The sequence below is a fragment of the Papio anubis genome, chromosome 8 (genome assembly GCF_008728515.1).
Source record: "Papio anubis isolate 15944 chromosome 8, Panubis1.0, whole genome shotgun sequence".
Classification (NCBI taxonomy): domain Eukaryota; kingdom Metazoa; phylum Chordata; class Mammalia; order Primates; family Cercopithecidae; genus Papio; species Papio anubis.
Window position 1 is genome coordinate 127849183 of NC_044983.1, and position 142887 is coordinate 127992069.

Sequence of the window (142887 nt, forward strand, 5' to 3'; positions counted from 1 at the left end):
GGAGGCCAAGGCAGGTGGATTACAAGGTCAAGAGATCAAGACCATCCTGGCCAACATGGTGAAATCCTGTCTCTACTAAAAATACAAAAATTAACTGGGCATGGTGGCATGTGCCTGTAGTCCCAGCTACTGAGGAGGCTGAGGCAGGAGAATCACTTGAACCCGGGATGCAGAGGTGGCAGTGAGCCAAGATTGCACCACTGCACTCGTCTGGCGACAAAGCGAGACTCCATCAAAAAAAAAAAAAAGAAAAAAAAAGAATGTAGACTCCACAAGAACAGAAACCTTTGTCCGTTTTAGTTATTGCTGTTTTCTCAGCCTGGAACATAACAAGTGCTCTATCAATATTTGCTTGAACAATATGAAAAGTATATTGTAGATGTTCAACAAGTAATAGTTATTATCAGTTTTACAGTATTATATTAGCCTCACTTAACCACATATGTCATGAAAACGATGTGCTGGTGAGCTTAACTTTCAGGTTTATTTTGAATTAAATTACTGTTGGTGAAAATTTTAAATTTTAAATCGTATTTTTTAAAATAACGCTTCCCTAAAAAGTAAATAGATTAAGAAGACCCTTCTTGCTTATTCAACACCCAAAGCTCATGGAATGGCCTTCATCAGGTTGAATGAAAAAAACAAAGACACCAGTAAGCCCCAGCTCTGCCTCTCTCCTCTCTCATCCTCCTAGCAAAATCCTGTGATGGGATGGGATACTGGCGATGACAGGCCAAGTGAGTCCTGCTCACTCACTCTTCTAAGAAGTATAATTTCTTTCCTTAGGTACAGGCAGGACCTGGGACTCTTCCTACCTGCTCTGATAGCTGAGCTCCTCTTTAGCTGTCCGCATGCTGCGGCCTGTGCACTGTGGAGGTGTGTGGGCCAGGTTTAAACCCTGCTTCCTCTGCCTATTTGCTGTGTGTGGTCCAACATCAGTGACTCAAGTTCTCTGCCCAATTTGTTTATCTGTAAAACGGGAACTTTGAGACCTCCTGGAATTCCTTGCAGGTCAAAGGTGAGGTCTGAATACTGCTGGCTCTATGCCAAATGCATAGCTGGCCCTCAGGAGGTCATTGGTCACTTTTCTCTCTCAGAGGGGCTCACAGGCACCTGGGCCACCTCAACGCCATACTTGTCCTGGCGCTGCCAAGGTTCTGACCAGTGGAGACATGTCTAATGATCACTATTCCATGGGAAGCAAGAAAGGGCTCCTTTCATCTCTGCAAATCCTCTGTCTCCCAGAGCAGGCCCATCTGGGAAAGGACTGTGCCCTGAATCTAAACTTTGGGACATGGATTTTGATGGTTCCTTGAGGGATACAAGTGGGTGTGAAGAACAGATGATGAAACTGTTCACCGACCCAGATGCGTAGACCCAACTCCTGGTCTGCTGCACAGACCCAGAACCACCCCAGATTTTGCTCAGGAGGATTTACCATATGGGAATAAGAAGAGCAGGAAATTTTACCTCATGGCTTGAGTGAAATGAAAGAGGAAGCAGCCACCCTTATTCATGCTTTTAAGACATAGTTATCTTGTTCACCATTAAAATGTATCTCAATGAACGACTTACTCAGGTGGATTGGATTAACCATTTGGTAAGGTGCAAGCAAGGTGACACTATTTTAGGAGGTTTCTCGTTGGATCTTTCACATTAAGACCTATGTGCCATGCTGGGTACGGTGGCTCTCGTCTGTAATCCCAGCACTTTGGGAGGCCGAGACGGGTGGATCACCAGGTCAGGAGATCAAGACCATCCTGGCTAACACAGTGAAACCCCATCTCTACTAAAAATACAAAAATTAGCCGGGCGTGGTGACGGGTGCCTGTAGTCCCAGCTACATGGGAGGCTGAGGCAGGAGAATGGCATGAACCCAGGAGGCAGAGCTTGCAGTGAGTGGAGATCGGGCCACTGCACTCCAGCCTGGGTGACAGAGCAAGACTCCATCTCAAAAAAAAAAAAAAAAAAAAAAAAAAAGACCTATGTGCCAACTTTTAGGTGTACATTTTTGGATCAGTAGGAGTCAAGTTTTATTTCTCCCCATTCAGATATGTGCTTCACTCAGCACCATTTATTGAAAATGAAAACAAACAAAAAAAGTATCATTTCCCTACTGCTTTCTAGTCTCTTGTTTATTATAGATTGAGCGTTCACATTGGATCATTCTGTTTCCTAACTTTATTCAGTTCCTACATCACACTGTTTAAATTACATATCATGCATTTTTCTTCACTATCTTTACAATAACTGAGTAGTCACCACCACAATCACCACCACCACCACCATTACCACCACCATTGTCATCATGATAATTAGCATCATTATCCTCTTGAGAGCTAAGAGGTACTGAGTGCTTACTGTGTGCCAATAGTTATATGCACACTCAGTCCTCACATCAACTTCTGAGACTGATATTATTATAAACTTCATTTTGAAGAAGAGAAAACTGAGGCTCCATGGTGGTAGGTAGCATTCCCAAGATCATGTAGCTAGCGAGTGGCTGCACAAAGTTCTGGCCCAGGTTTGTGAGAGCCCAGTCCACAAGGGCTTTCTACTTTATCCTAGTGGCTCACTCAGCTGTAATCCTCCCATCAAATATGTACCCCATCTTTGATAGAGAGAAGGATATTTCCAGGCCATGGGACAGATAGACGCTGGCTTGGGTTTGCTCTATTTTGTAAACAACTGGATTAGTAAATTTCATCTCAGTGGGGTTATTAACCCTTGTGAAATGTTTAAACATCTGAGGGTGGCTATTTTGGGCATCACTGAAGCTTATGCTGCGGAGGAAATTCACAATGCAGGCAATACCAATCACAGGTTGGGCTGTCTGAAGTCTTACTTGAAGGAAGTTCCTCTTGGGGGCTCCCCTTTTTCCTGCCACACCACCAGCTCCTCTCTTGTTGGAGTAGGGGTCCCTGGCAGGTAAGACCCAGCATTGAAGGCAGGGGTAGTGTTTCCACAGGGCCAGGGAGTGACTTTGCCCTTGTCCCACTGGCACCCCTCACAGCTGATCTATCTAGGTGCTTGGAGATGCCATGTGCTCTGTGTAAAAGTGCAAGCCAGGGACAGAACAGTGCCAGCCCAGAACAGCAGGCTCTGGAAGACTTGGACCCTGAGTTTTGGGGGGCTGAAGATACCGGGGATAGTGCAACCCAGGAGAACACAGTGATTGGAAGGACACTGGTGGGCAAGGAGGACTTTGCCTTCTCTGACCCTGGGATTCTGCTGATGGCTACTACAAACCTGCTGATATTTCTGCTGAGCGCCCATTCTTGTCTGAAGTCAGCAGTCCAGGAGGTGCTAACTGCATTCAGGTAACACTTCAGATGGCAATTTAATGCCCAGCCAGTGCTGACGAGGCACTATTAATTTGGGGACACTTCAACACCACTTAACTGTGCCAGCTTAGCAACCTGGCTAATTAATTACAAGAAAGGAGTAAAGGATTTATTTAAAGAGACATTGAAATAAAAATGAGAGTCACTGCAAATATTTTGATGAAAAAAGGGAGTTTGTGATTCTATATATGTCAATGAAAGTAAAGCTATACTCTTGTTGATGTACATATATGGAATTTCATGCTTTTTAATATAAATCAGTATAGTATAAAAGAAACATATACAGTGGGAAGCACATGGGTTTGAAATAAGACAGATCTGAGTTTAATCCAGGCCCTTCTTACTAAAACAACGAAACATCACTCATTTAATCTCAATGAAACCCAACCGTCTCACCTGTAAAATGGGGATAATATTCCCAACATTGCAGGGCCATTTTGGAGATTGGAGATGGCTGTATATGATGTGCTTAGCATCGTGTTGGACCACAATAGGCTCCTTAAACATGCTTTATACATGAGAGTCCAATACAAGAACTTTACAGACATTGCAAAGCATTCTTGGAATAGATTCTGTGCACCAAGATTTCTTTGGTCATAAAACCTCCTCATTATATTCCTGTATGTAGAATCAGCTGAATGGGTGTGGAGGGGATTCCTGGGTTTAGCTGAAGGGATGCCACCCAGTGCAGGCTCACTTGTGTGTTCTACACTCAGTACAGGGGCAGCAAAGCTGTTCCACAGAAGTCAGGCCTTTGGTTCCAGAATGCTCAGCCTTTGCAGGTTTTTGAGTAGGGCAGTGACATGAAGGACAGAAACTTCGAGGTAAGTGGGCAAAATCACACATATTGCCTACTAGGGGGCCAGGCTTGGAAACACTCATGGTTAATACATGCCCTGTTCTCAGAAGAGATGGGGAGATAAAGAATCAGAATAATTCAGAAGTTTCCTCAAGTAAATGTTACAGAGGTAAAAACCTAGACCACAAAATCTTAATGAAAAAGAGGATATGAAATATTATCAAAAGTTTTGGGGTTAAGATATGTGGGAGTGTCATAAATAACATCCTTGTTTTTACCGCCTGAGTTCAGAGTCAATGAGAAAGAAGCAAGAAGGGTAATATTAATGGATGCTCATCCACACGGAAAGGAACATCAGGAGTAGGCAACACATGTTCCCTCCAACCAGAAGCTTGATAGTAATTTGAAAATAAAACGTTGCATCTTAATTGATGTTCAGCATGACACATTGTGAAGGCATGCAATTGGCTTCAAGGATCACTACACTGTCTTGTGATCAAGTAAAAATATCTGTCTTTCAAAGGCCAAAATGGAATTTTATTTCCCCAAATTATCACTGTTTTTGATTAATTTTACGATGCATTGCTGAGTTTATTTTTGCAGCCAACTCTTCTGGTTGTCTATGCAGTATACTTTCTCTCCATCTTCCTCTCTAATAGAGCCCAGCTTTTCTTGGGTGCAAAACAGTACACAGTTAAAAATACTGTAGCTCCAGTCTCCCTTGCAGCAAGTGGCATCCAGTGAGATAGTGGGAGCCACAATGTAGGTCCTTGTGTGTGATAAGTGTGCCCCCTTTCACCCTTTTCTGGGGTTGTCTTGCTCTTCTACTTCTTGTCCAGAATGTTGATGTGTTGCTTGAAGATGCAGCAGTCAGTTTGTACCATGAAGATGAAAGGTGTATGCTAAGGATGGTAGGATAAGAAGATTGACAGAGCCAATGTTTCTGAATTAGTAGTCTGGCCCTGGATTGCTCAACCCTAGGCTACCTAGACGTCTTATGTATTAGACCATTGTGTGTTGGGTTTTCTATCACTTGCAGCCAAATGCATTCCCAATTGGTATAATTTTGAAATTTAACATCACACTAAAGGAAGGCATGGACTTTTACTGTCTAACTTATAGGACATGATTAAGAAAAGGTAATAAGGGCCAGGAGCCAGTGGTTCATGACTGTAATCCCAGCGCTTTGGGAGGCTGAGGTGGGTGGATCCACAAGGTCAAGATATTGAGACCATCCTGGCCAACATTGTGAAACTCTGTCCCTACTAAAAATACAAAAATTAGCTAGGCGTGGTGGCGCATGCCTGTAGTCCCAGTAACTTGGGAGGCTGAGTCAGGAAAATAGCTTGAACCCGGGAGGCAGAGGTTGTACTGAGCCAGGATTGTGCCACTGCACTCCAGCCTGGGTGACAGTGCGAGACTATGTCAAAGAAAGAAAAGGAAAAGAAAAGAAGATGAGAAAAGAAAAGAGAGAGAGAGAGAGAGAGAGAGAGAGAGAGAGAGAAAGAAAGAAAGAAAGAAAGAAAGAAAGAAAGAAAGAAAGAAAGAAAGAAAGAAAGAAAGAAAGAAAAAAGAAAGGAAGGAAAGAAAAAGAAAGAAAGAGAAAGAAAGGAAGGAAGAAAGGAAGGAAGGAAGGAAGGAAGGAAGGAAAGAAAGGAAAGGAAGGAAAGGAAGGAGTAAGAAGCCATTAACTTAACTGACACAGGGGTCTGACGGGGGCAGAGTTGAAAAGCTGAGTGGCTAGTACTTGGGGACCAAGTGTTCCGCTTGGAGAGACAGAGGCAGTAACAATTTTTATAGTCACAGGTTAGAGCACAAAATCCGAAAAATGATCTGACTGGGACGACAGAACATTTGAAACTTCCTGGAATCCTGGAGGAGTAAAGCCTGTGAGCAGATGGAAGTCTTTGAGGGAAGCAGCGTGGGATAAGACAGAACCAGAAAGACAATGATTCTATCCCAGCTCTGCCGCTTACTGCAGTGTACTGGAGTAAATTGATTAATTGCCCCAGGACTCAGTTTCCTTCTCTGTAAAATGAGGCCACAAAGTCTACCTGGCAGGGGAAAAACTTCACATCCTAGTCCATGCAAAGTCAACTCCTGGAGCTGGACAGACTATACCTGTACAACCAGATGTGGCAGCCCTGCCTAAGAATGTGACTGCCTAAGGAATGATCCTTTGCTATGGGTATTAACTTATTTTATCCTCACAGCACCAGTGTGAAAAGATATGGTTATCCTTTTTCTATAAACAACGGAACCAAGGTTCAGAGAAGTTAGTAACAGGCCTGACATCACCTTGCTGGAACATGGCAGTGTAAAAATTTCTCCCATCGCTGGGCACAGTGGCTGACACCTGTAATCCCAGCACTTTGGGAGGCTGAGGAGGGTGGATCACCTGAGGTCAGGAGTTCGAGACCAGCCTGCACAATGTGGTGAAACCTCATCTCTACTAAAAGTACAAAAATTAGCTGGGCATGGTGGTGGGCACCTGTAATTATAGCTACTCTGGAGGCTGAGGCAGGAGAATCATTTGAACCGGGAAGGCGGAGGTGGCAGTGAGCCTAAATTGCACCATTGCACTCTAGCCTGAGCAACAAGAGCAAGACTCCATCTCAAAAAAATAAATAAATAAATAAAGTAAAGAAATCCCTCCTGTCCTGGGCTCATTTGGTTTCATATGCACTCACACTACCTACCAGATTTGGTAGCGATCACTAGCCTTGGTTTTATGGCAGGAAACAAAGCTGGGCAAGTTGTCATGCAGAACAGAAACACTTTCCATTTCCCACCCCGTCCTGGAGCACAGAGTCACCATATATCTAAGTCTTGGCCAATGAGAAGTAAGTAGAAGTGTGTGGCAACTACAAGGAACTTCCTTAAAGACATCTGTGGACATGTACTTTTCTCCTTTGGCTGGCTGGACCATGACTGTGATGGTTGGCACTTCAGCAACTATATCAGGCCCCGAGGTGACATTCAATAGAGAAACTATGTGGTTGAATGAAGGAGCAGAGAGTTAGAAGGCTGCTCTCTAATGACACCATGTAACCTCCATATTCACTGTATTAGTCCATTCTCACACTGACATGAAGAAATACCTGAGACTGGGTAATTTATAAAGGAAGAGGTTTAACTGACTCACAGTTCTGCATGGCTGGGGAGGCCTCAGGAAACTTACAATAACAGCGAAAGGCAAAGGAGAAGCAAGCACCTTCTTCACAGGGCGGCAGGACAAAGTGAGTGCAAGCAGGGAAAATGCCAGATGCTTATTAACCCATCAGATCTCGTGAGACTCATTATCACCAGAAGAGCATGGAGGAAACTGCCCCGGTGATTCAATTACCTCCACCTGGTCCCGCCCTTGACACGTGGGGATTATGGGGAATAAAATTCAATTCAAGATGAGACTTTGGATTGGGACACAGTCAAAACATATCACTCACCCTGTTTTCTGCCTTTGGACCCTTGTTTGATGAGGGAAAAATAAATGTTTCTCTTATTTTATCCATGTATTTTATTTTCTATTATATGCAGTGAAATTAATCCTAACTTAGAAATCCTAATTGAGATAACTGATGCACCTGTTGGTGCTATTGGTTTAGAAGCTTAGCCTGGGGTAGTGGGCCACAAGCTTATAGCTCTGATCTGGGATAGTTGGAGAGTGGGCCAAGGGCAAGGTCTTCTGTGGGGACCAGGGGTGTCTTCACATTCTCTAGGACAGGCAATTGTGGTACATAAGAAAGAGTCCTGGGCTTGGAGTCCAGTCTAAATCCAACTGCTGGTCATGCTCACATTAGCTGTGTGGCTCTGTGCTGGGACCCTGGCCTCCCTGAGTCCCAGCTCATCATCTGTAAAGCAGAGATCACATAAATACTTCTACCTCATTAGTGCTGTTATGAAGAGCAAGCAGACGCTGAGTGTGGAAGTACCTAGCAAGGTTTTGCATCCTAACAGGTGCCAGGTCCATGAGTACAACATTGCTTAATCTGAACCTGGAGAGAAACCCACACATTTTCCAACTTTTTAGCTTTCTCCTCTCTTTCCCTCCTCATGTAATCCCACCTTCCTTCTCAGTGCTTCTAATTAGCTTTAATTGCTTACCTCTGTGGTCCCATCTTAATGCTTCATGCAGTTGGGATGAGTACTCACACAATGAATTGCAACTGGAGGACTCCTCAAACCATGAGCAGCCAAGGACAGGGCCTGGGGTTTAATGTCTTTGTGGGCCCAGGGTCTGCCGTGTGGTCTGGTGCTCAGAGGCTTTCAGCATCATTTGCTGTTTTCGAGGGCTTTGATTTTCCCTACCCTGATGGGGAGGAATGGCTGTGGTGAGTGCTGGTTATATTTTTCCTGACACCTCTCATGGTTAATGAAGTTATATTTAGCTTCTAAAATAACCACAGCCCAGAGCAAAGGCCACCTGACCGGAGACCAGACTACACAATTGATTTGCAGGTAATCAGGAGTAAAAAGGGACAGCCCTTGAGGCCACAGAACCTGGCTTCATTCCCAGCCCGGTTTCCACTAGGCCTCTCTGTTCTCATGGGCTACATGACGTAAGTGACAGGTAGTTATTGAGATGACCAAATGGGTGTCAGGTACTCAGGACACAGGTGCAGGAACTTGACCCCATGCCCTGCTCTCCAGCAGTTGTCAATCTGGTGTGGGAGGCAGACTCAGAGGCAGCCAGGACTCAGGTGGGAGGGCAGAGGGGAGAACATGGGCTGAGGCGGCGTGGGAGACGGCCTTGTGGAAGGGCTGCAGGGCCTCTTGCATCACTCTGCCCCTTTTGCCCAAGTCCCTGGCAAAGAGAAGGTGCTCAGCAAATGTCCCCTGACAAAAAACAGGGGCATGAAAATTGCAGAAAGCAGAACTCAAATGAAATCCACAGCTGAGTGGAGTGCAGCGTTACTATCTTCAGCAGCCTCAGGGTATGCAAAATCTCCTGCGCTTTTGAGGGCAGGTGAAAGATCAAGACAAATGGGTGTCTGATCAACTTTTTTTTTTTCAATTCAATCAACAAAGGTTTCCCACACGCTCCCTCTGAACCAACCACTGTGCCGGGTGCTGAAGTGACCAATCCAGCCCCTGCCTTCAAGTGACATATAATCAAGGGTAATACAGATGAATAGAGCAATTATCACACACTGAGGCTATTAGAGTTAAAGCTATAGGTATCCTGCTTTTCAAAATAAAATATAGAAAAGCAGGCTGGCCACGGTGGCTCACGCCTGTAATCCCAGCATGCTCGGAGGTTGAGGCGGATGGATCACTTAAGGTCAGGAGTTCGAGAGCAGCCTAGCCAACATGGTAAAACCCTGTCTCTACTAAAAATACAAAAATTAGCCGCATGCGGTGGCTTGTGCCTGTAATCCCAGCTACTCTGGAGGCTGAGGCACGAGAATCGCCTGAACCCGGGAGGCAAAGATTGCAGTGAGCCGAGATCGTGCCACTGAACTCCAGCCTGGGAGACAGAGCGAGACTGTCTCAAAAAAAAAAAAAAGAGAGAGAGAGAGAAAATGATAATAATACTCCCAAGAATTATTGTGCCACTTCTGGGCATGAGGGGCAGTGTAAAAGACCTGATTTGGGTGCTGGAATCTAAGAAATGGGGTTATTTTAACAATTTGTGAGGAGAACTGGATGGGATATTTCACATGGGGGCTGTAGCCAAGGACCCTAAGTCCACAGCTGTCAGAGTCATGCACACTCATTACAGGGGCTTGTGGGGTCCAAAGAGAAAGCAGACAAGAACCCACTTGTAAGCCTGGTCAGGGGAAGGTGAGAAGCGGTGATGAGTGGGCGGGACTTGAAGGATGAACTTCCCATCCCTTTGAGCTCTCAGCAGTCTCTAGCTCCTGCCTCCTCAGCAAACAAGTCAAACATAAATTAGGAGCAGGATATGGGAAGGAAAAGAGAAAGAAGAAACAGAAATGCCTGGTTTCCTGCAAAGGCAAAAGCCTGCAGGACCCCATGTGAGATGACAAATGATTCAAGGTACTGTTTTAAAGTGGAGTGAGTATAAACAGAGTGCTGTGAAAATATTGCTGTGAGTATCTGCACTCGTGGAGGCTGGAGGGTGCCTGGTGCTTTGGTCTGGGGATGGAGCTGACACTGACAGCTGCCCTTTGAGGTAGGGATTTCTCAAGGTGACCTGAGAGGTGATTTTTATAACCCATTAACCAATAAAGAAATGACATGTTTTCACAGCTTTTCTTTGAACAATTCTCAATGGGAAATTTTTCTCCACAGTGCACTTAACTGTGAAGGGCCAGAGAGGAAATATTTCAGGCTTTGTGGGCCATGGGAAATCTGTTGCAGCTACTCAGCTCTGTTCCTGCAGTGAGAAAGCAGCCATGGACAAAACGTAAACCAGCGCGGCTGTGTTCCAACTCAACTTTGTGGGTGATGAAATTTGCATTTCTATCATTTTCACATATCATAAAATATGATTATTCTTTCGATTGTTTCCAACTATTAAAAAATATAAAACCTGTCCTTAGTTCACAGTCTGTACAAAAACAGTCAGTGGGAAGATCTGGCCTGTGGTTTATTGATACCCACTCTCATCTTCAGAGAGACTCCCAAAGGACTCATCACTGTGACCCCTCAGATGACCAAATGCAGCGGGTGCCCCGTCTGCCCCAAGCTCCGGGGAAAATATCAATATCACGACCACAAAAACAGTCTGAGAAAAAGTTTAACTTTTAAATATATGTTTATAAAAAATTAAATATGTATGTGTGATACATGTGGTATGTATGTAGATATGATCACATATGTATTCACCCTTGCTGTGGTCTTTGCTACTTGGTTCCATATATCCTTTGTTTTTTGGGTAAAGACAATTCATTAAATGTGTAACTAAATGAAATGATAATCTATTGATGGTTCATTGTATGTCTTTCCCTTTAAATGAGTTCATAAGGCAGGAAATATCGTGGCAGGTCACACACCCCACGTGCTGTTTGGGACGTCTGGCATCTTCTCAGGCATTCTGAGGTCACACACCTTGCCTGCCTGTCTCTTCCCTTTTCCTCAGTTTCCTTCCTACAACCACCATTTCAAGTGTTGTGCAAATTAAGTACAAAGGTATGCTAATCTCAACAGCCTTGTCCTTGTCCTTCAATGGGGACACGGACTATCCTGCCTCTTGGTGCTCTCTATTTATTAGTGCTCTACTATTTATTGATTTCCTATCCCCTCTTCCTGCTTAGGATCTAAGCTTTACTGAAAAAGAGTTCATCATATTTTTTCATTCACTACATATCACCCTTATTACTTCATGTGAAGCCTCTGCATGGTTTATTTATGTATTTATGAATGCAAGGATATATGAATTTTAATTATTTTCTCTGTCATCCCACGTCCCCATACCCATTCCACTCTTCCATAGACATCCAATTCATTTTATTTTGTTTCTGTCCTTCAAATTATCTTCCATACATTCATTGTGGTATATATATATATATATATATATCCTTTAAAAACATGTGTTTCATGGGGTATGTGATTTCTAAAATTTACCAAGATTAATTCATGCTTTAATTTTCACTTAATTTCTTAGTCTTTTTTCTGGTTACTACTTTTCAAGATCTAGCCATGTTTCTGTATGTACATCTAACTCATGATGTCTGACACCTAAAAGAATGGCATTTGAAGCATAAATGTCATTTTCTTCATGCATTTCCCTGAATGCTGGACACGGGTATCCCCTAACTCTGCTATCACAGACAACACTGTTGTAAAACCCAGACCCACTTTTCTTTCTGGAACTAGCTGTGAGTTGTGCTGGCATATACATTACAGGATGACTTCTCTGTGATTGGTCAGGCATCTGTTCTGATTGGTTGTTGCATGGGAAACTAATTATTAAGCGCTTTGACCATCACTCTCCCTGCACTTACCTAAGGTCACCAAGACCTGCAGTTTCTGAGAGAAGAAAGAGTGTTCCTGTTTGTCCACATCTTCTCAGTACTTAATAACGGTAAGTTTGGCTATCTTTGTCTTTTCTGATTGCTAGTGAAATATATGAATTAGCCAATTAGATTTTGCCTTTTGTTAATTTCCTATTCCTTTTTTTTCTTCTTTTTCTGATCTCTGTGAATCTCTCAGGTGTTTTTGACACTAACCTCTTGTTTTAGACATTTGCACGTAACTTTTGGCATGAGGGGCCTTGTTGAAAATATCTTTCCCCCTCCCCCAAGATCTTAACATATTCACCTCTTTTTTTTGTATTAGCTTTGTAAATGTGTCTTTTTAAATTTACATTTTTAACCCATTTGAACTTTATGTTTGCTTAGTTGGGAAGTAGGGATTCTTGTATTTTCTCTTTCCCAACATGATTTACTAAGTAATTCACCTTTCAGCCCTTTACTAATGATGGTATTTCTAGCATCTATCATACAATTTCCAAAGGTCTGTTTTAAATTTCTTCCTTTTTTATTATTTTGTCATTATCACAATACCTTCATTTGTATTATTTAGTATGCATTTATGGTGATAGACTAAGGGAATGCCTTTGTAGTAAAGTGAATCTACAGTTCATTTTCATTTTCATTTTAAAATTTGTCTTAGCTATTTGCTGAACTCCCAAATGCTATTGTTTTTATTGGAAATGAATTAGATTTATACATTAATTATTAAAGATTTCACAAAGTTTTACTATTTTATCACCCTATCCATGCACAATGGTATGTACAACCATTTAGAAGGACTTCTTCATGTCCTGTAATAGAATCTAAATTTTTTCTCAATATTTTTCAGTCTTTGGTTAATCCTTAGGTACTTTATGAATTTTGTTTCTGAGTGGCAAATTTTTGTTTGTAAATGGCAGCTTATATTCTACTACACTTTTAATTCAAGATTACTGATGTAGAGGGACACTATGAGACTTTGCTCATCTCATATCTGGAAAATTTTTCACACTCACTTGTTATAACAACTTGTCTTTTTCCTCATAGGCTTTCTATGAAAATAATCCCATTATCTGCAAGTAGGGATATCCTAATACCTCTTATTTTTGTACTTGTCTCTTTGGGGGGTCAGAATCTGCAGTAGCATGTTGAGCAGTAACAGGCATAGAAAACATCTTTTTCCTGCGCAGAACATAATAAAATGTATATAAATAACTGATCTTCTTTAAGGATTTTGTGTGCTTGGTAAAAATTCTTACCAAGTTAACATTCTTTTTAACAAATATCAATTGTTCTAAGAGTTTATATTTTTCCTTTCAAAATCGTAACTATTAAACTTCGGACCCAATGACATGATGATGCAATGCTTCTCCTTTCCTATCGATTAATGTAAATTAAATTGGTTGAATTTGTAACGTTAAACCACTTCTGCATTCCTGAGATAAAGGTTACTCGCTAGTGATGTGTGATTTTTAATGTAATGGTATTAAATTAGTTCCTTTTTTTTTTTTTTTGAGATGAAGTTTCACTCTTGTTGCCCAGGCTGGAGTGCAATGGTGCAATCTTGGCTTACTGCAACCTCCGCCTCCAGGGTTCAAGCAATTCTCCTGCCTCAGCCTCCCAAGTAGCTGGGATTACAGGCATGCGCCACTATGCCCAGCTGATTTTGTATTTTTAGTAGAGATGGGTTTCACCACGTAGTTCAAGCTGGTCTCGAACTCCTAACCTCAGGTGATCTGCCCACCTCGGCCTCCCAAAGTGCTAGGATTACAGGCATGAGCCACGGCTCCTGGGCAATTAGTATTGTATTTAAGAGTGTATATTCATGTCCATAAATGAAATTGCTCTATATACTTTTTAAATATCTAGTTAGATACTAAAATCGTGTTAAGTGTCATATAAATATTTAAGCAGCTTTTTCATCTCTTTTCCTTTTTCAGACCACCTTAAATGATATAGACTATTTTATATTTTGAACATTTTCTCGAATTCTCATAAAACTCCAAGGACTTGGGAATTTGCTGGTGGGGGAAGGAGGTTGTAGATCAAAGTTTGTTTCTTAAGGTTGTAAAGTTTTAAAAGTTATTGGTCAATTTAAGTTTTCTATTTTTAATGCCAATTTTGTCATGAGATAGTTTTCCTGAAATTTCAAATGTATTGGTGTACAGTTTATTTAATATTTTATTAAGAAATTTAAAGTTCTTTTACATAGGTAGCTGGGTTCATGCTTTCATCCTACATTTTGTTAATCAATTTTCTATTTCATCATTTGCATCACCTTCCTCTTTCTTTCTTTTTTTTTTTTTTTTTTTTTTTTTTTTGAGACGGAGTCTGGCTCTGTCGCCAGGGCTGGAGTGCAGTGGCCGGATCTCAGCTCACTGCAAGCTCCGCCTCCCGGGTTTACGCCATTCTCCTGCCTCAGCCTCCCGAGTAGCTGGGACTACAGGCGCCCGCCGCCTCGCCCGGCTAGTTTTTTGTATTTTTTAGTAGAGACGGGGTTTCACCATGTTAGCCAGGATGGTCTCGATCTCCTGACCTCGTGATCCGCCCGTCTCAGCCTCCCAAAGTGCTGGGATTACAGGCTTGAGCCACCGCGCCCGGCCCCTCTTTCTTTCAAACATCTTGCCAGAGTTTATCTGATTAGTCTTTTCAAATAAACAGTCTTCTCTATTTGTTTTTCATTGTTGTTGTCCTCTAATTCATTGATTTCTGCCCTATCTTCATAATTGATTTTTCTCTTCTATCTTTGAGTTATGTATGTTTCCTTGTTTTCTAGCTTCCTGAGTTGAATTCTGAGTTTGTTTTTGTCTTTGATATTTTGTAATAAACGTACTTAAAGTTCAAGAAAAGTGAAAGACTTTTAAATGGGCAAAACTAAATTACTGGGTCACCTCTCTGGCCCACTTTTCCTTGTTGTCTCCAGATTTCATTGTCTATTTCAACAACCATATAATTTGTAGACAATTGATGACAAGACAAAAATGTGTCAAGGAGATTGCATTTGGTCATTGCCCTGTGGATAGACTGATTTTGTATTTATTTGTAAATTCATTTTAGCATCTGCATGCTATGTGCCAATGACTCTTGAATTCTCTTTGTAGCAGTTGTAATACCCTACAGTTTCACTCATTAGTGAGCTAAATACAATCTCCCACATTTATTTATTCTATATTTATAGGAGAGTTATAACTTTATCCAAAAAAGTATCTTTTAACTAAAGTTCTAAATTTTCTTCTAAGCAGTGAGCTTCATCTTTCACATTTTGACAAATCATCTTTTCATTATCATTTAAACTCATTTATTTCTTTTTAACCCAATTATCACTTTGTAGTCTGTTTTTATACATTCAAAAATATTGTTTTAGCTATCCTTTTATTGATTCCTAATTTTATTGTATATAATCAAATAGCCTTCATTTATGTATTTGTATCATTCCATTCCACAAAATTTCAAGGTATATTATAATGGTGTATGAAGTGTAATGTATAGAAAAATGTGAATTAAAAATTAGGTCATTGGAAAATGTATTATAAAGCAGATCTCAGTGTGCATACAGGCTGGGTCCACCTTGGCTGGACTCATTACTGCTGTCCAGGTACATCAGTTCATTCCCATGATGCTAATAAAGACATACCCAAGACTGGGTAATTTATAAAGGAAAGAGGTTTAATGGACTCACAGTTTCACATGGCTGGTGAGGTCTCACAATCATAGCAGAAGATGAAGGAAGAACAAAGGGACTTCTTACATGGTGGATGACAAGAGAGCATGTGCATGAAACTATAAAACGATTAGATTTTCATGAGACTTATTATCCATCTATCTCGAGAATATCACGGGAAAAACCCTCCCCCACGATTCAGTTACCTCTCACCAGGTCCCTCCCATGACACATGGGGATTATAGGAGCTACAATTCCAGATGAGATTTGGGTGCGGACACAGCCAAACCATATCACCACGTATATCCGGGTGTCTCCAGGGAATGGTAGGGTGATTGAGGAAAGACTCATAGTGAAGGGAGAACAAGCTGGGATAAAGGAGTGTTTAGAGACCCCCAAGGCCATCTCCAGGTTTGGTAATCTGCTCAGAGGACTCACAGGACATAGTCTATAGTCATACTCATGGCGATAATTTATTACAACAAAAGAATGTAAAGCAAAATCAGCAAAAGAAGTGTGCATGGGGAAAAGCCCAGAGGAAAGCTCCCAAGAGTCCTTTCCCCATGGGGTCACATGGCATATGTTAAATTCTTCCAGCAACGAGTTGTGCCATGTGTTAAATGCTGTCTACCAGGAATACTTCTTAGAGACTCAGGGCCCAAGGCTTTTATTCTCTGCCTCTCCTGGCACATAGCAAAATTCCAGACTCCCCGAAGGGAAAGCAGGAATTGAACATATACCACATTGTCTGTTTGGGTACTGTGCCACCCTTATCAATTCTGGGAATGGTGGAAACCCTCCCCAAATCCAAGTTCTCCGATGATGGCCATGCCTGCAGGTCTTTCTAAGGACAGCAGCCTCAGACCTGCTTTGTTAACTCATTTTTGGGGGAGAACTCAACCTGATGACAGTAGGGGTTGGCTTCAAGAGCTGTATCAAGAACAGACTTTAACCTCCCGAGAAGAGGGGTGCTTCAGAGGATAGTGTGGTAACAATTCCAAAATATGCCTTTAGCAGAACCTGAGGAAGTTGGCTGAGTCCTAAGGAGAGATATGGCTTTGCATAGTGTAGCTACTTAAATAAAAATACCACTGCCTTCCTGACTTGGAGGAGAATGCTGGGAATTCAGGAGAAGAGATTGGGCACAGAATGCGTCATTGTCTGACAACGTCCTACAGCTCTGTTGGTTACCCAAGGCAGCAATTGCATGAACAATCTTTAAACAAAATAAGACCACGACTGTTCACAAGAAATGAGGCCAAGCAAAGTTATGTTACCAGAAAGAATATATATGACTACCATATGGAGTCCAAATCAGGTTGTTTGGAAAATAATGTTCATGGTGTGAGGTGGGTTTTATTTTGTATCTCAGAATGGAAGAGTCCTCCCTTCCTCCTGCCCTGTTCTAAGGGGTAGAGCTTACTCTTCCAGATGGCCCCACCTAAACCTAAGCCTCACAGGGTCGGCCTGCAGCAAAACAAGATCCTACCTTTCTCTCTGAGGCTCCCAGGATGATGCAATTGACAACGTTTCTAAGACACAGCAGAAGGCTTAGCTTTGATCACTTAGAGGTCTGGTACTTCCAAGAAAATGGGACAGCTGGGGTCCTGTTGGGGGAAGAGGATTAAGAAGACAGGGCTTGAGAAGAGAGAGGAATGGAAGCATGGATTATGGAAAGAATATCAATTGAGGACATCAACTCGAGTCCTAGAATACGAGGCTTTGCTTCTGGAATGACACTGAAGGGGCTGGCGGTCCTTTCACCAGTGGTGTACAAAGTTGGGTCAATTATTGGAGCTTTTTGGAAAGAATACCTGAAGCTTTCTTGGAGATCCAGTATCTGTTTTTACTTTGAGGACAGGTGAGAACAATGACAAGGGATCCCCACTGTCAGGACTCTCATTATGCACCACTGGCTAGGTGATGGTCACTGACCATCCACGGCTGAAGACACAGGAGAGGGAGAAGGTATTCTCACTTCTACCCCAACACCCACCACTTGCACACAGAACAAAGGGCAGGGAAAACATTTTCAAGTCATGCAAAAGTAGTCTATTCTCTAAAGTCTGAGAGTCTTCAAAGAACTGCACTGGGAACTCTTCTATTAATAGTAAAGGATTGCCTGCAATTGTTGGACATGTTGGCATGGCCAGAGCCCGGGGCATGCGTAGTGGTCCAAAGAACAGCAGCAGAGACTGGAGGCTGGAGGGGAGGATGTCCCCAAAAGGTGCTGCTGTCCAGTTGGGTAGAGAAACATTGGCATGGTGAGAGGTTCCCCAGGAATACATGGGCCCACAAGCTGGAGGTCCTTCATTAGCAGATGGGGCTAGAGCCAGGGAAATTTGAATTAAGGCCATGACGATGATCACAGATAAACTCACATACTGACACCTTGGGAAATTCGAGTAATATTACATAGAATGCAAAGATACTACCAGAAAAATAATTAATGAATAGGTAAGTACAATATTACAGTTCAGTGTGGCTCTCAGAGAACTGCAGCCAGAGGAAATTAAAATTTTTGTTTTCTATTTTTATCTGCATAACCTAAGGAATACTAAAGAGGATCTAATTCATAATTCCAAACCACTCTTCTAAACTGCCTCTGAGGATCTTTATTTGGCCTTGCATTGATTTGTAAATATTTTTATCTCTAGAACCCTCCAAAGGAAGGAGCTGCAGGCAGTGGTGTAGGTTCTAAAAATGGCCTTGGGGTAAAATTAAATCTGTATCTTCCCACCCCCATCGCCCACATCTTTTATTTATACAACAACAGGTGAGGAACCACCTCCTCTTCTTGACAAAGGGAACATTGCAATGTCACCTAAGAGAACTTGAGCTTCATGGAGGAGGAAGGGTGTTGTGGTGGGCTGTATTTTCCAAAGATCTCCCAACAATATCTGTTGTTCCACAAGCTCTTTGAGAACCTTGTACTCTCCCCAGTAAGAGGTAGAGACTCTTCTCCCTTTGAACCTGGGCAGGCCTCTGTAGTTTCCCTGATCCTTAGGGTATGACAGAAATGAGCTATGCAAACTTCCAAAGCTAGGGTTTAAAAACGCCATGCATCTGGCCAGACGTGGTGGCTCATGCCTGTAATCCCAGCACTTTGGGAGGCTGAGGCAGGCAGATCACGAGGTCAAGAGATGGAGACCATCCTGGCCAACATGGTGAAATCCTGTCTCCACTAAAAATACAAAAATTAGCCAGGCATGGTGGTGTGCACCTATAGTCCCAGCTACTCGGAAGGCTGAGGCAGGAGAATTGTTTGAACTGGGGAGACGGAGGTTGCAGTGAGATTCTGTCCAAAAAAAAAAAAAAAAAAAGCCATGCATCCCTTCATCGTTCTCTTGGGGTGCTCACTCTTGGAACCCAGCCACTCTGCCCTGCCCTGAGGAAGCCTGGACTAGCTGTATTGGACATGTGTGACCATTCTGGCTGTCAGGCCACTTGAAGGCTGGTCAAAAGCATCAACCGCTAAATGTACAAATAAAGACATCTCCAGATGATTCCAGCCTCCAGATTCCAAATCACCCCTGATTTGTGGGTCTTCCAAGCTGAGGCATAAGAGAAAAGACAAAGTGTCCTCATTATGCCTGTTGGCATTTCTGACCTACAGAGACCCTGAGCATAATAAAATTGTTGCTTTATGTCACTAAATACAGAATGGTTTGTTAGGTAGCAATAGTAACCAGACAGCATTGTTTTTCTTTTGTTGGTGCAAGTGAGCAGAGTAAATAATATGGTTCTCCATAATCCTGGGTCCTGCTGCAAGGAGCTCCGGGGTCAAGGTGGCCCATGATTTCTCACCTCGATAGCACGTGGACTGGCACACTTAGCCAGTGCAGCTGAAGCAAGATGATAGCTCATTATATCAGACTTCATTTCTCTCTGACAAAGGCTCCACTGGTTTACAATGATTCCAACAATTGGATGTTCTTGTCAAGGAAGAGATGCCTTGTGCACTTTGTCTTGCCTTCCCCTCCACCAGCAGGACCTTCACTCTGTCCCTGGGCCCTGGCAGCACTCCCCACTCCTGGCCAAGGCTGAAAGGAGCTCCCCTGGGCCCCTCAGATCCAGCACACCACCAGCCTCAGTCCACAGCACCAGCAGGGGGTCAGTGGATATGTCACACTGGCTGTCAGGAATGGTGACGACCTTGGGGCTGTGAGCAGGGTGAGTGCTGTGGGAAAGGTGGTGGGAGGTGTGGCACATAGCAGGTTGGGGCCCAGATCTGATGTGTTCAACCTTGCCCTTGGGTAACAGTCAAAGGGGGCATTTATATCAAGGAGGGCAGAGGTTGGGGCCACGTTGGCACAGCAGATGATGGGGATTAAATGTAGACAGGGTTGAGAGAACTGGAGATGCTTTCTTTGAGGTAGCATGTACAGGAGTTAGTTGCCAGTTGAATGTTGAATATAGGAAGCAGTGACCATGTTTTCTAATCTGGGTGATTGGAAAGTTAATCCATAAAACAAAAGCCAGAAGAGGCAGAATAAGATGAAGCGGCAGAAAAAATGAGGAGGAAGATACTGAACTTTGTATGGAACCACGTATAAGACATCCAGGAGAAGAGAGAGGAAGTTTAGGCACAAATTCAAGGCCTAAAATGGAGATTTCAGGGGCATCCAACCAGAGCTGGTGGCAGAAGCCATGAGACTGGGCCCTGGGAGGGGGTGCATATGGAGCAGAGCTGGGAGGGAAGAGGCGACCCTCAGTGAGCAGCCTTCATGTGATGGCTGGAGGGAGCAGAGTCCTCAGCGAAGGAACATGAGAACTGGAATCATGGGACCTTGCAAGCGAATCTTCCCTGGCACCTGATATGGCTCCTCACACCTCCTAGGTCCTTGGTAAATGTGTGCTAAGTGGAGAGCCCTAGCAGCTGGACAAGCTGCAGCTGATCTCGAATACAAGGAAAACACCAGACCAAATGCAAAGAGCAATAACTAGGGAGCAGACGTAGAAGAGAACCACTAATTTAGCTTGGGTCTGCCACAAAGTGGTAGACGCATTGGCCTGACATGCGTCAGTTGCAGATGGGGTAGCACTTTCCATCCAAATGCATCAGGAAAGCTGTGACAGGCTGCAAAGGGTGACAGATACACACCGCATGCTGCAAATCAGCTATCACATGGAGGGCAGCCTTCCCGTGAGCGTGGAAGGAGGACACCGCCACTCAGGCCTGGGGGGCTTGAGTCAGACTCACATCTCCTCAGTGGTCACTGTCAGTGGTCTCACCTGGACATTTGCATGCCACTCACATGCAGGGGCATGCAGTTGCCAGGCTCATCATGGCAGCCAGGAGGAGAATGCAGACACAAACAGCTGTGTGGGGGACGGTGGCCGGGATGGGCATTGATACCACAGGGCTGGTTCATGCTGCTCAAGAAAGGCCTGAGAAGAAAATCGGAAGGAAAATGCATGGCATGCAGGGCATTGGGCATCATGCCTGATAAGTTTCCTCCTTGTGAGGACTGGGAGGAGAACTGAAGGCCTCTCCTGCTGCTGGCGGTGCTCATGTGGGAGCCATAAACAAACCAGGTCCCCAGAAGTAAAAAAGGAGCAGAGGCAGAGCATGAGAGGGTGGCACGGGGGACTTTGGAAGGAGCAGCTGGAGTGCCAGGTTCTGGAATCACTGCTTATTATCCACGAACTTTTAAGCACAAATGTTAACCTTGTCAGTGTGATCCAAACACAACAGATTTGTCTCCCACTATGCCTTCACCTTTCTTCAGTGGGGGTGGCCCTTTCCTGCCCCTGGATGAAGACTTAGGCTGATCCTGTGGCATTTCTTCTTGGCCCTTCAACCATTGGACTCATATTCTTCATCTATATTCAGAGATGAGATTGTCCCTAAAATGGTCAAAACCCTGGCATTGCATCCTCTGTCTCCTCTCCCTCCTCAGTCCCCTTCTCAGGATGCTGAGGTTAGAAATGCAACAGAAAAGGTGGCGGCAATGGAGTTCTTCCTCTCCCTTCTCTCATCCTGCTCATGTCATGGTCTACTGGACTCTGGATATCTAGCCCCCTCTTGCAGTGTGGGAGAGGTGGAGTGGGGGAGGAAGGAAGATAAAAGGGAGAATGCTGACTCTTCCCCCACCCTTCACCATGCTGTGTGCCCAGGAAGATGACCTTGAAGGACCCCATCAACAGGCTCCCTTGCCTCTGGCTTCCAGTGGGTTTTGGTCACTGGGAAGCTTTAGCAAGAGATAGGAGGGAAGGAGGGAGTCAGGTTAAGATGTCTATTCTCCCAGCTGTCTCCCTGTGGGTGGCACTGGGCTGGCTGCCCCTGGAAGAGGTTCACAGCTCCTGTCAGTTGCCTACTGGACTCAGCTGTCTCTCTGGGTCCTGGTGACCACCCCCTCCCTTATTCATTCAAGTAAAAGGCTAGGAAACACAGGACCTTGACTGCTCTTAGGGGCTTGGTCAGGCTTCCTGCTCTGCAGGGTTGGGGGAGAATTGGAGGCAGTTTTTCTCCCTCTTGAGACCTTTCCTAGCTCCTTCAGAGGTTCTCTGTTTGTCCCTCTCTCCTACATCCTTGGTTCTTTCCAATCCTTTGAGATTCCATCTTCAGTCCCTAGTGTCCTGCAGCACACTCCCGCCTCTTCTTTCAGTCTCCTCACCCCTCCAGACAGTGCAAATGAACGGTGCCCTAGATGAACCCAGGCCATCCTTTGCTCAGGGAACCTCAGCCAGCTTTAGGAGAGGGCCACATTCTCCCGTTGCCTCAGTATAGCCCTTCTCTCGCTGTCTGGACTGATTCTGCCCACAGGATCAGACCCTGGCCCACTGTCATTTAGAAGCTTCTCAGGCATGAGTCACATACCAGCCTGTGTACCCCCAACTTCGGGAAACACTACCCAAGGGGACACCAAACAACACAGTGGTCCACAGTTACGGTGAGGCCAGTTTCACTCTGCTGAAAGAGACTGGGATGAGAAAGTTTTAGTTTTGAACCTAGCCAGGTTAGCTCCTTTACATGTCCTCTTTAGCTTATCACTGTTTGTATCATGTGATTTGTAGCTGCAAGACCCTAGCGGACACTTTCGGCATTCAATTTGGAAATCTCTTTCATTAAATGCATCAAGTCAGTAGGTGCATTAAAAATTTTTTTCATGTTACCATAGGCAACAGTTCCTAAATTTTCTTCTACTACATAATGAGGACCTCCTTTCCTCCATCAGGGAAGAGCATGTTCCTTAGTTTCCTGTACATCCTCACTGACAGCCTCCTGGGGCCTGTCAAGTTTCCTTAATAGTCTTGTGTAGCCACAGAGATGCACTGCTCAGACCTCTTCCAGACAGAACCTGCCACAAGGAGTGCAGAGAGCCGACAACCTCAGGGGCAAGTGCCTGCCAGGTCCACTGCAGCATTCGGGCGGAGGCCCCCACACTCTTCAAGGCAGCTTCCAGTCAATAACTCAACATGGCAGGGCATCCAGGCTTGGCCATTTCTGCCCAACATGCCCGTCTTCTGTGACAGTCTTTGTGCTGGAGCTCCCCATTGGCTGAGATTTTCTCAGAGCTGCAGTTAGAGGGTCCTTCTAGCCAATCCTCCTTCCTCTTCCTTCTGCCTCATTTTACAGGTGTCAAAGTCACCTCTAAGCTTGAAAGTCTTAAGGCTTTCCATTTGTACTTCTGCTCCCCCTTTTCTCCTTCTTCCTTAGGCATTACCCCCCAGTAAATCTCTTGCAGTTCTAACTTCTTCTTGGTGTCTGTTTCCTGGAGCATCCAAATGCATCAGCCACCTCAGGGTCATTCCAGCTTGACTGCTCCCTGGCCCCCAGCAATAACCATATGTCTTAGGTTTTTGTTTTGGTAAAGCCCCATCTCCAGGTGCCAAATACGTTCTGATTGCTACTGCTACCAAACGAAAAGTAACCTACCAAATTTAGTAGATTAAAACCATTGTATTTTGCCCACAATTTTGTGGGTTCAATTTTGGGAAAGCTCAGCGGGACAGTTTTCACTTGGGGTCTCTCCTGCTGTTGCAGCCAGATGTTGACTAGAACTGCAGTAATCTAAAGGCTTGACTGGACTGGACATAAAAGATGGCAGACTTGTCTGTTTGGAAGTTGATGCGGTAGCCAGGAACACCGCTGAGGCTGGGATTGAAACGCCCATGTTTGGCATTTCCAGCATGGCAGTCCCAGAGTGGTTGAACTTCTCCCATGGTGGCTGGATTCACCCAGAGCAAGTGTCCCAAGAGAACGAACCAGAATTGGTGTGGCTATGACAGCCATCTAGTGGTATGGCCATGAAAGCCTTATGACATTATTTCTATAGGTTAGAAGCAAGTCACAAGTTTAGCCCAGATTCAAGGTAAGAGGGCAGAGACTCCACCTCTTGATGGAAAGAATGTCCAGTAATTTGCAGATGTTTTTGGACTTTCACAGTGACAAATATGACAAAAGTAGAAGCCAACACTTAGTCCCACTTATAGCCACTTAAAGGCCCTATAGGACCGGCCAGCCACCTGGTGGCAAGTTGATTATACAAGAACAATTCTATTATGGAAGAGAAAGACCCTTATTTTCACTGGAAAATGCACTTATTCTGAACATAAATCTTTCTTCCTTCCCTACAACGCTTCTGCCAAAACCACCATCTGTGGACTTACCTAACAAATGCCATATTCACTGTCATAGTATTTCATGGAGCGTCACTTCTAACCAGCGACTCAATTTCCAGCAAATGAAGCATGCCAATAGAATGATGCTATAGAATTCAATGAACTTACCCGGAGCAGCTGGCCTGATAGAACAATGAAGTGGCCTTTTGAAGGTTTAATTAAAGTGCCAGCATGTGATATAATGCTTTTTGTGGATGAGGTAATGTTCCTTGGGATATAACATAGAATCTGAATCCCCATTCAATATATGGTGCTGTTTCTCTCACAGCCAAGATGCACAGATCTGGGACCAAGGGATGGGAATGAGTATGGCCTGCTTACTACTGCCCCTACTAATTAACTTGACAACATTTTACTTCCTGCCTCTGGAACCTGGGGCTCTGCTGGTTTAGAGAGATTGGTTCCAAAGGAAAGAGTGCTTTCATCAGAAAACACAACAATGCTGCCTTCTGATTGCAAGTGGAGACAAATCTGGCCATGTTGGGGTCTTTGTGCTGTGAACTAACAGGCAAAGAAGGAAGTCAGTGTACTGGCTGGGTGATTTCACCGTCACAAGAAAATGAATAGCTACCGCTCACGGGCAGTAGGAAAGAAGACGGAGGGATTTAACTGAAATGCAGATAATTCTTGGGGCATCTTTTTAGTACTTCCAGTTTTGTGGTAACAGTAAATGGAAAACTAAACAGCCCAATACAGATAGGACTGTCAGTAGCATAGAATGTGCAGGAATGAAGACTGAGTTGCCCCATGACGTCAGGAACTACCCCGTGGAGTGGCTTGCTGAAGGAAAGGTAACATGAAATAAGTAGTGGAAGAAGAAGGTTATAAATATCAGTTACCAGCTGCAGCCACGTGATCAGCTTCAAACACAAGATCTATAGTAGTGATGGTATTTCTTCCTTGCTTTGATAAGAATATATATGTGTGTAAACACACATATCCATATATAAAAATCTGTCTAGGTTTTGGAACGCTCTTCCCGCAGATATCTTCCCGGTTTACTACCTGACAGCTGGATCTCCTTGGGGAAGAACCCTGCTATACTGCCAAAATTTTATTCTGTAAATCTTCCTTCTAGCTTTCTGCAAAGGGACCCGCATTTACGAGGGTGACTGTGCACTGAGAGGAAAGAAACACCCAGACATTTCAGGGATTACTGGACATTGGCTCTGAAACAATGGTAATTCCTGGGGACCCAAAATAACACTGTGGACCACATATTTCCATCCACATAGGAATTTATCTATAGATGTAAATCCCTTCACTTTGTTTCTTTTTTTTCTATTCTAAAATAAGATGTGTTAATAGTGGCTAACTTTATATCTCAATAGTTAATTCATAGGATATAAAAATGAGAGCGTGACTCCTCCAGAAGAGAAATAACCGTCAGTCATGGATGAATAAGGTCACATGTAGGACTCTGTATATCTTTTTTGGGAGAGGGATAATGTCCTCATCTGCTTGGGCTGCCACAAAAAAAGTACCATAGACTGGGTACTTAAAACAACAGAAATTTATTTCTCCCACTTCTGGAGGCCAAAAGTCCGAGATCTCCTCCTGACTTAGTACTATGTCCTCAGATGACTGAGAGAGAGCGGTCTCCAGTGTCTCTTCCTCTTTAGAACACAGATCCCATCATGAGGAACCAACCCTTCTGATACTATTTAATCCAATTATCTCCCAAAGGCCCACCTCCAAATACCATCACACTGGGTGTTAGGGCTTCCACATATGGATTTTGTGAGTACACAATTATTCAGTCCATAACAGATAGCACAGTTTTGTTTGTTTAATGGATAATTGTATTAGTTTGGTCAAAAGTATAATTTTGCTTTCTCTTTATGTAGAAGTTAAATACGGTCCTGACAAATGTACATGATTTCCAAGTTGGTAGAGTTTGCGTTCTGGTGGATTATAATATGTCAAGTTGGCTAAAGCTGGGAACCATTTTCCAGAATTTCCTTCCCTATGTGGTTCCTGGATAGAGTTGACCATGAAGAAAGGTGTTACACTTAGTCATCTCCATCAGTTGCAGTGACGGAGAGATGCAGAGGGTCAGCCTGCTGCAGCTGACCCTCGATCTCCACCGCTGCGTGTCCATCCCATCTTTCTTACTGCAGGCCTGCTGACGAAGGCTGGCTTCAAGCCCATCCACCAGAATCTTGGCCATGGACCAGTGGGGTAGCAGATAAATAGAGGCAACAATTTCAGCAGCATGATAATTTCCATAGACCTCTCCACAAGCTCCCAGTCACAGTCCTACTTCAGCTTCTCAGATTCTGTGCAAGTTCTGAATTGTCTACCTGCGCCAATGCTGCTTCTTCCAATTCTCTACCTCTCCCTTCCAGAGCTTCACTACACAGCTCTTCCCAGATTTGTGTCCAATTGCATTCCTATAACCAGTCCCTCATTCTCATCACATTTTTTCTAACTGATGCATTTTGGTTATCTGCTAAACATTAGCAGAGTCTTCCACTGGAAGCCTGTTTAATAGAGAATGGCCCTGTCTGAAAAAGCACCCATCACCCTTGATCCCCTCACTCTGACTCTCCTTCACAGCTCTGAACACCACCTGACATAGTCTGTGTGTATGTATTTGTCTGCTTTGTTACTACTAAATCCCTGATGAACAGAGAGGGGGCTAGCACTGAATAGTTGCTTAATAAGTATTTGTTGAATGAATATTTGGGGAAACTGATTCAAATGCTGCTATATCATGATCAGAGTAACAGTAATTTGTCCTACAATGTATGTGAAATACTGAATTCATAATGTTCTAGATAAAGAAGAGGTAAGATATTTAAAAAGTAAAGAAGGAAATAGTGGAGGAAGAGTGGGATGGGGAGTAAAAAAGTGAAGAAAGAGAATAAGGGGAGAAAAGTAATTGGGGAGGGAGGGGAAGAAGGAGCAGGGAGGAGGAGAGAGAGGAGAAGGGGAGGAGGAGAGAGAGGAGAAATGGAAGGAGAGAGAGGAGGCTCTCAATGAATGGCTGACACTGTACTAAGTGCTTTCTGCCCTTTATCTTGAGACAAACCTGTGAGGCAAGTGTTATTATTCCCAGATTATACATGAAGCCACTAAAGCTCAGAGAATTAAAGGACTTGCTGAAGGTCTTTACAAAGTGATTGAGCTGAAATCCAAACACAGGGTGTCTGGCTTAAAAACTCGTATTCTTGCCATTATACCATGCCACCAGAGAAAGCAGACACATCATGAGAAGGAAAATGGAAATGCTGTTTAAAATCATATTAAAGTATTCCAGTTGGGTCTGAAATTATAGGTTTAACTTCTAAGCTTGACCAATTTGCTGAAGTACCAATTTAATACTCAGTCCTTTTATCTATGAATTAATACTTTGTATAAGTAGACAATTTTGGGATTTATAATCAATGTTTTATGCAATAGTTCTATGATCTTACTAAACATTTTCAATACCAACCCTTTATTATAGGCAAATGATGAGCTATAGCATTTAAGGCATACATTTTAATTTTAAGCTAGCTTAAGGATATTACTATGCAAAGTAAGTTAAAACACTGGAGTAGCGATATTGACAAATAACTCTGTGTTAATCCCAGGAATAATATGCATGTGGTCTCTACACCAACCAAAACTGGACCTGGTGGGTCTCAGCCAGTGGCAATGCAGCCAGATATTTCAAATCAGGGGAGGCACTTCAGGGTTGTCTTCAAAGGTTGGGTCTTCCTCGCTTGGTATAATTTTGGGTTCAGGTCGTCTTCTGGGTGTGTGTTTTTTCTCTTGAACTATGTTAGTCACATCAGGGAATGAGTGCTTGCTAGGATCTACTTCTAGTTTCTCCATGTGCTTGCTTCTACAATAACAAAAAAAAGACAAACAGAAACGGATACTACATCCTTTAAAATTTCAAATAGATTCAACTCACCCATCCATTTATTCAGCAAACTTTGGCAAGTAATGTCCCTGGAGCATAGAAAGAGAGAGAGAGAGAGAGAGAGAGAATGTCCCTAGCGTCAAGAAGCTTAGAGCCTTGTAGATTCTGACCTGTGGAGAAGAAAAGTGCTAAAAAAAAAAAAAAAAAAAAGTCACTGGGCTTCTGCTAGTGCACAGGCAATTGGAGGAGATGTCACCTGTGAAACTTTACCTCCCTAAGAATTTGTATTTGATAACTGAAATGATACAGCAAGCAAAGCCCTACAGCCAAGATTAATAACTGAATCCTTCCACGGAGGTCTTATTCCTTAATGCAGCTCATCAGGCTTCTGAACCCTCCTGCTTCAGACAATCTAACTTGCAGGGGTTTGGCAGGGGCATCTACACGACAAGTTCAGGTGCATAGCAAAGTGCAGCCCCAGCAACCTCTCCTCCCACAAGAACCTGTGCCTTCTGCACTCACTCAGTTCTCTCGGCAATAGCAATCATGAAACAGAAGAAGGGGGCACCTCGGTTGGCCAATGTTCCCAATATCATGGTCAGATAGAAAACTGTAGGTAATCAGGTCTCTGGACTGCATTCCCTGCAATTTTGATTCAATAAGACTGGAGTTGGGCCCGGTGGCCTGTATTTTTATAACATTCCCCCAAATTATATTGATAATCAGTCAAATTGTTTTGGAGTCACTGCACCATTCATTCAAATGTTCATTGAACAGATACATGTTAAATATCTATGATATTCCAGGTGCTGTATAGGCACCAGGGAAACCATGGTCTGTGCAAACAGACCTGGTTCCTGGTAATATCTAATAGCACAATGTGGCTTGAACATAGAATTTATGACACTGTCATATACCTGTTTCATTATGTATCTGTTTTCACACAATACTTGTATCTTTGATGCAAAGATTTTGTCTTTTTCATCTTTTATCCTAGGCAGATGGCTGTATTGAATAAAGGTTGTTGAATAGGTGAAAAAACCATTTTTTTTCTATTGGGGAAATAATGAAATTATATAAGAAATTATCTCTGACCTAAAGAAAATCACAGTCAGTTGAATCCAGGAGCTCTAAACTGATGCCTTCAGACTAAGCTCATCCAGTGAACACCCTTTGTCAGGGCAGGAAGATTCCATTTTCTTTTGAAAGTGTCAGCTCTCTATTGTCTTTGCAACCATCTCCCTTCATTTCTGTAATCTGCCTAGCCCTTGAAGGCATTTGAGTTTTTGATCCTCCACACTATTTTGACTAATACACAAGGACCTGCTGAAGAAAAAATACAAAATATACAAAGAATATGAAATAGTATATTCAGAAGTCCAAACAGCATACCATAAACTCCATATGCCACAGGAAGGAGAAAAAATGGAAAGGGGCTTGTGTAGCCTCTGAAGGGATGAAAGAGGTGGGAATTCAAAGATGCCCTGAAAGATGTGAAGGAATGTGGGTGAGCAGTAAAGACAGAATTAATGCTCCAGAGAAATGAATGGTGCTGTGGTCATGTCCTGAACATACCTTCCTCTCAGATGCCTCGGGGCCACAGTATTCACTGAACCACCTGCCTTTAAAAGAATAGAGTTTTGTGGTGTCAGCTATGATGCTGCTTATTCTTTTCTGCATAGTCAGTCATCATAAGGTTGGTGGCTGACTGTGCAGAAAACAGTAAACATGGCAGACCAGAGATGACTATCTTTAGAAGGTAGGCCCGCAAGGTTGGGCATTGGCTGGTAAGCTGTTCCCTACAGCCACATGAAACTTTCCCTAAACAATAAGGGTAGCTCACTATGCCTTGCAATGTGCAATGTGTGCAGTCAGTTTGGTTTATGCTTTCCTTCTGGGACTGCATAACATTGGCACCTGCTAGGCAGAGGGTGCCTACCACCGGCACCCAACAAAACCCTGAGCATTCAGTCTCTAATGAACTTCCCTGATGGACAACATTTCACATGTGTTGTTGCAACCCATTGCGGGAGGAATTAAGCATGTCTTGTGTGACTCCACAGGGAAAGGACCCTTAGAAGCTTGCACCTGGCTTTTTCTGGACTTAGGCTTTTGCTGATTTTGCCTCCTATTCTTTTGCTGCAATAAATCTTAGCCATGAGTGTAATTATATGCTGAGTCCTGTGAGTTCCTCTAATTAATCTCTGAACCTGGGGTCATCCTGGGGACCCTCGACACACTGTCTTTTGTTGAGCCCTATGCTAAGGCCTTTACTTGTGTCATCAAATCCTCAGACCCAGTGGGAGGACAAGAGGAATAGTCAGCCAAGGTCCCACAGATATACACAGGCAGAACTAGCTGGGAACTGAATCCAAATCTCTGGTATTCACATCACCATACTGTTCCTCACAGAAAATGAGGCACCAAACACACAGCATAAAGAGGGGTTTTCTATTCTTGACGTTTGGCACATAAGCTTATATCCATCAAAACAAACAGTTCTCCAGGTCAGCATGAATTGTGTTACAACACAGTAAACCCACAACCTGCTAGGCCCTCTTTCGTCTCATTTATTTCTTGGTAATCAAGAAACAAAGTTCGTTACTGCAAGTCAAGAGGCAGTAGAGCGTCTAGGGTAGCTTGCAAGATCCTGGCTTCTACCTGCTAAGCTGTTGGCCCTTGTGAGTTACTCAGCCACTTTGTGCCTCAAAGACCTCATCTTTAAAATAGGGACGATGACAATGAACATAGGGCCTCTGTCAAGATCAAATGAGTTCATCCATGTAAAGGACACAGAGAAGTGCCAGAAACACAGCAGGCATTCCATAAGTGTCAGTGCCATGTAGGAAAAGGGTGGCATCAGTCAGTATGTACTAGGATATGGGTAAGAGTTGGTAATGCAATTCACTATGCTTTTCAGCACACATCTTTTAGGTGTGCAGTGCTGTAATCAGTGCCAGGAATTTAAAGATGAGTAAGACATGGTGTGTGCCCATAATCAAATGAGGAGGACACACATATACTTGGCTATTTTGCACCAGGGTGGCAAGGGCTCTGCAAGCAGGATAAACAAGTCAGGTTAAAGCACAAGGAGACAACATCACCAAGGCCTGGAAAGAATTACGATAGGAATCATAGAGTAAGGGAACTTGGCACCTGGCACTGGGGGCAGGGTGGGGGTGGTATTTTCCAAGATTTTGAGGAGGAAGAACATTCCAGAGAGGTAACACTGACAACAGGTAAGAAAATATTTGTTCTGCTTACTCTTAGCCTGATATCTGCAGAGAGTGAGGTACCCAAGGTGGGGATGGGGGAAGGAGTGGGAGTGTCTGGCCCAGTCCAGTCAGGGTAGGGCCTGGGTGAGTGAGGGAAGCTTGGATGGCTGGGTAAGGTAATCTGTTGAGGAGGCTGCCTGGAGAAGTGTTTAAGGTAAGACGCTGAAAGTCCTCAGCTCTGCGGCAAGTGCTGGTGCCACAACTCTTGGGAACTGGGGCACCTCGCCCATCACATTTTTCTTTTCACTTTTAGATACTCAAGCAGTAAGGAGTGTGCTTATTTTTAGGAAAGTTAGAGATGGATTTTTCAAGTAAGGGAATGATGTTTAGCAACCTATTTATTATATTTAGTGTCATGTAAATATAGTTAGAAAACAGAACACTGACACTACTTCTTGTTACTGTCCTGCTAAGTTTCCAATTTTTCTTTAATTGCTATTTGTCACAACAAGATAATTTACCTTCTCTTTCATTGGCTTCTCACAATTCATGTACCCGTTCATTCAATAAGTGTTTACTGAGTACCTACTATGCACCCAGGTTTGTGTGTGTCCTGGAGACTGAAAATGAAAAGCTGTCTTCCTATCCTCAATAACCTTACTAAAAGATAAAATAATACTATTGTCATTAGGAAAAAGAGATGTTATATAGTCATTATTGTACTTAAAGAAGCTATATGATGTGTGCCCAAGTGAGACAATTTGACTGACCAAATTGACCCAGTTGTTTTGGTGAATTGAAAGGGATGTGTTGCTGTTTTTAATCATCTCTCAATATAAGTTGGGTATCCCTAACCTGAAGTTCCGAAATCCAGAATGCCCCCAAATCTAAACTTTTTTGAGCACTGACATAATGCTCAAAGGAAATGCTCAATGGAGCACTTCAGATTTTCCAGTTAGGAATGTTGAACTGGTATCATGCAAATATTCCACAATCTGAAAAAATCCAAAATAAAAGCAAGCCTGGTCCTAAGCATTTTGGATAAGGGATACTCAACCTGTATGTTCACAGTCTTATCTGATGCTCACACCATCACTGAGCCCCCCCATCCCTTCACCTCCTCACTGATGCAGATGTGGGAGAAGGGAGAGGGGCAGGGGTCCATTAGAGGCTGAAGCTGAGGGTCAGGCTCAGGATTGGGGCAAGCACAGATATTTCATTTCTTATGTGGTGATTTTAATACTTTTTAAGCCTTTTTATTGAGTGCAATACATGTATAGAAAAGTGACCAAATCATAAGAGTGAAACTTTCATTAATTGAATGCACCGTGGATTAAGAAGCAGAACATTATCAGCATTCTAGGAGCTCCTACTTGCCCTTCCAGCCATGATGCCCCCACTGAAACCACCATCTTGGAGGCTACCATTTTGCCTACCAAGCCTTCCTTCTCACGGAGGGTGCTAGTATGAGGATTTGCTATTTGAAACTCCAGAGTTCATCTGTGACACTCAAGGAAAGGCCAATAGAATACAAAGATGCTGACCTGGGGTCTTAACTGCTAAGCTGGCGAACCACCTACAAAAGCACCTTCTTCCAGAATAATTGTTCTTTGAGGCAATAAAACATCCTACATTTTAAAGGTATTCTATTACTAGTAGCCAAATATATCCTGATACAAGTCAGGTCCAAATATCATCTATCAGTACATATAGAAACATAGGGAAAAGAATGCCAACTTCTCCCTGGGAACCAGGAATCCCATAACCTAATGTGAATCTTTACATAGGTAAATTAGACCAGTTATGACTAAGTTTTTATAATTGTAGTTATCACTTAGTAGAGTTATTCAGTTGTACAAATAATTAATAATTATGTTAATAACAATAGCCACTGATATTGACATGGTACTTTTCAATTTTTTTTTCAGATGGCGTCTTGCTCTGTTGCCCAGGCTGGAGTGCAGTAGTGCAATCTTGGCTCATGGCAGCCTCCACCTCCTGTGTTCAAGTGATCCTCCCACCTCAGACTCCCAAGTAGCTGGGGCTACAGGTGCACACCACCATGTCTGGCTAATTTTTGCATTTTTAGTAGAAATGGGGTTTTGCCGAAAGTTGGCCAGGCTGGTCTTGAACTTCTGACCTCAGGTGATCCCACTGCCTTGGCCTCCCAAAGTGCTGTGAACTAAATCACAATAGAGGATTTCAATTACTCATGGATCTCTGGAATCAGAAACAGTGAGCAGCTAAGCCCGGGGCACTTGAGGATCATAGTAATCTCCAAAATAAAGAGAAGAGGGGCCTTTTCTCTTTTGTTTTCCCCGCCTTAATGTCAGAGGACAGATGCCCATCACTGGTCTTACCCATCACCTGACCTTCAGAAACATCACCTCTAGAATCCAGTAAGACTAGCTGGAAGACAAAATCAATAGATTTATCATCATGGAAGTAAGCAAGAAAAAAGAAAATGCCTAAAATCAATCACTAAGTGCAAAACACATCAGAGATTCATTCCTTTTATCAAAAAACATAAAGAAAGAACTTTTTTCTGGTGTCCTAGTAAGCTAGCATATTTGGACCAAAGACTCCCACCTCCCACTGAAAACTTTCTTGAGATCATGAAAGACTTGATAAGATCACAAGGAACTACAAGGTCAGAAATCAAGGAAAGTGGGAACTCAGAAGGAGGAGCAGAGGCCTGAAGCCACCTTGCCCTGAGAGCAGTTGGGGAGCCCTTAAAGTTGTACTTTGGTCAATCTGACCTTATGGAGTCTGAAGACAGAGGCCAAGGCCCTGAACATGCCAGGTGGGCAGTCTAACGGGACACCCTCTCCATAGTAAGGGTGCAGTGCCAAAGAGCTTCTCTTGTTTTAAGAGTGAACGAGAAGTAAATGCCCACTGCTCACCTCCGCAAGGCACTTTGAGGAAAGCTGCTTCAGTGGGGCCGAGGAAAACTGAGTTGTCACCACAAGCTAGAAAGTTTATAGCAGTTTTTGGTTAAAAATCCTCAATCTTGAATTTAGATGAAAGTGGTTCCAAATTGGCAGTGTTTTTCTCTGCAGCACATGCCAATGTTCCCTGGCCAAGTACCTCCCAGGCCTCTAAGGAAGCACCAGACTATTTTCCTAGGCAGTGGAGTGTGAAGCAAGTTGCCTGTGCACTGGTTACCAACTTGCCGGAGTCCAGTAAAACAGAACACCCCCATATACAACAGGCTGCATGAAGCAGATTTATTCCTTATAGACAGGCAGCAGAGAACAACAGAAACCATAGGTGCATTGGGGGCTGCACCCCAAAGCTCAGGAAAGCTGCCTGGGAAGCAGATGGCATCTCTTCTGCACATGCCCCACTTGTACCCCAGCACAGGGACCCCAGGAAGCAGCCCGTCCTGGATTGTATACCCCTGGACCACATGATCACTGGGATGAAGTTTTGAAGGACATATGTTTCCGGAGTGGGGAAGGCGACTGAAACAGAACTGAGGTTATTTCAGCCAGCTCCCTCTTATCTCAAGATGTTGTATTCCCAGCACATTCCACAATTATTCTTGTGAACTACAACTAAGAAAGTAGGGGGAAAGGGTTGGTCCAAGGTCACTCAGAGAACTGTTCTATATGCAGTAGCTCACAGTAAAAAATAAACAACTAGGCCAGGCATAGTGGCTCATGCCTGTAATCCCAGCACTTTGGGAGTCTGAGGCGGGAGGATCACTTGAGGTCAGGAGTTTGAGACCAGCCTGGCCAACATGACAAAAACCTGTCTCTACTAAAAATACCAAAAAATTAGCTGGGCATGGTGGCACGTGCCTGTGGGTCCCAGCTATTCAGGAGGCTGAGGCACAATAATCGCTTGAACCTGGAGGCGGAGATTGCAGTGAGCCAAGATCATGCCATCGCATTCCAGCCTGGGCAACAAAGGAGAAACTCTGTCTCAAAAAAACAAATAAATGAACAACAAAAAAAAAGATGACTACTCAAGGGGAAAAAAAAAAAAAAAAAAAACAACCCACAAGAACCAATAGAATTAACAAGAACAGAAATAGAAATATAAAAACTTCAGATATTGAAATATGAAAACATGAACTATAAAACCACTACAATTACTATGTTTAAATAACATGTCTCAGACTTCCTAGGAAAAGATGGAAAGCTTCCCTCTGGACTCAGCAGAACAACAAAGATGCTGCCCTCACTCCACTACTCACCACTATCCCGGAGCCTTTCCCTGTGCAGTAAGGTATGAAGAGGAAATAAAAGAGAGAAGGATCAATCGGAAAGCAAGAAAGCAAGCAAGCAAGCTGCCATTCTTTGCAGGCATATAGAAAATCTAAAAGAACCCACAGATACGTTAATAAAATAATGAGAGAGATTAGTAAAGTTGCTGGCTACAAAATCAAACACAAAAGTAGACTACTTAGTGGCGATGGTTGCACAACATTGTGAATATACTAAATGCCACTGAATTGTACACTTTTAAATGATTACAATGGTAAATTTGAGGTAATGTGTATTTTACCACAATGAAAAAGTAAATTGCAATCTATATACCAGCAGCAGAGAAAAAAATAAAATAAATAATACATTTGTGATAGCATCAAAATATCATACACCTAAAAATTAATAAAACATTGGTATACTTATGGAAAAGTTATAAAGAGATATCAAATAAGATTGAAGAAAGGACAGAGAGATATTATACTATAAGAACTGTTCTCCCTAAATTGATCTATGTGGTCAATACAATTCCAAAGAAAATCCCAATACATACCTGTGTGTGTGTGTTTGTGTGTGAGTAAAACTTCCTTAGTTGATTCTGAAATATATATGTAAGTGCAAAGGGATAAAATTAGCCAACTCACTCTTCAAGAAGAACAAGGTGAGAGGATACTTCCTGCCAGTTATAAAACTCATTATAAGACTATGGAAATTAAGGAAGTAGAGCAGAATAGAGACCAGAGGCAAACCCATACAGATGTGGACACCTGGTCTATGACAGAGGTGGCCTTGGTAACTAATGTAGACAGAATAACCATTTTAATAAGAGACACAGGGACAGTAGGGTGTCCACACTGGGAAAAATTAAATTGTCATACTTTAAACAAACTTAATTCCTGATGCATTAGATGTTTCCTCAAATTATACCTAAATGTGAAAGGCAAAAGTATAAAGCCTTACAACATAAAGGACTACCTTTATGACCTCAGGGCAGGAGAGAATTTCTACAACAGAACAAACATAAAATAATTAACCATAAAAAAGTTTAATAATTTTAATTATTTTAAAATCAAAATCTTCTGTTCATCAAATGACACCAGGAAGAGATTAAGAAGGCAAGCCTGGCCGGGTGCGGTGGCACACATCTGTAATCCCAGCACTTTGGGAGGCCAAGGCAGGCGGATCACAGGAGGTTAGGAGTTTGAAACCAGCCTGGCCAACATTAGGAAACCTCATCTCTACTAAAAATATAAAAATTAACCAGGCATGGTGGCAGGCACCAGTAGTCCTAGCTACTTGGGAGGCTGAGGCAGGAGAATCGCTTGAATCTGGGAGGCAGAGGTTGTAGTGAGCCGAGATCCTGCCACTGTACTCCAGCCTCCTGCCACTGCACTTGATAAGAGCGAGACTCTGCCTCAAAAAAAAAAAAAAAAAAATAAATAAATAAATAAAATAAATAAATAAAATAAATAAAAAAAAACAAGAAAGAAGAAGAAGAAGAAGACAAGTCTGAGGTTGTATAATCCTGGTTCTACCACTTACCAGCTTTAACATCTTGGGCAAATGCCATCTCTCAATCTCAGTAAATTATAAATAATAGTATTTATCTGCAGTTTTATTCTTGAAGATGAAAGACAGACAACACATAACATTATGTAGCAGAGTCAGCACTCAATAAATCCCTTCATTTGGAGGAATTTGTGCATCTTCTTTCATTTTACAGTGTTAAGGGTACAAGAGGTCACTGAGTGTTACCCTCCAGTCCTGATGAATAAAACCCTACCCCAGTTTCTCTTCCCCCTCCATTCACTTTCTCCCCAGCATGAGAAACAAACCACTCTGCCAAGAGAGGGTCAAGGGGCCTCTTGTGGCCCTCCCGGTGGACCGCTGCATCCATAGTCCTTTGCCTAAAACCAACAATCCTGCCTGATCTCAGTTCCCGTGAGCAGCTGGAACGGGCAGCTGCTTGGTTAATGCGGTTGCCTGGCCTGAGGCTGGGATAACGCGCACAATAGAGTTTGCCAGTGATGAAGGAGCACCACACAACTACCTTCCCACAGGCATTTTATATGTGATTGTGGTGTGATCATTTCTCAGTCATCAAAATGAAAAAGAAAGGCTTCGCAAAAATACCACAGGAGGGACTGCTATGAAGAATCGTGCTAAGACATCTTGAATCCTCAAGTGTAATCACAGTAATGATAGTTTTCCTGGGGTCTGAAAACCAGCTCCGAACTGTTTGCAATGATTTGACTTTCCATTGCTGATTCCTCACAAATTAGATTCAGACTCTCTCCATGTGTTGATGCTGCTGGGGGTTAATTATGACTGTGAATATTCATAATAGACATAATACCCGTGAATCTTGTCTGTGCAATGGAAATCACTAAGCTGGGAAATAGAGTGGATTTCCAAGGTTAAAAACAGCAACCCGTTTTTCAGTAGGAATTCAATTGCATACCTGTTGTTCAAACAAACCCCATGTTTAAAAATCTCTACCAAAGTTCAGCAGTTGTCTTTGAACATACCAGTGCCTGACTGCTTTATTATGCAACACATAAATATAGCTCTTGTTCAGGTATTTTTATGATGGTAATTCTAGCATATACATTTGTATCACAAAGATAGTTTGCCTTACTTCAAAATAGATTTTACCATCTGGATGATAAGAGTCTGAAAATCATAAGAAGCAGAAGGACAGTTGGAAGAACTGGGATCTCATTCTAGAGAAGAACTGAGAAAGGGGAGAGCTTTGTGCAAATTACTTTATGGGATGTCATTGCTTAAGGGAGATTGGCTTGGTTTTGACGGTCTCCAGGAAGCAGAGCCTGGACCTTCACTTAGGAATCAAAGAGAGACAGAGAGAGGCTGTCTAACAGTAGAGGATACCAAGAAGGGAATGAATACTGTCTTAAGAGGATGAGGGTCCTGTTGGGAAAGGAATTTAAGCAAAGGCCAGAAAATGACCAACAGTCAGGAGATTGACAGGAGGGGCCCTAGTGCCGTTGAGAGTTGAGGCGTCTGTGGAGTGACACACAGATCTTAAAAGGGAGGCAGTGACAGCAACGGTACCAGCGAGGTTGTCCCAGCATGTCACGGCTACATGACCTTCAGTACATTCTAAGTTTCTCCCTCCCTCAGCTCCCCTAACTGGAAATTGAGCATAAAAATTACGAGGATTAAATGTGTGAATATGGGTAAACCACACAGAATAGCACCTGACACGAAGCAAGCACTTGGTAAATGTTAGCCGTCATTGGTGTTGACATTACCAGTCATGTTATACCATGATGACACATTGGGACCTGTATATACACAGATTTGATTTTAGGGATCAGGAGCCCTACAAAGCAAGAGTCTATGGTTTGGGAAACAAACATTAACATTCATGGTATGAATCATCTCAGAACTTTAAATAATTGTATAATTTTGGAAGCTGCATTCCAACCAACAAATGACAATGAAGAGAACAATATCATACAGCTAAGGACAGACTGGGCGGGTGGTACCTTGTATTTATGTGTTCTCTGCTCCTGTCCAAGGTACTTTTCACAGATGTGAATGCTCGTTGACCACCTGTGATTACTTCTCCTACCTAAAATAAAAATGAAACACACACCACGTGGTGCATTACTTCTTGATGTACCTTTAAAAACATACATATATGTATTTTAAAAGATACTAAAACATTTTAATTTTTTTTCTACATATTCCATGAAAGACTCAATCTTGAAGCTCTTACATGCAGTGTAGAGAAGGTTACATCACGAATTGTATCTATCATAATAGTCTTGCAAAGCCACAAGCTATCTACAACTGTCAAAGGCCAAGCAGGAGATATGGTGAATTAATGTATTCAACAAATATTATCTAAGAGACAACAACATGCCAGATACTTTTGTGGGGTGTTGGGGATACAGATGTGATGGAAACACTGCCTTTGAGGTGCTCCTAGTGAAATGTGGAAAGCACTCTGAGATGGGAGCTTGAATCCTCATTCTCCCAGCTCACTGGGCCCTGGTTTCTTCCTCTGTAAAATGAAGGAATTGGTTTATGATCTGAAAGGCCCCTTTTTTGGTCTAAAAAAATCCTATAATTCTAACATTTTTAAACTAAATAAGCTCAGTGCTAAGCATGTTGAAGTCTCAATAAGTAAAATGATTCCATTCAACAAATGTACTACAAAAATTATTCAGACCCAATACCTCCTCTCAAGAAACTCCTGAGATATCAGAGAAGGGAAGGAAAAGAGAACCTGCTGCTACTTGTCAGACTCCAATGGTGTGCTAGGCACACACCTACCAATATCAACACTGTATTTTATTTAATTTCCCCACCCCTAAACATTCCTATGAGACAGGGATTGCTAGCAGGAGGAGAGAAGTTTAAAAACTCTCTTCTCATGTGCCTGGGTCCATTGACCAATATGGCATCTGCCCTTTGTTTTTAAGTAGAGTGACCTTGAGTGGGTGTCCATTCCCCTCTCCACCCTCACCAGGCCCTTCTCTATGGCAGGGGAATGACTCATTCACCTGCCACGCCTCTCTGATGGGCAGGGTCATTGATCTCAAGGGTGAGGGCTATCTGCCTTTCTCTGTTCTGCCTGAGACTTGGTGTGCTGCACAGCTGTGATCCAGGCTCACGCAAATGATTAGGGAAAAGACTAGGCTTGGACTTCAAGGGTCTGTCATCATCTGCCTCCCATCTACTGGCTCAGGCACGTATCTCAATTTACAGTATATATTTGGGAAGGGCATTGGAAGCCCCAATTTCGCCTTAACACTAAGCCACATTCTCCTATCTAAGCTTTACTATACTGAAGTGTTGGTCACTTAATCATATTAATACATGGGTAATTTGTTTCTTATTTAATTAGAGATTCTTGGTTCTAGGCTCTAGTAAACCCCCAAAGCCTAGCCCATTGTTTATCATCTGTATGCTTCAATAAATAAATTATAAATGAACCAATGAAGAAATGATTCCCAGTCTGAGACTGCAGCATCAAACTCGGGGAGGTTTGGGCTCTGATGGATGCCCACACCTAGATGGCAGTCCTCCTGTGTCAACATCATACAGTGGTGCCAGACTAGTTTTTTTACATGGTGCAGTTGTATAATTTTCAATTATATTTTGTAAAAATGCAACACGTGTATGTATGTGTGATGTCGTGCAGCTCCCTTTCACTGCAGACCATGAACATAAGAAGTATATCTTCCTCTTCCCATGGGTCTCATGGGAGGGTGTATATGTGATGTGGAAAGATCTTCAGCTCCACCCTTTCAATATAAGCTTTGAACACTAGACTGGGAGAGAATAATCACAAGTGGTTTATGTGATGGTAAGACTTTTACTGAAGCTCCAGAAGAAAAAAATAATGAATGCTACTAAAAACTTTAAATACCAAGGCTAGAAGGGTTTGTTCAGAAATGTTTCAAAAGCGATGCAGTCCACATTACAAAAACTCATAGAAGAATGCTATGGAAGAATTGGCAACTAAAGCTACCAAAACAATGTTTACTGAATAATTAAAGAAGGTGACTCACAGAAAGGTTTGCCCAACGGAGCAGGTTTGTATTATCAAACATGGTTTATTTTGGAGTAGGCTAAGTCTAAAATGTTGTATTTTCTAGGTTTTAAAATAGACTTAATGTAATTGTATTGCTTTCCATTAATTTTTTGCTGACCAATGTTATATTTGTGGATGTTACTGTGGCAGGGTATGAATGTCTGTATGGTTTAAATATGAGAACAACTGGTTTTCTTCTTTTTCTTTAACTGAATGAGTGGGATGAATCTAAATATTTCCTGATATCCTGCCCTTCTCTTAAGGGAATGAAAACACTTTTCAGTTGCTGCTGATTCCAGTTCTAGTTAACCAAATCAGATGTCAATTATAAATGTAAAAAATAGAATTGGGAAGGTATTTCTTAATGTTTTATGGAGATTAAAAAGAGACTCTCCTTAGATTTAGAGAAGGAGAGAGAGAATGCGGGGAAGGGCCTCCTCCTGGAAGTATCCCAGGGAGGCAGCAAGACCTCCGAGAGATGTGCCTGTGTAATACATGTGGAGCAGTGCTGTCCAGCAAAATGTTCTGCAATTCTGTTTTTCAATATTTCCTACTATCTCAATATTTCTGGTGGAAATGCTCTGTGCTATCCAACGCAATAGCTACCAGCTGCCTGTTGCTACTAAGCACTTGAAATGTGGTTAGTGCAATGTAGAAACTAAAGTTTTGCTTTTATTAAATTTTAATTAATTTGAATGTATGTTTATTTAGCAAGAGATATAGGAACATAACCACAGTCAGCTTCAAACCCGTGTGTGTTGGTCATGTGATGGGCTACTGGGATTCTTCTTCAGGTGTGAACGACCTTGTCCGTACCAACTACCCGTAATTCATCTGTGGTCTAGACCACATGGTCTTTTCTGTTCTGGAACTCTCTGCTCCTTCCTTACCATGCCTGGGACCTGGAACTCTCATGTGAGTGTGAGAACTTGGGGGTCTACAATCCAACCTCTCTGATCAATGTGAGATCTGGAGGATACTCCCCTGTGCCTGATTTGGCCAATTGAAAAGACTCAAGTCAGCCAGGGAGCTCACTGAGATGTTGACTGAGGCCTTTGTCGGGCTTGCGTCACAGCTCAACTTCTCCCTTTCCCCACTCTTGGCTTCTTCCCTCCCTTTCCGGGTGTTGACCCCCAGGACACTTCTTAACACACATTTTGCATGCTCATCTGCATTTCAGAATCTGCTTCCCAAGGAGCAGTGGCACCTTAGCACCTTTTAAACTTCTTAATATTTTAATTCCTTTAAATGAAGTCAATGTTAGTTAAAATTCATTAAAATATCAGCTTAAAAAAAAGAAAGCTCTTGAACCCAAAGCACAAGTTTTGTATAGCTTTACATTTCAATACATGCACCAATGAGAATGGGAACATATGCATAATTAGAGTCTTAAAACACCCCATTTCTAACACTGTTATTTGTCACATAATAAGCACAAAGACTCTGTGTTTATGGAAATGCAAATAGAATCACAAATTTGGAACTTTTATTCACAGGGAATTTGCTGTGCACCAGAATCTAAATGTGTTTCTTCTTTTAAAAGGTATTTTCAGCTCATTTAGTTTCAAAGATTGTTTTAAGTTTAAAAGTTAGAAGGAATTAAGGAGTCAGCTGTAAATAAAATATTAACACAAACATTCATAATAACACTGAAATTCATCTTAATGCCAACATACATAATAACACTGAAATTCATCTTAACGTCAATGTTCATATTAATAGTAGGTTACCTTTTCTGATAAGATCGAATTTGCCCAAGCAGAGGTCTATAGGTTCAGTGTTCCAAGGTTTTGCAATCCTAACATTTGGTTTCCCACTGTACCTGCAGTCCCGGGTTGCTCTGCCTCGAGGAAGCAATGCTCATTAACATCAAATATCGTCTTATTCATTTGTGCTAAATGTGTTTAGGAATGACTAATGGAAAAGTTGTAAGGGCCAAAATATGTTTAGTAAATTAGATAATGTGAGACTAACGGTTTCCTGAATCCACAGAGAGAAATGTAATCAACTACTTGAAAATTCAATTGTGGGATAGGCATAAAGGAACAAATTAACATTTTAATAATGTTACATTATTTTAACTCTCATAGAGCCATGCAATTGAAAGTTGGGAGTGAACATGGAGGCAGTAATAGAGTTCACTTTTCTACAGAATACAAAAGTCCATTCTGAGGCTTTTCTGATGCATGACTTTCCAACTTTTACTTACATAGTACCTGGGTTGAAGTTTCATTACATCCCGAGGCAGTACGTGCATTGAGATGATCTACATCAACTATAAAAGTTACTCATACCAAGAAACATAGACTATGTGAGCTGTGTAAAAATACAGTAAACGGATGCAACGAAGCTACTTAGCTCTGAATCCTTATACTTTGGGTTGAACCATAAAAATTGCCAATATCTATGTTTGATCCATGAAAAATGATTTCTTATGGTTTAACTTAATATTTAAGTGAATTTAAATAAAAATGAGCAAACAATAACTCCGTTTCAGATGAAGACATGCTACTGGTAAATTAAGAGGGAATGAACAAAGGACATGAATGCAATCAGGAATACTTGTTAAGAAAGAAAACATAAATCAATCAACTTTAACTTTTTCCTGTGAGTTTAACCTGGCTTCTTAAATAAAAGTATACATGAAAATCACAGTAAATTTCTCTTTCTCTTGGAGATTTCACTTTCTCCCACAGTTTCAACTATTACCTCCATTAAATCTGCTCCAAGAAATTTTACTGAGCATCTGTTATATGCCAAGCATAGGACTGAGAGGCAGATATGGAATGATAGATTAAAAATTATTCCTGATCATCTCATGAGGGAGAAAGATACATAAACAGTTAAAATACATTGAAAAAAGTACAATTGCTAGATATATGCATAGACTACTATGGAAGCCCAAGGGAGGGAGCCATGCTAGAAAGGATAGAGAGCAGAAATCAAATAAGGTATTATAATCTGTTCTCACATTGCTATAAAGAAATACCTGAGACTGGGTAATATATAAATAAAAGAGGTTTAATTGACTCACAGCTGTGCAGACTACATAGGAAACATGATGGCATCAGCTTCTGGGACGGCCTCAGGAAACTTACAATCATGGCAGAAGGTGAAGGGGAAGCAGGCATATCTCATATGGCAGGAGGAGGAGCAAGAGAGAGGGGAAGGAGGTGCCACACACTTTTAGACCACCAGATCTCAAGAGAACTCTATCACGCAGCACTAGGGGGATGGTGCTAAACCATTATAAACCGAACCCATGATCCAACTGTCTCCCACCAGGCCCCACCTCCAGCACTGGGCATTACATTTCAACATGAGATTTGGGTGGGGACACAAATCTAAATCAATCCTGTTGTGATGCTATCTAAATGTGCCTAATGGCCATTAGAAGGCTTACTGGGGGATGTGAGGTTTGATATGAATTTTAAAGGATAAGCAGGAATTTTCCAGAAGACGTAGGTCATGTAGTAGATGAGGAATATTCCAGAAAGAGAAAACAAGCACGAGCAGAGACAGGAAAGTAAATGACCACACAAACTAACACGAAATATGTGGCAGACTGTAGCTGGAGAGAAGGCTAAAGAACAAAGGAGAGATTTGGGGGAATTTATTTCATGGCACTTGGACTTTGCATAAGTGGTGATGAGAACTTTGCAATGCTTTCTTCTCAAGTCACACAGTTACTTACCTCAGCTCAAGAGTAGTATTTTACACACATCTTTATTTTCCTTAGATAAGGTGTGTGATGTTAACAAAAATACTAACTCCAGTGGAGTGATAGCTTTTGAAAAGTGTCTTTTCCTCTTGCCTAGCTAGATAAAAATACTTTCCTTTCTCTTTAGACTATTTTAGTCAAATTTCTGTTCCTGCACCCAACCTCACTCTGAAAATACTCATGACACACAATCCTGTTGGGAAACTGTCTAAATGTGCATAATGGCCATCACAGAGATTCTACAAATTCACACATTTGAATCACTGGCTAATTGTGCTGTTCTGTTGGGCTTTAGTTTGCCTATAGACCACCATTTCTCTAGCAGACCACTGTCTCATAGGAGGTAGGTCTTGGACTCTGTATTCAAGATCACTTAGCATTTATATATCCTCTTAAAAGGGGTCATTTGCATGAAATACAATCCATTGTCCACAATTGCCCCAGAGTAGAAGATCATGGAAGTTAAGGGGATAGTTTCTTAAAATGAACTGAACATTAATAAATGATTTTTACACTCTTCAGTGCAGACCTTTGCAGTATTTTCATATGGGTGTGACATGGTGTCTTAACGCATAGTACAGGCACTGAGACTGTTTGTCCTCATATCCATTGCCTGCCCTGTCTTTGCTCTGCTCTATAAATCACAGGAAGACAGAACCCTGCTGGCTTCACTATCACTATCCACAGAACCTGCTGGCCTCCTATGTTAACTGACTTCCACCTGGGCCTGGCCAATGGGAGGCAATGGAGGGAAGCTGGAGGGCCAAGAACCCTACACGCTTTCACAATCCCTGTCTGCATCAACAATTCCTCCAGCAGTGGTAGAATCTACTCTGTGGCTCCAGGCCCTGCCCAAGATGGCTACTGCAGTTTTGGTTTCTTCCAGGTGACCTTTCCAGGTGACCTTGGTGTTTGCTTTCTGCCAACACCAACTTCTCCCTCTGTCGCAGAAATGGTGGTAACTTCCTGATGGCACACATTTTTTCCTTTCTTTGGCTTCTCAAATCTCCTGTTATCTGTGTAATATTCTTCCTGAATTACTCCTAAATAATAAATTCCCTTATAAATCCTGTATTGTATACATTTCAATACTCAAGTGTTTCCTGATTTCTCATTAGACCCTTTCTTATTTATGTTGTGTTTCTCATACCTTGGGGGTGGTCATTAAAACAAGATTCCCACACCTTCTAGTTAGAATCTGCAGATAGCGGCCTGGGAATCTAGTTTTTAACAAGCTCTCCCCAGGTGATTCTTAGATTAGATGAGTTTTGAAAACAGTCCTAGCTGATACTGCAGCTTCCAGGCTTTTCTGGATGCAATTTAATTTATACAACCCACATTTACAAGATGCCTATTAGTGTTCCAGAAATTGTTCTAGGAGCTGGGATGCTGTGGATGAACCAGACAAACATGGTCACTGCACTGATGAAATATTTTACATTGCTATTCAAAATTATATACTTTGATCTACAGATGAGAGATAATAATTGTGTAATATTCTGTTTTATGTGTGCACTATCATTTAATGGACTGGTTTTGAATAGTTAGATTGTTTCCAATTTCTTATATGATGGTGTCTACCCATGTACATAAATTGTATATTGTATGATATACCGAACTATTTTGTTAGGAGAGAATCCAAATTTAGATTTATTAAGTCATAATGTACATTTTAAGGCTTGATATATGTCAGTAATTTTATTCCCAAAAAGATTAAATCATTTCCTATTTTCTCTAGCAGTTTATGAGAGTACTCTTTCAATGAACCCTCATTAGCATTGAACTGAAAAAATTTTTTTTAAATTTGGCAGCAGTGGTTGCTTCTAGAAAGAAGAACTAGATGGTTGAGAAGAGAGATGAAAGGAAGGATTGCTTTGTACTGTAAGTTACTTAATGCTTTTAGATTCTGTCCTGTAAATATATATTATCTATTTAAAAATAAATAAGAAGCAGTAAAAAGTTTTTAAATGTTTGATAATAACATGAAAAAATATAATATTTTATTATAATATATTATGGAAATTTCTCATATCTTTTGTGTTTCTTTTGTAACTGTCATTTCCCACCTTGCTAGTAGAGTTTTAATTGTTTTCTGAAATACTTTTATGAATTTATACATATTATCCTTCTTTAGTCTTTTGTGGTTTTTTTTCTGGCAATGGGACATATCGGCATTAAAAATAATATATCTTAACTTGTTTATTTTACCTCACTAAAATGTAAACTCCATGAGGACAGGAAGTTCTGTGTTGGGCACGTGGTAAGCCCTCAACAATTATTTGTTGAATAAATACACAGATGAAATGCAAGTGAACAAAAAGTATTTACTGAATGGTAGGTTTTGACATACAACTCTTACACTGTAAATAATGAAATAATTATTTAATTATTATAGATTGTAAATAATTAAAACTATTGCTTTTCCTTGGTGATTTTTGAAATTATTTTATGTTTAGAAAATCCTTTAAAGAATGAAAGTAGATATTTATCTTTATTTATTTTCTTAATGCTTTTAAAATAACACTCAATTCTTTAAAATCCATATGAAATTTATTTTGGTGTCTGGTGTATTTGACGAACTAATGTTTTCCAAATAGCCAATATCCTCCAATTTTATTTTAAAATATGCATTAATTCACTCAATTTCAATCAACAGGTATTTTTTTGAGTACTTAGAACACACCACTGAACTAGACACAGTTCTTGTTTCAGGGAGCTTGTGGTTTAATAGAAGAGAAAACAAGTCAGCACACAGCTTTAGGGCAGTGAGATCAATAAGACAGAGAATAAATGCAGGGTGCTGTAGGAGCATCAAGGACAGACATATCCCAGCTTTGGGGGCTCAGGGAAATTTCCCAAGGGAGCATTATCTGAGCTAGAAAAGGAATATCCAGTTGAAAGGAGGAAAAGTGCCTCTCACAGAGAAGGAAAACTTGCACAAAAGTAAAAGAGAATAGCAAGTTCCTGGAACTGTAAGTTGTTCCATATTCCTAGTGCATGGGCTTTAGAAGGGGAGACAGTAGGAGCTGAGGTTGTCGATGTAAGCAGGGTCTACAGCATGCAGGAATTGTAGGCTGTTTTAGCAGTTATAACTTTATTCTAAAGATGAGAGGGACCCCACTAATAGGCTTCATAAAAGGAGAAACTGGCACCATAAAGTCTGCACTTTTGGAAGGTTGCTGGAAAGCAAAGTATATATTGAAATAAAATCTGAAAAGAGGAAGTCTATTTATAATACCATTGTAGTAATAGGGTAAGAGATAATTGTTATCTCTGCCAAGACAAAGACAGTGGCATTAAAGAGAGAGAATGAATTTGAGGTATGAAGGAGGTAAAAATCTAGCAGACTTGAATGTAAAGAGTGATGATAGAGGGAGATGACAAAGATGATATCAAGTGGGTGGATGATGGTAATATTCATTAAGAAAAGGGATTTGGGAGGTGTAGTAAGGTGGGAAGGGAAATAGAGTTCAGATTTTAACTGAAAATCCTGCAGATACATATTTAAAAGTCCATCATATTTAGGAAGTAACCGAAGTCAATTCAATGGATAAGATCAATCAGGAGAGGGTAAGAATGAGGAGAGTTGGATAAGAAACACAAAAGAAAGTGAACATTTAAGAAATGAGCAAAGGAAGATGTACTTACAAAAAAGGACTGCAAAGGAAAGGACAGAAAGATAGAAGAAAGAATAGGAGTACATGATTATATAAAACTAAGAGCAAGATTAAAAGGAAGAGGAGAATCCAACAATATCTCATACAATGGAGAAATCAAGTAAAGTAAGTGTTACAAACTTTCTGTTGAGCTCAGTAAAAGAAGATATTTGTTCAGTACGATAGAAGTTTCTGACAGATAAAAATAATAAACTTCAAAGAATATATACATACATATATATGTGCATATATATATACGTGCACATATATATATATATGTAATGCCCAATGACTTTTACCTTGAAAATGACAAGTTGCTGTTGAGAAACAAATTTTAGAACACCCATAGAGAGACACCTCATGATCATACATTGGCAAACTTAATAATGTTAAGACGTCAGATCTTCCCAGATTGAACTACAGATTCAATAAAATCCTAATTAGCATCCCAACAATGTTTTTGTATGAAAATTGATAAACTGATTTCTAAATTTATATACTGATACAAATAATAAACAAAATGATCATCAAAAAGAAACAAACAAACCGTAAGAATTGCAGCCTTAAAGGTGTATTATAAAGCTAAAATTATTAGTATAGGGTAGTATTGGCATAAGGATAAAGAGATCAATGGGAAAAAAATACAGGCCTAAAAATAGACCCTTCTTTATGAGGCCATTGATTTTTGACAATGGTGCTGAAGCAACTCAATGGGGAAAGTAAAATCTTTTGGGCTAGATCTTCAAATCCACAAGGGGAAAAAAAATGGCCCTTATCCACTACTACATACCATACATAAAAACCCATCTGAAATGAATCCCAGACTTAAAGGTAAAAGCTAAAATGGTAAAGCTTCTAAAAGAAAATGTGAGAGAATATCTTTAAAGCTAAAGATGTCATAAATAGGAAAAAGGAAGTAATCACCAAAATAGAAATAAAATAACATATGAGATTTCACCAAAGCCAAAACTTCTGCTTATTTTACAAATAATAAGCAGAATAAAATAATAAGCAAATCACTGGCTAACAGAAAATATTCAAAAATCAGATAAGGCATGATAAGGAATGAATAAGAAGCTTTGGAGGTTTCATTCTTCAACTAATATTTATTTGTTGTAATATTTATTTACTGGAAGGCAAGTACTACTCCACTCATTGGCTGAATCGAGGCTCTTCTCTCATAATCCCCACATTTCGACAGGTAAAGACAAATCACACAAAATTTAACAAATAAGGCCATTTCATACAGTAATAAATACTGTGATCAAATAAACCAAGTAATATGGCTGAGAGAGATGACTGAGAGATTGTGACTGGCTATGTTAGCTCTGGTATTCAAAAAAAAAGTCCCTCTAAAAATGTAATATTTGAGCCCAAACCTGCATAATACAAAGGAAACAGATTTGTATTTTTTTAATACAAATCTGTTTGGCTCAATTTGGTTTGTATAAAAACCATTTCATACGAAAAGGTTTGGCTCTGTGTCCCCACCCAAATATCACCTGGAATTGTAATCCCCATGTGTCAAGGAGGGACCTGTAATCCCCCTGTGTGGAGGGAGGGAGGTGATTAGATCACGGGGGCGGTTTCCCCCAGGCTGTTCTCTTCATAGTGAGGGAGTTCTTAGGAGACCTGATGGTTTTATAAGGGGCTCGTCCCCCTTCACTTCCTTCACACGCTCTCAACTGCTGCCATGTAAGATGCGCCTGCTTCCCCTTCCACCATGACTGTGAGTTTCCTGAGGCCTCCCCCGCCATGCAGAACTGTGAGTCAATTAAATCTCTTTTCCTTATAAATTACCCAGTCTCAGGCAGTTCTTTAGAGCAGTGTGAGAACGGACTAACATAGGAAATTGGTACCAAGAATGGGGGTAGTTTCCCCATGACGTTCTTGCGATAATGAGTGAATTCTCATGAGGTCTGATGATTTGATAAATGGCAGTATTTCTGGATGTCTCACACACTCTCTCTCCTGCTGCTGTGGTCCAAGTTGGCTTCCCCTTCACCTTCCACCGTGATCTGGAGGTCTCCCCAGCTACATGGAACTGTGAGTCAATTAAACCTCTCTCCTTTATAAATTACCCAGTCTTGGGTATTTATTTATAGCAATGTGAAAACAGACTAATACAGATATAAACAGAGAGGGGGCAGAAATGCTTTTAACAAAAAAAGCACAGAAAACACAAAAGTCCTGCCGGTGGGAATAAGGTTCTAGAACCTTATTAGAACCTTCTGTATTCCAGAATCTTATTAGAACCTCCTGTGTTTCAGAACCTTATTAGAATCCTCTGTGTTCCAGAAAGAGAGAGAGAGAAAAAAAGCTGTGTCCAGAATATGAGAGGAGAAAAATGGAAGAAGGCACCACAAACATAGGCAGAAACTACCTTGTACACAGCCTTCTGGGCCACAACAAGAAGTCTGAATATATTTCAAGTGCTATGGAAAGTCATTGGTAGGTTTCAACAAGGGAATAAAGCTATTATTTGCAAGATGTACATTTTTTATTTTGCAAAATTTACTTCTTTAAAAAGTAAACAAATAGCAATCACTTTGAAATAATTATACCTGAGCACAGACAAAAGACTGAAAAGAAACAAAACAAAATGTTTATCCGGATAGTGGGACCATTGAGTTATTTTTTTTCTTTACATTTTGTTGTATTTCAACAGCAATAATTTCATAATAGGAAAGAAAAAATATTTTAAAACTCAACTGTAAACAAAAAAATAAATAAAAGGGCATTCTGGCTTCCCTATGGAGAAAGTATCAAAGAGTGGAAAGAACAGAGCAGGGCAAACCGTGAGAAGGCTGTCCAAGGTAGTCCAGTTGGGGGAGGACACTGGCTTGATGGGAGGTGATGGTGGGAGTGGTGCTAAGTAACTGAATTCAGGATATATTTTGGTAGTGATGCCTGCAAGATGTAGTTAAGGATGCCTCCTAATCATTGACTTGAACAACTGGGTATCAGTTGATGGCGCCATTTTCTGAGACAAGGAGGACTATTGGAGGAGCCGGTCTACACAAGGAAGTCATGGGTCCATTTGACCATTTTAAATTATTGAGGCTGGATATCAGCAAAATGGCAGGATAGGAAGTCCATCCTCACCATGCATTTATGTGGCCCGTCAATTGGCAGGTGCATACAAAATGTCATTGATTCTCAGGCCCATAATTTGCTAATATTTATATTATGAGGAAAATTTGTAAAGATGCAGTTACTGATATGTATATGTAAAATCAACACTGACAGTTACACAAGGCAGTTATATGGTCTTGAGTAACCAGAGGACAAATCTAACTATCAACTGATTCCTTCAAAATTATTTTCTACTTGGAAGGTCACTCTTCTGACAGTTCCCCATAGAAGATCGTTCACACATTGCAGTCTAAAACTGAAAATATTTTATTAAGTTAGGACAAACATTAAGACTGAGAATAACGTATAAAATGAAAAGAAAATTTTCTTTTACAATCTTGCTAGAGACAGTCTCTAAAGATGCTGAAGAGGGTTTTGCGCCTCAGGAACAAAATGACATCCTGAAGTCAACCCCTCTGTCTGACTGCAGGCTAAGTACCCAGGACCTGAGGCTTCTCCCACTCACAGTAGCGTTGTTCACAGTAGGTGATCAAGTGAACAAATAATCAGGCTGACTTGCCTAGGCTACTTTAGCCTCACTGCCTAGGAGAAAGCTTCAATATCAGAAACACTGGAATGAAACAAAGAGCAATACTCCCTCTCCTGTTGCCCCCTGTAAGGATCCAGAGTGATGGGGGCATCAGCCTGGTTCCCAGTCTCGAAGGGACTGTGGTGAGATCTGTCCGACGAGGGACAGCTGTGCAGGGGATTGCCACAGTCTATGGCTTCTCCCGGTTACCTTGAATTGTTGTCTGATATTATCTTATGTTTTCCTCCCCATTGCTGGCAATAAGAAGAATGACCTGTCACCCACCCCCCCTGGCCAATGGGAAAAAGGAACAAAGCCCATTTTAAGTGGCAACTTTGCAGTTCTGTAGAAGCTATGAAACCAAGTCACAGAAAGACAGTGTTTGGAGCCTTTGCAGTCAAGGACAGGGACATCACTTGACCAGTGGAGAGCTAGCCTTGGGTCACCTCTTATTTTATTTTTAAAATAACCGTATACAGATTCATGGAGATAAAGAATACAAGAAAGATGCAGTTGATGGGTCTGTATCAAAATGTGGCTGTTCCCCAGAGCCCACTGAGCACTGCCATTCTTGAGAGCACCACCTGCCCTATGTGTAGCCCTGAGGAGCCCTTCTCCCTCATACCTAGGAGCCTCACCTCACAACAGGAGGCCTGTGAGTTTCCAGTGCCCACAAAGCTGATTCCATTCTTGGATCAAGGTCAGCTGTGCAGGGAGCTCCTGGTGAGATCTGACTTACCTTCTGAGCAGCTAGGGCCTGACCTTCATCTGGTATCTACGGTATGTTTATTCTGACAAGAATGTATGAAGTTGACAGCAATAAATTTCATTATTTAAGTGACATTTGTTTATTTCACTTCCAGGAAACACAGAAAAAAGACAACCCCTTGGTCCAGGAGGAGGCTAGGCAAGGTTTTAGAGAAGCTGTCCACGATTTTGAAAAGAGGCTTCTCTATAACCTTGAAGAAAACAATTATCTGGAAATAATGTGTATTTCCTTGTCCCCCAGTTGACAACAAGCCGGGTAACTATGCAGGTGTCTTCCAATTAAAGTGGTATGAGGAATCATGGAAGAAAGGATACATTTCATTGTATCTACATTTGATCCTCAACAATTTTCTTAGTGGGGTTGGGAGGGAATTTCACAGGAGAATACAGACTGCAAAGATACTGATACTCATGAAATACCCTAAACTACTTCCTTATTTTAGAGTAGAAATACTGGGAACAAAATTTTAAAGGTGAAGCACTTTACTAGTTTAAGCTGCTAATGATCCAAAAGTAATCTGGCTGTAGATGAAAATTATGAGGCATTGTTTGTGTTCATTTGGAAACATACCCTATGATTTAAGGCAACATCAGAATTTCATTTCCTCTTCTGCAAAATGAGGATAATCACCCCTACTCCATAAGATGTTCAAAGTATTCAACACTGTGTGTGGCACATGGTAAATGTTCAACAAATAGTGGCTATGTCTTTGTGTTTATTATTAACTGGTATAAAGATAAAAGCGAGAGCCTAAATGGTGTGTCTAAGTATCACATTTATTAGAGGATTCTGAAAGAAAAGAACTAATGACCCCAATCTAGTGTTTTCTATGACATGACACATCTATTTATGACCTTGGGAAATTTATATAACGTCAGCAAGCCTCATTAAATAATCTGGATAATAAAAATCCCTAGGTTACAGGGTTATTGCAGAAAGTGAGTTGTTTAAATTGTTTATCACAGAGTATATACAATTTTTGCTAAATAGTCTTAACTGTAGATATATCTCCGAAGGTGGTAAAGTCTTTCAGGGCAGGGGCCAAGCCAATTTTATTTTTCTATTCATAAAAAGTATAGGATAGTATCTCCCAGACTGAAGGCATACAAAATGTTTTCAGTTTGTGCAGTGGGTATACATGTAAAAACCCTAAGTATAAATCCTGTAGTTAGCCATTATCTCTTTAAATATTATCTCTACTAATTCTTCCTTTATTCTCCATATGACACTAACTAAACTAAACATGTTAGACCTTCTCACTCTATTCTACATGTTCTTAGGGTCTGTGTTAATATTTTCTTTCTCTATGCTTCATTCTGAATCTTCTTACTTTCTAGTGTAGCAGTGCTCTCTTCAGTTATTTCTAATCTGCTGTTAAATCCACTCATTAAATTTTAAATGCATCATATTTCAATTCTAAAAAATTTTTTATTTCATTCATTTTCAAGTATGTTAAACCACTTTTGTATTTTCTGGTTCCTTATAAAACATTTCATGCTTGACGATTGCCTCCTAACATAATAAGCACCAACATCAATGCCACTATCACCCCACAACAGGGAGCGGCCATCAACCAAGGATCCTCAGGAGCTGGTGCACACATGTCCCAGTTCCATTGCCCCTTATGTAGGGTTGTGCTGAGGTATGTGTTTAGCACTGTCTCCTAGAGTTTTCCCACTAGGGAAGCTGGTTTAACAGAGAACTCTCTATTGGCCGCCTTCCCTTCCAGCATTCCCATACTTCCAAATAAACTATTCTACTACAATCCCTATGTAAATTTTTGCTTCTGAAAGACACCAAATTAAAACAGTGTTTTACAGTCTGTGTCTAACAATTTAATGCCTACAGCAACTGTGGGACCCTCAAGGTTGCCCTCAAGGAAGAAGAGCAACAACCTGCCATAATCAAATTCCAAAGCTAGACTGGGTTTCTACTGAATCCTACTCATGTCCCTGTGTGTATCTAGTTTATCTTTGCATGCTGGATACTTGATTTGAAATATATATATATACACACACACACACACACACACACACAGCACACATACATACATATGCGTGTATGTTTATAATATATACAATTTGAACCTGCCTCTTCTAGAAAGGATTTTCACTGGGTTTTGCCAGGCATGTGTGGGTGTTACTTATCTGAGACAACCTTCACTCAAGCTCAAGTCCAAGTTAGATAGTGTGAAGACAGGCTGTGAGAACTTCTGATGATTGGTTTATATCTTACTCACCTTACTCAGAGGTGACGGTCCTTCAGAATCACATCCCAAAGTGAGAGCGATTTATCAGAGTCCCCTTTTTGGCAGGCTCTGGACTTTAGCTGTTTTCTTCCCACCCATGTGGTCACTGAAGGATTCTTTTTGTTCAGAGGACAGTGGCTATTCACTATCTTTGTAGGTATTTGTACTATTAAGATGTTTTTAAAATATTTAGTCCCTCTTCCTAAGTTCTCAGTGTGATTGCTGTTCCTTATGACTTAGTTGGCCATTAGCAGATGACAGAGCTCCAGAGGTGTTATGAGAGAAGATGGTAGTATGTAGGAAGGAGTACAAATAGAGAAGAACAGAGGTCTCAGAATTGAACTATTGCACACACCGACTTGCAGAAGCCTAGGTATAAGAAACAACCAGCAATGAAGCACCTGGTGGCAAGGGACTCCAGTGGACAGAAATATCTTGTGGTAGAGTGAAAGCCGTGTATTGAAACCCAAGTGAGCAAGGGTTTAAAAATGGAGAACTGCATAAGGCGTAAAAAGCCTACTAAAAGGTTAAATACCAGGAGGACCCAGGGATGATCACTAGGTTTAGTAATCTGGAGGTTATTGGAGACATCAAAGAGAGATGTTTTAGTGGAAGGGGTGGGGAGGAGATAATGCCTAATTGGAGTTGATTTGACAGATAATGAGAAAAGATTTGAAACAGCAAATAGAGGCGTCTTTTTTAAAAGTTTTGCAATAAAGTGGACCAGGGCAATAAACAGAGGGGGATGTTTTTATTTTGTTCTGTCTTTGTTAAGAGGGGAGACCTTTCAGAATGTTTTCTAATGTAAGATTCAGAGGTGACATTCAAAGGAAAAGTATAGAAAGCAGAGAACTGCCAAAGGCGGGGGCGGGGTGGGGAGTCTTTTAAAAGCAAGTGGAAATAGGATCCAACACATCTAGAGGGATTGCATACACCACAGAGAGTTCATTCATAGAATTAGGAAGGAAGGAAGGCCAGGTTGCACAAGGGGATATAAATGCAGGTAGGTTGGTAGCCATCATGGTTGAAGTTTGTGGAAATTATCTTCTGAGGCTTCCACTTTTTTCAGTTAGAAATTTCAGGAATGAACTTCAGTTGGAAGTTTTATAAATGAGCTAAGAATGAGAAATAAAAGAGCAGAAGTATGGATGAAACAAGAAAAACCTAGCAAGATGCCCAGGCAACCCTATAGACCCACTTGACAATCAGAGAATAAAAGTGCATTTGTGTTGAGTATATCACAGGTATATTTGAGCAGAGAAAAAGTGCTGTGGAACATGTGCAACTAAGAAGGAGGAGGCTGGTTTGAGATTGTGTTTTTTAGAAGTATGGTCTGCATTATTGACCTTAATATGTGACCTTCACTTCTTGTGCTCAGGACAAACAGAATTAAGCAAGATATTCACCAACTGAAGTGGTAAATATATTTTGCTGTTCAGTTCACATGGCAACTTCCTTAATCTCAGTTAATTATTCTGAAGAAACACCCGAAGGAAATCATGCAGCATATTCTTGGAGTGTTCCTGTAACTTGTCATTTAAGAATTGAGATGGCAGTTTAATTTAATGACTTGATGCGAGTGAACAAGCCTCTCAGTGCATGCAAAATTCCAGTTAAATCTTAAGTTGGACTGTGGTAAAATCATATGCTAGATATCCTCAGGACGATGATGAAAAGATTATGTACATAGAACTTAGTTTGATTACACATTTTAAAGAACTTGGATGAAGGCCAGACATAAACTCTTAGAAAATGTGATGGGGAATAACCCCAACCAAAATAGAAACTAAAATCATACATGTAATATCTATAAATAAACTTAGGACATGTGTAGCAACTATAAAGAGAAAACTACCAATAAAGAAAATCTTCTAATGGACATATAATAAGAGTAATAATGGAGAAACACATTATTGAATATCCAGTTTTGATAATGTAAATACATCAATTCATTCCTATTACAATCTATAAATTCAATGCAATCTTAATAATTATAAAATATTAGCTAGTAGCAATTGATATTATTTAATAATATGCATTACTAGCAATGAATAATATTAACAGTAAACATTAATGTAGTGTGTATTATGTCCCAAGCGCTGTCCTAGGTACTTTATTTATATTCATTTGTATAATTCTCAAAACAACCTTTTGAGGCCTCAATTACTACTGACATCATTTTATGAATGAGGAATCTGAGGCACAGAGAGATGAATAATTTGCTAGGGTCACACAGTTGCTGAGTGAAATATCAGAATTTAATTCAGGTTCTCTGGCTCCAGAGCCCATTCCCTTAATCATTTCTTCCCACTGCCTCTAAATCCATGGCAATAAAAATTCCAACAGCCTTTTCAGAGGCGGAATTTGAGAAACTCATTTTAAAGTTAATCCGGAATAATACGTGCGGAAAAACAATGAGGAAATAGTTGAGAGGGAGAGTAGTTTAGGGGAGATGCAAGTTCTAAATATTAAAATGTATTTTAAAGATACATTTAAGGTATTCACTCATTCAACAAAAATTTACTGAAGACCTACTCTTTGCCAGGCTCTGTTCTAGGTGCCATTGACAAGGACAGACAACACTCCCTGTTCTCATAAAGCTTAAGTTCTTGTTGGGGAAAACAGAAAAAGAAATAAACAATTAAATATTTAGACTGTACAGCAGGAACAGGAGATTTAGAATACAGCAGGAATAGGGATACAGAATGCTGAGACTGGGAGGAGATGTTTTATAAATATGGGTATCATGAAGGGCCTCAGTGATATAGTGACACTTGAGCAGCAACCTGAAGGAGATCAGAAAGCAAATTATGAGGACATCTGGGGGCAGGACATTCCAGCAGAAAGAACAGCAAGTGCAAGAGTCCTGAAGTAGAAAGATGCTTGTCATGTTTGTGAAATAGCAAGGAAGCCAATGTGGCTGCAATGACTAGGAAGAAAGCGGTAGAAGATGATGTCAGGTAGATAATGGGGTGGGGGGACAGGTTATCAGGGGACTCTGCCTTTAACTCTGAATAAAATGGGAAGAGTGACTTGGTCTGACTTACATATATAGTCATGTGTCACATAATGGCATTTCCAATGACAATGGACCACATATACAGTGGTGGTCCCATAAGTTTACAATGGATCTGAAAAATTCCTATTGCCTACTAACACTGTAACTATCTTAATGTAGTAGAACAATGAATTACTCACATGTTTGCGGTGATCCTGGCGTAAACAAACCTATTGCACTGCCAGTCATATAAAAGTATAGCATATACAATTATGTACAGTACATAATACTTGATAGTGATGATAAATGACTATGTTACTGGTTTATATGTTTAATTGTGCTATACTTCTTATCATTATATTAGAGTGTGCTCCCTCTACTTACATTTAAAAAAATAATGTTGTCACTGAAGACCTTACCGTGGGAAAAGATGTGGAGGCAGAAGACAGAGAGACTCGTGATCCTGACCCTATGTAGGCCTAGGCTAATGTGTGTGTTTGAGTCTTTGACAAAAAATTTTAAAAAGTAAACAAAATATTAAACAATTTTTATTTTTTGAGACAGGGTCTTGCTCTGTTATCAAGGCTGGAGTGCGGTGGTGTACTCGGTGCAGCCTCGATGTAGCCTCTGGACTTCCTAGGCTCAATGTAGCCTCTACCTCCCAGGTTCAAGCCATCCTTCTGCCTTAGCCTCCTGAGTAGCTGGGACTAGAGGCATGAGTCACATGCCTGGCTGATTTTTATTTTCATTTTTGTACAAATTGGGCTTCACTATGTTGCCCAGGCTGGTCTCAAGCTCCTGGGCTCCTGCCCCAACCTTCCAAAGTGCTGGGATTACAGGCATGAGCCATTGCATCTGGCCAAAAATGTTTAGAAATAGGAAAAAGCATATAGAATATGAGTATAAAGAAAGGAAATGTTTTTGTACAGCTGTATAATGTATTTGTGTTTCAAGCTAAATGTTATCATAAGAGTCAAAACTTAGGAAAAAAATTACAAAGCTTATGAAGTAAAAATGTTACAGTAAGCTAATTTATTGTTGAAGAAAGAAACCTTTTAAAAAGTAAATTTAGTGTATCCTAAGGGTACACTGTTTATGAAGCCACAGTAGTGTATAGTCATCCTGGACCTTCCCATTCACTCACCACTCACTTGCTGACTCACCCAGAGCAACTTCCAGTCCTGCAGGCTCCATTCCTGGTAAGTGCTCTATGCAGGTGTACCATTTTTTATGATTCCCTCATTGCTGGATGCTATCTTTATGAGATGGCCAGAGTACACCTCTTCTACTAATTCACTTGCCACTTCTAGCCTAGACAGTCACCCTTGTTAAAACGGTAGAGGAAGTACAGTTACAACTGACTTTCTGGGAAATGTGATACCCACAAGGTAAGATATAAAGATGGCAAATGGAGACAAAAGTCCTGGCCATACACTAGGGACTATGATATTTGCATATTACAGCAATCTGTAGTATGCCATCGACCCAGGGGTGAGTGTTGGGAAGCATCTGGGATTGCAGAGCTAGCACAAAGTGAAACCTCCTGGAACAAGGGGCTGAGCTGGGAACCTCCACTGACATGGTAGCAACACAAAACATAGCCATGACCCACGTGACAGGGGAAAGACAGACTCATGAAATTTGCCTAGTGGTCACTACCCAGAGTGTATAGACCCAGCCTCATTTAGGAGCAAGAAAAGAGAAAAATATTAATTTGACATCATGAAAAAATGCTGAATGAAGCATTCATATATATGAAATATCATATATAATATGAAATATCATAGAGACTTGTGGATTCAATGACAAATGTTGTGTCCCTAGAAAATGTATACAAAGATTATCATTGAATTCACATGATAGAACCATCCCATGCATAGGCAAAACAAGGTCCGCCCTTCACAGTATTCTTTACAAATGCTGACACAAAGAGGGAACTACTCAACATCAAATCTAGTATTTTAAAAATTGATTTAGAGTATCCAAATATTAAAAAGTATTAAAGACTATTCTAGAACTATTAAATATCACTTAACATGTTGACAATACAATACTGTGAATGAATTGAAATTGTACCTAAGTGTCTATGTGATCCTGTTTTTTTTTTTTAGGTGAACAAGTGTATTTTTTTTTTTATTATTTAAACCACTTTGAGTAAGGGGTTTCTGTTACTTGAAGCCAAAGGCATTCCAATTATACAGTGTTCTTTTTTTCAAGCTGGTAAATTTTATGTTACATGTTTTATTTTATTTTTTTTTATTTCCATAGGTTTTTGGGGAACAGATGGTATTTGGTTACATGAGTAACTTCTTGAGCAGTGATTTGTGAGATGATGGTGCACCCATCACCCGAGCAATATATACTGAACCTAATTTGTATTATTTGATCCCTCATCCTCTTCCCACCCTTTCCCCCTAGTCCCCAAAGGCCACTGTATCCTTCTTATGCCTTTGCATCCTCATAGCTCCCACTTAATGAATGAGAACATACGATGTTTACTTTTCCATTCCTGAGTTACTTCACTTAGAATAATAGTCTCCAATCCCATCCAGGCTGCTACAAATGCCATTAATTCAATTCATTACTACTTATGGCTGAGTAGTATTCCACCCAGTAGTGGGATTGTAGGATCAAATGGTAGTTCTACTTTTAGCTCTTTAAGGCATCTCCACACTGTTTTCCACAGTGGTTATACTAGTTAACATTCCCACCAGCAGTGTAGAAGTATTCTTGCTCTTTTTCATGGCATCCATACCAATGTCTATTTTTAAAATATTTTTGATAATGGCCATTCTTGTGGGAATAAGGTGGTATCACATTGTGGTTTTGATTTGCATTTCCCTGATCATTAGTGATGTTGTGAATTTTTCATGTTTGTTGGCAATCTGTTATCTTCTTTTGAGAAGTGTCTATTCATGTCCTTAGCCCACTTTTTCATGGGATTGTTTGCTTTTTTCTTGCTAATTTCTTTAAGTTCTTTGTAGACTCTGGATATTAGTCCTCTGTTGGATGCATAGATTGTGAAGTTTTTTTTAAAGAATAGATGTTACTGTGTATATTTATGGTATACAACATGATGTTATGGGATACACATAGATAGTAATAAAAAGGCTACTATACTGAAGTAAATTAAAATATCCATCATCTCTCAGAGCTACTCATCATTTTTTCTTTTTGTGGCAAGAGTGAGCAGCTAAACTTACTCATTTAGCATGAATCCCAAATACAGTACAATTTTACTACCCATAATTATCATCTTGTACATTCCATCTCTAGACTTGTTCATCCTCCATACCTGCTAATTTGTACCCTCTGACCTTCCCATTTACTTCCTCCATCCACCATCCCCCTCATCACTGGTAACCACTGTTTGTTCTCTATCTCTGTACATTTGAATTTATTTTTAATATTCCATATATAAAGGACATCATGCAATATTTCTCTTTCTGTGTCTAGCTTAATTCACTTGGCATAATATCCAGGTTCATTCATGTTGTGGCAAATAGCAAAATCTCACTCTCTTTAGGGCTGAATGATATTTTAGCATATTAAACAGTGACACACACACACACATCACAGTTTCTTCATCAATTTGTCGATGATGGACAAAGGTTGATTCTTACAGTATGTTTCATAACTCCAAGAATTTCCCTCAGTAATTATAATGCAGGTCAGACTCACACAATTCCACAGTAAGTTTATAAGTCTAGACTAACACAGAATAGCTCCATGGATTAAACTTTGGTACTTAAAATGTTTCAATCAATAATAATTAGAAAGATGTTAATTTTAAGAAATATACATTTTAATATTAAGTATACATGAAATTAGAATTTTTTTTAACTTTCGGTGGTTTATAAGATCTGTTGTTTGAGCTTCAAAGTCCTTGCAAATAACTACTTATGGATGAAAAAGATGATTAATTTTCAGCAAGAAATTATTCCCCAAAGTTTGTTTTTACTATCTACCTTTTAAAAGGAATAATGATAGAAGACGATGAACTTCTACATCAATATTACTTTAACATAGTAGTCGAAAATCTTAAAAAATATATCCCTCAAGGGAAAATATTATTCCTAATTTATTAATGAGGAAAATAGAACTATTCCTAGTCCATATATATAAAAATTATTTCATCTCCAATCAAGCACTTCTAAAATGCTTTTTCCTCAATAAGCCATTTATTATTTTCATGTGTTTTTGATGTGAAAAATTTAGACAGATAAAAAACAAAAAGGAAAAGGGGAAAAGAATGCTGCAGTTGTTTAAGACTCATAAACAGTGACAGTAGAGCTTTTCTCAGCAATTGCCTGGCACCCTGCAAAAGACACACAGATCATCTGTCTTGATTTCCCTTTAGGAATTAGCAGTCTCTATTTAATGTCTGGTTTTCCAGTTAGAAGTTTCACACAGACACAAAAACAACAGGCTGCTAATCACAGTGTTATATAAATGTCTATATCAAAGTACTGAGGTAATTAACTTATCTGTTAGATTTCCCTATAGAATATTCTGGTTACTATAGAAGCATTTCTTTAATTTGTTTTAGTCATCAAGGACAATACAATTCTCACAGTTGTGTTTGTTATTTTATTACTTGACAACAAATTGTATTTGCTATTTTATTGCCTCTGAGTAAAAATACATAATTGATTACCTATAATGAATCCGTTGGAAATCGGCTACAGGAAAATGCAGGATTATTAAATTATTACAGAAAATCTTTTTGGTTAATCAAGTTTGTACTCTTCATAGCTGACATTCCCTCATTCTCCTCTTTTTCCTCATCAGCAGAACCCAATTTTGACTGTTTTACTACCCTTCTCCTTTGAAATCTAAATGTCTTGGGCAAAGTTGACCCTGCCCCTAACTTATGGGATGAGGTATGATTAATAGAAACCAATCAAAATACTCCTTGGTGTCTGTGGGGAACTGGTTCCAGGACATCCCTTGGACACCAAATCTTCAGATGCTCAAGTCTCCAATAAAAAATGGCATAGTATTTGTATATAACCCACACACATCTGTACATCCTAAACCACCTCTAGATTACTTATAACACCTAGTACAATGTAAATGTTATGTAAGTAGTTATTATACTGCATTGTCTTGGGAATCAAGGAAAAAAAAAAAGCCTGTACATGTTCAGTACAGACACACTTCTTTTCCTGAATATTTTTGATTCCTGGTTGGTTGAATCCATGGATGCTGAACCCATGGAAGTCTATTGTACTACCATCTTTTTGGCCAGAGATTGGTTCAGGATTATGCTAATCAAGATGTGGTGGGCTCTTCAGCTAAACTGACCTAATGAGTCCAGGGGAACTTCTGTTTCATTGTGATGGGAGAGATTCTCTGTGTTTCTTTCTCTGATCCTCTGTCTTTTTATCTCATGCAAGATAGGAACAAGAAAGTATGCTGCCCAAGTCACTGCTAGTGCACATCTTATGGAAGAAAACCAGTCTGAGGACAGAGTTGACATATCAGAAAGATCCTGACCCAGTGTGCCTGGCTCCCCTACCCCCCACCTTCTCCTATCTTGTTACAAGAAATGAACCATTTATTTATGATAAAAGCCAGTTTTATTCGGGGTTTCTGCAGCTTACACAGGAAATATCCCAACTCATTCGTATGGCTTCTAATAACAAATCCAAGTTCTTTCTATGGACAAATTAATTTTTTTAAGTTTAATTTCCTTAAGTTCTTTCAGGAAAGGATAAACCACCTTAGGCCCTAAACACACCCCAGTCTGAGTTATTTGTTCTCATAGACCTTTGTTCTCCTACCTCAGCTGCTATGAGATTTCCTGGTGCTCCTAACTAAAATGTACTTTAATCAGAAGTCATCATTAGTCCTGACAGGTCAAGTTCCTTCAAGAACCCTCATATCCAGACTTGAAATTGGCCCAAATGACATGACCTACCTTGGGCATGCAGATGACCAAATGACCTGTTGTCTGAGATCTTTTAGCAGAACTACTATCGGGTTTCACTTCTGCAGGAAGGACAAGCTGAAATGGCTGAAAATAAGTAGAAAGTATCATTGAGAGCAAGGACGTTACATGAGAGGGTGACTACAAGGGGCATTTTCATTACAAATTCAAGATACACCCTTCAATTAAGAAATGTGCTTAAACTTATTAAAAATATTTATATGAGCTGTGCTTTCTGTGCACGAACTATTTTACCTATTTTAACAAACAGTCTAAAGAACAGCTGTCAATCACAAACAATGAAGTGCTTATGGGTTCAGTTATGACTAAAAAGCAATTTATAGAGAAAGCCTTGTAAAAAAAAATCAACGTATTTCCATTTAAAAATCTTTCAGCTAATCTTCAAGCCCATAGTAGCCTAAATTAGCAAAAATTGGTATTTTAGAAATTATAAAATTATAGTTGTTATGAATGAAATCACTGACAATTTAGAATGGCTGTACTATTTAATTTCATGCATAGGCTCCCACACATATGATTATGTTATTAGTTTTGAAAAAAGTATAACACAATAGACACAGGTTTAAAATATTAATGATATCCAACTACATATAGTCAGCAGCCATTCCCACCATATACCACTGCCATATATAAAACCATGTGCTAAAAAAATAGCACTCTGTTTGGTTCCCCTTTTTCTATTTAGTTTTGTTTTATTATATTTATTTATTTATTTATTTTTGAGTCAGAATCTCACTCTAGTAGCCCAGACTGGAGTGCAATGGGGTGATCTTGACTCACTGCAACCTCCGCCTCCCAGGTTCAAGCAATTATCCTGCTTCAGTCTCCCGAGGAGCCGGGATTATGGGCATGAGCCACCATGCCTGGCTAATTTTGTAGTTTTAGTAGAGATGGGGTTTCACCAGGTTGGCCAGACTGGTCTCCAGCTCCTGATCTCAGGTGATCCACCTGCCTCGGCCTCCCAAAGTGCTCGGATCACAGGCATGAGTCACTGCGCCTGGGCCCATTTTCTATTTTAATAATACTTTTAAAAAAGTGAGGCACCACAGCTTAGTTCAAAGCTTAGCTTTTGAAATTGTAATAGTCTACAGGGTTCTACTTACCTTTCCCTTGATCATTACTCGCACGTAAGTTGGTTGCACATCAACATTGATTAAAGAGGTATCCATATACCTTCAAAATTAAACACAGAGTATCTTATAATTTAAAAAATATATCAAGTTTGAAGAAGTGCAAATACAAATTCACACTTACAGGACGATTTTAAATGAAGGACGTTTAAAATATCCATGCTAAACGGGTCTTTAAAAAATTAGTTTTAAATTAATCCCCAGACCAAAGGAAATTCAATGTATCAGCAATTTCATTTTTAGACCCACAAGTACACTTGGCATTGATTGCCCCTAACCCAAAAATATCTGAGGTCTGAAACACCAGAGGTTTGCAAAAAACAGCTTGCCATGCTCTTTCACAAATATTTTATTTTAAGCCCCTAAGACTTGAATAGCCAGGAATGCTGATTCTACTCTGCTTGAGGCCTGCAACCACCAGCTCCTGCTTCCTCGGCGGCTCTGGATCCCCTGCAGCTGTTCTGCAGCTGCCCTGATACTATCTCTCCTGGAAGACTAGCTTGCTTCTCCCCTCAAAGGCACATCCTGCTGAATAAGCAAACCCTTCTGTTTATGGCAGTGACCTCAAGATCAGGTGGCAATTATTCTCCTCCACTCATGAGCAAATCAAAGATTTAGATTTCATATTGCTCATTAAAATCAGAAGCTTAGCCAAATAATTACATTCACATACTTCAAAATACTAATTGTGAACATTAGAAAATACAGAGCTGCTTTAAAAATCACAAATGTTAAGGCAGGTAAGCTAATACAAGGGTTATAGGCATAGGTTTGGAGTCACACAGGCTTGTGGGGAACTGGCTCCACCTCTTCCTGCTTTATTACCTGGGACCACATTCCTTAACCTCTCTAGGTCTCAGTTTCCTCTTCTGTAAAATGGGGATACTACTAGCATCTAGCCCTAAGATTGTTAGGAAGGAACATGTATAGTGCCCAATACATAGCTAGAGTTAATCAAGTATTATTATACAGCATTTAAAAACAATTTTTATAATAATAATAGAGATGAGGTTCTCTACAGCTTCACATGTGATATCTACACTTTAATGGATTGTGTAGTATTTTCCATGCTTAGACCCCCTAAAATGTTCATCTATCTTTACCTACATGGCCTTTCTCTGCTAGAAACAATTGTCTGACAGTTCTTTGCAGAACAAGCTACTTCTTATCTTTCAATTATTATTGCTCATGTCTCCCCCTTTCCCTGACCACTCCCCACACACCATTATTCCCATCCCTGAACACTGTCCCTTTCCTTGACAGCAGGCTTCTTCCTTTGTAACTCATCAGATGCTTATTTATTGTCGGTCCTCCTCCCCTACAGGGCTCTAAGTGATAGGAGATCATGACTGGATTTAGAATATGCCAGTTACAGTCTCCCCATGCCTGGCACATAGTAGGTATTCTATAGATGCTTGTTGAATAAAAGCAGGAAGCAGGTGTGAATGAATGAATTTAACTTTCAAGTGTACACCCATGTGCCCATAAACACAACCAGGAATTATAGCATAATTCATTTAGACAGAATCATGAGAATGAAAGAGTTTTACTACATAGACTGGAGAAATATTACCACCCCTTAAAATGCACATGCATGGGAATGAGGAATGTTTCCATTTGAGAACTGAACAGGAAGCAGCCAACAGAGCTGAAAAAGAAAGGGTTATATATTCATTAAACTCCAGGCATAGGGCCTAAAAATGGAAAGGACTTACTAGAATGAAACAGTGATTTGTCTGTCAAACAGTAGAAACTGCAGCTTGGGAAGCTGGAAGAGCAGAGGATATGAAGCTAGCTGGAGAAGAGCTGGGATCTTTGTAAAGGCAGATGACCTGGCAGCAAGCAGGCAGAAGAACTGACAGGAATTCTGTGAAGAGGCATACAGCTGATTGGAGAGAGCTTGGTGTGGAGAGGAAGGGACCACACTAAGGCTAGCCCTGGTTCACAAGAGCCAAGGTGGAAACAACCCAAATGTCCACCATCTAGTGAACAGATAAACAAAATGTGGTATATCCATGCAATGGAATATTATTTGGCCATAAAAAGGAAAGAAATTCTGACACATGCTACAACACGGATGAGTCTTGAAGACATTATGGTAAGTTAAAGAAGCCAGACACAAAGGCCACATGTTGTATGATTCCATTAATATGAAAGATTCCAATTAGGCAAATCTATAGAGACAGAAAACAGATTAGTGGTTGCCATGAAGAGGGAGAATGGGCAGTGACTGCTTAAGGGTCATAGGGTTTCCTTCTGGGGTGATAAACATTTTCTGGAACAATGGTAATGGCTGTACAATATTGTGAATTTATCAAATGCCACGGTATTGTCCATTGTGAAATGGTTGAAATGGTTGATTTTAAGTTATGTGTATTTTACCACAATCAAAACAGCAAAGTTGGTTGAAGTCCTGAGGGCTGATGTTCTGGCTCCTTTGGTCCCTGTTTACTTTGACAAGACTCACTCTTGGAAAATTTACCCCCTGTTGGGTAATAATCCCTCCTACCTCCCAGGGTTACTGAGAGATTAAATAAAATGGGGTACATCAAAAGCCATTAAAAAGAGAAAGGCATTTATTATAATTCATGCATGTAAACATTCATCCATTCATTCGCGCATGTCAATGTCATACTCCCATGATCAGTATTTGTTGATTCATTCATTCATTCTTGTATTTATTGAGCGCCTAACAGGTGCCAGGTTTTAGGTGTGGAGATGTAGAGAGGAAAGAACAAACAAAACAACTTCCTGCTCTGACCACGAACTTTTAAGAATACAAGTACATTTACACTTTGTCAGCAGGAAGCCAAGTAGAGAGAGTGGAAGGAAGTGCTGGGCAGGGGTAGGTACTGCTTTATGTCACATGGTGGGGCAGAGAGGCCCTTCTAATGAGGTGACATCTGAGCAGAGGCATGAAGGACACGAGGCAGCAAGCTACAAGGACACCGAGGGTGATACAGGCAGAGGGAAGCACAGGCAAGCAGCCTCTGAGATGGTGCCAGGGGACACTGAGGTCATCAGAAGGATGTATCAGCACAGCGAACCAGGGTCTAAAATCTTCAGGGAATGAGGCAGAGTGACCTGCTGCCTTTAGATGCTTCCACAAAGAAGGGCAGAAGGTGATATAGGCTGAAGGTTTGAGTGTCAAAGCCATGGAGGTTTAGGGAGGAGAAAACAACAATAGTTTGGGTGTGGTGATGAGGGCAGGCAGGAGGTCTGTGCCACTCCTACCCATGGGTGAGAAAACAGGCAGGATGTGAGCGGGCAGCAGGGAAGAAGGGTCCACTGGTGACAGAGGCTGCTAGGTGTTCCCCCAGGCCTCTGAGATGGGACTGAGGGAGGGGAGCCAACCACCTGATACCTATTACTATAGGAAGGCATTTTAGACAAAAACAGAGGACTATGCCAGCAAAGAGCAGAGTGGGGTCCTTGTAGTATCAGCATCAGAAAACAGCATAGGTCTCAGAATTATTTAAACTCTGCCTTAGATATTCCTGAGTTCATAGCCATGAAATTGTGGCTTTATTTACCTTTCCCTTCATTTTCATGCTTTGAAAAATTATAGTAACTTCTCTGTCTTAACAAATAAGCTTCATTTAACTATAGGTCTAAGTCAATTCCATTTCCAATTTTCTCAGAACTAAAAAATTACTACTGAGAATGAAAACTGACAGAAATGTCATTAAATAAATACATAGAACATGCCTTTACCTATAGACAGCAAGGTCCAGGATGATCTGCTTTTCATTGTCTTTCAAAGAGAAGTCAATTCTAAGAATAACACATTTGGGGGAAAAAAAAGATGACGTTAGGATACTGTATAGATAATCCCTTCACAAATTCAGAAGCAAATTAGATAATAATTTTATAATAATGTCCAATGACAACTTATTTTGGTGGTTGGACAATCAAATGTCAATGGTAATTTTAAAATTTCAGCGAAACCTACAACATATTAATACATTATTTGCGCTTACAGTGTTTAAATGTGAGAATCTTAAGGTAAATTACATACAAAAAAATTAGCTTTGGTGCAGAGATAGAGACATCTGGTGGCTAAAGTTTTCTTTTCCGTTTCATGTGAGTTTGCCAGAAGCAAACTAAAACACTGGAATTACTTATGGAGAACTAACGGTTGCTTTTGCCTCCCCTTTATCCTGCATTCGATTCCTTAGGTTTTAAAGAGTCCTGTCTTCCTTCTTTTTTCTTGCTATTTTTTTCTTCTCCTTTCATCACTGACCTTCCATTGCCCTGAAAAAGGCTGAGACACTGCCCATTATCTATTACCTCTGTTTTATAGATGAAGAAACAGAGGTTCAAAGAGGTTGGCATAGCTGAATTATAATAAATGTCTTTACACTTTGTCTGCACGAGCCTGGCTAGGCAGGATTTGAAAGCTCTACCATCTTTCAACTGTACCCTGAGGCTGAGTCCTAGGTCTAGCTTCCACACTGAATATCATGCTATCAGAATTGCCTGGTCAATTTTCTTTTGAGCATTTCACTTATCATATTACTCTATAAAATATACAACTCAACAGTATTAAAGAACATAAGCTAAACTGTTTAGAAAAATGTGAAGTTAGCGATAGATGTGGCTGTTAGCAGCATTTCTGCTTGTGGCAGAAACTGTCTCATTGCTTTCAATAGTCCAGGCCTGTGGGACTTCTTCAGTGTCTCAGATGGCCCATGCATTTGTAGAACCTCCTCTCAGGAGCCTTTTATGTGCTCCTGCTCTGCCTCGATTTCTTATTACTTGTAAAGTAATTTCAGAGAAGTTTCCTATGGCACAGATTGCTATTTAGTTGCTATCTGCTTCCCCCTTTATTCCTAGTGACAGGAACCATGGTTTGAACTAGGTGCATGGCTATGTACAATAAAGGTTGCATTCTGTGGCCTCCCTTGAAGGTAGGTGAGGTCAGGCGAGGGACAGTCGTTGTATGGCACTTTCTAAGAATGTCCCTTAAGAAAAGGAGCATGTGTCCTTTCTTCCATTTTTTCTTCTTTATTTAGCTGAGTAGAACAGAATGTAGGAGGCCAATAGATGAACGATGGAGACTACTTAATAAGCAATTGCAACTGTCCAAGCAAGAGTTACTGTCAGCTACAGGTGGTGGTGGGGTCAGTGAGACATGGCTGGATTCCGATAATATCGAAGGAAGAGTTCACAGGGCTCACTGATAAGATGACAGAGAGAGAAGAATCAAGGGAGAATCCAAGGTTTCTGGTCTTAGCCAAGGGGTGAATGTGTGTTACTGAGATGGAGAACACAGGGACACAAGCACACGACGCTGGAGAGTGGTAGTGAGGCTTGAAATCAGGGGTTCTCTTTTAGCTATAATAAGTGTGCAATGACTCTCTTACATCCACCCAGTGATGTCAAACTTCTAATTGTTAGAAACAAATTTTCAATGCCGCAAAGTGAAACCAACACTCAGGCAAAAGTTTTCTCAGCAAGGCAATATACTTCTATAGAAGGGCACTTCCTGCATGCAAGGCAGAGGCAAGGGAGAGAGAGCAAAACAAAGGAGAGCAGGAGTTTTTTATCCCTAACACAGACCCTGTTCCTGTGCCCTCCCCCTGCAGGCTGGGGATGGACTGCACAATCTAGGCTAATTCTGATTGGCTACTGTTGACCTCATCATCAAAGGAGGCAAGGGTTGGTGTTTCATGGGAAGGACAGGTATGGTACATCTTAGGGTGTTTGGGCACAGCAGAGATAGGGAGGGCTGATAGATGAATGGGTACGATTACCTTTTAGAATAGAACAAAGAACCAGGAACCAAAACTCGTTGAAGAGGAACTATATGTTCTTAACAACATAACTGAATAGACAAGTCTTGAGCTCAGAGAAGAAGTTGGATCAAGTTGGGAGCAATGTAAAGAGTGTGTTTACAGCCATGGGATTTGGTGAGAGCCATGAAGAGCTAAAGGAAAAGGAAGACAGCTGAGGAGTTTGCTATAGGGCACCCAAAAAACAAAACCAAAGGGATACATCAAAGCTTAGAAAGATGAGCAGTCAGTAAGGTAGAAGAAAAATCAGAAGCAAAGGGAAGAAATTGCTTTAAGAAGGATGGTACTGAACAATTTGATCCAAATCTGCTATGTCCAGTAAGACAAAGACTAAGAATTGAACACTGAATGTGGAAATAATATGACTAAGGAAATTTCAGGATGATGGAATACACAGAAGTGGTTTCAAGAAGGAATGTGAAGTTAGAAACTGGAGACCAAGTGCAGACAATTCCATTAAATGGGGGCAGAGAAAAAGAGCTGTGGCTGGAAGGAAAACCAGGGGAAGGGAGGTCGTTGCTTTTGTTTTAACACAGAGATTTTTAGAATTTGTTTGCACATGGGTGAGATTGATCTAGCAGAGTGGAGAGAACTAGTGCAGAAGACCAAGGATAACTGAGCAACTAAGACCTTGATAGGCAGAGGGGATGGAGTCAGGGTGTTTACACAGACATAGGAAGTTCACCGTCAGCAAGCAGAAGAGAGGGGAGTACATGGGATAGGTCCAGCTACACTGGTAAATTGGATGTTGGGAGGAAAAGAAATCTCCTGATTGCTTTTTTTCTCAATGAAATAGGAAACAAGGTCCTCAGTTAAGACTGTGGAAGTGTCAGATGATGTTGGAAGTAAGGAGAAAGAAGGTATGAGAGCAACCTGCAGGACCGTGGGAGAATGGACGGTCCCAGAAAATAAAGGAAGATTGCCAGAGTCCATTTGAGATCTGTAGTTATGAATGTAAGGTAAGACCAGCAAGTAGAAGTGAATGGTCTCCTCCAGCCACACAGGAGGACCAGCCCAAGAGTGGGTAGTGTGCTAGATTTAAATAGGGTTGGGATTTTGTGAGGTGAGGATGATGGAAAGAGAAAAAAATGAGAGCGGAAGACAAATGACAAGGATGGATTTCTTTTTTCTTTTCATTTTTCCTTGAGACAGGGTCTCACTCTGTCGCCCAGGCAGGAGTGCAGTGGCATGATCTCGGCTCACTGCAACCTCTGCCCCCCAAGTTCAAGCGATTCTCATGTCCCAGACTCCCAAGTAGCTGGGATTACAGGCATGTGCCACCACTCCCGGCTAATTTTTGTATTTTCAGTAGAGATGGGGTTTCATCACGTTGGCCAGGCTGGTCTTAAACTCCTGACCTCAAGTGATCTGCCTGCCTCGGCCTCCCAAAGTGCTGGGATTATAGGCGTGAGCCACTGCACCTGGCCCAAGGACTGATTTCTGTGATGAACCATAAAACTAAAGCACGGCAAGAGAAGATAAGGGGTTACGGGAGAGTAAGAAAAATAGGAGAGTGAATTATCTTATGGTCTTCATGGGGGCATGTGGTTGTTGGAGTGGAGGAAGTTCCCCCAGGAACATAAGAAATGGTATCTAGTGAGACACTCGAGGTGAAGTTTCTGACGTGGAAGAGATATTGGTGGTGGCAAATCTAGGAATGAAAATGAAATCATGTGGTTGAGTTGAGCTGGAGAAGTGAGCTGGTTGGGGAACTGAGAGGCCAGGGCTTCTGGTGGATCACTTATATGTTTGATAAAGTCATCACCAAGACTGATGATGGCAGGAGAGGCAGAGAGAGACACTGGTGTGGGTGAAATATCTTCAATGAATTGAGAAGGCTGGGGTTGAGAGTTGATCAGGGTGATGTAGATGACTGCAGGAAGAAGGGGCAGGGGTGCTATATCTAGAGGGCTTGTGCTTCAACAGAGAAAGGGAGAAAGATGACCTGAAAGTGGCAATGGGCTGTAACTGTCCCTGTGGCGTATGTGGTGAGGAAGAACAGTGGGAAGTCGCAGAAGTGAATCCTCCGCTTCAGTTAGTGAAAGAGGAGAAATGGTGGAGGCTTCAGGCTTTGCTGTCCAGGCTCAAGCTCCAGAGGGCACAGGGGTCCAAAAGAGGTGAGAATGAGTTGAGTTGGATCAGCGCCATTAGGGTATAAGATTCTGGAAAGTGGTGCATGACCTGGGAGGGCAGGAACAGGGGACGATCGCATGTCGGGAGGCAGTGCCACTGAGGAGGTGGTGGGTAATCAGTTCTTCATAGAATCACCCTCAGTAGAACTGGTTTTAGGGGCAGGTGAGGCTGCAGTGTGTGGGAAGAGTGGTGGTCCTACCAGAGACACATGGAGTTCCGGGAGTCTCCCTTGAGCTCTGTTGTAGGCTAAAGAGAGATGGCCTAAACTCGATTTCTGAACTCCATGAGGTCAGAAAGAAACCTGTCATAGTCACTGCTCTATCCCCAGGGCCTAGCCTAGTGTTCTGTCTTGCATTCCTGTCTGCTGTAGGTGCGTAAGGGGAAGGGATTATACATCTTATCATGGAAGTCACAAGAACTAGGTTAGCATGAGCAACTCAGAAACACCACCTATTAGCTGTGTGACCTTGGGCAAGTCACTCCACCTCTCTCAGGCCCAGGCTGGACATGTAAGAAAGAAAGGCTGTCTACCACCTGTGATTGCCGTGAAGATAAATGATGCCCAGAAATAATTCAAGATTGTGCCTTCACCATGTCATGACAGAGCAAATGAAATCATGACGGAAAATAGGTTTGAGTAATAAAATGAAGTGAATGAGATTTAGTCTGTAGGCTCTTTGGTCTGTATTTTGGCTACAAAAGGCTTTTCTGTCCTGCTTTTTAATTTCAAACTTTAAGACAGATAAAGAGGGTAGGTTAGATATTATTATACTTGAAGATTTCCAGTTTGAGTATCTGTCCTCTATTAAATTCATTGAGGTTATTATATTGATTTCCTTCCCTAGCTCTCAAAGGCTTTGTATATGTGCTCCATAGTATAAAGTAGATGTATAGACGGTACATCAGTATTCTCAACCAGTTTGCTCATGGCAGAGTTTTAAAAATTCATAAATACAACAACAATGTGGTGGCAATTTTCAGGCATAAAACTGTATATGGTCCAAAGTTTCATGGGGTACATAAATAACTAAGATCTCCATATGCCAAGATCATTTGCTAGATGCCAAGACAATTATGCATTTGAAAACATAATAGATGTTTTCCCTTTAAATATGCACCAAATGACATTATTTTTAGACTCATCAAACTTGTTAAGAGCAGTCAGATATATTCTTTGCAGAGCAAACCTGGAATTGAAACAATGATTGACCAACACCATTGACTGACACTTTTGGGTCTTTAACTCTCTATTTGGCCTCACATACTTGGGCTCATTTACATTTAGGGCTTTCCCATCTTCAGTGATCAAAGTCCTGGGTGGTTTCACTTTCTTCTTTCTTTCACTTAAGATTGATGGTGGGTGAGAACAAGGGGCAGCATGGAAAGAAAAAATAAGCAAAGAGAATATAAAAGCAATTAATACATTTTTGTGAAACAGTTTTAAAAAAATTAATTGAACTTTTATGAGCACATCAGCAATTCATTGTTCTGAAGTCCATTCCTTTAATTCTATGCTGGGAACTGATAATCAAGCCAGATTTTTTTACGTGGTTGTATCTGTATCTGTACAGCAAAAAAATGACCAAGACAATTTGCCAGATAATTTGAATGAGGGAAGAAAACTCCTTTTCATGACTGTCTATTAATATTTAAATAAGTCTATTTTATACATGATTTACCCAGATCACTGTCAACTCTCCATTTGTGTACAGAACTTCTGCTTTAGCTAAAATACAACATTTAACATACCAATTGAATAGAATCTATTCAATATAAATAAAAATATCGGCACAGAATAATCTATGTAAAAGGATATTTCTCACAGCGTTATTTACTGTGGCAAACCCCTGGAACTGTTGTGAGTGCCCATCAGTGGAGGAATGGTTGAATCAACTGTGTTTCATTCATGCTATAACATATTTTGCAGCTGTTAAAAAATGTGTTTGCTCATTACTTATTGATTTAGAAAAGTGTTTATGATGTCTTTAGCGAGAAAAAATATATAAAACATAAATACGTATTTGTTTTACAAAAAGACCCCAAATCCTACACTTGCAGAGATAATTTATACAATTATAAAGGGTTAAAAAAAATGTAGTGAGATCAACCCAAGCCTGTTAACAACACTCATTACGTTGAAGGGTTGGATAAGGGGTAAATAAAGGAAGCAAATAATAGAAGATTAATTGAGTAATATAAAATTAAAATGCAGTATGTAAATTCTATTTAAAAGATTACTGAAAGTATATAGAAACTTAAATAGGCAAATATGGACGATATCTAGATCAGATGGAAAAATTTGTTTAGATGATGGAACTGTTGGCAATTCTTTGCCTTAAATTTCTATTGTAACTTTAATACAGATTTTGTATCAGTTAACTTTATTTTAGAAAAAATCATTCACATTCTTCTGCATCTTAAGCTGGGCCTCCAGATCCAATGGAGTTAATATTTCAATGACTCAGGACAATTAAGGGGCATTCACAAGCCCTGGGCTTAACCCTACTCAGTGTAAAGCAGATCAGAGTTAGGAATAAAAGATTTCTTTTGTCCCTGCTTACACCCAGTTAATAAAAATGGCAACACAATCAGAGGCAAACATCTCAGGGACTCACTGGATTGGGAAGTCTAAGGTGTCCAAAACAGAGACTCAGATCTCCATCCCATTCAGCCTTACTTTATTAGGTGTCAGGGAGTAAAAATAAATTCTCCTTATTTCAGGCTCAATACATAATAGATTAGATATTATTTATATATACCCACAGATATATAAATATACCATATGTGTGTATGGGTATATATGTAAGAAATATTTCACAGTCTATAAACATGTAGAACTTCCATTTTAAAGGGCTCTTGAGTCTGCAAAGCACTTTCACATGTATGGATGGGCTCATCTGATTTTCTTAACAGTACAGTGGGGTAGGTAAGACAGGTATGATAATCCCTGTTTAGCAGATGAAGAACCAGATGAGGAGAAGTTAGGTACTTGCCAACATCACACAGAGGGTAATAGTGGAGTCAGGACATGCATACATAATCTTATTCAATGCTCTTCCCAAAGGGCTGTGTGGTCCCTTAGTGTGAAAATCACCCACGTTTTACAAACCAGTATTTTAGATAAAATTTGATTTTTGATTGTTATACCTCCCTGTATTTCTAATTAATGAAAATTTTATGAAAGCAGCTGAGATTTCAAATCTTTTTTACTTCTACTTTCTTGCTTTTAGTTGTTAATCACAGAGAGAGATATTGTGTTTTGTTTCACTTGAGGCATTGCCATGTAGATTACTATATTTCAGGGCTAATTTATCACTTTCTCAAGCTCATGAATAATAAGTATTTCCATAAGTTATATATTTTACATACTAGACTTAAGCAATGACATGAAATGGAATGACACAAAATCTGTTTTTGAAAAATCTGCTCTGAAGATAATAGCATAAACATCCTAGTTTCTAACAAATCATCAAATTATAGATAAACAATTCAAAAGTGAAATCATAGTGTTAAATGTCGAAGAAAGTTGTATTAGGAAAATAAAATGTCTAATAAAACTAATTTCCAATTCTTCACTTTGCAAATTAATAGAACAGACTCAAAAAGGAGCCCATTCATTCCACAAAATGAACTTTTTCTAGACTAGAAATACTAATGTATTAGTGTACCCTAATACACTATTATTGGGTATATTAAAAGTTGTAAAAAGCTGAAGACATACAAAAAACCTCTACCTAAAATGTCATAATTCATGATGTTCTAAAGAAGGTACTTTGATATTAATGAATGTTAGCCAATACAATTCAACAAAAAGCTATACTTAGAAAAAACAAAATCTATATATGAGTGCTAAAGGTTTAACACAAATAATGGGGGAAAAAAATGGGCAATCATGAAAATATAGTTCATAAGTGGCTACTGCTTCCCTCTCATAGGAAAGAATGAAATACCTTAATTTTTCCTGATTTTTCCGTTGTTTTTCCATGTGTCTAAGAGTTTCCAATCTCGATTCAGGAGTAAACAAGCAGGGCTTATTCCAGAATTCCAAGTCATCTTCACTGTTGTCTAATTTCTTTGTGTTGTGTTCCTCTGTGTCTGGTGCCTGTAGGTGGTCTTTGCTCTCTAAAGAGGAACTAGGAAAAACAGAGCACTTAAGAACAATAATGGATTCATGAGCTTCATCCTTAATGCTGGCCTTTTAATATCTACATACTTTTCTTATGTTATCTTCTTACCTTTGAATGACAAAGTGACTCTGAAAGACAGTCTATCCAGGCCTGGTTACCCTGGCCTGGATATGTAGTGAGATCAACCCAAGGCTGTTAACATTCATTACATTGAAAGGTTGAATAGGGCAGACCTTCATACTCTATCATCAGGAATATTGAGGTAATCAGATTCCAGGGTTCACAGACCTGACTGCTAAGAATCACCTGGGGAGCTTTATAAAAAGTACAGATTCCTGGGTTCTCATCAGAAAGCCTATTCAGTAGATCTGAAGTAGTTCTGAAGTAGTAGATCTGAAGCCTGGGAGTCTGTGTTTTATATTTTGCAGGAGATTCTGATGATCAGACAAGCAATCACCCCACTTCTAATCTCGTACCTGTCAGTTACACTCTCCACACTACTCCCAGAGGGACCTTTCTAGCAGGCAAATTGGATCACATTATTTCTAGGTTTTTTAATGACTCTCTTATCTCCAAAATTTGCTTGTAGGACATATGACACTTTTTATAGTATGGCCTGTACCTAGTTTATTTTTCATGGATAACTTCTGATTATGTAGCTTTATATCTCTTCCCTTTTATTCATGTTTTGCAGACTGTCAGAGAATTAAACAATGTCTCTATATGTCACCAAATGGGTATTATGTGAGATAGTCAACATTTGTTCAACATGGATCCCAAAAATATTTATTGAGCATCTTCTGTTGTGCCAGACACCAGAGATACAACCCTGGCCTACACAAACCATGACACTACTTTCAGGGAGATTCTATTCTTGTGGCAAGAAAATGACATCATTCAAGCAATAAACATTAGGTATAGTCTCTCTCCCCTCACCTCTCCCTAGAATAGACACTTTATTAGATGACATTAAATGAAAAAAATTACATGATGCCTTTAATACCAACTATAGAAAACAGTAGGTACTCAATACATGTTGGGTTTTGTTATTGAATGAGGTGACAAGAAAGGCTCCTTTAGTTGATCTTCAAACTAAAGATATTTTCTTCATTTTGACAATATCTTTTCAAATATATTTTCTTTATCTCGAAAATATTGTGAAAGATATTTTTCAAAGGGATGAACCAAAAATACTAGAACATGAAATTTAAGTAGCATCAATAGAATATATAGCAAAATTCTGCTGTCTTTACAGATACAATGCAACTAAATATTTCAATAAGCAAAATAATGCAAATTGCTGAAAATAAATAAATCATTTTGCTATACAGCTACAGTTATTTATGGCATTGAAAGAATAATCTATGAAGGGTATCTATAATATTCTACAATATTCTAGATAATTGCCACTGAAATAATTGGTTCCATTCTCATTTAACCATTTAAATTATATTTTTCCTGGAAAGTGACTAATTGGCTCAATCTGGCCTTTTGCAAGCTAAAATAATAATTATAAAAACATAAAAATAACAGCACTTAAGAAAAATTATCAGAGATATCAGCTAAATAACATGTCTCCAAGGCAAAATGCATATAAATGTGTGTAGCTGGTTGATGAAACAAAGTGAGCTCATTAGTGTCTGATCAAAAAAACTTTCTCTTCAACCACTGCCTTCAAACCTGCTCTCTCAGAACTCTCTACTCATCCATAAGCAGATCCCACAGCTCTATAGTCACTTTTAAGAACAGGATAATCTCAGCTAAACATTCACTTTCAGATACTAAAGGGTCTAAAGTTTAAATAAAAGTTCAGACCTAAGTTTCAAATCGAAGCCATTCCCTCCCTCTCCAACCCATTCTCTCTCCTGGCCCTGTTTCAGATTGGGGTGTGCATGGGAAGAGGGACACCCTCTCCTACTTTTCATTGTCATCCATTCCTTCCTCTGAATCCCATACCACTGGGCCTCTTAGGTTCAGAGGCTTCCTGCCTTCAGAATTTGGGGCCTGGGAAGATGAATGAGGAGAAGAAGGCGAACATCTCTTATATGACCACTCCTATTATAACCTGGCTATTGCTACCCTCGCTGGGACCAATATCCAGATACTGGCTTTCTCTTCCTGCAAGCACCTTTGTCATTCTTGGAGACACTACAAGAACCCTCCAAGTGTACTGTTCACTGTTGAGGTGGTCAATATACTTCCTGGCTCCTTTTGTGATAACTCCCCAGCTTCTGCCACTGATAATCCACCCCTTAGTTTCTTATCGCTGCTGTCCTATTGGACAGCATCTCTTCAAGACAGTTCAAATCCAGCTCTTCTACCATGTCCACTTGGTCTATACAATATTCACAAATCCTGGCTGGGTGGGGTGGCTCACGCGTGTAATCCCAGCACTTTGGGAGGCCGAGGTGGGCATATCACGAGGTCAGGAGTGAGAGACTAGCCTGACCAACATGGTGAAATCCATCTCTACTAAAGGTACAAAAATTACTCAGGCATGGTGGCACACACCTGTAATCCCAGCTACTTAGGAGGCTGAGGCAGGAGAATCGCTTGAACCCAGGAGGCAGAGGTTGCAGTGAACCGAGATCGCATCATTGCACTCCAGCCTGGGAGACAGAGTGAGACTCTGTCTGATTAAAAAAAAAAAAAAAAAAAAAAAAGATATTCACAAAATCCTTGGCATATGAAGTGTGAGCTGTTGCCATTAATACCTTCTTCCCTGATCCCTCTGCTCCAGGTCACTTTCTATCTTTTCAATTCTCCAGGCTGGAGGCAGGCTCTACCTAGTCAAGAGGTAAATGTCCATCTCCCTTTCTTGCAGCCTCTGATTCTCTGTAGTGTTTCTTCTTGAAGCCTTGAGAGGGAAATAACCTCCTACTCCTCACCAACTAATTCAATGATTCAGGATTTCAATGATTCTCCTCCAGAATGTCTATGTTTCTGTTCAAACAGGCTAAATAGGGTGAGAATGGTGAAGACTTAAGGATCAGCCAGGTCTATGGGGGAGGCAAGAAGGCACCTGCAAGAAACCCCACTGTAACCTTCTACTAAAATACAAGGAACAGATCATTTTAACTTTTGTAAACTTTTAAAAGCCAAGGATAGTAAATTATCTCCAAGATATTGTATGTGCCTATTACATAACTTTGATGCCAAACAGCAGGAAAAAAATACAGTGAGACAAGGATATTATAGCATAAACTCACTTATGAACACAGGTTCAAATATTAAAGTAAGATATTAGCAAAATCAATGGAGCAATGCATTAGCAAATAATCATGGACAAAGGATGTTTATCCCAGAAATTCAAGGATGGTTTAACATTAGAAATTCTATTAATGTGATTCAACACAGTAACAGAAAAACACTATTATCTCAATAAATTTGGGGAAAGCATTTAATAAAAATCAATATAATGCATGTGATGATAAAAGCTCCTCATCAACTAAGAGTAGAAGGAAGCTTACTTAACAAGACCCAAAAACCCACAGCAAACATTATACTTAATGATGAGAAATTGCAAACATTCTTTTTAAAGTCAGAAACAAGATACAGATACCCATTCTTAACGCTACTATTCCACTCCATACTGGAGACCTTTGCAGGCAACATGAAGAAAATAAAGTAGAAGGAGAGGGATTGGAAAACAATTTTCAAGTTACTGCTTACAAACAATGTATTTTTCCAGTTACAAAATGCAGGATTGCCTCTTTCATAAAGGTTAGCAAGATTAATACAGTATCAGTATACAGAAATAATTTGTCCCTTTAAATATCAGCAAAACCAATTACATCTATTTTTAAAATCTTATTCTACAAGATACTTAGAAATAGAGACAATGAAAGATGGTTTAAGACTTTTATAGTGAAAATTTAAAACCTCATTGAATGACTCAGAAGAAGGTCTAAGTAAATAGAGCTCTTCCAAAGTTCAGCAAGGAAAGAATCAATGTCATAAAGATGCCAACTTTCTCCCAATTAACATACAAATTAAATGCAATTTCAATCAAAATTCCACTAGGGATTTTTAAGGAATTTGATTAGTAGCGGATTCTAAAACTCATACAGACAAGTAAGGAACTAAAAATAGCCAAGATAACTTTGAAAAATGAGAATATCTCCTACCAAATATCAAGACATGCTATAAATCTATACAAACTAAAACCAGGTAGAAGTGCTCCTATGGAACAGTCTAGGGAACTCAGAGATGAACCCATGAATACATGGTTTGAAGGGATTAGTAAGGGTGGCATTTCAGATCAGTGGGAAAAGAATAGCACCTTAATAAATGGTACAGAGACAATTAGCTACCCATATGAAAAACCATTAGTACCCTACCCTATACATTGGCAAAGGTTAATTCCAGATAAAAAGATACAAACAGATATGGTACTGGGATAAAGAAGCATTCCATAAACAAGACAAAAATGTACAAATAAGTTTAACTACATTAATATTTTTAAACTTCATAAAACACAAGCACTTATAATTAAACACAAGTCACAGACTGGGAGAAGACACTTGTAAAGCACATAACCACCAAAGAATATATTTTTTATTTGTATCCAGAATATAAAAGAACTATCAATAAGAAAAAAACTTAACAACTTATTTAAAACAAGTAGGGGACTTGAATAGAGGATATCTGAATAACCAACAAACATATAAAAGATATTTAAAATATTCAAATTCACTAGTAACTATAGAAATGCAAATTAAAATTTTTAAAAATAGAGGATACTATATACTATGCAACACACTTGATTGGCCAATATTTTAAAATATATTATCCAGTATTGGCAAAGATTGAAAACTCCTGTATATTGATATATTAGTATAAATTATAACAAGTACTCTAGAAAACAATTTGGCAATATGTATAAAGTTGAAAAGATGTCATGATTGTTGTAGCAATGCCATTGCTAAATACCCTGAAGAAACTTTCATACCTGAACAAGGAGACAAGGGCAACATTGCTTGAATATCTCAACAAATGTTCAACATGGATTCGAGAAATATTTATTGGGCATCTTCTGTTGTGCCAGGCACCAGAGATACAGCCCTGGCCAAGATAGACCATGATGCTACTTTCAGGAGATTCTATTCTTGTGAGAATTGGAAATGGGAATAGGGAAAACAACGTGCATGGCCAGCCAAAGAGGGATGGCTGTGTCCAGGTTGACCGGCTGGCACCACTAGAAGGATTGCATGTGTTGTTGGAGCTGCTGCACCTTCTGATTGGTCAGGGCAAGTGAAATACTGGCTATTAACTATTTTGAATATTACCTCTGGGATAAATTATAATTTATTCATCCAACTGGATATTATTCTATACTTAAAATGAATTAGTTTTACATGTCTTCATATGCATAAATCTCAAAAACATGTTGCATGAAAAGCAAAGCTATAGAAAGATATCATTCATGCTAAACACACATACTCAAACTACTACTGTTTAAGGAGGCATACCTGTGAAATAAAGGTATTAAAAATATGAATGAATCAACATATATCAAATACGCACCAGCTTCAGGATAGCAGACGCCACCAGGATGAAGAGAGGAATGGGATGAAGGGGAAGTACTTAAGGAGCTTCTACACTCTTAATGATATTTTATTTCTTATTTTAAAAAAGATCCAAAGCAAACATATTGTCATTTATTAAATGTAGGTGGTAGAACTACAAGCTGCCTATATAACTATTTTCAAACATTTATGTATGTCTGAAATACTCTATAAGTATTATTTCCCCAATTTTAAGGGATTCTGTTATGTAAATACCTTATACTTTAACTGTATGGAATCAAATCAACTGACTATAGTTGTAATTCACTTAAAATACATAAACATGAAAATTTTAATTTAAAAAAGTTATTAATCATATTAAGAATGTGTTCAGTATATAATTAAGAAAACAGAATGTTGTATGATACAATTAGAATTAATCAAATTATAATAATGTGATTTGTATTTAACTTTTCTAAAATACTCCTAGTTTGTAAATCAAAGTACACCTGTTAATTCATCTTTTCTGTACATATTTTATGGATTTTTCTGAGAATAATTTTAGATGGAAATTAAAGTTACTAGTTTAAAAAGGAATTTTTCCCCCAAGGAAAGAAAGCCTTACAGAATTGTCACAAGCTATGGGATGCTCATATTCTTCCATCCAAAATTCACATCATATTTTATTCTTCAAATTAATCCGGAATATAAGTGTACTGCAAAGAACTTGGAAAGAGAATACAGTTTGCTGCTTTTAACAAAAGTTGACTAGAAAGTAAACTAATAATTTACATACAGAGTAGCATTGATGTCTGTGTACCAACGTCCATCAAAGCCTGCATTACTTCTCTTGTCTTCATTTTTATCCTCTTCTTGGTGTTTCCTCTGAGCCTCTTCCTTGAGTTTGGCTCGTTTAAGACAGTGATCTTTTTCCTGCTCTCTGATTTGTGGTTCAATTACTGAATACTCCTGCAATGCCTTAATCCTTTCTGAAGGCTCTATTTCTTTACCATCCAACCACTTAAACAAAAAACAATAAATATAGTACAATGGTTCAAAAGTAGCAGTGTGAATCAGCCCCAGGTTGATTTTGATTAGAACTTTTGAAACTTAGAAATAATAATACACCACAGTGATAGAGAATTAAAACAATATAATTAATGGGAAATATCAGAACATTGTTCTAAATCAATGTTTATTTCATACAATTTACACAGTTTTAAAAATACCTTTACTGGCAATAATAATGATTAGGTCTTCTGTTAAAAATGATAATTAATACAAACTCTCAAAATATTTTATGTTAATTTTATAATTGCTCACTATGTCAAAAATGTCAATGCTTAAGTCAAATCATAGCTTCAAAGTACAACAATGGCACTTCTCAAAAGCTCTCTACAGAAAAAGAAAAGGCCTTGAATATTACGCATGATTGGGCTCTAATACAAATGAGCCCATGTTTCACCCTTAACAAGATAGATAGGCTATTGTTACAGCATTGTTTACATCTGATACTTCAATTATGATTTTCCAAAGTAAAATATTAAAATAAAAGTGTCAATTAAAACCTAAAATGTTAGAGCTAACAGTTTAAAGATACCTATTTATCTACCCAGCCTTATTCTGCAAAATGAGGTGAGGTATTTAGGAAGGTGTGGTTGGAAGATAATAGTTCCCCAAGAATGTCCATGTTCTAATCTCCATGAATGTTACCTTACATGGCAAAAGGGACTTTACAGGTTTGATTAGGTTAAGGATCTTGGATGATCAGGGTGATTCTTGTAAGGACCACAGAGGTCCTTATAAGTACGAGAGAGAGACATGAGTGTCAGAGTTAGGGAGAGATGTAGAGTTGGCATACTGATGTCTTTGGAGATGGAGGAAGAGGCCATGAGCCTAAAAATGCAAGTATCCTCTAGAATGTGAAAGGGGCAAAGTAAGGGATTCTCTCCTAGAGCCTGAAGAAAGAATAGCCCTGACAACACCTTGATTTTAGCCCAGTGAAACCATTTCAGGCTTTTGATCTCCAAAATCATAAGGTAATACATTTGTATTATTTTAAGTCACTAAATTTGTCTCAATTTGTTACAGCAGCAATAAGAAACATATAAAAGGGGGAAAAATACACAGAAAGATTTAGTAAAATACAAATTAAAAAATTATTAGAATCAGCTGAATTATAAGTCAAAATTATGTAGAGATTTAGTAAAAAGATAATTCCAAATATGCTTTGGTCATAAGAACTCATATGGTTGCTATAGATGGGCTGCAGATTTGGTTCCTAGCTTCGTGGCAGCCAAAGTGAAATAGAAAAACATAATTAGTTACACAATTTTCATGGTCTTTAAGGAAAACAGTTTGTAGCTTCCCTCTAACATGCAGCTCTAAAACACACTTCTAGCACAGAGTTTCATAATGGAGACCTTGAGAGATGTCAGGCATTGTTTCTCCAGAAATATGTCCATACAGTCACAGGTTTCATAGGGCTGTTTCTTGTCGTATCCTTCAATAAAGGTATCCTCATACCATTATGTATGAGGCCATAATGATAAACCCAATGCAATAAAACCTATTATTTAAGGCATTAAGTAATTGTGGTCCACATACTTAATCTGATCTAGTTTAATACAGGGTTGGGATCAAATCAATTTGGAAATTTTGGGATAAATGAAATTTACTTATTTTGTAAGTGTACATAAGTAAATACACTAATATAAATATATGAATCAACATAATTATAAATATATTTATATATAATTAATACTATATAAATATAGTACTTTCATAAATTTCTGTTAAGTCATCCAATTTGTAGTACTTTGTTATACTAATTTATATAGTATAATTTATATATAAATATATATTATTAACATAAATACATTATATATAACTGTGTATTATAATAAGCTAGAAAACTCTAGCTTATTACAGATAATTTCTTTCGACTGAGATTTTTTCCCAACAGAACCCTGGGGAGCAAGGTGATCTTTTCTTCTTTGTAATTGAAGTACATTGATTGATTGATTTCTGTCTTATAAACGGTTTAAGTGTATTTTGACTTAATTAGCACTACTATTCCTAAAAGGCTATGACAACTGAACCCTCTGTCACTTTACTGACAGGAGGCAAAAGACCTCATAATAATAACTAATGACAAGTTTGGGACTGTACCCCAGCACCTATTCTAGGAACCTCACTTTTTTGGTGATTTCTGTTCATCTTTGAAATTGGCCCACATTTCCTTCAAGCCAAAATCACGTCTGAGTTTAGAAGGCCTAAGAATCATAGATTCAGTTTTAAGCTGAGTGTTTCTTTATCTTTCTTCACCCAGGATTCCTGCAGCACAAAGGTGGAGTGTCCACACTTATTGGTAATAACTGTGCAAGTGCTGAAGCAGAGAAAGGGACACTAAGGTGTATTGAAGGCCTCACAGAACTCCCTTGAGGTAGGAATTATGATCCCGCTATACATCAGTAAAATGAGGCACGCAATTCACAGGCAGGGGAAGCAGGTGTCAGACCTTGGTTTGTCTGCTAACAAATCTGTTTCCCACTGCACTGCAGGGTCTACCTACTTCTGGAGTGGCTCAGACACTGGGAAGAAAATCCTTGAAAAGGGCTGACTCTCCTCACACCTCTTCTATGTGACTACCTAAAATAACTACTCTGCTATTATGGGTAGAATTGACAAAAAAAAGATGTTGAAGTCCTAACCCCCAGCAGCTCAAGTCATGGACTTTTTGGCAACAGAGTCATTATGGATGTAATTCATTGAGACTAAATCATCCTGAAGCAGGTGGGCCCCAAGCCAATATAACTGGTGTCTTTATAAAGAGAGAGCCCTGTGAAGAGGAAGGCAGAGACCCTCGGGTAATGTGTCTACAAGCTCAAGAATGCCAAAGATTGGCTGGCAAATCAGCAGAAGCTAGGAGGGAGGCATGGAGCAGATTCTCCCTTGCAGCCCCTGGAAGGAACCAACCCCATCAACATCTTGAACTTGAACGTCTGGCCTTCAGAGCTATAAGATGACACATTTCTGTTGTTTAAGCCATCTAGTTTGCAGTACTTTGTTACAGCAGCCCTAGGAAAGTAATATATTTATTAACACAATTCCTTTCAAGCAGCTCACAAGCTTTCAATGAAATGGTAATTAAGATTCTATAGTATATCAAACTATTTTAAAATATTAATAAATATATGAATGCTATTTTTTAAAAAGGGGTTGTTTTCTATTGAAGCAGTTGATTTGGAGAAGTCTTTCTGAAAGGAAAGACTTGATCCAAAGCCTGTAATTTAACCCAGAGAGAAGCAGTGAGTGTGGGTATAGTGTGAATGGTGGAGGCATCAAGGTTGGACTCATGTAGGTTCAAATCCCACTGGCGTCACTTGCCAGATGTGTCAGCCTAAACAAGCAGCATTAACTCCCCGAGCTCTGAATGCACCTAATTGTCTCCCTGATTGGGTCTGGGAGGATCAGAAACACTGTGCACAAAGTACCTGGCACAATCTCTGACCCTGTCTGCGGCAGCCATATGATGGCTCTCACACCTCTAGCCTGACCAGGCTCAGCTGCGGCACTGCCACAGGCTCAGCTGTGGTGGCCACGAGGACTCCTGGACCCTTAGCCCTTCCAAGGGCATGGCTCACAGCATTACACTACAAGACCTAGTTCTATGATAGTCTGGGTCTCATCAGTTCATTTTCTAGGAAATCACTGTATAATAATGATCAGTTTAGGTTACATATGAGACAATTTATTATTTATTCTATATTCAATTACCTGAATCAGTCATTCTCTTAATCTGAGAAATTTTACAGTAGAAGAAATGTATTCCATTAATCCAGCAGTCAGCAGTCTCTTGACTGCAGAGAACACAGAAGTCTAAGAAACAAATATCCTTTGAGAACTGAAAAAATGCCTGTTGCATAGGCGATGTATCCATGCATTCTCTTTCCGGGAACATGGAGCCACATGCAGGCTGGGAACTCTTGGACTTACATGAAACTTAACATTGCTATTTTAATATTCTCTGTTGTATGATTTCTCAAGAAATAATATTTTTCCCTCAGTTCTAAAATTATTCGATTGGGGGGATATGGTATAAGAGTAACATAAACAGTCGTAGTTGTCAAATGAGGTCCCTGCACCAGCAGCAGCACTTACAGATTTTGTTAGAAATGTGAAATCTCAGGCCCCATGTCAGACCTGACCCAGAAACCCTGGGGGAGGAGCACAGCAGTCTGTGTTTTGAAAAGGCCTCCACGTGTTCTGATGCACACCAAAGACTGTGAACTTGCCGGGCACAGCAGTTCACGCCTGTAATCCCAGCACTTTGGGAGGCCGAGGCAGGTGGATCACCTGAGGTCAGGAGTTCAAGACTAGCCTGGCCAACATGGTGAAATCTCATCTCTACTAAAAATACAAAAGTAGGCGGGTGTGGTGGCATATGCCTGTAATCCCAGCTACTTGGGAAGCTGAGGCAGGAGAATCACTTGAACCTGGGAGGCGTAGGTTGCAGTGAACTGAGATCATGCCATTGTACTCCAGCCTGTGCAAGAAGAGAACAAGAGCGAAACTCCTTCTCAAAAAAAAAAAAAAAAAAAGAAAGAAAAATTTAAAAAAGACAGTGAACCACTGCTACAGAGAAAATGTTAAGAAAAAGCAATGATAAAAAATAATAATTATAAAAGCACAGTAGCTTAAGACTATGTAATACAAAGGTACATAGCTGTAGCTACTTCTAAAACCCTAAACTTGGTTTGCTACAAGTAATAATGAATTCTAATCAGTAATGATGAATGTTCTTTGTAACTATGATTTGAACTCATTGAGAAAAAGTCAAATTAAGTTCTGTATGTTTTGGATGAGAAAGGTGAAAAATATGCAATTTATTTTTCAGGGATTTATTAAAACTATTCAAACAATATTAAAGGTCTAGCCACTCAGATAATTACTTTGGGCTCTTTGGAATATTCCATTATCTGAAACAACACATTCATTGTTGCTGCAAGTAAAGCAGGAATTATTATAGTTGCTCATGCTCATTTCTCTGTGATTTCTGTACCATTAAAATAACCGTACCTTTAATTGTGGAAGAGTTGCTACCACGAACTCTCTATAGTGGTCAAAGAAAGCACATGGGTTCCCCATGAGAAAGAGCTCCTTCAGATGGATATTGTGCTTCAAGGTTTTAATGCTGCTCAGCTCTCCAATGAAATTTACAGTCAAGTCAAGTTTTGCCAGCTCTTCGCATCCTGTTGAGAAAAATAAAATGAAAACAAAGCAAATAAAGAAAAATCACAGTGGTAATAAAACATGTGTAATAGCACATAATAGAAGTAACAGTTGTAGTATTTTCAGTCTGCTGATTTATTGCATTGCTTACCATGAAGTGATTCTTCAGAAATATCAACTCAAAGGCTTCATCTTAACTCATTTTTCTATTTCTGTCTCACCTTATTTTCACCCTCTGAGTCCTTCCAGCCAGGGGAAATCACTTTCCCTGCTCACAACAAGACTGGTTAATTTTTTTTGATTTGGTCACTATCTGGCATGAAAAAAGCAAAAGTATAAGCTGCTACTACAGTGGGTGCTACCTCAGAACAAAACTCCTACTAGAGAGGGCACCTGGAACCTGTCCTCCTGAGTTTTAGCAGGTCAGTAGGACATATTTCATCTTGGAGGGTGATAGTGGAAAGTTTCTCCAAAAAGAAAGGCATTTCATAAAACCAGTGCATCAGAACCAATATTTGCAAAGTCACCTAGCAGAGAGAGAATGGCTCTAAGGCCACCAAGAACTGAACTGAAGGTATTAACAAAAGTGAAGAATAAGACGTTTTGATGTTCAAAGGAATAATAGAAAAAGGGTGAGTCACTGAAGTAGGGTTTTATAGTAAATCTGACCCATCCACCTTCATTACAGAGAGCGCCAGATGCTATAGAAACTTGAATCGAATCTAAATTTGAATTTGAATTAATCCCCTCATTCACATTCCATGCAAATTTGGTGGCTAGGAGTCCAGACTTGGGAATTAGACAGATACAAGTTCAAGTGCTTCCTCTACCTCATCCTTGCTAATGTGACCTTGGGTAAGTTACAAGCTTCAGCCTGCTCATCTATAGAATTATAATAGTATTGGTACCAGAGTCAGAAGTTGTGAAAATAACATAAGATGACTCATGTAAAGCGCTTAGCATAATGCTTGCCACTGAGAGTGTCAGTAAACATGAGCTATGATTAGAATAGCTCAATGAGCACTCTAATTATCATATGACTTCTTGGACAATGTACCTATAGGGAAAGAAGCAAGCACAGCTGTCTCATGAGCAGAAACCTTACAGTTTCTTTCCATGAACTAAGAAGAGTTGACCTAGTTTAGGCAGCAGCCTTTGTGGGCTTGGTTCAATATAAGATTATCTCTCACTATGACTGCCTCATGCTTGTGGGATTAACATGGCAGATTTTGCAACCTCCAATGTCTAGAAAGCCTTCCCCAGCTAATACCCCAGGTCCACCTTGTTCTGCATTTATTTCTTCAAAGTTCTACACACCTTTCCGTTATGATTCCTTATTATCTATTTTTTTTGTAATTTTTCTGTGGCTATATAATTTAGAGTGAATTTCAGTTCCTGATAGATTAATGTCATCAATATGAATTTGATTTGGATTGGTTTACAGCTATGCAACTGTGTCACCTTTGGTGAGGTTTCCTCATTTCTGAAGGCTATATAATGGAATCAACTTCATTAAATGATGGTGTTCCCTTCCTGTTCCCTTATTCTATCACCTGACTCAATCTGGTCCAGAATTTCATGTTTTCTTCTTATTAAGTCAGACCCCAAGCCAATCTCCTCCAAATAAGCAACCTCTATCTTAGAACTTTCAGATGTATGACCTCACTCTATATCCATCTATCCATTCATTCATCCACCCACGCAGGAGTTGCAGGGTGCCTGCTACATAGATGTTGCTAAGCAAGGTCTTTAGAATAAACTGATAAAAAAAAAAAAAAACATAGTCCCTGAGTTCACACTTATGTCTAACATAGAGAAAATATAAAAAGAGAAAAAAAATACAAGGAAAAGAAAATTAAATATGCAAACACAGAATCCAGAAGTAGGCAATGCCCATTAGACATTGAAAGCTACCCTAAACCTATATTCATTGGTTCTTTCTCAATTCCCATTCATCGCTCAACTCATTGTTCCTGGCATTCTATAAGATCTGCTTCTCTAAAGGTGACCAAGGACCATGATATTAGCAGTCTAATCGACCGTCTTCAACCCACTTTTCACTAGAACAATCTGCTGCATATGGCACAATTATTCATGAATTATCTCTTAAAATTCTCAGCCGTCTTGGTAACAGTGATACTACTCTCTCTTCTTGTTCTCCTTATAATGTAGTCTGTTCTTCTTCATCTCTTTTATAAACTTCTCTATCCCTTCAATGGTGATATATCCCAGAGTTCCACCCTTGACCCAGTATTTTCTATCATCATCTTCTTGATGACAACAGTCATGGTTATTGGCTTAACTAACCCCAGATTCTGATGATTTCCAAATGATAACCCACTATCTGAATATCATACTCCTATTTCCAAATGTCTGCAAGACATATTACATTCAACATGTTCAAAATGGAATTCTCCCTATTTCCTCTTATTCTCTATTCCTCAACACAGCTTCTCTGCCTTGTTTATGTCTGAACTCTTTCAATACTATCACTATTTTGGTTTTAGACATGAATTTGACACATCTAAGGGTCAAGTCATAAATTTAAAAGTTAAATTACTCTTAACTCCTTCATGTCATTAGCCAAGTCCCAGAGACCTTAACTCCTAAATTTTATCATATACTTTCTGTCTACTATAATCTTATTATCCATACCCCAGGTTCTTATCACCTTTTGCAATGAAATATGGTAATAATCTCCTTCATATACTTATTTCAAGAATATAAACAGTTTGAAAGAAGGAAAGAACAGATAAAAGTAGGAAAAGAAAAGAGGAGTCTAGAACTTCTTGATGTACCACTAAGCAAGAAAGTACTCAAAGGAAGATAAGAACATTTTAAAATGTCAGAAGAGTCTACTTGGAAGGGCTTCTGTAGCCAAACCTGGGACATTGTGATCATTAAACTAAATAATGGTAGTAACATAATTCGTTGAACAAAATAAGAATCCATGAGTCTATGCCAATATAAGAAATACGAATAAATTAGGGGAGAAGGCAAAGTTTTTTCTTAAAGAAGAATGTCATCTAATAAATATGAAAAGAATGATGGAATGAAAACAAGTCATTAGAATGTTAAAACCAGTGCATGAAAGTATGATGAGGAATAGGATATCTACATAATGTTCAAGTATCTTCCCACAAATTACTCATTGGTTAAAAGTGAAATATAGTAATGTTACAGTAGAGAAACTTGGTAGACACTGTCTTTTCTTTGGTTCTTTTTATGGCAATCAGATACTCTCTAACACACATATTGTTTCATTTTAATTTTGTGTACATCCTTTGTCATATCTGATGTTTTTCTTTTTTGTTTGAGTGTTTATGACCTGTCTTCCCCATTAGAATTTAAGCTCCATGGAGAGGGGAAGATTGACTTGTTAATTACTTTATTTCCCATACGTAAAAGATGCCTTGGCATAAGATAGAAGGTCAAGAAATACTTGTAGAAGAAATGAAGAGGTGGGAGGAGGAAGAGAGGGGAGAAGAAAAGAAAGAATGAGAAAGACAAAGAAGGAAAATGGGTAAGTACAGCAGATAAGTCAACAGATAGATTAGTTAGTTGGTTCAGGTGAAAACTAAAGGAAAGACAACTTTAAAGATAATTGAGCAACTGAGGGGAAAAATGGAATTGACAAGACTGAGTGTAGGTGACTATTATAGTTGGACATTAAATTCTAGTAAATATAATTACATGATATAAAATAAATAAGCACATGTAGGAAGAGACTCAATGTAGAAAAATGGTTAAGCAAACTCTAATACATCTATTCAATGTTTAATGTTATAAATACATCTAAAATGATGGTTATGAAAACTATCACAGCATGGAAGAGGAGAGCTCATGATATAATGAAAATGGAAAAAGCAAGATATAACATCGCCCATGCGCCAAAATTACAACAATGTAAAAGGCAGAAAAACAAATACAGCAAAATGATAATAGCAATGGTGGAATTAAGATTAAACATCATTCTGTTTTTCAAAATTTTGCAACATGGTTATAGTTGGGAATTTTTTTAAGTATACAAATAGATAAAATACATAAAACTGACAGAAAACTAAGATATAAGTTAGCATAGTTTTCTCAAATGTGATAAGTATGCTCCAGGTACATAACAAGCTTATTAACTACATGGCTAATATTTATTTGCTGTTGACTATATTAAGCTCTTCCATATACAGTATCTTATTCAATCCTAACATCATGCCTATGAGAGAAATATCACAATTACTATCTTTATTTGAAGGTCAGATAGCTCAGTGTGGGCACTTGGCTCCGAGATGCCCATCATTATGTGCACGCATGCCATTTCTCATGGAGAGATGGCATCGAATCCTTCGCCTTCTCTCTGCACTGGGGCTGGCCCCAGGGACTTGCCTGACCAACAGACTGGGGCACCACTGAAGCTCTGGGGCTGCCTAGATGTCTGAAATGCTCACACTGGAAGGACTGCCCTACAAACAATTGCTCTGGGACATGTCAGAAGCCACATCAAGTGTCTGGCTACCTTTACTCCACCACACTCAGAGACCCTGAGCCACCTGGAGAATCGTAAAGCAGTGAGAGAGAAGGAAACCTGCTTCTGTGGAAAGAAACAGCCCAGAAGCGGCGCCAGATGGTAACTGAAGCAACCATCTTGGAGGTGGATCCTCCAGCAACGGCTGCTTCTGGGATCTATCTGGCAATAGATACTTGCAACTGCAATGCAAATGAGCTAAGGAATTACCAAAATTTACACAGCTCCTAAATGGATGAGTTGGGATTTGGACCCAGGTTGGCCCACCTGAAAAGATTCTCTGAACTGATATGTTAGAGCAGCGGTCTCCACCCTTTGTGGCACCAGGGACTGGTTACATGGAAGACCATTTTTCCACGGATGGTGGGGTGGGATGGTTTCGGGATGAAACTGTCTCACCTCAGATCATCAGGCATTAGTTAAGTTCTCATAGGAGCACGCAACCTCCATCCCTCGCAAGATCAGTTCACAATGGGGCTCCGCTCCTATGAGGATCTAAAACAGCGGCTGTTCGGACAGGAGGTGGAGCTCAGACACTATGGCCCTCTTGGCCCACTGCTCACCTCCTGCTGTGCGGTGGCTTCCTAACAGGCCAGAGGTATCGGTCCTCTGTCAGGGTTTGGGGACCCCTGTGCTACAGAGTTTCTTTGCCAGTGTTAGCTATTTATTACTAAAATATCATCATCATCTTCATCTTAAAATTCTCAAGCTACAATTCTGTGGAACACATATTTGAGTCTGTAAGTAAGAGCAGTTGTCACCAGCCAGCAGAGGCGTGGCCCAGGACTGACCTGACTGGAATTCATGACACAGGTGGAGACGGGCAGACCAGCTTGGAAGAAGGCAGGAGGAGGCAGGTGGGATAAGAAAGGCCGAGATTAGATGTGGGAGAGTTGGGCAGCGAGTGTAACATCTCCTCCCAACACAGAGTTAATTCAAAAGACCAGTCCCTGTAAATGGGTCCGGATCCCATATTTCATTATGATATCCTGTTAATGTTATATGAAAGTACATGGAGGGTGGGTAGGAGAAAACTGAGAACCTTGTGGATGGTATGAGAGAACAAAATCTGCATCTTCCACATTGGGAAGTCAATAGATGACATCTAAAATAGGAATATCAAGAAATAGCAGATAAGCATGATGTAAGTGCAATACTTGGGAGATAAGCATAATACTGAGTGCATTATTTAGACACTTGTAATAGAACAAGCAAGGGGAATTGTGAGTAGCTACCTCTGGGCAGTAGGACTTAGAGGTCTGAGGGGATTGACAAGGGACATAAGTATAGCACTGTGACCTTGTGAACTATTACTATGCTAAAAATATTGATTGTGCAAAAGATAAGTATCAAAAATGTACAAGAACAAATACATGCTTTTATATATTCTAGATTTTACTATATAGGTGAAATTCATTAACGTCACATCTTCAAAAATAATTATATAAATGAAAGGGAGAAACAAAATCATTATTTCTATTAAATTAATAAAAACGTGGATAATATTAAAAACATATCGGCAAGCCTGTGACATAAGAGTTATACCTTTCAGCATGCAGTCTGTCAATATATAAAATAGGCTTTTAAATTCTTTTCTCCTCCATTGCTAGAATTTCATCTGCGGGAAGAAAAGTCCGAGCCAAATATCTCAACTGGAAACAGAGGTAACTCGTACAATTCTGCTCAGAACAGTTATATTCATAATAACGAACATAATTAAAAACACCTCCAGCACCAAACAATAAGGTTGCATTTAAAACACATCAATAAACTTGATAATGAAGTTGTTAAATTATAAAAATGTAGACTCAGCCACTACATGAAGGATGTGTACAAAACTATATCTATAAATAAAACTAAGTCTATATCTCTATGTTTGTATGTTTAGTTTACATTGGCAAAATGACAGACGAATTTTATAAATGTGGAAGATATATTTGGGGTAAACTGACTTAAGATAGGTTAGGTGGCATTTCTTAAGTTTAATTTAGGAGGCTCCAGAAGATATTTTAATTACATTTTTCTTTCATATAAGAAAAAAGTGACATTTGAAAGATTCCAATGAGGTAAAAATGTCATATATCTTTGGATGTTGCTATAATTTTGTAGATAAAGAACCCTCCAAATGTTCATTATATTTTTCAAAGTATCAAATCGTAATGTCTACTTGGCCTACAATTAAGAAATTAAACTACATTTGTCATCCTAAACATGAACAATTCTTGCCAAACTGACCAAGCTTGAGAAAATCTCGTGTCTGGAGTTCGACAGTGCTTCCTGCAGTGGAGTCCCAGCCTCTATCTCCTGTTCTGCGGAGATCCAGCTCAGTGACCCTCTGGCGTCTAAAAATCACGGAAATCAACAATACTGACTGCCCAAGGTGGGTGGGGGAGCTCATGCTATGGAAAATTCCACCTCTCCTTCTAGGTTAGGGTAAGGGATGGAAAACAAAAGCTTTTTATTCTACCCTGGTGAATCCTCAACAGGAGGAAAAAAAAAAAAAAAAAAGATACCAGCTATGTTTTTGCCATCCAAGGAAAAAAAGTAAAAAAGCAAAACAACTTATTTTTTAAATTATTTTGAGATTTACTTAAGCAGGTGGGCTGCAGGTGTACCCGCATCTTCCTCCTCTGTCACCTCAAGCCCTTAAAATTAAACAAAAGTACATATTTGCCAGCAGATAGGATGCATTCTCCATTTCCCCATCCCCCTCCACCACCCTCACCAAACAATCCTTCCCTACACCCAGTTCATCTGTGTTAAAGCTGGAAAGCAGAGCACAAAGAGACCTGTCCAGGTAAAAGGCAGGAGTGGTGCTGGCCTGCAGTTTGCCAAGCTCAAAAAGACAATAGTGACGATGCTGCCCTCTAGTGGTACATAAATAAAACAAATCACACAAACAGAACTTCTCATACGGTGTAAGAATACTTACTTCACAAAACTAACAAGCCCTGGACAACTAAGCCAAGAGTTCCAGTTTTAATTATTTCTTTGTCATTTTAGATAGAAAATTCATTACCACAAAACATGGACATAGAGTAAATTTTGTTATTCCATTTGTTCACAGAAGAATAGGGCTGTAAAGTGTTAGCTGGGAGACAGCAATGACTCCTCTTCTAATGCAGAAAAATGCCAATGATTAAAAGGATCATCTTGATCCCAGAACTGAGGCCAGGTTTGAGGGCTTTGGTAATGGTAATTTTTTGAGAAGGAAAAATGAAAATATATGAGGCAGATTTATGTAATTGTAAATACCTAACCTTGATAATCACTGGAATATCCATTTTTACCCTAGTAGGCAAATAGGCTAAAATCTGCCATGACCTAAGTACAGTCCTCCTAATTTCAGCTATTAGCAGATGGCAATGGGGTGAAGAGAACAGGTTGTCTGCCTCTATTCCATGGCTGCACTCTAAAGTGAAGTCTGCCAGTCAGCATGCCCCACCCACTGGCAGAGTGCACAGTGGCTCTGCCAGGCAGGCTGAGGCTGGATAGGCAAGCAGAACCTTACAACTGCAGAATAAGTCACACAAGCCACCTAATACACGAAATCCTTTGTGACTGTAATCAGACACCAAATGTTATCAGACATTTAGAGAAAAATAGCACAAGATAGAAGTCTGCAAAATAAAACAGAAAACCTCAGATGAAGAAGATAATTCAGGGGATGAAAAAAAAAATGGCAGCGAAAATTTCTAATGAGTATCTCCAAAGAGATTTAGAAGATATCTCATCCATAAAATAAGAATACACACCACAGGAATGAAATAATCAGAACACAGAAGTAAGTTCAGAAGAATAAAAAGCATGGCCAAAATTCACATATACACCATGGAATACTATGCAGCCATAAAAAAGGGTGAGTTCATGTCCTTTGCAGGGACATGGATGATGCTGGAAACCATCATTTTCAGCAAACTAACACAAGAACTGCACGTTCTCACTCATAACTGGGAGTTGAAAATAAGAACACATGGACACAGGAGGGGAACATCACACACTGGGGCCTGTTGGGGGTTGGGGGGCTAGGTGAGGGAGAACATTAGGAGAAATACCTAATGTAGATGATAGGTTGATGGGTGGAGCAAACCACCATGACATGTGTATATCTATGTAACAAACCTGCACGTTCTGCACATGTATCCCAGAACTTAAACTAAAATAATAAAAAAAGTATGGCCAAATTAAAGAGTTAATTGTAGATGGACTGAACTATAAAATGAACAGGGATGAAAAGGAAATGATTATTTGGAATTTGAATCTGGTGAAATATTTCAAAATGTACAATATCAACAAAAATGGATTTAAATAAAAGATGCAAGTTAAAAGGCACAAAAGATCAGTATAATACTACTAAAAATCCAATTGAAAGAAGTTCTTGGGGAGATTTAAAAAACACAAAAAAAGTTATTGGAAAAGATAATAGATAGATGGATGGATAGATGGAAGAAGGAAGGGAGGAAGGAAAGAAGAAATGGTAAAAAATGTAATTGTCAAAAAGTAATTTTCTATCTGGGAAAACTCCCCTTCAAAAATAGAAAATAAATTAAGATATTTTTAGATAGAAAAAATGAGAGTTTTTCACTAACAGATTTATGCTACAAGAAATAGTAAAGAGTGTATTTCAGGCTGAAATGAAAAGACACTAGGAAGAAACTCAAATTCATTTAATAAAATAAGAATAATTACTAAAGGTAACTATATAAGTAAATATAAAAGACAACATAAATTTATTTTTGTTTGTACCTATTTTCTTCTGCTAAATTATTTAAAAGATGACTGCAAAGAGAAATAATTATAAATCTATGTTAATAGGCATATGATATGTGAAGACGTGATATGTGACCATAACAGCATAAATGAAGAGAGGGACTAAACTATACAGGAGCAAAGTCTGTATACTATTGAAATGAAGTTGGTATTAATTTGAACTAGAATTTTAATTCCCATGGAAACCACTAAAAAAACTCAAAAATACACATAAAAGAAAGAACAAGGGAATTAAAATGGTACACACAAAAATAACAAAAATGAAAACAGTAATCCAAAAACAGAAGAACAAGTTTGACATAAGATATATAGAAAAACATTACAAATAACAGACAGAAATTCTGCCTTATTGCTAATTACATTAAGTGTAAATGGGTTAATCTCCCCAATTAAAAGCCAGAGATTGACAGGATAGATTAAAAATCAAAATATGATTCATCTATAAGTTATTTAAAGAGAAACATTTTAGATTCAAAGACAGAAATAGTTGGAAAGGTAAAAGATAGGAAAAGTTATACCATACAAATGGTAACCAAAAAGAAAAAAGGGAGAACTGGAGTGACTATATGAATACCTGACAAAATAAACTTTAAGGCAAACATTGTTACTATAGACAAAAAATGACATTTTATAATAATAATAACATCAATTCATCAAAAAGATAAAATAATTATAAACACATATGCACCTAAGAGCAGAGTCCCAAAATACATAAAGCAAAAACTAACATTATTGAAGAGAGCTAGAGACAATTCAACAATAATAGTTGGAGACATCAATAACCTGCTTTTAATAATAGATGAAACAATTAGACAGAATATCAGCAAGGAAATAGAAGAGTAGGAAAGAAAGAAACAAAGGCTAGACCTAACACGCATATTTAGAGCATTAAACCCAAGAATAGCAGAATGTACATTCTTCTCAAATGTACACAGAACAGCCTCTAGGATAGATCAAATGTTGGGCCATAAAACAAGTCTCAATAAGCTAAAAGTAATTAAAATCAAAGAAAGTATTTATTTGATCTCAATGGAATGAAACTAGAAATCAGTAAAATAAGAAAATGTTGGAAAGTCACAAAGATGTGGAAATTAACACTGCTATATAAGTAATGGGTTAAAGAAAAAAATTGCAAAAAAAAATCAGAAAATACTTTGAGATTAATTAAAACAAAAGCACAACATATCAAAACAGATGCAAAAAAAATAATGCTCAGAGGAAAATTCATATAATTTTATTTATACCTCCATAAAAAAGAATGACTCAAATCAATAACCTAATTGTCTGTCTTAAGAAACTAGAAAAAAGAGAAAACACAAAGAGAAAGAAATAATAAGGATTACAATGGAAACAAACAAAATAGAGAATATAAAACAATAGACAAAATCAACAAAATCAAAAGTTGGTTCTTTGAAAAGATTGACCAGATTGACAAACTGTTAGCTACACATTAACCAGAAAAAAAAGAGAACACTCAAATTTAGTAAATCAGGAATGACAGATGAGCCTTTACTGTTGACATTTAAAAAAATGAAAAAGATGACAAGGGAGTAGTAAAAACAACTGTATGGTGAAAAATGAGATAACCTAAGTGAAATAGACAAATTCTAGAAAGACATAACCTTCCAAAACTGAGTCAAGAAGAAACAGAAAATCTGAATAGACCTCCAACAAACAAAGAGATTAAATTAATAATCAATAAATTTTCCCAAAGAAAGGTCCAGGACCAGATGGCTTTCCTGGTGTATTCTAACAAATAGTTAAAGAGGAATTAACACAAATTTTTTTACAAGCTCTTTGAAAAAAATTGATTAAGAAGCAATTCTCAACTCATTCTATAAAGGCCCATACTCTCCAGACAGTAAAACCAAAGACACTTATAGGGAAAGCAAACAAACAAACAAAAAACTACAGACAAAACTAGGAACAATTGTGCCCCAGAGGTCACCATCACAAAAGTTGAAAAGAAAACCCGCAAATTGGAAGAATATATCTGCAAATCAAATATCTGATCAAAGTCTAGCATCTAGAATATATAAAGTACACTTATAACTTAGCAGTGAAAAGACAAATAGTATAACTAATTTAAAAATGGGCCAAAGCTTTGAATAAACATTTTTCCAAAGAAGATATTCAAATGGCCAGTAAGCACATAAAAAATGCTCAACATCATTAGTCATTAGGTAAACGCAAATCAGAAGCACAATAACACACCACTTCACACCTATTAGGATAGGATGGCTACTATAAAAATAAACAAAAATAGCTTCCTATCTTAAAAAATATTGTTTATAGAAAGTATTAGTGAAGCTGTGTAGAGGTCAGTACTCACATGGACTATCAGTATAAGTACAAATCGATACAATAAATATTTTGGAGAACAATTTGGCAGTATCTTTCAAAATATGCTGATTTAAATGCAGGAATTCCATTTCTAAGTGTCTGTCCTAGAAAAAACTGTGCACATGTACACAAAGTAAAATGTAGAAGGAGGCTCACTGTAGCCATGCTTTTTATAGCAAAACACTGGAACGCACCCAAATGTCCATTTGCAGACAGATGGTTAGATAAATCAGTCTACAATGATTCCAGTACGTAGCCCCACACCCCCTTTCCTGGATATCAAAAAAGCAAGGTAATTGTAGGGAAAAAACTAATTTTCAAAACAATACTCATAGTATGATACCATTAATAGAAAGCAAAATGAAATAAAATCACCCTGTATACACCCAAGTGTTAATTCTGGCTACCTGTATACACCCAAGTGTTAATTCTGGCTACTTAGGAAGGGGTAAAGTGGACTTCCATTTTTGAATTTACATATCACCTTATTGCTTGAATTTTTATAAGAAGAATAACTATAAGATGTATGTAAAATGTTAATTTTAAAAGCATATCTATTTTTTACAAGACTGTTTAAATCTAACTTTTTTCTTTTTTGGGTGGGGGGCGGGGACAGAGTTTCACTCTTGTTGTTCAGGCTGGAGTGCAATGGCGCGATCTTAGCTCACTGCAACCTCCGCCTTCAGGGTTCAAGCAATTCTGTCTCAGCCTCCTGAGTAGCTGGAATTACAGGTGCATGCCACCACACCTGGCTAAAATTTGTATTTTTAGTAGAGATGGGGTTTCATCATATTGGTCAGACTGGTCTCGAACTCCTGACTTCAGGTGATCTGCCTGCCTCGGCCTCCCAAAGCGCTGGGATTACAGGAATGAGCCACCGCACCTGACCTTCTAACTTTAAATCTCAATTTTAATTCATAATAGCATAATAGAAGAAACATTCTTACCTTCCAAGTTTTCTATTTTTTCAATGTTGTTTAAAGCTAAATTCAAATATTCAAGTTTCTTGAGTTTGCTAACATTTTCTGAAATACAAGATAATGTAATTAAGATAATCTTCAAAATAAAGACACTTTTATGTAATCTATTACTAAAATAATAAAGAAAATCTAAAGATTATTATTATGGTTATCAAAACCATGTTGCTTTTCCAAATCTATACCTGTACATCAGACATGGTGGCTGCCTAAGGAGGACCCATTGCTCCCTCCATCCTTCCTGATGACACCCAGTTTTGCTCATGTCTCTACCTAGCCCTAACTCCAGGCAATTAGGTTTAGCCAAGTTGGTCCAGTGCATGACAATCCAATCTCTCTCGCTAGTGATGGCTCAGGAACCTAAGTTTAAGCCATGGCAGTCTCTTGACAACTGTGTAATACAGGAGAGGACATGCACACCCAGTGCTCCTAATCAGATAAAAGGGAAGGATCTATATTCCATGCTTGGGGCGTTCTTATCTCTATTTCCTGCTGGATGTTAATAAGGAATTACTATCTCTATTGATACTTATACTCAATCATAAGGGAAGCAGCTGCAGGACAAAGCCTGAGAGCTGGTAGAGCAGAGAGAAGGAATCGACCAACCCTGTCTGATTCTGGAGTCTGCTCTACCTCTAGACTTAAAGTTGGGTAAGATAATTGACTTCCTTACTGTTCTGCCACATTTAGTTGGGTTTCTTTGACTTGAAACCAAAATCAACCTGATACAGAATTATTTTATTTAATAAACATGAAAGCTCATACAGGCAGAACAACAAGCATAAACAAGTCACAGAACTGCTGCAGAATGGGGCCTTTGAAAAACAGTGAATAATACCATAGCAAGAGTGCTTATCACATGTCACACAATGTTCTAAGCATTTAGTACATATTACCTTATTTAATCCTCATCATGAACCTATGAGGTCAAAACTATTGTCTCCTTCTTACAAATCACAATGCCAAGGTACAGAGAATTAATTCACTTGTCCAAGGTTAAGTGGTAGAGCTAGGAAATCTGACTTCAGAACCTGGAACTAAATCATTGTAGTACACTTTAAAAGAACAGTCCTTTCTAAGATGACAGGAATGTAGAAAACTTTGCTAAGGAATGTGCACTGGGGGCAGCCTCACTCAATTAGTGCATCCTCTGCCCATTTCTCAGGGGTATCATGAAGCTCAAACATGGTGATTTATAATCATCACCCTTATCACCACTAATAGTTAATCTAAAATGTACAAAACATCATATATTTGTTTCCATAGACCTGAACATAACAGTTCACATCTCTGAATCTCAATTTATGCATTGTTTAAATGGAGGATTTGGGGGAAAAAACTACAAACATTTCTCTCAGAATTTAAATTATTCTAAGTAATCCTAATGTTTGAAAAAGCTCTTTAGAAACATCCGAGCATTCAAGAGTCAAAGATAAGGAAGTTTCTTTTTTTTTTTTTTTTTTTTTTTAAGTGACGGAGTCTCACTCTGTTGCCCAGGCTGGAGTGCAGTGGCACAATCTTGGCTCACTGCAAGGTCCGCCTGCCGGGTTCACACCATTCTCCTGCCTCAGCCTCCCGAGTAGCTGGTACTACAGGCACCCGCCACCATACCCGGCTAATTTTCATATTTTTATTGGAGTCAGAGTTTCACTGTGTTAGCCAGGATGGTCTCAATCTCCTGATCTCGTGATACGCCCACCTCAGCCTCCCAAAGTGTTGGGATTACAGGCGTGAGCCACCGTGCCCAGCAGATTTGGAGGTTTCTATGTGCTAAGAACTATGAGAGTCTCATCCATATCCTGAACAAAATACTTTATTATTGTTAAAATGGCCAGCCCACAATAAAATACCTCTTCAAAATAGGAGTTCCCTTCTCCACCTTTGTTATATGCATCCACCCTGTAAACGCTAAAGGAGTCATATGATAGAAAAGTAAGATTTGCTCAGGGAGGGTTTCCTAAGTTAATTCCTCAAAACCACAGGGCCCAACTTGGACAGAGAGGGAAAAAAAAGGCTCTGTAAGTCAAAATGGAAGAGCCTCTTGGGTAGTGAAAAGGGACTCCGAGTTCTAGCGAGACCATTCTAGAAACAGTTCTCATCAACTAAGCAGGCCCGTGAACTTGGAGTAGACCCTCTGCCTTCTGGGATTTAAGAAGCTCTGTGGCTCTCAGCTTGGCCCAGGCATGCAGCCCATTGGGAAGCTGTTGAAAGGGTTGATTCCAGGAGCCCACAGGTTCTGATTCAGTAGGTCTGGGGGCAGGGCACTTGACAAGACCCCACATGGCCCCTGGGCTCCCTCTTGGGTCACCTCTAAGCAGCACCTTCCTCCGCAGACCATCTGTGTCTTCCCGTGGGCAACAGGGCTTTAGGAAAGGCAATTGCTTCACAAACTTCTACCTCAATGGCACAAGAGCGAGTCTGAATCCTAGAGGGGTGGTTTTACTTGCTAAATAAGTGCCTAAATGCCTATGGGTGGAGTAGCACTGAAAAATCCCATTATTAGGATTTAAAAGAGTGTTTAATTTAAGAGTACTTTGGAAGCAAAAATTTACGCTTTCTCACAGCTCTGAAAAGGACTGAAATACCATGCTCCTAATTAGTAATTGTGATGGACCCAGCTGTGGAGATTAAAATTTTGGGAACTCTTTTAGATCTGTACAATTAGAACCGTTCTTTCATGCCCCCATGCATAAAAGCTGGTGGTTTTCTGTAATAGCCTTTTTAATTGAACAATGTGCCAGAGTTTCTAATTTCTGGTCAAGTTAAAGATGCCAAAAATAATTAACTGAAAAAATACAGAGAATTTTAGTAAATCTTCCAAAAATGATGCAAATCTAGGCTTTTTGCAAGCCTGAAGCCAATTTTCAATTATCCACGAAACTAGAAGCAACCACATCACCAGGGTTTCTCAACCTCAGCAATACTAGCATTTTGGGCCTCTTTCTTGTGTGTGTGTTGGGGGGCATCCTGAACCCTGTAGGATGGTTTGCAGTATTCCTGGCCTCTGTACACTAGATGCCAATAGCATCCCCTCCCCATCCTCCTATACACATGCGACAACTAAAAATATCTCCAGACATTGCCAAATGCCCCTGTTGTGAACCACTGCACATCACCATGGGAAGTTAAATATAATCCTGCAAGCTGACCTCTGGGTTCTCGTGCCAGGGCACACAGGGGTTGGCACTCACTCTGCCTCATCAGCCCTGACTCCATCCCTTTTCCTCCAACTCCATTGGCTTCTCCTTTCTGCTCCTACCTTCATTTGGCTAGCCTGGAGACACTGGGGTAAATGATCAAATTGATAACAGCAGCAGCACAGCAGCTATCCTGTAATGAGTACTTATCTCATGGTGAGCAAGCACTAAGCATATCATTTCATGTAATCCCTATGCCAATTTATACATTAGGCATTATTAGCCATTTTGTGGATGGCAAAACTAAGACTTGGGCAAGTAACTGACTTGTCAAATTTCACACTGTGTAGAGGGAGACGGCAGAGGCAGTGTTCTGACTCAGGTCTACCGGATGCCAGAGCCTGTGCTTTCTCTTTCTGGGTCCTGGGGATTCTCCTTCTGTGTCCATGTGGCAGGACCTCCATTAGAGTAACTCCACACGCCTCCCTTCCCTCTGCCCTTTAATTCATCATTCTTCTGTGAGAGAAGTTAGGTGTGGTGGGGGAAGGAAGACCAACTTATCTGATAGGTTAATCAAGAGAAGAAACTGAGCATGCCCAGTCCTACCCTCTTTCCTGGTTTCTGGGATCTTCCTACCAGCAGACAGCACATGGTCTCAACCTACCTCCTGACATAAAGCAAAGGCCCACCTGGGTAGAAGAAACTTGTGGTTATCCAATTCTGCATGTAACTGGGTGGGTAAGTTAATTCTGAGGGCAATATTAGCAAGCCCACTTGGCTGCAAGTCTAAGCCACTTTCTTAGAAGAGCTTTATCAGTTATAATGCTAATATTTTTATCTTCACTGACCCGATTCCTGCATTTACCTCTAATTTCCATTCCAAATTGGAAGCCCCTCAATACCCAATACTGAACCCAATGCGTTGCACATATATGGTCACAATAAATATAGCAAAACTAGCTGTTGAATTCTGCAGTCACCTGACAAGGACTCCCTCAATTCTCATATAAATTTGTCTTGCAGTGTGATGTAAAACGATGACAAATACCTCCTCCCTTTCAAACTTAAAAAAAAAAAAAATCAGGTCTGATGTGTTCTCTGTCTTTTTAGATGATCAGGTTAACTAATGTATTCCTCACCTTTACCTACTCTCCCAACTTCTTGTTGGAAATTGTTTTCACTACACACAGAAATGTTTAGGCAAATGTCCCCCACACAGCCACTGAGAGATGGCTGTGTCTGTTTTCCCATGGAATTCTTTTTCAGTGATTGTCTTCTTCTAAAAATAACACAGCACTTTCCAAAGTTCTCTCATTCACAATGTTAAAGAAACCATAAGAACTAAGTACTGAAACTTACCAATTTTCCCAATAAGATTATTTTGAAGATAGAGAATTTTTAAATCCCGGCACCATTTATCAATGTGTTCTAGTCTTTCTATTTCTTGCTGATGCAAGGAGAGTTCCTCCAGGGAAAAAATGACACAGTCATTGTGTTCAGCATTCCGTCTAATAAGATCTTCTGTGACTGAAAGAAAATGTTACATATTACATTTCTGTCCCCATTGTTCAATGTAAGATTATTGTGTTGTTAACACATTTGTTTTATTTTATTTTATTTTATTTTATTTTATTTTTGCAGTTAAATGTCAATTCTCCAGGCCCAAGCAATTTTTAAAGTGAAAGAGAAAATGGTACCTCCTCCTGGAGGTTTTGTGATGCACGATGTGGATCAGAGGGAAGAAGAAGACATGATGATATTATATTTGCCTTTGAATGTGAAGGGTCTACATATATTTTGCTGTATGGATGGAGATGGAGTTGAGAGTTAATGGCTATAAAAATGTTTACATGGAATCTTACGATGGTACCGTGTTAAAATGGATGAGATCCACTAACTAATCTGAGACAGAGCAACTTGTTACTGAGAGGCACAACTGGGCTGTCAGAGGGCAGAAATATGAAAGCATCTTCCACCATTCAGAAGATAAAGGTCATGGGCCATTTATTTAACCAATGTTTGTTAATTTAACTGAAGCTTAAAAGAAAGACAAGGAACGCCTTAGATCTTGCACAGCAGTCTTTTAAAGCAGCCACCACTTGTTGTGTTTCCAGGAGAAGTGTTTTTGAAAGCCCCTCACAGGAGGAGGTGTCATAGGAGCTCCCATCCCTCTGACAAGAGTGATGTGTTGCCCTGGGTTCGCCTGCCACAGAAGGTCAGCAGTATGTGATGAAGATGGCGCCAGGAGACTGGACATAGCGCTATCTATGGTCCACAGTCACAGCCAAGCACAAGATCATGAATCATCTTCATAAAGATGCATTGAAACCAAAGAGGTAATGACAAGTAGGAACCAAGCATTTCCCACTGCCACTAAAAATGGTATTTGTTGAACCCTCACATCTTCTGTAGGATATGGAAATATTGTATGTCTACCCCAGAAGATAATAAAGACTCACTGTCACTTACAAGGTGCCAGGTACTATTCTAAATGCTTTGCATGTATTAATATATGACTATCTGGAGTTACTATTGCCATTTGTCAGATGAGGAAATAAAGCACAGAGAGTTTAAATAACTTACCTGGGTCTTGGTGATAAGTGCTAGAGCCAGGTTTTAAATTCACAGTTCAGTGCCAGACCACCTGCTCTTAACCACTATGCTCCACTGCCTCACGTGTAAGCAAATAACAGCCTCTAGAAATTCCAGGTTTCCTGAAGGTGCAGACGCCTCTAACTGAGACAGAGTTCTTCACAGCAACTTCTGCTACCACATCTCTATGTCACATCCTTAAAAGTGGAGTTTGCCTTTTTATTAAATGTAAAAACATGTAAAAACTTGATCATTCATGTGGAGTTAGCTAAACTCTCTGCTACTTTCAGTGGTAGGAGATACGGGTGCTGGCAATGACAGTTCTTTGGAAGAAGGACCAGAGTAATGTAGAGGTTGGGAGATTTAAATACCATACATGGGGAAAGTCCTTGCTGCTCTAAGCCTCGGCTTAACTAACAGGCAGAAATAGTCACAAATCAGATCCTGGTAAGGGACAGCCCAAAGCACCAAGGATGGAGGCTAACAGTACACCACCAGTCTGGCTCGCTGGGACCCTTGCCGCCAGCACCATTCAGCTGTCCCTGGAATTTCACTGATGGTTTGCGAACCAGCTTAAATAGAGTGCTATAATCAAGGAAAAGAGAAAAACCAAACCTGTAAGAGAAAAGCATTAAAACTACTCTCTATATTCCTAACCAAAGTTGGTTCTAACAGCTTAAATCAACTGATAATGAATAAATGGGTACAGCCAGAGGATAGAGCAATGCTCCCATGTAAAGTAAAATGTATGATCTGTATCTGTTATTTGCCTATAAGAATTATCTTAGCAAGGATACAACATGGGTGAAGGGGTTGAGATAGCACAACCCTTGTTATCTGTACATTTAACAAAATGTGGAAATTATTGACCACTAGTAATAAGACCCTCAGTGACTAACAGTATATCTGTAACTTAGACTACTCAAATCCATAGAGCAAGGGGGTGGATTGTTGGAGGCCTTGCTTCTATTAGAACTGGAGTCCATGGGGCCAGGAGGACGTGCCCATCCAGCCCAAGTCTTCCTCTCTGGACCATGATCCATGGAGGGAATGATGGGATTCTCTGTCCAAGGGGCTCCAAGCCTTACTCCAAACCTTGCAATGGCAGTTTTTCCAGGTTCATTCCTGAAGACAGACCATGACATCAGGTACATATCCCAATGCCTAGGGGTGTCCAAGGATCAGCTGTTTGTCAGGGAGGTGGATGGCATGGATGTATAGGCTGAAGTGTCCATGCTCACACATGGGCGTGAGGGGACAGGATAGAGTCAGAGATGGGAAGAAAAGGGAAGAGAGGGCCAGAGGGCAAGATTTCCCCAAGCCACCATGCTCTGTCATAGAACTCCAGCATAGGAAATGCAGCCCTTGGGTTGTTATGAAAGTATACTTGTTAAGGGAGGAAGACGTATTTTATTTAGCAGTTTGGTTTATAACTTGATACACAGGCCTTTACTTATACTCTTGCCTCAGATTCTGGTTGAAGTCTTAGTTTTGTATCCATATTGAAGATATAACCTAATTTGAATTCCAAAGGAGCTGTCATCCACGCTTAAGTCGAATGTGTTCAGGGGACTTCTGATAGCATCCTAAGCATCACTTGGTCTCTGGCCTCATATTGCCATGTTGGACTTTCTGACTCGCAGGGCTGCTCAAGGTGTCACAGGCACCTCTAGTCTACACTCTGAAGGTATCACAGGTGCCACTAGTCTACACTCTACACTTTTCCAAATTGCCCACTCTTAAAGATTTGCAGGGTTGACAAAGTTTCTACCAATACCAAATATCCTTTTAGTATTCTTTTGCTATACCTCTGAACATTTAAGAAACTCTTTTTTTCTTCTGTTGAGACAGGGTCTCACTCTGTCACCCAGGCTGGGGTGCAGTGGCACAATTATGGTTCACTGCAGCCCAGGATCAAGGGATCCTCCTACCTCTGCCTCCTGAGTAGCTGGAACTACAGGCATACGCCACCACACCAATTTTTTTTTTTTTTTTTTGTAAAGACAGGGTTTCACCATGGTACCCATGTTGGTCTCAGACTCCTGGACTCAAGCAATCCACCTGCCTTGGCTTCCCAAAGTACTGGGATTATAGGTGTGAGCCACTGCGACTAGCTAAGAAACTCTCTTCATCAAGGTATTATGTGTGTAAAATCGACAACTTTATGCAACTGTCAGATCTTCTCTTTTGAAGGCATGTAGATATTAGGAAATAATTATGTTGATTCATATGTTCTAACCATGAGACTGAAGATGAGAAAAATCCCTATTAGTTTAAAGAGGTGGAGTTTAGGGAACCTCCCTTAGCATGAATAACTAAATTACACACACACACAAAGGAAAGAAGAGGCACAACAGAGACGTTTGCCTGGACAGCAATGATTATATACAATTAGGATACATTAAAAGAAAATGGAGAATCACAGAGAAGGATAGAACTGTGAAGATCTGGAATTTCCCAGTGGACCTTTTCTAAACTCTCCTATCACAAGCAAACTGCCATGTGGCTTACCATTTTATAGCATGGAGGAAATTGTTGTTACCCAATGCTGCTTCACCTGTAATGGCAAACATCAGAACAAAAACCAGAGCTCCCAAGAAGAAATGCATAAAGATATCTACATGGTGCATGGAGATTATAGTGTTTCATGCTTTCGAACAGGAAAGCATTTTCAGTTTTATAGACTATCTAATTTAGAGCAAACATTCTTTAAGTCCAAGGAGCATTATTCGCCTTTAGAAATTTCTACTCCAAATAATATAGCACTGCACTTACGTGAGATTATTCTAGAGATTTAAAAATGCTTTGGGAAGACATACAAGTGCCCAACAAACATAAAAAAAAGCTCCACATCACTAGTCATCAGAGAGATGCAAATTAAAACTACAATGAGATACCATCTCACACCAGTCAGAATGGCTATTATTATGAAAGTCATAAAATAATAGATGTTGGCAAGGATCCAGAGAAAAGGGAACACTTATACTCTGTTGGTGGGAATGCAAATCAGTTCAACCCCTATGGAAAACAGAATGGAGATTTCTCAAAGAACTAAAAACAGAATGAACATTCAACCCAACAATCTCACTACTGGGTATCTACCCAAAGGAAAATCAATCATTCAGTCACAAAGACACCTGTACTCGTGTGCTACTGCAGCACTATTCACAATATCAGAGTCATGTATTCAACCCAAGTCCCCATCAACAGCGGATTGGATAGAGAAAATCTGGTACACATACACCATGGAATACTATGCAGCCATAAAAAGAAAAAAAAAAACATGTCCTTGGCAGCAACATGGATACAGCTGGAGGTCATTATCCTAAGTGAATTCATGCACAAACAGAAAATCAAATACCGCATGTTCTCACTTACAAGTGGGAGCTAAACAGTGGGTACACAAGGACATAAAGATGGAAACAATAGACACTAGGGATTCCAAAATGGGGGAAGGAGGGGAGGGAAGGGTTGAAAAATGACCTACTGGGTACTATGTTCACTATTTGGGTGAGGGGTTCACTTGAAGCTCAGACCCCAGCATCATCCAATATACCCATGTAACAAACCTGCACATGTATCCTCTGAATATAAAATTAAAAACAATAATACACGGTTTGGAATAGCTAGAAGGACTATATTGAAAGTTTCCAACACAAAGAAATGATAAATGTTTTAGATAATGGATATGCTAATTACCCTGATCTGATTACTATACAGTATATGTATGGAAACATCACAATGTATCCCATAAATATGTACAATAATGTGTCAAATGAAAACAAAATTAAAAAGTTAAATAAAAAAAGATATAAACTCTGCCCTCGAGGAATTTTCAGTCCAGAATTAATAAAAGGCAGTGACAACAGTGCAAGATGAATGATGAGCTTGAGAGAAGAGCTGGATACTGTGAAACACCTAGGAGGAGCACCCAACCCAGCTGCAGCTTCAGAAGCAGGGAATGTTGACAGAGATACACAGCACACATGAGAATTAACCAGAAAAAAGGAAGAGAGTGGAGCAGAAGAAACAGCACAGTGCAAAGGCCAGGGAGCAAGGGTATCTTCATTCACTTTGCAGCAAGAATATAGTGAACATACCTTCAGTAATGATGTTGTAGACACAATGGCAGACAGTCCTTACTTTCATGGAGGTTGCCTGGTAGAACAGGCAGAAAAGAAGTACGGTGTGCATACCACTGGGGTCATGTGGATGGTCTGGGATACCCAGAGCTTCTAATCCAGTCTTCGGAGAAGATGGAAAGGCCCCTATCTTCAGCTGAGACATGGAGGATGAGTAAGATTATTCAAGAGAATGGAGCAGATAAAAGACAATTCCAAGAAGCAAGCTCAGAAGAAGAGAGGCCATAGAGGATTCCGTAAATTATGTGGCATTCATTATGGCTAGAGCAAAGCATTGAAGGAATCGGGAAATATAAAAAAGCTAGGCAAGTCTGAGTCCACGGTAAAGAGCCCTGGAGAGCTAAGGACTTAGAATGAACTTGTGCTATAATTTAGAACCAGAACGTAACCTAAGGGATGCGGTGTGTAGTGTTGTCATGAAAAGATGATGTCAAATCTTTGCCCCACCATTCTCTACCTGTTTATGACACACAGATTTGGGCAAAACTGTTCATCTATTTTCAGTTTTCTCATCTGTAAACTGGAGATAATGTTAGTAATTATTTCTTAAAATTTTTTTGAGGATTAAATAATTAAGTAAAGCCCTTAGCACAGTGCCTGGTATACAGTCATTGGTCAATAAATGTTAGTTCCCTTTTTCTATAAGTATGTAAATAAATAAATAAATAATAAAATGCTTTGGAAACATTAATATGTTATCATAAGACTATTTCAAGAGAAACGGTATTATAGTACCTATTATGTGGTATGGAAGAAAAATATGCCAAGGCACAATATAAAACATACTGCTTTCACTTCCTTATTTTAGGAAATTTCAAATAGCAAAATATAAGATGCAGACGGGTGAGTGCTAACCAATACCTGCATGACTGGAGAAATAAGTACTTGATGAAGGATATTGACAGCTTCAACCACAGATGCATACTCCCCTCACTAAAAGATGCGGTGAAGGGATCCAAGGGTTTAATCAAAACACATCCAGCTCACGTAAGTTTCTTTCCAATTCATTAATATGAATGGGTTCTCCAAAATTTGAGGGTGTATCAGTAAAATGACTTTGCAGGGAGCAGGGACAGAGGGCACGCTGAGGAGGTTTCTGGGACACTGGAGGCTATCCTGCTGTGTTTGCTTCTAAAGTTTTTCATTACATTGAGCAAAGTTCTAAAAACTCCCAAAGCCAATAATTGAGTGTTCATTCCTTCAGGCTTTACATCATGTTTTGTAAGCAACTCTTTTTCCCTGCTAGATTAGAATAAAATCAACCAATATGTATTTATTGAAGATTTTGTAGCATTTTCAGACATCTTGAAAGACCTATCAGATATGTACATGAAATTGAGATTTAATAGAATGAAGGGGTTACAAACGGGTGAAGGTCACCTCTTGCAGCATCTAAAACATTTTTTAACCATTTTCAATGGAAACTCTTAAAAGCAGGATTGTACACTTGCCTGTCTTTTCTTGCTGACCCAGGCTCATCATAATTTGCGGCAACAGCCATATGGCACCCCAGTCTAGTGATATCTTTAGGGACTACTTAGTAGAGTGTGCTACTCAGAAGCACTAAGTGCTATGGGGCACTGAGAGAACCACATAGAAAGTATGATGAGTGCGCAGGAGAGTGATCGGTGCTACTGAGAAAAGGGAGGTCAGAAGAAGCTTCATGGAGGAGGAGTCTGAGCTAAATCTTTTTTTTTTTTTTTTTTTTTTTTGAGACGGAGTCTCGCTCTGTTGCCCAGGCTGGAGTGCAGCGGCGCGATCTCGGCTCACTAAAAGCAAGCTCCGCCTCCCGAGTTCACGCCATTCTCCTGCCTCAGCCTCCCGAGTAGCTGGGACTACAGGCACCCGCCACCACGCCCAGCTAATTTTTTTTTTTTTTTTTTTTTTTTGTATTTTTAATAGAGACGGGGTCTCTTAATAGAAATCGAGCCACGATGGTCTCGATCTCTTGAGCTCGTGTTCCACCCACCTCGGCCTCCCAAAGTCCTGGGATTACAGGCGTGAGCCACTGCGCCTGGCCCTGAGTTGAATCTTGAAATATGAGTAGATGTTTGTTAGATAAACCAGGAAAGGGCATCTCAGGCCATCGTGGATGACATGATGCACTTCTCAGGTCCCTCTTCAAAACTGAAGGATTAATTCCTCTAGCTGCTGGGGGCTTTATTGACAGACAGCCCTCGGCTGCCCACCTTCTTCCTGAGCTGCCTCAGCTGAAGAGATTGTTCAACCAAGGTCATGCCCTTTCCTTTCCCGGGAAAGTCCACATTCAATGACTGGTTAATGTAGGGGCTGTAAAGACCCAGTTCTTCACCCCAACTTGGGCAAGTCAGAAGGTTCATTCCAAGTTCAGATCTCCTGGTTGGTTTCCTAAGGCCTTTGTTAGATGCATCACAGCCCAACTTCTCCCTCTGCTCAATTTTGATTTCTTTCCTACCCACCCCAACGATGCTTCCTAATAAACCTCCTGCATGCTAATTCCCACCTAGATTTCAGCTTCTTGAGGAGCCCAACCTGGAAGAGTTGATACCAGAAGTGGTGCATGAAAGCAGATGCTAACAAAGATAGGATTTTGGAGTCAGATTACAGGTTGCCAGAGTGGCAAGGACACTGTTATTCCTGGTAGGCAGAACATAGATAGTTACTGGCCCAAGGCAGATATGCAGTTGTAGAGACTTGCCCTGGTGTTGAACAGAGATAGGATACAAGCAGAAGGGAATGTACTAGTAAGTGTAACATGTCAGGTGTTAGAGAAATGTGAGAGAAACAGTAACTTAAAGAACAATTATATTGTATCGTGTAAAGGCTGCTGCTAGACACAACTAATCAGGAAAGGCTGACAGAGGAAGTGTAAAACCAGAGGACTGCATTGGGAGCACTATGAAGAGGTTTTCATTTCCTGAAACCAGAGGACAGAGAAAGCTGAGGGCTAGGACCAGTACTTCATCATAAGATTAGCAGTGACATCAGGTTCTGGACATAAAAGAGTAATAAAACAGGGTTTACCCTCTAGCCCAAAATAACTAAAAATCTATACAAACCATACAAAAGTAATTTTTTAAACTTGGGCATAAGGAAATAAAAAGGAAAATTAGAAAGTATTTTGAACAGAATTAAAAATCACACACAAAAAAGCTACATATCAAAATTTACGGGATACAGCTAAAACATTACTTAGCGGTAAATGTATAGCATTAAATACTTATAGTAGGAATAAAAAAGGTATCGAATATTGGCTTCCACTTTAAGGATCTAGAAAAAGAACAAATAAAATCCAAAATAAGCAGAAGAAAGTAAATTATGAAGATTATAACAGAAATCAATGAAATGAAAAGCAGGAAAAAACAGAGAAAAATCAATAAAGATCAAAGCTGGCTCTTTAAGAAAATAAAATTGGTAAACTTTTAGTCAGACTTATCAGCAAAAAAGAGAGAATACACAAATTGACAATATTAGGAGTGAGAGAGGTGACAGCATATGTATTCTACAGATATTAAAATGATAAAAAATATAAGTAACTTTATGCCAATAAATTTAAGAACTTAAATTAAATGGGTGAATCCCTTAAAAGACACAACTTACAAAAACTCACTCAAGAATATATAGATGAGCGGAACAGCCCTGTATCTACTGGATATGTAGTTAAACACCTTTCTTTCCACAAATAAAACTATGGCACAGATGTCTCATTTGACTACTTCTACCAAGAACTTAGGGGAAAATAATACCCCATATACACAAACTCTTGTAGAAAATTGAAAAGGAAAAATACTTCCCATTATATTCTGTAAGGCCAGAATTACAACCAATCAAATGCATTACAAGAAAAGAAAACTACAGACCCATGTACCTCATGAACACATATGTAAAAATCCTAGGCAAAAAAGTTAGCAAATCCAATCCAATAATGTAATACAAAGATTATACATTATAACTAAGGGGGGAATTATCCAATGTATACAAGGTTGATATAATGCTCAGAAATCCATGTGACATACAATATTAATAAACTAACAAAGTGATAATGTCAGGAGATGCAAAACAGCAGTTGACAAAATCCACCATCCATTCCTGATTTTAAAAAGACAACAACTCGGAAAACCAGAAATAAAAAGGAACTCAACTTGATAAGGAGCATCCATAAAAGACCTATAAGCAATATTATATCGAGTGGAGAAAGACTTTTCCCCTAAGAATCAGAAAAAAAGGCCAGGAAATCCATTCTCTCCTCTTCAACATTATACTGAAGGTTCTAGCAATAGGCAAGGGGAAAAAAAGGCATTCACGTAGTAGAGAAGTAGAATTATTTCTATTTGCAGATGATATGACTGTTTACAGAGAACATCAAATGGAATTCATATAAAAAGCTACTTGAACAGGAAAGTTTGGCAAGATTGCAGAATATAAGATCTATATGAAAGAATCAAGTATACTTCTATATATTAACCATTTACAATGCCATCAAAAATATGAAGTACTTAGAGATAAATCAGAAAAATATGTGCAAAGTCTGTCTATTGAAAACTTCAAAAATATTGTAGACATTTTATAAGATCTAAATAAATGGAGATATATCCCTTGTTTTGGGGTCAGAAGATTCAATATTGTTAAGATGCTCATTCTCCCCAAATTGAGCTACCGATTTCACACAATCCAGGTCAAAATCCCAGGAGACTTATTTTTGTACAAATTGGCAAGATACTACTCAAATTCATAGAGAAATGCAAAGGAGCTGAACACCTAAAACAACTTTGATAGATAAAAAAATTTAGAGGAAAAACACTACTGGATTTCAAGACTACTTATTACAAAGCTCCAGTAATCAAGAGAGTGTGAAATTGGCACAAAGGAAGACAAAGAAATCAATAAATCAGAAAAGAAAGTCCAGAACACACATATTCATGCTACGGGTTTATCCAAAGGTTCAATTTAATGGAGAGAACATAGTCCTCAACAAGTGTTGCTGGTACTACTGGATTTCCACATTAAACACACACACACACACACACAACAACAACAACAACAACAATTTAATCTACATCTCACATCATATACAAAAATTGAGTCAAATGAATGATGGAATAGTATAAAACCAAAAATTATAAAATTTCTAGGAAAAAAAAGAGAAAAATCTATGTAAACTTAGCAAAGATTTCTTGGATATGACACCAAAAGCAAGATCTATAAAATAATAAATTAAACCTCAAAATTTAAAACTTCTTTCAAAATAATTAAGAGAAGGAAAATATAAGCCATAGATGGGGAGAAAATATTTGCAAATCATATATCTGATGTCTTATATCCAGAATATATAGAGGACTCTTAAAACTCAATGATAAGAAAACAAATCAATGTATAAAATGGGCAAAATACCTGAAGTCATTTCACCAAAGAAGATCCATAGATGACAAAGGTGTCACAGTAACACAAAATGCATTCAATCATATAAAATTTAAAAACAAAGACCCTAGATCTTCTCTAAATCACAATACACACCAGATTAAATGCACAGAGAGGAACTAATTCATTTTCCTCTTGCCACCGTCCCCAGGCTCAGTATTGGTCCTCCTGAGCAGACACGAACACCAAAAATAGCAGCCTCTTCCACTTTACATGAGAATTTGCACCATGACCTCTCTTTTTCTCACCAAACTGTCTCTTACTCATAAGAGACAACATAGCAACCATATACAAGAGTGCGGGCTCTGCTTACCATCCCAGATATACCACTTACTGTGTGGCACTGGGCACGCTGCTTAACCTCTTTGTGCTCCAGATTCCTCATCTGCAAAATGGATACGATGATACTAGTGACTACCTCAAAAGATTTTTGTGAGAATTCAATGAGTACACACACACAGAAACTTTCAGAATACTGACTAGAAGGCAATAAGCAGCTCAATAAGTGTGAGTGAGCTATTATTATCATCCTTTCTCAGGGGCCCAAATTTCTCCTTCAGCTGTAGGAAGCTGAGAACTGTGGAAAGAGCAGTGAAAGCCGAGAAGCTCATATCCTAGGTCCAACGTCTCTCCTGACTGATGGGATGTGACATTGGCTGGATCAATGTTCCCCTTCTCATCTCTAAAATGAACAGGTACACTAGATGATATTTTGAGCATGGTCTCTCTAAAACCTGTACTAATGACATCCCTGCATATTTTTCTGGAAAATACAGGAAAGGCAGTGGAAAAAAGGGCACACAGGAGCAGTCAGGAGATGTTGGCAAGAGGCAGAAGGCCATTTATTGGGAAGCACGGGAGAGAGAGAACACGTAAAAAGGGTTTGTGGCACAGCAAGAGAGGACCACTTTCTCCATCCACATCTTTCAAATCTGTCCACTTAGCCTCAGTCCTGTGGGAGGCAGTGCAGTGTAATGCAGGACCCAGAGGAAATCTTCATGGGTTCTGTTCCCAGCGCTGACAGTTACTATGTGATTTACTCTCTGTGCCTCACCTCAGAAATGGAGATGTCAGTAATCCTTCCCTGCCTTAAAAGGCTGCTGGGAAGATCAAACAGGAGAATGAAGGTAAAGCAAGTTAACCAAGCCTGGCACATCAGAGCTACTCATTGGAGGAGTGCTTGTCATCTGTCCTGCTGCCATGACCTCAGTTCAGACTACTGTCTCCCACTCAGTCTCCTACAGGGCCAAGCCATGCCCGTGAACAAAACCTTTTGGTTTCCCTGTGGCTCTTTTGATAAATTTCTAAATCTTAAGTACAAAACCTGTATAAGCCGATCCCTGCCTACCTGTCAGGCCTTGCTTCTCTCTTTGCCCTCCACTCCTTCTTTCTGTCTCACACCAGTTCCTGTCAGTGACAATTAGCCACCAAGAAGCCCTGCTCTTTCTCACCTTTGGGCAATTCACTGTGCCTTCCTGTTTCCCTTCCAGACAGCACCGCTTCCTCAGAGAAGCCTCCACCCACCCATGCCCTCAGGGTGCAGGCACCCCTCTCTCTCCCGGCTGTAACCACCATGCTTGTGTTTGTCTTCTCTCTCCCCAGGAGGGCAGGCCTATATCTGTCTCCTTCCTCACTGTTTCCTGCATTCAATACCTGACTCAAGGTAAACACTCCAATGCAAGTCTGAGAAGTTAATGATTTAACAAGTCAAAGTGGACGCGACTCAGAGAAAGAGGGCAAAGGAAAATTCACGACATAAAAAAGCTAATGAGAAGAAGAAGGAAAAAACAACAACAACAACAACTAGGGTGACACCAGGGCATGGTGAAGCAGCCCTGAGAAGAGAGGAAGAACTATCAGCAGCTGGTTTAGGAAAGGAGTTCTAACATCTACAAATCACTCCCCCCACCCCGCCCCTCCCACTTGCAGGCTGTCAGGTTTTCCGGGGCAGAAAGCCCATCATCTGGAGCGGTCTCTTGATTTAAAAAGAAGTTAATTATGACATTTTTACAATGATAAGTGATCGTTTAGGTGGAGCTGTACAAAACTGCTATATGGGGAGCTCAAAAACGTTGTTGATATCAAATGGTTCATCCAACATAAATTCCTTACCCGCATCACCTTGCAGTCTGTTAGTATATTTTTTAAGAAACACGTTTACAACCCGGCGCGGTGGCTCACGCCTGTAATCCCAGCACTTTGGGAGACCGAGGCGGGTGGATCACCTGAGGTCAGGAGTTCGAGATCAGCCTGGCCAATATGGCGAAACCCCGTCTCTACTAAAAATACAAAAATTAGCCTGGCGTGGCGGCGAACGCCTGTAATCCCAGCTACTCAGGAGGCTGAGGCAGGAGAATTGCTTGAACCTGGGAGGCGGAGGCTGCAGTGAGCTGAGATCGCGCTACTGCACTCCAGCCTGGCGAAAGAGCAAGACTCCGTCTCAAACAAAAATAACAACAACAACAAAACACGTTTATAACACTTATTGTGTCTAAAACAGTACTATAATTGCCTTTATTTTGGAGATGAAGAAGCTGAGGCCCAAGGGGTGAAGTCACTCGCTCAAAGTCACGGGAAGAGGGAGGACTTCAACCCTGGCTCCAGAGTCGGGACCCTCCACCGCTAGGCTACACTGCCTTCCGGAATGAGTCCGAAGATTGCGGCTTGGAGACAGTGACTGGCCCACGTTCACAGCGAGTAAGGAGCCGCTTGGCCGGAACCCGGTGTGTCTAACGCCAAATACCCTGCACCTTCCCCGACCCCCTTTCCTGGAGTCCAGTGCCTTTCTGCCTCTTCCTCTGCTTCCCACGGCCCCGCCCATTTTACAGATTAGGAACCTGAGCTGGAAAAGGCCAGGCTGCCCGGCCAGTCTGCAGAGGACCTAGCGCAGCCGGGGCTGCGGGGCGGAGGGCCGGGTGGGGCTGGGGTCCGCCCAGGCGCCGGGGAACCGACAGCGCGGGGCTGGTGCCGGCGACAAGGATCCCACGGGACCCGGGACGATGTCCACAAGGGGAACGACCGAGGACGGAAGGTGAAGGGGGGCTTACTCCAGCCCATGGCGCCTCTCCAGTTCGCTGGCCCCGCAAGCCGGACCCGGACCCCGAAGGACGCTTTTCACCCTTCACCTCCCCTCCTCAGCGCGTCCCCATTGGAATTCGGGAGCCATGGCAACGGGGACTCTACGGCGGCCGCGCGGGGCCAAGACACGTTCCCTGAGCTCCGCGGAGCAAGCGGAGGAGACTGCAGTGAAGGGTCTCAGCAGACAGGGGCTCTCCAACCCAAACCCAGTCTTCGTCCTCGTCCCACCTCCGACTTGCCACAGACTGCTTCCCTCTCCCACTGGTCCAGACTGAACAAAGAATCAGGACGCTCCTCTTTCCTGTGCCTTCCAGACCGCCTTTGACTTTTTCCTTTTTGTGTTTGATTTCAAGCTTCCAGAGCCAAGAGATCTGGATTTCGCCCTCTACTCTACCAGCGGCGTGACCTTACACTTACTTCTCCTCAGTTTCCACATCTGTAAGATGAGAAGTAATAACCTAAGAGGATCACTGTGAAGCTTTAGATAATTTGAACGAAGGAAGGACACTATAAAATCAACAGGCTCACTATAAAGGTTCGTTGTCATTGTCATAGTCCAGTTTTTTAAAGTCACTCCCCAACACCCATTTCCGGCTAACAAGTTTTCCATAAACGCCACCCATTACCCCCTCCATCAATTTCCCTATTCTCCAGTCTCTTAATTGTAAAATGTAGGAAGTATATCTCCTACAGCCCCACACTCCCCTCACGTTTCCCCAGACCCTTCTCCAAAAGTCGTCGTAAACAGTATGGAGTGCGTGCTTCTTATCTTGATATGTGTATTATGTTTGCATTTTAAAAGAAGATTCCTAGAGCAATGCTGAGTGCAAAGAAATTAATTTTTCTAGCAAATAGCTGTTAAGCATTTACAGCTGGCAATTATTAGAGTTTGCCAGGTAGAGACAAGTTCATGAACTTGGACAGAGAGGCAGGAAAGTCTAACAGAGTGAGGTGATGGGGGGAAGCAGACACATTAGTTTGACAATAAAGAGAGCTAGATAGAAGAGATCTTCAAACAGTAAGAATGAGAGTTTAGATCGGGGGTAATGGGGGCCTTAAATGCCAGGCCAAAGGAATTGAACTGGAAGAGTGGGATTTCAGGCACTATTTCCCTGAATATTTGGATTTCTAAGGAGTGAAATATTTGGATTTCCAAGGAGGCCAAAAGGCACTCAAACTATAAACTTGCCTGACATCCACTATTATTTTTCTGAAAGCAGGTTAGTGTGAGGTGAACAGTATTAGCTCTGGCATTGGAAACATAGATTAAATACACAGATTTATTACTGTGTGGCATCAGACAGATGACTTCACCTTCGAAAGCTGCAACTTCTCTATTTCCACATGAAGATGACAATATGGGTAAACATTCGTGGCTGTGCCACTGACAGGTCTGAGTGCTGATGTCTGATTACTCACAAAGGAGATAAAATGCTATGAGCAGCAGGCAAGTTTAACAGATACGCCTGGGCTTGAATTGTGCATTTTAACAACAAGGGGTTCATCAAGGCTAAAAGGGATCTAGCTTCTGGAAGGAAGCTGCTACTGGGTAGAAAGGTTAGTTTTTAAGCTGACAGAGCCATGAGGTCAGGCCTACTATAAAGGATCTCAGCTTGCAGTGAACTAGGATTGTGCCATTGCTCTCTAGCTTGGGTGACACAAAGAAACTATGTCTCTTAACAAAAATTTTAAAAAATAATAAAAAAAAAGGATCTCAGCCTCTGGATCAGGAGACAAAGGGAGCCACTCCAGTCCGTAGATAGTTCTCAAGAGCAATTGCAACCCAGGTGTTTGATATGTTGGCTCTAAGCTTCTATCCTCATTCTCAGACCTACTCATTGTTGACCTAAAAAAAGAAACTGAGGTAAAATTAATATAGGTAGGGAGTTTTATTTGGGCCAAGGTTGAGGACTGAAGCCTGGGAAACACTGGGAAGTGCTCTGCGGAACAAAGTTGAGGCTCCAGTTTTAAAGAAAAAAGGACTAATCAGGAGAGGGGTGACAACGAAAGTTGCTTGTTAGGAATTCTCACTTGTTTACAGAAATAACATTGATTAGTTATTGGCTGTACGTTGTTAAACTATGGGGAGTGAGTTATGATGTCCAGTGTACAGCATTGTTAGGTTAATTTATAGCCATTGGTGGCAACACTCAGTCTAGAGACATTATGGCAGGCAACTTTGAAACAATTACTTAGCTTAATGGGATTGGAACTTGACTGGAACTTGACTGCTGTCACATTTCAGTGCCTCTCTGGGCCTGATAATTTAAAGGGGGCTCCCATTCCTCAGATGGAAAGTTTATTTTCTTTCTCATCACTCTTGAACTCTCAATCTTACTCTTAAACTCTCTAGTTGTCAAAGGGGCTGCTGTGGTTTGAATGTTTTTGTCCCTTCCAAAATTCATGTTGAAATTTAATCCCCTGTGTTGCAGTATTAAGAGGCATGGCCTTAAGGAGGTGATTGAGTTGTAGGGGCTCCACCCTCATGAATAGGATGAGATGCCCTTATAAAAGGGCTTGCCAAATGGAGTTCACCCCTTTTCGCCTTTTCTATCCCTTCTGTCATGTGAGGACAGAGGGCTCCTTTCCTCAGAAGAAGGCAGCAACGAGGCACCGTCTTGGAAGTGGAGACCAGGCTTCATCAGGCACCCAACGTACCAGCACCCTGATTTTTATTTTAGACACAGAGTCTCAGTGTGTCGCCCAGGATGAAGTGCAGTGATCATGGCTCACTGCAGCCTGGAACTCCTGAGCTCAAGCAGTCCTCCCACCTCAGCCTCCCAAGTAGCTGGGACTATGTGTGAGCACCATCATGTCTGGCTAATATTTTTTTAATTTTTTTTTTTTTTTTTGTAGAGATAAGATCTCACTATGTTGCCCAGGCTGGTCTTGAACTCCTGGCCTCAAGGGATCCTCCCGCCTGGGCGTCCTAAAGGGCTGAGATTATAGGCGTGAGCTACTGCAACTGGTGCCTAGTGCCCTTATATTGGACTTCCAATATTGGACTTTTATCAAGAATAAAAATAAATTTTTATTCTTGATAAATGACTTAGTCTTAGATATTTCATTATAGAAGTACCAATAGACTAGGACACGTGTCTTGAATTTTTTCCTGTGAAATTTTACATCTGTGGGACTCAAGCATTCTGTTCATTCATTCATAAATGAATAAACAACGAGGCTGTCATTCTACTGGAGAAAAATCTCTAAGGTATTTTTAATCACTGTGCGCTCAACACTGCCCATGTACTTTGAAATTACTAACTCAGTTCTCACAGTAACCCTCGAGGAGGTCATATTGTCATGAACATATTACAGATTAGGAAACCAAAGCCCGGTGATATTATTTTACTAAAGCATGGTGAATCAGAATGTTGTGCCTAAACCTTAATTCTATACTGCATCACTTTTTTAGACTGAGAGCTACTCGAGGCCAGAGAGGAAATTTTGTTGTTGTTGTTTGTTTGTTTCCATCCCTGAATCCTAGCTCTCAGCACAATTCCTGACACTCGTTGGGTGCTCAATAAATATTTGTTGAATGATTGAATGAATGAGTCAGTGAGCCAATTTCTTCAAGAGCTTGGCTGTCTTGGGTGTAAGGCCCACATCTTGTCACTTCAGTAGGATCACCAACCACAGAGGTGTCCCTGCTGTAAAGGGATCTAGCAGGTTTACCAGGAAGGGTACCTTATTCTCTGGTCATTGGACAGTACCTTTTCTTGGGACCTTTTAACCAAAATCTAGGATAAGATCTGGTTCCAGAGGCAAGGTCTTGACAGATCGTCCTGACGCTCTGGTGGAGCAGTGTTTGGCTCTGTGTCCCCACCCAATTCTCCTCTTGTAGTGCCCATAATTCCCACGTGTTGTGGGAGGGAACTGGTGGGAGGTAAACCATGGGGTGGGTCTTTCTCTTGCTGTTCTCGTGGTAGTAAATGGATCTCACAAGATCCGATGGTTTTAAAACTGGGAGTTTCTCTGCACAAGCTTTTCTCTTTGCCTGCTGACATCCACATAAGATGGGACTTGCTCTTCCTTGCCTTCTGCCATGATTGTGAGGCCTTCCCAGCCACATGGAACTGTAAGTCCAGTTAAACCTCTTTCTTTTGCACATTGCCCAGTCTTGGGTATGTCTTTATCAGCAGCATGAAGAGCAGAGAAAAGCTTTGGGTGAGAAAGCAAGGAAATCAACAATCTCTTCTTTGCAGTTTGTCATGGGCCAGGCTGGGCTGGTTATGATGTGTCCTTCCTCAACCCAACATCACAGCCACTGTGTTTCTTAGAAACAGAGGACCCAGGGGCTATGAAGGACATGTGGACAGTGTGCTGTGATTGTCACAGTCCACTGACAGGGAGAACAATCGGGAAATCACAATGTGACAGCTTTAAGTAAGTCAAGTTCATTTCACTCAAAGTGAACGAAAGAGTTTAAAGAGTTGCGACGTGTGTCTGTTTATGCCAATTGTCCAAATAGACTTATTTCTTTGACTCTTGGAACTATAACAAGATGAGCTGTGCTTCCTGAAAAAACAGTTGTGACATTTCATGTATACAAGTAGAAAAAATAAATCTTAAACAGTTTGTTTGTTTTTATTAATTCCAGTAACAGCAAAATAGTCCTCCTACTTCTTTTATGCTGGATAAATTCCAGGGACATTGGCCTAGAAAGCAATTTAGTTCTTTTTATTTTCATTTTAATTTATATAAGTTCATATTTTTATGATGTGTAACCAATATTGTGACTAGAATTACACCATACTTTGCATTTTTTTCTTCAGAAAAGTTTCTTCATTGCAACTTTATGAAAGGTAAACCAACCTCCCAAGTTTACCAGCACCACTACAAGTCTCAGTTCCTTCCTTTCATCCTCCTGTTCCCTTATCCCTTTTTTCTTACCCCTTTCCCCCTCCTCTCTTCCCTTCCTTCCTTTCTTTTTTTTCCCCCCTCCCTTCCTTCCTTCCCTTCTTGGTTCATTTCTTCCCTCCTTCCTTCTTTATTTCCATCAGCATGTATTTATTGAGTGCCTTCCATATACCAGGCACCTTGAGGACTAATTGACACATTACATGTAAAACACTAAGAAGAGTATTTAACATGTAGAAAATACTCAGTATGAGCTTTTAGGTTGGTGCAAAAGGAATTGCGGTTTTTGCAATTCCTTTTGCACCCAATAACTTTTTTTTTTTTTTTTTTTTTTTTTTTTTGAGACGGAGTTTCACTCTTGTTGCCCAGGCTGGAGTGTAATGGTGTGATCTCGGCTCACTGCAACCTCTGCTTTCTGGGTTCAAGAGATTCTCCTGCCTCGGCCTCCCAAGTAGCTGGGATTACAGGCATGTACCACCACGCCTGGCTAATTTTGTATTTTTAGTAGAGATGGGGTTTCTCCATGTTGGTTAGATTGGTCTTGAACTCCTGACCTCACGTTATCCACCTGCCTCAGTCTCCCAAAGTGCTGGGATTACAGACGTGAGGAACCACACCCAGCCAACTATTCCTTTTTTTTTTTTTTTTTTTGAAACAAAGCAATCCATAGATGGTTACCCTAAAAAGTGGGTACAATTACTGTCTCCATCTTACAGATAAAGAAATTCAGTCTGCTTTGTATCAACATAGTGAAAAAGATCTGAAAAAAATCAAACTTAACTGTTTTGCAGAGAAAACTGGAGGAGGGCAGCATTGCTTAAGTAGATCTGTTGCATCCAATATAAGAGATTAACTTTTTTTTCCATCTGGAATGTAGATGCCCTCTGCAGCCCAGCCCCAGCCTTCCAGCCCTTCCTGCCAAGGCACCAGACACATCATTGATGCTGTCTTGGACTCTCTGAACCATTTCATCCATCAGCTGAATATCAATGAATGACTGACCACTGTCAATGCCACAAGGAACAGAAGAATCATCCAGCTGATCCCTGGTAGAATTTTTGACCCACAGAATCATGAGATATAGTCAAATATCTGTTTTAAATATGGGACTAATTTTAATACACTGACTGACTTGGGAAGTGAACAAGCCCCTTTCACTACTGTTTTTAATGGGATAGGTCAGCAGTGTGGACACATTACTCCTCCAGTAGAAGGTGACACTTTACGTAGGTAACAAACTAGTGTCTTAGCTCATTTTGTGTTGCTATAAAGTAATACATGAGGCTGTGTAATTTATAAAGAAAAAATACTTATTTGGCTCATGATTCTGATGGCTGAAAAGTTCAGGGTTGGGCATCTGCATCTGGTAAGGGCTTCAGGACACTTCCACTCATGGCAGAGGATGATGGAGAGCTAGCCTGTGCAGAGACCACAAGGCAAGAGAGGAGGCGAGAGAGACAAGGCTCTTTTTAACAACCAACTCTCTCTGGTATTAACAGAGCGAGAATGCACTCACCCCCAAGGGAAGGCACTCATCTGTTTATTAGGGATCTGCTCCAATAACTCAAACACTACCATTAGGCCCCACCCCCAACACTGGGAATCAAATTTTAAAAATGAGATTTGGAGGGGAAAAATCAAATCCACATAATAGCAGCTGGATTCCAAGGTATTTGAGCTTTGATTTAGCAGCCTAAGTCTTCTATACAAATCCTAATATACAGGACAAATAAAAAAGGATCTTTTCAGGTTGAACCAGGGGTCAATGACCATGAGGACCAACCTGAGGAGAACTGAGACAATCTAATCAATGTCTTGTCTATGTAGACCTGGGAAAAGAGAAGTATTGGATTTTGTTTGATGTTGAAGGGGGAACACATGAACCCAGCTCATAAGATACTCCACAAAAATAGGGTTGGAAAATCATTGAGCTAAAGACGCCCCTTGGTCCCCTCTGAGCCCATTGAGGCATATCCTCAATGTGTCCAGAACAACCCAGCCAGCACAGCCTCCCACCAGGTCAGCTACTCTTGGATGGGCACCTAGAATAACATGCCCTCCCTCGTTCTTTTTGGTCTCCTGACCTGTTTCCTTATTTGCCCCTCAGTCCAGCCTTCTCCTTTGCCTCCCAGCTCCATCCTGCCAGTGTCCCTGGGGGTAGGCAGCTATTGTTTCTGGCCCCTACACAGCCTCAGTAGGAGGAGACCAAGCCTTCAGGTTCTTCTGCATAGAGTGTCTCTAACACAAAATGGAATCTTACTGCTATTGATAGTTTCTCATGTGTTACTTTTGAAGTAGGAATGTGCCATGTTTGGTACCCAGCGTCTTTTCCCCTGGATCTCTTTGGAGGGCAAGTCCAGTTGCCAGTTTTCTGCTGGAAAAGCTAAAAGTGACCCCTCCTATTTTCCTCCCACCCCTGGAAGAATGGCCAGTGTGGGAATACATGACCTCACTTTGCTCATATGGTGAGGTCATGTAGGTCTTCTCTTTAGGGAACACCTGTAGACAGAAAGATTAGTGGAGTCATCCCCATGGTGTCCTGGCCAGACTGTTTTACCTGGTTGATATGCCTCTTGATTCTACCTTCTTGGCACTCCATGGCACCCCCGGTTTTTGCCCATTGCAAGCTTTGGTGCAGCTACAGCAAATTTTTAAGACCAACTACAAAGTTTTAGAAGGCACTTTCTCCATACAACACTTCCTTCACTTCTGACACCAACTGCAATTTCAGGGATTTCGAAAAACCACCCTCAGTTTCATCAGTTCAGTAGATGAACTCACAGAACTTCCTGGAAGTTGTTACAGAAACAGCTACAGTTTATTAAAGAAAAAGGATGTAGACTAAATCAGCCAAATGAAGAGATACATGGGGCAGAGTCCAGAGGCTTTTGTTGCTCTCTCCTCATGGAGTCAGGACACATTACTCTCCCAGCACCAATGTTTGCTCACAGGTATAGAATACTGCCAACCAAGAAAGCTCACCTGAGCTTCATTGTCCAGACTTTTTATTGGGGTTTCATCACATAGGCATAATTGATTGACTGATTGATTGTCCACGTAGTTAATCTCAGTCACTTGGTTGACTGATATCATGTGAGCCAAAGCCCTCACCCCCATAGTAAGTTACATGATTGGTCTTTCTGGCATGGAAAATCCCCACCCTAAGACTACATGAGTCCCCTAAATCACATTGTTGGACTAACCAGTGTTACCCAATGTCCCCAGATAAATAAAGACACTAGAGTTGCCTCCTAGAAACTGATCACAAAGGCCAGTCTTTCTCTTTGGTCAAGGACAAATTATTTGCTACAAACCTACTCAGATTTCCATAATTCATATGAGCTCCCCAATATTCTTCTAATCCTTTTGATTCTGTTGCCAGGGTCATTTTCATTGCTAACAACAAATAATGCTAAGTGATAAAACATTGATGTCTTGTGATGCTAAAAAGTAGCCTCCCCATTGTGAGAAGAGAAGAACCAAAGGGTGAAGGAAATAGAGAGTTCAATCCTTTCCCTCTTACCATGTGATGTCTCATCCATCACACACATTTCCACACAGTGAAGACCCTATTAATCTGAGAAGGGTGGTATTCAGAGTTTTTACTTGGTCAGTTTATTTGCTTTAAGTCCAGGGTTTTTGTCATTTTCTGTTACTTCCTAGCAGACAAGTGGTAGCAGGTGCTAAAGGCCTAAAGAAATTATAGAGGAAAAAACTAAGAAACATATCTAATTTAATTTAATAATTCTAAGAAACTAATTTAATTTTCTCTGAGAAGTAAGTAAACAATAGCTTTATTCAGTTTTAGTGTTAGAATACCCGGGTCCAACTCATAGAAAACGTGGTATCCACAAGATTATTATTTCAGAACCATTAAGTTCAACTAATTATGAATAGGGATGTGAGTACATGAAATGCACAAAAATTAAAACCATATCTCTGAACACATTAATCCTTTTTAATATAATCAACTAAGATAAACTTGAAATGAGGCCCCTGGGGAAATTGCCAGTAACTGCCAATTTTGCTAATGATAATAAGTTTATTTTAATTGCTAATATATTCCTAATTACTCTAGTTCTAAAATGTTTACTTCACTGTCAGTCATCTTCTTTGATTTGAGTTTTTTGTGAAAAGACTTTGTCACATCAGTCAACCCTTCTGACGTTGGCTGGCATCTGCTAAAAATGATCTCACCTTTTTCTGTCACACAGCTCTGTTAGGCACCATTTGTCCAAAAGCAGAGAGAGGTCTTAGCCACAAATCTTCTACAGTTCACACTTGCCCCTTCCAGCTTAGAGAGAATCATATTTTCAAGGCTTTCATTGCCTTAATGAAGAAGACTGACAATATTTATTCTGCACTCTACTTTTAATGTAATTTTCCACCTGCCCTGTATCTCACCTACTTGAATATGTGTGTGTGCCCAAATAATTGTGTTTCAAGAACATGGTGTAGTTAGTGTAAAGATTTCTAATTTGGGTGGACATAAGGGTCCTATTAATCCAATGACCCATTTCCCCCCACCCCAGCAAATAGTATTGAGCCCCTGGGGGCTGGGAATAAAGCAGTCGCCAAGATTGAAAAGATTTTGATCATGCTGAAGTTTCTATACTCATTCAGAGTGACCATACAATGAACGAGTCAACACATAAATACCACAAGAGAAGACTGAAGATGATGACATGGGCTATGAAAGAAAAGTAGAGTGATGACAGAATGAAAGTGAAGAGCTGATTTCATAGTCAAAGGCGGTCATCAAATGTCATCTCTGAACAGATGACAATTGGGGTGAGACCTGAGAAGGAGAAGGAAACAGTTATATGAAGAACAAAGGAAGATTTTTTCCCAGAGAGAGAAAAATGCAAAAAATTATTAGACTGGGAGAGCCTAGTTTGCTCAAAGAACAGAAAAAGGAGCCCAACATGGTGAGGCAGGGGAGCAGGGAGGAATGGAAGGGTTGGGAAGGAAGCAAATAATCATGTTTGTAAGGAGACAAGGTGTCATTCCAAATGGGACGGGACATCTTTACATGGTTTAGAGATGATTTGTTCTAATTCACATCTTTAAAATATTGTTTTACTACACAATGCAGCATTTCCACAATATTGGATTGTGGAATGCAGTATTCCAACAATACTGCATTGTGGAACCTGGATTATGCCATGGTGGTGGGTATGAGTGGAAAGACTGGGAGGAGTGAGAGCAAGAAAGAAGCTTCTGCAGCTGACACCCAGGTAGATCATGAGTCAGCTGGACTAGGAGGAGAGCAGTAGTGATACAGGGAAGTGGGGATATTTAGGACAGTTTTGAGAGAAGAGATCCTGGAACTTACATTGAGAAAAGAGGAGGAATCAATGAAGCCTCCTACTTTCTTGCTGACTGTGTTTCCTGAAATGAAGATTGAAGGGGAAGAATGGAGGAGGGATGGATTTGAAGGTGTATAAATAAAGATTTGGAACATGTTAAGTTTTCGATGCCTGCCTCTGTCCTCCCACTGGCTCCTGTATTGCTAGTATTTTATGTATCATTGATCACGTTTGACTTATTAACTATCCCACCACTAGTCTGTCTCTGCTGAACTGTGAACTTCATGATGACAGAAAACTTTGCTTTTTCCAATTTAATTTCCCCAACACCACGCACAGTGCCTCACCCACAGAAGACACTCAATGAACCAGGAAACATTTGCTGAATGAATAATTAAATAAAATAATACATGAAGGAGTCTACTCCCAGTTGTAGTCTGTTGCAAAGCAGATATCAAGAAGGGAAAGCTAATAAAAATTACAAAGGATAATACATTGACAATATATTAAGATTTTGGCCATATATATTTACATAGGTATTTCCATTTAGTGCCTGCTTACATGAGTGATCAAATATCAGAATGCAAATGATTCATTCATTCATTCAACGTATAATTTCCGAACAGCCACTTTGTGCCAGACACTTTTCTAAGCACTTGGGGGCATCAATGTATAACATAGAAAAAGATCACTGCCCTTTGGAAGCTTACATTCTAGCAGAATAATGAAGTCATTATTACCCTGCTCTCCAGAGAGTCTTTTTTCTTATCATACTTTGATGATACCAGGTGACTCTGCCTTCCCAGAGCAAGGGTTGCCTCATCTCATCTCTTCAGACAGGCAGCTGTAACAGGTTCCCTCATCGGTAGGCAGACCCACACCTTCAATGAGTTCTCACCAGGTGCTGCCAGTTTCGTGTGCATTCTCCTGTTTAATCCTAACCCATTGTGTGGTTGGCATTGTTGTTTCTGTTTTACAAATGAAGAAATGGAAGCTGAAGGGATAAGTGACTTGCCCAAGGTAAGAGCGCAGGGCCTGAACTCAAATCTGCCTGACTCCAAAGCTCATGCTTTCAATCACTAAATTATGCTGCTTTTGGTTTCGATATTTACCTGCATTAACTGTATGGTAATTTACCACAGAGCCCATTACACACCAACTGTGAAGTAGTCCTCCAGGAACTGCATGGTTTTCTTAGCTTTCCTGAGAGTATTTAAGCCAGATACAAATCATATAGGACATTAAATTACCACTAAGTTAGGATACTAAGTTACTTCATGTAAACTATGAAGCAATATAAAAATGTGACATCCTTATATCTACTCCATTACCACTCATATTTCTCATTCTTTTTTTCCTAATTCTTAATATCATGTAAATAATAAAGTTTTGGCTCAAATCTGGTTCAAATGCTGCAATAACAGCATTAATGCATAGAGCCCTCATGACCTGATTACCTCATAAAGGTCCCGGCTCTCAACACTGTTGCATTGGGGATTAAGTTTCCAACACAGCCACTTTGGGAGACACATTCAAACCATAGCAATTTCTCTTTCACATTTTAGATATTACCCAACCCAGTAATCTAGACATCTGGTTCCCTGTGGGGAATATTTTACACTTAGCGTTGAAGACATCTCTTGGCTCTACCTACCTGGCGTCAATTCTCTCTTCTGGTAACAGCACCCTGAATTTTCACGAAGGAGATTCCCCTCTACTCTCCATGAGGGTTTGGTGTGGCTGACCCCACCTCCAGGCTGCAGAAAACTATCCTCTCTAAAGCCTGGCCAGTAACAATTCTGCCTTTCTTTAATGACAGTATTGAACACATGGCCCAAGCTGGGACAACAAGTCAAATAATGACAACCAATGAGGGTCAAACCTGAGACTGTTGCCGGAACTCTTAGGTACACTTATTTTCTGCTGAGGTTGCTGGCAGCTCTCTGACCACTGAAATAGAGCGCCCTGCATGAGAATAAAGCCAATATATGGGAGAGAAGAACAAAAAGGTGGAGAGAGATCCCTGAAGTCATGGTGTGCACATCTGGATCAAGCTGTACCTGAAAGTCACCCTTGGACTTTTTGTATATATGGGATCTTAATGTTCCTTCCCTTAAATTAGTTTGAGTTGGATGTCACTAACTTGCAACTGACAGATCCGTTATTAATATACCCTTATTAATATACTCAAAATCACTTATGTCAAAAATACTGTTTAAAAGACTGGTGGATATTTATTCTAATTCATGTAAGGGAACTAAGAGTGTTTTACCAGTTTCCTTAGGAGTTTAATTCAAGATAATTTAAAATAACATGGCCTATTTTTTCTAGAACATTTTGAATCTGGCTCAAAAATCATTATTTTCTGTTATGTAGGCTACTAGGAGGTATTTGTGCCTGGGTGATGTGATTAGAGAGGAAAGATGGCACATGTCGCAAAACCTACAGTTACTCCTTGTTCTCCAACTGATGAGCTGTGCAACTTTGAGCAAGTCCTTGAGTAGCCTCTTTCATAAAATGGGGTGATAATAAAACTTATTTTTAAGAGCTGGTTGGACATTAGAGTATTTCTATTAATGGATTTTAGAAGCTACGAAGTACTTACGAATGTCAGTTGTCCTTATTTGTACTTGAAATATAATTGTCATAGAGATGGGGGGAACTAGAGTTTTGGTGTCCAAACCTGATTATCAGAATCATCTGGGGTTTTGCTTTATTTATTCATTGACTTTAACCAATTTAAATTAATATATGCTTATTATATCAGGTCAAAAATATAAAGATATACAAGGAAAAAGTCAATAATATCACCTCAGCAGTTCAATGTCACTCCTGAAATGAACGCCATTGTTTCTTGTGTACCTTCCACATTCTTTTTATTGTTTTTATAATAGGAATATACTATACACATTAATTTAAAATTTGCTTTTTTAAAAAAGTAAAATATACTATGACAATTCTCTGTGACAAGAAATAGTGATTTGACTCATATACACATATGTGTGTGTGTGTGTATATATATATGTGTGTGTGTGTATATATATATATATATATAGAGAGAGAGAGAGACAGTGTCTCACTCTGCCACCCATGCTGAAGTGCAGTGGCACAATCATGGTTCACTGTAGCCTTATTCAAGCAATCCTTTGCTTCAGCCTCCCAAGTAGCTGGGACTATAGGCGTGCACCACGGCATCCTGTGAATATTTTATTTCCTTTTTGTAGAGATAGAGTCTCACTGTGTTGACCAGGCAGTTTTCAAATCCCTGGCCTAAAGTGATCTTCCTGCTTTGGCCTCCCAAAGGGCTGGGATTACAGGCATGAACCACCACACTTGACTCATATTTTTAAAAACCGCTTGATATGCAGTAGTTTGAGTTATGTTACCTGAATTATTTTTTAATTAAATTTTAATTTTTAGATTTTCAGTTTGAGATTTTTAGAAAAATTGCAAAGATAGTACAGAGAGGTCCCATTATATAGGTATCCTGTTTCCTCTGTTATTAAAATCTTACATTGGTGATATGGTTTGACTCTATGTCCCCACCCAAATCTCATCCTGATTTGTAATCCCTACATGTCGAGGAAGGGAGGTGATTGGATCATGGGACAGTTTCCCTCATGCTGTTCTTGTGATAGTGAGTTCTCATGAGATCTAACGGTTTTATAAGTGTTTAGAAGTTCCTCCCTCTTCTTTCTCCTGCTGCCCTGTGAAGAAAGTGCCTGCTTCCCCTTCCACCACGATTGTAAGTTTCCTGAGGTCTCCCTACCCTTGCCGAACTGTGAGTCAATTAAACTTCCTTTGTTTATAAATTACCCAGTCTCAAGAAGTATCTTTATAACAGATGGACTAATACAACTAGTGTACTGTATTTGTTACAATCAAATAATCAATGTTGATACATTATTATGAAATAAACTCCACATTTTATTTAGATTGCCTTAGCTGTTACCTAATGTCAGTTTTCTATTCCAGGATCCAACCCAGGTTACCACATTGCATTTAGTCCTGTCTCCTTAGGCTCTTCTTCGCCATGACAGTTTCTCAGGCTCCTCTTGCTTTTGATCATATATTTGCAAGTTTTACAAAGCCCTGGTTAAGTATTGTATAGAATGTCCTTCAGCAGCGATTGTCTGCTGTGTTTCTTGTTATTAAACTGGGGTAATAGATTTTTGAGAGGAAGACTGCAGAGATAAAATACGATTTTCATAACATCACAGGTATTGGTCACATGAAGTATCACTGCTTATGTTGGCCTTGGCTAAAGTAGTATTTGTCGGATTTCTTCTCTGTAAAGTAACTCTTTCCACCTTCCTCCTCCCTGCCTCCTTTCCATTCTGTGTTCTTTGGAAGAAAGTCACAATGTGTAGCCCACACTGAAGGAGTGGGAAGTTATGCTGCCCTCTCAGTGTGTAGTGTCTGTAGATTATTTGAACTTCTTCTCCAGAGGAGAAGAGTTTATTCTCCTCCATTAACTTAGTTATTTTATTACTTATTTATATCAGTATAGACTCATGGATATTTACTTTCTACTTTGGGTTAGAATCCACTATTATTTTAATTTATTGTTCAAATTAGTTCATCTTTGACCATTAGAAACTCTTTCAGTTGGTTTCTAGGTCACTTTGACCTACACCTGTCATTATGAGTTTGGTTATTTTGTTTTGTTTTGTTTTGAGCACTTCCTTAATTTCTGGCACTACATGACAGCCCAGGCTCATCTTGTATGTTTCATATCTCCAGCCCTAGAATCAGTTATTCTCCAAGGATCCCTGGTTTCTTTCATTGGAGAATGATATTAGAAACCAAGATGGGTTCTCATACTGCTAAAAAGACATACCTGAGACTGGGTAATTTATAAAGAAAAAAGTTTAATTGATTCACAGTTCTGCATGGTTGGGGAGGTCTCAGGAAACTTACAATCATGCTAGAAGGGGAAACAGTCACAGTCTTACATGACAGCAGTTGAGAGAGAGACTTTTAAAAATAAACTACCATGTATAAAACCATCAGATCTGGTGAGAATTCACTCATTACCATGAGAACAGCATGAGGGAAACCACCCCCATCATCCAGTCACTTCCCACCAGGTCTCTCCCTAAACAACTGGGGATTACAATTCAAGATGAGATTTGGGTGGGGACACAAGCCGAACCAGAGGAAGGCCCATGTGGCTGGAGGATTATGAACAAGGGGTATGAGTGTTTTAGATGAGACTACAGAGCAGACCACGTAGGAGATGCAGCCGCCTATGGTCCATATCAAAATGTTTGGAGACCATTTTTTGGAACAAGGAGAAACAATGTATGGTCTAAGTAGGAAAGTGATGTAATATAATTTACTTTGAAGGAGACTATTCTGGCTGCTGTATGAAAAAGAGACTAGTAGGGGGCTGGGTGAGAAAGTAAGAGTAGAAGTAGGGAGACCAGTTTGGAGGCTAGTGATACTGTTTTACAGAAGTAGTGACAGTGAAAATAGTGACAAGTAGTGACTGTTGTATAAACTGGGGTGGGGGGTAGGGAGCCAATAGGGCTTTCTGATTATTTGATTGAGGGTTAAGGTAAAGAGAGACCTCAAGAATGACCACCCAAGTCATAGAAATGAACTAATTTCTTTTTAAATAACAATTTGTATCATAAATATACCTAACTCTCCCAATGACCTGAGTCATTCAATTCCTCTGCTGGGCTCGAGTTTCCTCGTCAATAAAAAAGGAGGTTGGATCAGATCATTTTAGAGTGTCCATCAGCTTGATGAGCTTCCAAGCTGGCCAACCTGCAGAACTGCGTGCAGCCAGGCACAGCTCTTAAATTGTTAACACTGAGAGATTTTTATCCAGGAGCAAGGAGTCAGTGGGGAAGACAAATGCACACAGAACAAGAGGTATTTCTGACATGTAGGTATTGATATACCCTAGTCATTAGGCAGCCAAAATCCAGCTCTGGCCCAGTGCCTTGTGAAGGTGCTCAAACCCAAACCCTTGCACCACTTCACCATCGTGTGCATATCTTCTATCTCCAACCTGACCGTCTCCCAATTCCCAGCTACCTATGTTGCCAGGTCCATTCACAACCTCCACCTTGCCAAGGGCTAGCATTACTCATTCCTGACTTTCCTTTCCTCCCTGTTTCCCTGAGGGGAGAAAAGTGTCCATTTGAACCAGTTGTGTGTGATGGCAGAAGGAATAGAAACATGCTAAGTTGATTACAACACATGAGCTTATTATAGCTCAGAACTAAATAAGCATTCCTGATTTCTTCTCATCTACAAATACATGTATCTATAAGGAGCAGCTTCCATCAATGGAAAATGGACACATCAACAACTCTAGGACAGAACCACATCACGTCCTGGTGACTCTAAGTCCATCATGCTGGTGAACGAGCCAGGTGGGGATGAAGAATGCAGGTGGCTGAGAATGAAGGGCAAGGGAGAAGGGGATCCAGGGACAGAGAGAAAGCAAGACATGGGAGGTGAAAAAAAGCCATAGATTCAGAGTGAGCATATGCACACAGGAAAAAAAGAAAAAGGAAAAATGGAGAGAGAAAGCATTTCACTACTGTTGCTTCATTCTTTCCATATGGACATATGCCATTACTTTATTCAACAAATATAGAATACATAGATATGTATGTGCACATTTATGTATATCCACAATACAAACGTATATAAATATATAAAAAACATGTTTATATGTATATGTAAATGTATGTGAGTGTATGTGTGTGTGTGCATGTGTATATTACATAGTTACACTAGGTAATGGGCACTGTTCTTGGTGTTGGAGATACAGCAGTAAAACAACTACAACAAAAGAGAGTGCCTGCCCTCAAGAAGCTTATAGTTATACAGGAAGATATAGCAAACTAATAAACAGGTAATTTCATGGCATGTCAGGTACTACTAAGTGCTAATGGGGTGGGGGAAAGCAAGCAGAGGAAGGAGATGTGAGTGCTGGAGAGGGTTGCTTCCTTATTTAGGAGAAGGTGACATTTGAGAATGGACAGTATGGATGTCTTGGGAGACGGTTCCAGACAGGGGAGCAGCAAATGGCAATGCCTGATGAGGAGAGTGCTCAAACATGCCCAGGGAAGGGCACGGTGATCCACGTGCTGAAGTGAGTATTGGATGAGGACAGAGATGGAGCTGGAGCCACAGCATGTGGAGACTTGAAGGCTTTGAGAACTTTGGCTTTTCCTTGAAGGACATGGGAGCAAGTGGAAGATTTGGGCGAAGGAATGTTATACTCTGATTTTTGTTGTAACAGGATTACTGTGGCTACTGTGTTGACAGTAGGCTCTAGGAGCAAAGATCAGAAGCAGAGACATCAGCTGAAGAGGCAATTGCAGTAAACTAAACAAGAGGGGATAATAACATAGAAGCTGGTAAGCTGGTGTAAGCTATATTTTCAAGGTGGACCCAACTGAAGGATCCCATATATAGAGTGGATATAGGTTGTAAGAGAAAGAAAGGAACTGTTGTAGACTCAGTTGTGCCCTCCCACCCAAATTTGTACAGAGTTAATGAAGTTAAAGTGAGATCATCAGTGTGGGCCTAATCCAATATGACTGGTGTCTTCATAAGAAGGGGAAAATTGGACACAGACACAGACACATAAGGAAGAAGATGATGTGAAGATGCAGGGAGAAGATGGCCATTCACAAGCCAAGAGGAGAGGCCTTAGAAGAAACCAACCCTGCCGACACCTTGATCTCAGACCTCTGGCCTCTGTCACTATGAGAAAATGCAGCTTTGTTGTTTAAGTCACTCAGTTTATAATACTTTGTTACAGCAACCCTAGCAAACTAATACAAGGCAAAGATGAATCCTAAATTTTTGAATGATGCCATTGCCATTAACTAAAATAGTGAAGACAGTAGAGGGACAGGTTTGGAGGAAGTGGGAACTACAAACTCTATTTTGGACATGTCAAGTTTGAGATATGTCTTAGCCATCCAGGTGGAAATTTTGAGAATTAACTTTGGCATACGCATGAGAAACAAGGTCCAGGCTGGAGATCTAGTTGAAGGAGTCATGGTTTACAGTCGTGAGTACGGATGACACCACTCTAGAAGTGAATTTAGACAGAGAAGAGGTTTGGCATACTCCAAAATTTAAATGCTGAAAACATGTGGAAGAATTACCAAAGGAGATATAAAAACAGTTTGGTAAACTGAGAAGCCAAGTGGGAAAAGTGCTTTAAGAAGGAGGGAGTCATTACATCAAATACTGCTAGGTCAAGTCAAATGTGGACTAAGAACTGACCATTGGATTTAACAACATGGAAGGTTGTTGACGTCTTTAACATGGGCTACTTGTGTGGACGGTAGGAGTCAAATCCTGATTGGGGTGAGTTTGAGAAAGACTTGAAAGAGAAAAATGGGAGACAAATAGGCATAGAACTCAAATCTACCAAGGAGTTTTACTGCTACTGTAAGCAGAGGAATGGAGGAGGGGAATCGGTCTAAGCAGTGAAGAATCAAAAGAGGTCTTATTTAAGACAGGTATTATTACAACACGCTGGCATGCTACTGCTGTAGGAGGGAGGGGACAATTCCTGGAGCAATTTTTATAAGTAGATAAGAGAGGGTGGGCTGCAATGCATGAGTGGTAAATTGGCCTTAGACAGCAGCAAGAATTTTCCTTCTATAGAAACAGGAAGGAAGGCAGAGTAGGAACAGATGCCCGTAGGTGGGATATATGAGGTGGCAATAGCTAGCTGTATCTTCATAATTGCTTCTATTTTCTCAGTAAAATAGAAAGGAAGGACATCATCTAAGAATGACACTGGGCAAGGAGGTACTGAAGCTTTGAGGAGAGAGGATAAGTACGAAATAATCACCCGGAGAATGGGAAAGTGAATTAATAGGACATGGTAAGATGATTGCGAGGCACCACCAAACACACCAGGAGGCTTGTGGTTATGAATTCAAAGAAAGGCCCGGCTGTGTGTTTTTTTCACAAGGCATGTTTAGCATGTGGGTGAAGCTGAATAATAGAGTATTCGATTCAACCAGAATTAGAATTTAACCCGGAAAGTACAATGAATGGAGAGAGATACAAGGGAATGATTTTATTGACAGTGCATGGAATCTAAGCCGAATAAGAACACAAAGGAATATATGATTGGGGATAAGTGAAAAGGTGTCAGGACCAGTGGAATTTGATCCCAGTCATTGAAAAATCATTGGAAGAAAGAACGAGCTGGAAAGATGGTGATGGTTAAAAGTGGAATGTTCAATATTGATAGCATGGGGGAAGTGCAGTTATGGGAATGACAAGGTCCAGGGCTTGACTGTGAGTGCAAATGCCTAATTTAGGGTTAAGAGACAAAATTATAAGCAGGAAAGAAGCAGAGAAAGTGAGTGGCCAGGAAAAATGCACATGAAAAGATAATCAACATCATTAGCCATCAATGAAATACAAATCAAAATCACAATAATATACTACTTCACATCCACTCAGAGTTGGCTAGAATAGAAAAGATAGACATTATGAAGCACTGGAGAGGATGTGGAGAAACTGGAATAATCACACCCCATGGCTGAGAATACATAATAGTACACCCACTCTGAAAACCAGTTTGGCATTTTCTTAAAAAGTTAGGCACAAATTGACCATATGACCCAGCAATTTCATTCCTAGGTATCTACTCCAAAGAAATTAAAGTACCTGTCTCCACAAGTCATGTATGTGAATTTCATAGCAGCATTTTTCGTAATAACCGAAGGGTAGAAACAGCCAAAATGTCCATCAGTTGGTGAATGGATAAATAAATGTGATATATTTACACAGTAGAATATTATTCTACTATAAAAGGGAACAAAGTAGTGATTCATGTTGCAGCACGGGTACGCCTTGTAAACATTATGCCACATGAAATCAATGACAAGATTGGATAAAGAAAATGTGGTGCATATACACCATGGAATACTATGCAGCCATAGAAAAGAATGAGACCATGTCTTTTGCAAGAATGAGATCACGTCTTTTGCAAGAATGGAGCTGGAGGCCATTATTCTTAGCAAATGAATGAGGAAACAGAACACCAAATAACACATGTTCTCACTTATAAGTGGGAGCTAGATGATGAGAAGCCACGGACCCAAAGAGGGGAACAACAGACACTGAGGCCACTTGAAGGTGGAGGGTGGGAGGAGGGAGAGGAGCAGAAAAAATAACTTGGTTACTAGGCTTAGTATCCGGACACAAAATAATCTGTACAACAAAGCCCCATGACATAACATGAGTTTACCTACATAACAAACCTGCACATGTACTGCTGAACCTAAAATAAAAGTTAAAAAAGTTAAAAACACAAAGGCCACATATTGTATGATTCCATTTACATGAAATGTCCAGAATAGGCAGTTCTATAGACTGTTGGTAGATTAGTGGTTAGTAGCCTGGGGCTGAGGGATGGGAATGAAAAGTGACTGCAAATGGCAGAGGGATCTTTTTGGGGGTGATACACATTTTCTAAAATTGGACTTCAATAATGCTTGCTTAACTGTAAAACTAAAAACCATTAAATTGTATACTTGAAACAAGTGAATGTTATCTTGTATAAATTGTAACTCAATGAAGCAGTTTTTTAAAAATATTCAAAATAATCCCAGCACTTTGGGAGGCTGAGGTGGGCGGATCACTTGAGGTCAGGAGTTCGAGAGCAGCCTGGCCAAAATGGCAAAACCCCGTCTCTACTAAAAATACAAAAATTAGCTGGGTGTGGTGGTGTGCACCTGTAATCTCCACTGCTTGGGAGGCTGAGGAAGGAGAATCACTTGAACTTGGGAGGAAGAGGTTGCAGTGAGCTGAGATTTTGCCACTGCACTCCAGCCTGGGAGACAGAGCGAGACCCCCATCTCAAAAAGAAAAAAAAATAAAAATCCAAAAATAAAAATAAAGAAACTGATGGGCCTGAGTATGAGAGGGGAAATCCATGTGTATGTGGAGTTCACCAAGAATGACTGGAATTGTACCAGAAAGATTGACAATGAGAGAGATGCTAAAGTCTTCAAGAAATGAGGGGTTAGCATTTGCATCCAGAAGTGGCAGCAGACAATGCAGACTGGTGTCACGAGCTTCAAAACTGGAGGTTTTAGGGGAGAAGAGGGGATAATCATCCAGTAGGTGCAATGAGAAGCAAGGAGGACCTCAATCTTACTTCTAGGGCCAGTGGTACAATAAGCATGGGACAGAAAATAATAATAAAATATATGTATTTATAACTTGTCATTAATTATCACAACACCCCGTGAGGTAGGCAGGGAAGCACAAGTGGAAAACGTACTGGACTTGGAGGCAGACCTCACTTTGACTCTTCCAGTGGTTGACAATTGACCTCAAGCAAGCGACTCACCCTCCTGGACCCTCACCTGTCAAATGAGAACTATAATCCCTATCAACCTCACAGCACAACATAAGGCAGAGTGTTCTGAGCATGAAACTAGAGTAAGTATGCACAAACCTATCTCACATTTTGTAATAGACCATGGAAAACTCTTCTCCTCATATTCTGTTCATTTGCGCTAACGAGAAACCCGAATTTCAGAGAGGTTAGATGATTTGCCCAAAGCCACACAGCACTAAAAGAGAACATAGATCTTCTGACCCCTCCCAGCCACCATGCTGCCCCCCCTTTGCAAAGCTGCTTTTCAGGAGCAACTCTCTTCCAGGGTTTCTATGCTGACTCTGAAAGAGAAATAATAGACAAGCCTTCAGTTCCCTTTGGTACTGTGAAATCATCACGCCACGGAATTTCTAAAGCTAAATTAGAGTGTGCCTGGTATACAGAGGGCATCTTGAATAATCTGGGCACAGTCAATATTTCTACCACATGCTGCGCCACCTGAAGCTCTATTTCTCTGCACCAGACACAATATATTCCTTGCCAGTTCACTAATGGGTCATATACAGCCATCCACTGCTTAAGCAATTACTTATTCTTAGAGCACCTGTTCTGATGAAAAAAATAGGGCAGAACAGAGAGGGACCAAAAACCAAACCAAACCAACAAAATTCACACACCACCAATGAATAAGAATTATAATTTCTGGCTGGGTGTGATGGTGCACACCTGTAATCCCAGCACTTTGGGAGGCCAAGGCGGACTGATCACCTGAACTCAGGAGTTCAAGACCAGCCTGGTCAACATGGCAAACCCTGTTTCTACTTAAAAAAAAAAAAAATATATATATATATATATATATAAATTAGCCATGGCGGTTGCCTGTAATCCCAGTTATTTGGGAGGCTGAGGCAGAAGAATTGCTTGAGTCCAGGAGGCAAAAGTTACAGTGAGCTGAGATCACACCACTGCACTCCAGCCTGGGCAACAGAGTGAAACTCCATCTCAAAAAAAAAAAAGAATGATAATTTCTGATAATGAGATAGTTGAGTGACCAGGGGTGGCGTGCGTGAATAGGGAGAACATCCCTAAGATGCTAGGGATGTCCTCTCTATGGGGGAGTTATTTGCATGATGAGAGGAAGTTGGCCATGAGAAGTTCTGTGTTAGTGTCCTACAAGTGTCACAGCCTTGAGGTAGAGCTGAGCTTGGTGATGTTATAAGAATAGAAAGGGGAGCAGCGCTACGTGCCATGGTGTAGTAAGCAAGAGGAAATGTAAGGT

The 142887-nt window shown here is 40.0% G+C and overlaps 1 protein-coding gene across 6 annotated transcripts; it reads right to left on the minus strand.

Moving 5' to 3' along the window:
• Nucleotides 1-14594: 14594 nt before the first annotated feature.
• Nucleotides 14595-120193, minus strand: LRRC6 (leucine rich repeat containing 6). Of its 6 annotated transcripts, none has more exons than XM_021942637.2 (13): nt 120056-120148; nt 107461-107666; nt 106237-106404; nt 101711-101788; nt 88979-89151; nt 83694-83917; nt 77214-77396; nt 74529-74606; nt 69050-69109; nt 65309-65378; nt 64176-64271; nt 39140-39225; nt 27777-28183 (listed from the first exon to the last, which is right to left on the minus strand). In XM_021942637.2, exons 5-13 carry the CDS (start codon nt 89045-89047, stop codon nt 28009-28011), a joined length of 1041 nt encoding a protein of 346 aa, XP_021798329.2. In that variant the 5' UTR covers nt 89048-89151; nt 101711-101788; nt 106237-106404; nt 107461-107666; nt 120056-120148; the 3' UTR covers nt 27777-28008. The 6 variants fall into 6 exon arrangements, with proteins under 6 accessions (XP_021798326.1, XP_021798329.2, XP_021798328.2 ...); XM_021942636.2 differs by having other exon boundaries at nt 107461-107684; nt 120056-120139; XM_021942634.2 differs by lacking the exons at nt 27777-28183; nt 107461-107666 and adding an exon at nt 14595-17330 and having other exon boundaries at nt 120056-120193.
• Between the last annotated feature and the right edge of the window lie 22694 nt (nt 120194-142887).

Bases quoted from the DNA above. Each gene is read 5' to 3' on its own strand.
- LRRC6 (XM_003903170.5), bottom strand. The intron at 69,110-74,528 runs GTATGTGAGGCC...TGTTATTCTTAG, and splicing joins CTAAATGTAAATGAGCCCAA to AATTGACTTCTCTTTGAAAG. The intron at 65,379-69,049 runs GTAAAGGCATGT...TTAATTTTGAAG, and splicing joins CTGGACCTTGCTGTCTATAG to GTATATGGATACCTCTTTAA.